Source organism: Tamandua tetradactyla, chromosome 16 (genome assembly GCF_023851605.1).
Source record: "Tamandua tetradactyla isolate mTamTet1 chromosome 16, mTamTet1.pri, whole genome shotgun sequence".
Taxonomy (NCBI): Eukaryota; Metazoa; Chordata; class Mammalia; order Pilosa; family Myrmecophagidae; genus Tamandua; species Tamandua tetradactyla.
In genome coordinates, this window is record NC_135342.1 from 9,936,175 (window position 1) to 10,074,126 (window position 137,952).

A 137,952-nucleotide genomic window follows, 5' to 3' on the forward strand; every position below is an offset into this window, starting at 1 on the left:
TTTATTTTAACATTTGTTCCCCCTATCATTTATTTCTTTTTAATCCAAATGTTTTACTTGTCTGTCTATGAGGTAGATAAAAGAAGCATCAGACACAAGGTTTTCACAACCACACAGTCACACTGCAAAAGCTACATCATTGTACAATCATCTTCCAGAAACATGGCTACTGGAACACAGCTCTACATTTTCAGGCAGTTCCCTCTAGCCTCTGCATTACTTCTTTACTAACAAGGTGATATCTACTTAATGCGTAAGAATAACCTCCAGGATAACCTCTCGACTCTGTTTGGAATCTCTCAGCCACTGACACTTTCTTTTGTCTCATTTCACTCTTCCCCTTTTTGGTCGAGAAGGTTTTCTCAATCCCTTGATGCTGAGTCTCAGCTCATTGTAGGATTTCTGTTCTACATTGCCAGGAAGGTCTACATCCCTGGGAGTCATGTCCCATGCAGAGAGGGAGAGGGTGGTGAGTTTGCTTGTTGTGCTGGCTGGAGAGAGAGGCCACATCTGAGCAACAAAAGAGATTCTCTTGGGGGTGACTCTTAGGCCTAATTTTAAGTAGGCTTGACCTATCCTTTGTGGGGTTAAGTTTCATATGAACAAACCCCAAGACTGGGGGATCAGCCTATAGCTTTGGTTGTCCGCACTGCTTGTGAGAATATCAAGAACTCAACTTGGGGAAGTTGAATTTTCCCCCTTTCTCACCATTCCCTGAAGGGGACTTTGCAAATACTTTTTATTCACTGTTCACATCACTCTGGGATTTATCAGGGCATCACTCTGGACAAACCAACAAAATCTCATGTCCTACCTAAGATTCCATGTACTTATGGTGTTCAATTAAGCTGTCTACATAAGTTATATTAGGAAATGCACTAGTCAAAATATAAATTCTGTACCAAATAAACATTTTTTCCTTTAGTACATGCAAAGCTTGAGATGCTGATTATATATTCCGGAATAGATGTGGGTCAAAACATAACTTTATGAGCCATCAGCCTGCAGTTTTGCTGGGGTGTTTTTTTTTTTTTTCTGTGATCATTTCCTTTTGTTTGTTTGTTAACTTTTTATTTTGAAATCATTATGATGGATTCACAAGAGGCTGAAATACGCAGGGAGATCCCAGGAGCCCTTGCCCCAGCCTCTCTGACATACTCCCCGGTGACAGTACAACATGTAGGAAAGTCAAGTTGTTGACGTGGGCAGCCGGTGCTTTGAAAGCCCTGGATGAAGTGGGCTCTGAGGCTTTCCAGCATGTGGGAGTCAGGGAGGGAAGGAGGAGCCACTGCAGGGGGCAAAGAAGTGTCTAGAAATGTAGGAAGAGAGGCAGCGGGCAGGGGACTCCTGCACATGGGGCGGCCACCTCCTCGGTGCCCCTGACCTGTGTCCCGCCCACAAGACAAGCTGAGAAGTACACCGAGAAGTGTCGGGTGGCTGACCGCGGCACAGTAGAGGGAGGCACAGCAGTAAAATGAGAACAGAAACTGAATATCAGTTTTAGCAATCTGGGGGGTTCCAGTGACCTTGACGAGAGCCGATTGAGGATGAAGAGGGGGAGGGAGCCCGAGGGGAGCAGGGTGGACACGGAGCCTGGAGGCTGCGTGGGGGGGCGGGCCGGAGAGGACCCCCTCACCCCGCTTCCTGCCAAGCCAGCTCTGCCCCACCCTGGCGGAGGATCTGGAGCGGCCGTCCCCGAGCTGTCCCCACAGGGCTGGGCTCAGACCCTGGACTCCGGGGTACACCTGAGCCCGAGGGGGGGCGGGCACTCTCAGGTGCAAGGCCGCGGGGTCTCTCCATGGGCCACCCCTGGATGCCTACCTGCTGGGACAGAAGCTCCCGAGACACGTCGTGGGGGACACAGGCTGACAGGCAGCATGGCCCGCAAGACAGAGAAATCCACCCAGAGACGGGGGGCTTGTCCCCGAGAGCCCCCTCGAGGGATGAAAATGCTCAAAGGCGGTGGGGGGCGGTGGTCCTCACCCTCCCCTTTCCCCCAGCTCCTCCACCACCACCCCACCCCCCACCTGGGGACGGCCTGTGTGATGACAGCTCTGCTCAGTGAAGCTTGTGCTGTGACTCAAGATGGGGCCTCCCGGGGGTAAGGGACTTGGCTGCCCCCAGGGGAGGCCTTGTTTGGGCTGTGAGGACCCACAGATGGGCAGGAGGACGGTGGGTGCAAGAACAGGGCTGGGGCAGGGACAGATAAGGGCCACCTCCTCCAGGAAGCCTTCCCTGGCTTCCCTCCTCTGGGAAGGTAGCCTCTGGGGCATTAAGGAGCACTCCTGTGCCTCTCCGATCTGGAGGTTCTTCTTTTTGCAACCTGGGTCGCCTTGGGGTGGAGGTTCCCATGTCACCATGTGGGTTAGGAGGACACATTGACAAAAGAGGAAGGGATGGTTGGAGCAGAGGTTCTGCGGGAGCAGGGCTCAGGGGGACTGAGACCAGCCGAGGGCTGCCAGATTTGGCCAGTGAAAGTACAAGATGTCCAGTTAAATTTGCATTTTGGCTCAACAATGAATAAATGTTGAGTATAAGTATGTCCCATGAAATATTTGGGATATACTTATCCTAAAAACTATAAAGTTTATCTGAAAGTCAACTTGACCTGGGCGTCATCCTGAGCTTTCTCTGGTTCTCTCCTCTGTGCCCATGCACCACCACCAACTCTGGGGGGCTGGGTAAGAGGAGTTGGTGGTAGACTTTCACTTCTGCTTCTTCAGGGACCCAGGACCCAGCAGGAGAGCCCCCACCTCCCCGCCCTGGCCCCCTCCCCCACAGCCCCGCAGCCCCTTGTCTCCCCCTCCCCTCTCCCAGAGGAGCCTAGGAAAGAGAAGCTCAGCAAGCCTCTCCCCACCCCACCCACACCAGGAAGGATTAAAACCGGGGGGGGGGGGGGGGCGAGGTTGGGGTGGGGAAGCAGGCAGAATGGGAGAGCGTGAGTCTTTTGGGTCTCAGAACCGGAAGCTCATTTCCTGCCTGAGTCCCCGGGGCTCAGCTTCCGCAGGTGGCTTCCCCTTCTGTGCGCCAGGGCGATGCGCCTGGTCCCGGGCACGGCCGCGGACACCCTGCTCCGGCGATGTGGCCGCCGCTGTTTCTGCTGCTGTCCTTGCTGCCGCAGGGTGAGTGGTCCAGGGCCAGCAGGGGCCCGGGCGCAGGTAGGGCGGGGCGGACTGGTCGAGCCTCTGTCTCCCTCCAGGGTCCTGTCTTTGGAATCTCCAATTCGCAGTGCAAGTGCCGGGGCTGGTGACGGTGCAGGAGGGCCTGTGCGTTCTGGTGCCCTGCACGGTCTCCTACCCGAACCGGGGCTGGACCAGCTCCGACCGAGCTCACGGCTACTGGTACCGGGAAGAGGCCACGATCGACAAGAATCACCTCCCAGTGGCCACCAACAGCCCGGATCAGCAGGTGCGGGAGGAGACGCAGGGCCGCTTCCAGCTCCTGGGGGAGCCCCAGAACAAGAAGTGCTCCCTGCTGATCAAAGACGCGCGGGCTGGGGACACGGCCACGTACTACTTTCGGGTGGAGAGAGGAAACTTTGTGAAATACAATTTCCTAAGGAACAAGGTCTCCCTGGAAGTGACAGGTACGACCCTGGCTCTCGCTGGAATGGGAGGGGACACCCCCATCCCCACCCCGGGCCGCCAATGAGGAATGGACCACGGCTGGGGGGGGTGCATGCACACCCGGGAGTCCCCCGCTCCCTCTCGGGGAGCTGCCACCTCTCCCCCTCTCCGCCCCAGCCCTAACACAGAAGCCAGACATCTACATACCGGAGACCCTGGAGCCCGGGCGCCCGGCGAAACTGGTCTGTGTGTTTAACTTGACCTTTGAGGGGTGCCCAGCCCCTACTTTCTCCTGGACGGGAGCTGCCGTCTTCTCCCAAGACACCAGGACCTCCCATTTCTCCGTACTCACCTTCACCCCGAGACCCCAGGACCACGACGCCAGCCTCACCTGTCGCGCGGACTTCTCCAGGAACGGCGTGAGCACCAGCAGAACAGTCCGGCTCAGCGTAGCCTGTGAGTTGGTGGCAGAATTTTAGGGATTGGGAAAACCTGCAAGGAGCAGGGGGGAGGCGGAGAACTCGGCGGGGCGGTGCTGGCGGAGCCGCCTCGGGCCTGGGAGGTGAGTGGGCGTGGCGTCTGGGCATCTGTCCGCAGATGCTTTTGTCTGTCACCGGGGTAGGCACGCTTTATTTTCCAGAGTTCTCTCTGGCTGTAGGGCAAAAATTCCTCCCCCAAACCGGCTGCCAACCTCTTTGCAGATGCCCCAAAGGACCTCGTTATCAGCATTTCCCGCCCGGATACCCCAGGTACCAGAGGCTTCCCGAGCAGAGCTGAGCACAGCACCCCCAGGCCCCCCCACCCCCACCCCACCCAGCCCTTCTCTCGCTCCCTCTTCAGCTGCGGAGCCCCAGAGAAATGTCCAGTATCTGCAGACCCTGAAGGGTCAGTTCCTGCGGCTGCTCTGTGCCGCCGACAGCAAGCCCCCGGCCGCGCTGAGCTGGGCGCGCGAGGACAGGGTCCTCTCCTGGTCGCGCGCCTCGGACTCCGGAGCGCTGGCGCTGGAGCTGCGGGGCCTGAAGGCGAGGGACGCGGGGAGCTACACCTGCCGGGCGGAGAACAGGCTGGGCGCTGCCAATCGCACCCTGGAGCTCTCGGTGCAGTGTGAGTGGCTTTCGGGCAGCGCCCTGGGACCTGCCCTCCTTTTCCATCCTCGGGAGGCTTGTGCTTGTCTCTCCTCCCGCCCGCCCTCCACCCCTTGTCCCCGCGGAGGCGCCGGGCCGTCCCGAGCCAGCGCCCTGCCCTCCCTCTGTTGCAGACGCTCCAGAGAACCTGAGAGTGGTGGCGTCCCAGTCAAATAGGACAGGTATGAGAGCAAGCCGCAGGAGCCGGGGTGGGGGATCAGGTGCCTGGGATGGTGGCGAAGGACGGTCCCCGTGTCCTCCGCTCGGCTTCCACGCTACCGCTTCCCCTCCCCAGTGCTGGAAACCTTCCAGAACACCACATTCCTTCCAGTCCTGGAGGGGCAACCCCTGCGTCTCGTCTGCGTCGCCGACAGCAACCCCCCTGCCAGGCTGAGCTGGGTGCGGGGCAGACAGACCCTGAGCCCCTCGCAGCCCTCGGACCCCGGAGTCCTGGAGCTGCCTCCAATACAAATGGAGCACGAAGGAGAATTAGCCTGCCGAGCTGAGAATGCGCTGGGCTCTGCACACGTCTCCCTGAGCCTCTCTGTGCTCTGTGAGTGTGGGGACCCCCGGGGGGAGGAGCCCTGGGTTCTGGGGAGGGGGACACCTCCGGACTATCCCGTTACCCCCCACACACAGACCCCCCCCAGGTGCTGGGCCCCTCCTGCTCCTGGGAGGCCGAGGGTCTGCTGTGCAGCTGCTCCGCCCGGGCGCGGCCGGCTCCCTCCCTGCGCTGGCGGCTCGGGGCCGGGCTGGTGGAGGCGAACGGCAGCCGCGCCCCCGCCACGGCCACCTCCAGCTCGGCCGGGCCCTGGGCCCACAGCAACCTCAGCCTCCGTGGGGGACCAGGCTCCGGCCTCACCCTCAGCTGCGAGGCCCGGAATGCCCTCGGGGACCAGAGGGTCGCTGTCCTCCTAATGCCAGGTCAGGGGGCCGGCCAGATGCCTAGGCCCGGCTGCCGAGGCCAGGGTGGGGCAGGAGCTGGGGGCAGGAGGGCCTGTGGGTGAAGAGGAGAAGATCAGCTCCGAAGGCCTGTCGGGAGGGGGAAGAGAGAGGGCTGCAGGCCAGATGTCTGGGAGTCTAGGACGCAAGCGGGAAGCCCCATGCGCAAGGGTGAGAGGCGCGGGGCCGGCGTGGATGGGGCGTTCACCTGACACTCTCCTTGCGCAGGTAAGAAGGGGCTCCTTCCAACAGCCTTCTCCAAAGGAGTATTGCTGGGAATCGGCGTCACGACCCTCCTTTCCCTCTGCCTCGTGCTGATCCTGTGAGTTAGGTGGTGCAGCCCCGGGCGTGGGGGCGGGGCCCAGGGACGGGGGGCGCAGGGGCGCACAGCACGGGGGGGGGCTCTTCTCCGCAGCGTGAATATCCGAAGGAAGACGCGGACGCGGGCGCAGGCGCAGGCGGAGACTCTGAGGCCCAGGGTCTCGCGGGGCAGCTCCATCATGGACTATGTCAACGTGATCCCCAGAACCATCTCCATGGTGAGTGTCAGGGGGAAACCTCCCGGCTCTCTCCGCGTTGCGCCCGCCCCCCCGCCCCCCCCCCCCCCCCCCCCCCCCCCCGCCCTCACCTTAGGGACATGGAGGCAGGAAAAGCACCAGTATGGGATTCAAATTCCGGCTGGGCACTTCCTGTCCTTGAGATCTTGGCCAAGTCACTCCCCTTCTCTGAGCCTCCACGTCTTCTTCTGTTTCCTTTGAGTATCGGTTTGAAGAGCAGGATATGTGTAACCTCTCCCACTGTGCCAGCTGTTCCATTCCCACCATTACTCCGTACATTTCTAATGATCATAATCATATAAGAATTATTAAATCATCAGGAGGCAATAGATCATAGTGATTAAGGCAGGAACCTGCCTGGGTTCAAATTCTCCTTTCATTGCTGGGTGCTGTTTTTCTTTCTTTGTTTTTTTTTAACCTTTTGTTGTAGCAACATAGTTAGGACTCAGAATTCCCCATTTTTTTAACCATGTTCAAGTATACAATTTAGTGATACCAATTATACTGTCAATATTGTGCCGCCATCACAATGGCTGTCCATTGCCCAAAGCTTTTCATCACCTTGAACAAACTCTGCACCCACTAAGCAATAACTCCCTCTTCCTCGCACTGCACCCTAACCCCCCAGCCCCAAGTAACTTGTAATCTACTCTCTGTCTATGAAAATTGCATATTCTTGTTATTTCATATGGGCCACACCGTACAATATTTGCCTCTCGGGATCTGGCTGATGTCACGCAACATGACGTCTTCATGGTTGATCCACGTTGTCCTTGCGTCATGAAGGTCATTCCTTTTGACAGCTGAGTGACATTCCATTGCGTGTGTCCCACTTTTTGTTTGTCCATCATCTGTTGAGGGACACTTGGGTTGCTTCTGCTTGGCTGCAGGTCCTTGATTGAACAAGCCACTTCTTGTTCCTTGTAACATCTCCTGATCTCTCCACCGAACTCCAGGCTCGTATCCAACTGTCCATTGCGGCATCCACATTTAGATGTCTATTAGGCATCTCAGAATTACCCGGATGCAGCTAAACTTATGACTAATCTCCCACTTCCCCTCTGCCTTCTTCACCTCAGCAAATGCCATGATCGTTGGCTCGGCTACTCAAGGCTAAAGCCTGAGAACCTCCTTTCACCTCTACCACCCTGCAGCAAATCCATCAGCAAATCCCCTTCAAAATGCCCCCAGACCATGTCTTCCTCCCACTGCATATCCCTTGTCCGTGACCCACATCCTTCACCTGGACAGCGCAGCAGCCCTCTGGGTGTCCTCTCGGCTTCCCCTCCTTCTCCCTCCAGTCTACGTACCATGCAAAGTATCCTTTTAAAACACAAATAGGTTGGGGCATGGGGAATGGGGAGCTATTGCTTCACAGGTATGGAGTTTCAGTTTTGGGGTGATGGAAAAGTTGTAGTGATGGCGTCGCGGGGATGGTCGCACAATGCTGTGGATGCAGTCACACCAATTAAGTGCGTACTTGAAAATGGCTATAATGGGAAAACTTATGTGGTACCACAATACAATTTAAAAAAATACGAATAGATGCACCTATGCTGTGAAATACTCCTCAACAATAAAACGGAACAAACTATTGCTACACTCAAGTGGGATGGACCCTTGGAGCAAAAATAAATAAATAAATAAAAGGGGGGGGGAGAGTCAATCTAAAAAAAATCACATACCGCACCATCCTATCTATATGTTCTTGAAATGACAAAATTATCGAGATGGAGACCAGATGAGTTGTCATAAGGGGTTTAGGGATGGAGGTGGAACTGTAAAGGGATAGCAAGGAGGTTTCGGTGGTGATGGACAGTTCTCGATTGAGGTGGGATTTCCTGAAGTTACACGTGAAAAAAAAATAGTACAGAACTATATGCACACACTGTCCCAATGCCAGCTTCCCAGTTTGATGTCAGGCTACAGTTAGGTCAGATGTAACCATTGGGGGAAAAGGGGGGGAAGGGTCCACGGGACTCCTCTGTACTAATTTTGCAACTTCCTGCGAACCTATAATAATTTCAAAATATTATTTTTAAAAAAACCTATCACTTCCATATTCAAACCTGTCACTTCCCTGTTCAAAACCCCCAATGACTTTCGATCCTACTTAGAATAAACTCAAAGCCTGAAAGGCTTTACATGAGCAGCTCCTCCCTTCTCCTCTTCCGCCCACTCAATGCTGCTTCAACCCCGGTAGCTGGCTTGCTCTTCCTTGAACATGCAGTCATGCATTCACCTCAAGGTATTCGAATTTGTTGCTTCCCGCCCCGCACCCCACCCCCCCCGCCCGCCACGGGGGGAGAATCCTTCCCCAGATAGTAGCGTGTGGACCCTTCTCCTTTCTAAGCCATTCTCTCTGTCTACATATCTTCCCCCAGATATGCCCCTTCCCAGACGGCAAACTCTAAAATATTTGCCCCACCTGCCTTTCCCCCATCTCCTCACCCTGCTTTGATTTTCTTCACGGCATTTACCATCACTTGATATTCTGCGTTTGCTTATTTATTGTTTGTTCCCTATACGAGATTGAACACAAGCCAAGCGAGGCACCTGGCAGGTGCTCAGATAATTGTTGAACAGATGAATGAAGGATGGTTGTTGTTCCCTTAGGCTCGGAACCCGAGGGCCAGCCCAGCCGGTCCTCCCCAGAACCCTCTGCCAGGCCCTTGCAACCTGGAATCGAAGAACCAGAAGGAGCAACATTTTGTTTCCCCCGGTTGCCCAGCACCCAAATCACTCACCCAAGCCCCACAATCGGACGCTACCCCAGGGGAACCCCATTATGCTGTTCTCAACTTCCCAGGCCTCAGGCCGCGGGAGGCCCAGCATCCCAGGGATTCCCAAGCTGAGTATGCAGAAATCAAGTTCCACAGAGGCGCTGCTGAGCTTTAGGATAAGGGTCCTTGGCCAAGGAGAAAACTAGAGAAATAAAGAGCATGGGAAAAATGGAGTGCAAAGTCTCTGTTCTCACAGTTCTCCAAGGAAGAGTCATCCTCAACCAGATCCAGGCTTTTGGATCAAGCATTTGCAAATCCAAAGCAGCATCCTGCCTCTGAGTACGCTGTTCTGAGAAGCAAGGAACAGATTTTCCTCTGAAATATCCAGGCATCATCCTAGCTGATTACTTATAGCCTCACGGATTTCCTGAAGGTGGGATGGTCTTTAAAGATAATTAAACCAGGAGTCGGCAAACAACTCAGGCGAAATCTGGCCCACTGCTTATTTTTGTACCACCTGCAAGCTAAGAATGTTCTTTTACCTTTTATATAGTTGGGGGAAAAATTGCAAAAATAATATTTTGTGACACATGAAAACGATATGAAATTCAAATTTCAGTGTTCATCAATAAAGTTTTATTGAAACACAGCCATGTTTTCTTTCACGTGTCGTCAATGGGTCGTTTTCATGGAACAATAGCTGGATGGAGTCATCAGCCCGAACAGCCTGAGTTATTTGCTGTCTGGTTCTTTACAGGAAAAGTTTTTAAATCTTAAACTAAACTAGCCCCACTTATTTTTAAAGAAGAGGAAACAGAAGCAGATGTCCAGAAAGAGTTCAAATAACTCAAGGCAAAAATGACTAGAATTGTGACCAGAAGGAAAGTTCCCAGGGCGGGAACCAGCAAGGGCACCCACGTGTCACGGGGGCTAGTGCATTCTCAGACCCGTTAAGCTAAACTGGGAGAGAGTGTTTCATAGGGAGACCCCACAGGGGCCGCATCTAGATAGGGCTTCCCCGGGATACAGGGAAGAGCAAACGAATGAGAGGACTTTCAGATGGAATGAAGAAGCAACTGGCGAAGTGCTCTGAACAAACCACCTGGTAAGCGGAGAAGAGGGACCCACTTCTGAAACTCTACCAGGGCCCTTGACTCCAACTCACCGGTCTCTTCCTTTCCCAGAGCTTGGAGCCCTAATTGGTTCCAAGAAAGCATTCCTGGGGGTTGGTCACTGCTTGGTGGGACAGAAAAGGAATTAGCCTTTGCATTGAGAAAAGTGATAAATTGCACAATTAGCAAGCAGGAAAAGCTAAACCGTATACATGATTCAAGCAGAAGTGCTTAGGGTTGTCTCAGGTCATAAACTGTGGGGCATGTAAGGAGTCTACTAATAAGTGGAAGGAAAGAGAATTAATATTTGAGCACTGACGATGTCCCATATTGTAAGTTGATTACTTTATTATAGTTATTTAATTACTTTATTTGTAGCTATCTCTTTCAATTCTCTTCCCCGTCCCTGTTTAAAAAACAAACAAACAAACCAATGTGGTAAAATAGTATTTTAATAGACTGTAACAATTTATAAACTGTAAAGACATTTGAGAGGTAACTTGCCTTTTTAAAGGCCACACAGAGAGGAAAGAGCCAAAGCCTGTGTGACTCTGAACCCTGGACCCCAAAACCTCAGCGTTTCCCAGTGCTTCACAGTGCCCCCTGCAGGGACATAGGAACATAGAGCCCCAGCCTCCAGGGTTGGTTCTATGGGAGAGACAGAGATGTACAAGGTCATCTCTGACCAACAGGACTGAGATGGTAACACACAGGGAAAGAACTTAGAAAAGAGAGACTATAATTTCAAAATAGGACAATTTAGACTGATAGGGAAAAGGGACTTGTTCATATTTCCCAAGCAGATTCAAGGTTATCTGTCAGGAAACAGTCTTGGGCCATGAGTCCCAAGCAAAAGAGTTGTAGAGTGGTTTCCCACATAATACCCACTACAGCCAAACTCTTTCAAATTCCAGAGCTACTTGTTTGTTAGGAAAAAAAAGTATAATAGTAACCAACACTATCAAGCACTTTACTATATCCCTGGTAAGTGTGTGTAGCACTTATTTAATACTCAAAAGAAGTCTTAAGGGGATTTTTGATCAAAGACCTGGAAAGCCCCCTTTACCTTGCCAGGCCCCAGTTAATTGGCTACTCTTATAAAGCCACAAGAAAAGTCCAGAACTTTAAGAGACAGATAATCAGAAGGGTTCAACAAAGCCCCATTGATTTGTCTACCTGGGATAAATGTTCAATAATAATCAGATACTCCTGGCACTGGTTTCTTAGCCACTACAGATGAGATTTCTTTACCTTATTGTGTTTTTCTTTCTAAGAGACAAAGATATCCCTTCCATAGTCTTAGGAAGGGCATAAAAAGAGGAGATCAATAGAGCCAGCTCCATTGACACATCCTTCCCGGATGAAATGACCATAACTGAGATTGACAGTCTTTACAGCCAATCACAACTTTCGTTCTCATGGAGTCATCAGCAGGTAGGCTCTGACTATTCTCTAACATATATATTACAAAACAGTTAAAATGTAAGCATTCTTATAATTCAGACAACGTGTGGGAACTGAAGAACAACTCATAATTTTATTCCTTTTCTAGTCATAGTTAAAAAAATTCCCTCTTGTGAATTAGATGACCAAAACTTTGTGGTACCCAGTTTTCCTACTTTCTTAGTGATAATTTAACAAATCAATTAGCTTCCTTGATGAAGATTATTAACTAGAAAATAATAGCAACAGTAAAAAAATATCTTTTGAGATGGAATTTTCTGAGGGTTTCCTTACCAGTGTCCTAGGTTGCCTGGACTACTGTGACAACCACAGATTTATTGGCTTAAAAAACAGGAATTTATCATCTCACAATTTTGGAGGTGTCAGCAGGGCCATGCTCACTCTGAAGGCTGCAGGGTCCTGCTGGTGGCCTGGAAATCCACGGCATAATCAACCTCTGCCTCTGTCACATGGCCGTCCGAAGACATGGCAGTGGCCACAGATGGAAGCAGCAAAGGGCTTGCATTTTTATCCAGAACCTACCACTTACTACCGGCATAAGGGTAAGCAAGTTATTTTCCTTCTCTGAGCCTCAGTTTCCCCATATATGAAAATGAGGCTAATACCTCTCTCTCAAAGGATGTGGTAATGATTGAATAAGAAAGCATAGATGGAGATGACTTATAAACCATGAATTACTACCCCAAATTAAGTATTATTTATTATCAGAGGTTGATGAGTACTCCTCCTAGAGTCAAAAGAATAAAGTTATCAAGATCCAAAGCTCATATGGCAACTACATAATGACAACTATAATATTTTAGGTTTTCTCAGTTTGTGGAAGGTATTCATTACCTAATCCAGTTTAATTAGTGTGCTGGTTTGAAAGGATTTATGTATTCTTGACAAACCATGTTTTAATCAAAGTCCCATTTCGTAAAGGCAGTATAATCCCTATTTAATATATGTAATTAGATCATCTCCCTGGAGATGTAACCCAATCAAGAGTGGTTAAACTGGATTAGGGGAGATATATCTCCATCCATTTGGGTGGGTCTTGATTGGATTACTGGAGACCTATAAAAGAGGGAATATTTTGGAGAATGGGAGATTCAGAAAGAGCAGAGAAGAATGACATAGCCACGAGTAGCAGAGAGAACCAGCCATCAACCTTTGGAGATGAAGAAGGAAAATGCCTCCCAGGGAGCTTCATGAAAATAGGAAGCCAGGAGAAGAAGCTAGCAGGTGATGCCAAGTTCGCCATGTGCCCTTCTAGATGAGAGAGAAACTCTGACTGTGTTCACCATGTACCCTTCCACTTGAGAGAGAAACCCTGGACTTCATTGGCCTTCTTGAGCCAAGATATCTTTCCCTGGATGCTTCTGATTGGACATTTCTATAGACTTGTTCAAACTGAGACATTTTCTCAGGCTTAGAACTGTAAACTAGCAACTTATTAAACTTCCCTTTTTAAAAGCCATTCTGGGCGGGCCAAGGTGACTTAGCAGGCAGAGTTCTCATCTGCCATGCTGGAGACCCAGGTTCGATTCCCAGTGCCTGCCCATGCAAAAAAAAAAAAAAAAAGCCATTCCATTTCTGGTATATTGCATTCCAGCAGCTAGAAAACTAGAACAATTAGTCATGGAGCTCCAGTTCAAGGGAAGAAGTACAAGCAGCTTTGGAGAATAAGATAGAGAACAAAGGGTGCTGCATTAGCTGCCCCCCGTGTCCTCCTCTGCCTTTCCTCCATAGTCCCCCAAGGAGGCTGTATTAGTCAGGGTTCTCGAGGGAAACAGAACCAACAGGAGATATCTGTAAGTAGTATGAGATTTTATGAAGGCGTCTCATGCAACCGTGGGATGCATGAGTCCAAATTCCGTAGGACAGGCTGCAAACTGGCAACTCCAATGAAGGTTTTCGATGAGTTCTCCAGGAAAGGCTGACTGGCTGGCTGAAGTATAGATGAGAGTTCTCTATTCTGAATCCTAAAGTTGTCACCTCTCCCTTAAAAGTTTTCAGTTGATTGGATTAAATACTCATTGTGGAAAACACTCCCCCTTAGTTTCCCATAGATGTAATCAGCCATAGATGCAACAACTGACTGATGATTTATGTCCACAAAATGTCCTCGCAGTAAAGGTTAGTCCAGCACTTGCCCAACCAAACAATTGGGCACCATCACCTGGCCAATTGCCACATGAACTTAACCATCACAGTCCACCCCTTGTCAGCTTGGCAGCTATACACATCACCTTAAACCATACTTAATCTCTAAATAGAACACAATAACAGACTTTTTCACCAAATAATGCTCAAGTACCCTACACACAACCAGAAATGCACTAAATATCTCCAGGACAGGTACAAGTCCTTGGGTAATATTCACTCTTAAACTTGATATCCCATAAGTTAAATACCATTACAAGAACAATACAACTTATATCATATGATGAGGGGATAAAATAGAGAAGAAAACAAAGATATTCGCTTTGTGTGCAAATACAGACATACAACAAAACAAAGAAGAGATATTCACAGTACTCATTTCTGTAACTGATCACATGGTCGTACTTCATATTTATCACTACCTTCTTCCACTACGCATTCCATGTTCCCTTTACCCTCAACAAGTACCTCAGCTAGCATGGTTCTTTTCCAGGTGGGGTGACCCAACTTTTCATTCCTGAAGTTTCTGGGCCATTGGTAGTCCTGGCTGGATTGGACTGTTGCAGTTTTCCATTGACTTTAATCACAGGGCATGGTAGTACTAAGAGACACCCTAGATGATCTCTTTTATTCCAGGCAAACTTTTCTTTGCTTCCATTGAACAGTTGCAGCCCTATTTCCCCTTGATAGTCAGGATCTATCACCCCAGCTTGTACAGTAATCCCCTTCCTTACCTGTTGATTCAGACGTGTGAGCAGCCCAAAGTGACCAGGTGGCAGTCTTAACTTCCAGTTCAATGGAATCATTGTTGTGTCTCCTGGTATGAGCACTCTTCTTTTTGGAACTAAGACTTGTAGACCAGCAGAACTTCAGGTTGCAGGGATAGGAAGCAAAAACTTTTCTAGTGGATCATAAGGGTAACAGTGAGTAGTAACACTCTATTTCCACCCTTTGATTTATGGACCCGTGAATCCTGGTTATGGGAGAAGCAACATCATAGAGTGGACGCTGATTCAGAGCACACACAGCCTCCTGGAGAACATTGCCCTAGCCATGCAAGGTATTGCCATTTAGTTGGGTCTTCAAAAGGCCCTTCCACCATTCTATCAACCCAGCTGCTTCTGGATGATGGGGGACATGGTAAGATCAGAGAATTCCATGAGCATGTGCCCATTCCCACACTTCTTTGCTTTAAAGTGTGTTCCTTGATCTTCAGTGTTGTATGGAATGCCATGATGGTGGATTAGGCATTCTGTAAATCCACGGATGGTGGTATTGGTGGACGCATTGTCTGCAGGGAAGGCAAACCCATATCCAGAGTATGTATCTGTTCCAATTAGAATAAATCACTGCCCCTTCCATGATGGAAGTGGTCCAGCATAATCAACCTGTCACCAGATAACAGGCAGATCACCTAAGGGAATGATGGCATATTGGGGGTTGAGTGTGGGTCTCTGCTGCTAGAAGATTTGGCACACAACAGTGATTGTAGGCAAGTTGGCCTTGATAAGTGGAAATCCATGCTGTTGAGTCCACACAAAACCCCCATCCCTACTACCATGACCACTTTGTTAATGAGCCCATTGGGCAATGGCAGGAGTGGCTGAGGAAAGAGACTGGTATCCACAGAATGAGTCATCTTATCCATTCTATTACTAAAACCTTCCCCTGCTGAAGTCACCCTCTGTTGAACATTCATATGGGACACAAATATCTTCATGTTTTTTTCCCACTCAGAAAGTTCTATCCATATACTTTTTCCCCAAACCTTTCTGTCGCCAATTTTCCAATCATATGCCTTCCAAGTCCTTAACTGTCCAGCCAAAACATTAGCAACGGCCAATGAGTCAGTACACAAACACACCTCTGGCCAGTTCTCCATCCAGGCAAAATGAGCAACCAGGGGCACTGCTTGAAGTTCTGCCCACTGGGAGGATTTCCCCTCACCACTGTCCTTCAGGGACGTCCCAGAAAGGGTTTGCAGTGCTACAGCTCTCCACTTTCGGTTGGTACCTGCAAATCATGCAAAACCACCTGTAAGCCAAGCCCAAGTTTTTTCTTCCCCCATCAGCTGACTATAAGGAACTCCCCAAGAGGCCATAGCTCTGGGCTGGGAAAGAGAAGGTAATGTGACAGGAGAGGGGGCATGGGCATTTGGACTACTTCCTCATTTAACTTCCTTGTGTCTTCTGGACCCGCTCACTATCTCATATACACCATTTCCATTTTACAATAGAGTGCTGCTGCACACGCCCAACTTTATGGCTTGGTGGGTCAGACAACACCCAGCTCATGATAGGCAACTCAGGTCTCATGGTAACTTGGTGGCCCAAGGTTAAGCATTCAGTCTCTACTAAGGCCCAGTAGCAGGCCAAAAGCTGTTTCTCAAAAGGAGAGTAGTTACCTGCAGCAGATGGTAAGGCTTTGCTCCAAAATCCTGAGGGTCTGCATTGTGATTCTCCTATAGGGGCCTGCCGAAGATTCCAGGCAGCATTTTTATTTGCTACTGACACTTCTAGTACCATTGGATCTACTGGATCATATGGCCCAGGTGGCAGAGCAGTTTGCACAACAGACTGGACCTGTTGCAGAGCCTGGTCTTTTTCAGGTCCCCACTCAAATCTAGCAGCTTTTCTGGTCACTCGGTAAATGAGCTGGAGTAGCATAACCAAATGAGGACTATGTTGCTTCCAAAATCCACATAGGCCAGCTGGGCATTGTGCTTCATTTTTTGGTTGTAAGAGGGACCAGATGCAACAGCTTGTCCTTCACCTTAGAAGGAATATCTCAACGTGCCCACACCCTTGGACACCTAGAAATTTCACTAAGATGGAAGGCCCCTGTATTTTTATTGTATTTATCTCCCATCCTCTGACATACAAATGCCTTACCAATAAGTCTAGAGTAGTTCCTACTTCTTGCTTACTAAATCAAATCAACAAGATATCATCAATATAATGGACCAGTGTGATATCTTGTGGAAGGAAGAAATGATCATGGTCCCTGTGGACAAGATAATGACATAGGACTGGAAAGTTGATACACCCCTAAGGTAGGACAGTATGGTTGTTAGGTTCAGGTGTCAACTTGGCCAGGTGAAGGTATCTAGTTCCATTGCTGTGGACATGAGCCAACGGCATGTGAAGCTCATTTGTTGCTGATTAATCTGAGTCAGCTAGCAGGTGTGCCTGCTGCAATGAATGATGCTTGATTTAATTGGCTAGAAGCTTAATTGAGAGAGCTGAACATAGCACAGCCCAAGCAGCTCCGTATACCTCATCTTGGCACTCACAGCTCAGCCCAGGCCTTTGGAGATGCAGAAAGGAATCACCCTGGGGAAAGTTGTTGGAACCCAGAGGCCTGGAGAGAAGGCCGGCAGAGATTTCCCTCTGCCTTCCCACATAAAAAAGAACCTCAGTTGAAAGTTAGCTGCCTTTCCTCCAAAAAACTATACTAAATAAATCCCCTTTTATTAAAAGCCAATCTGTCTCTGGTGTGTTGCATTCCGACAGCTAGCAAACTAGAACAGGCAGTGAAGGTATACTGCTGGCTTTCCCAGCTGAAAGCAAACTCTTTCTGGTAGTCCTTACTAACAGCTATCGAGAAAAAAGTATTTGCCAGACCAACAGCTGCGTACCAGCTACCAAGGGATTTGCTGATTTGCCCAAAATGATACCACATCTGGAACAGCAGCTGCAATTGGAGTCATAACTGTTTAAGTTTATGATAACACACTGTCATCCTCCAAGAACCATCTGTTTTCTGCAGGCCAAATAGGAGACTTGATGGGGGATGTCTGGGAATCACCACATCTATGTCCTTCAAAGTAATTAAGAGTGACACTAATCTCTGCCACCCTTTCAGGAATCTGGTATTGGTCTTGATTTATTATTTTGCTAGGTAGGGGCAGGTCTGTTGCCTTCCACTTGGACTTTCCTACCATAATAGACTTCACTCCATGTGTCAGGGAACATATGCAGGGAATCTGCCAGTTGCTGAGTATGTCTGTTCCAAAACTGGGGCAATAACTACTGAATGGGTCCAGGGACACACTATGAGATGGACCTGAGCTAAAACTCATCAATCGCTTGACCTCCACATGCCCCTCCCTACTCTGACTGGTGGACCAGAGTGATGTTTTGGGTCTCCTGGAATTAGTGTCACTTCTGAGCCAGTGTCTAATGATCCCTGAAATACCTGATTATTTCCTTTTCCCCAGTGTGCAGTCACCCTGGTGAAAGGCCTTAGATCTCCTTGGAGAAGGCTTGGAGGGAGGTTAACAGTATAATTTTGGGGGCAGTGCAACAGGGTCCTTACCCAAGGGTACCTGGCCTTCCCCTCATTCAAGGGGCTCTGGGTCTAAAAACTGTCTCAAGTTTTGGAATTGATTAAGGGGGCCATGACTCTCTGGTTTTGTGATTCAAGTTAGACTTTTGTTCACTTGACCTAGAACTCTTCTGCTCATATAACTCAAACAAGAATTTAGTAGACTACCCATCCATTTTACTTCTGGTACCTCATGATCTACCAGCCAAAGCCACAAGTCTCTGTGAGTCAGATTATGATGACTGCTGCTTTGGGTCTGCTGTCCATTATGGTAGCCAGGTTCACCTTGTCTTTGGTGACTAAATGCTACCACATGGCTTCTACCAACTGGGATACAATCACACCCATTGTGTTTAAGGATTCCAGCTCAGTGATAGCAATTCCCACAGTAATATGTGGCCTATAGAGAAAGGTGACGACAGAGCTCTTTAGGGATGATGGAGCTGGTCTCACAAATTTATTCCTCAAAGTCCTGATGTGTCCTCTGGACATTCCTGGAGTGTATGAACAGGCTTTCCACGATAAATCAACTCTAATATTCCGATCTCTCTGAGTCATTGGATCCCTTCATCTACATTATACCAGGGCAGCTCTGGCATTTCATCCTCAGATAATGCCGGCCACCTTTTGATTTATGTTTCAGCCAACCACCCAAACAAACTGTTAATGCCCTTTCTAACTCTTTGATCTGCAACACTGAATCCAGAATCTCTGCTTAGTGGGACCATATCAATAAATTCAGCTTGATCCAATTTTATACTCCTTCCCCCATTATCCCACACCCTTAATAGTCATTCTCATACATATTTCCCACATTTCTATCTAGGTAAATTGGAAAACTCATGCAGTTCTTTGGAGTATAGTGTCCCTCCTTATGAGTCACACTTTGTACCTCACCTTTTGGGGCCTGATGCGACTTTATAGGCCTGGAATTAAAAAGGGGTAGTGGGAGTGGGTCATGAAAAAAATAGGAAGTGTCTTTCAAGCCAATTACCTCAGGACATTCCACTGAAGTTTCATCTGGTGAAACAGGATTAATCTCTCCAGATAGAGAAGTGAGAACTGTTTCCCCAGGGGAGGAAACAGTTATAGGTTTTGCAGGCACTGAAGGGTTAATCTCCTTAGGTGAATGTTAGACTGGAAGCCAGGAAGCTGTTTCCTCAGGTGGACCATTACAGTTTTTTCTAGCCGACCCAGAAGAATCTAGGGTTTCAGTGTCCCCACTGCCATCATTATCAACCCATACATCCCCACCCCAATTTTCTGGATCTTATTCCTTTCCAATCAATGCCCTCACTTTAACAGCAGACACCCTGCAACGTTGAGAATTTAATTTTCATTGTAAATCTGCTACTCACACAATGAGGCACTGGGTCTGATTTTCAGAGACCTCCAGTCTGCAGCAACAGGAAATAAGCTTTTCTTTCAGGGAACACATGGAAACTTTTACATCATTCATACGGTGCTTAAATTGCAAATTTGAAGCCTTCACCTCATCCCTTTCTCTCATAACTGTATCCAGCATATTTAGGAACAACTAGTCAACATCATTATACCCTTTAACTCCACCAAACTCTGTTATGTTATCAAAAAACAATATCAATCCAAGCCTTGCCTTGTATAAGTGTATAATTAGCAGAATCAAATGGTGATATTTTGTGTATCTTTATTGCCAATACACAGCATGGACTGTCAGTGCCATCTTGATTACTGGAAATAGAACCGTTAGTGCCTTTGTGTCTAACCAGAGTAGAAAACCAATGGCAAAAACCCATTTTCAAGATTCTGTTTCTCAAGAATCACTACCGGTACCAAAGCTGTATTAGTCAGGGCTCACTAGAGAAACAGAACCAATTGGAGTAAACATGGGATTATAAATTTGTCTCTTGCAACTGCAAGGTTGCATGAGTCCAATTCCAAAGGGCACATTGCAAAGTGGCAACTCAGATGGACTTCAATGAATTCTCCAGGAGAAGCTGGCTGGTTGAAGTATAGATGAGAGTTCCGCCCTTTGGCTGATAAAGTTGTCACTGCCCCCTTAAAAGCCTTCAACTGATTGGATTGAACATCTCATTGCGGGAAAACACTCCCCTTAGTTGTCTGTAAATGCAATCAGCCATTCATGCAACAACTGACTGATGATTTATGTGCATGAGATGTCCTGGCAGTAGCAGTTAGGCCAGTGCTTTCTTGGCCAAACAACTGGGCATCATCACCTGGCCAAGATGACACATGAACCTGACTACCCCAGAGCCTTTGTTTGGTAGTAGCTGACATGAAAGAAGGCCTCTGTGAAATGTTTTGCTCCCTCCCTCCCAACAGGTGTGCCAAAGCCTCTGAGTGCTGAATAAGAACAAACGAACCAAATAAGCTGCAAGGACTGAAGTTGTCCAACAGAAGCCAGTATACCGGAGCAACAGAACGGAGTGGCTTTCCCCAATCCAACCGCCTCAATTTATGGCTGGGATTCAGAGAGGGACAGGGCTTGCCTAAGTTCACACAGCTAAAGAACAGAGTTGGGGTTCAGACTCAGACAGACCCCATAGTGGATGAGCACAGCAGGTGATATGCCCTTTAACTAAATGAGTGGGGCTGCGAGAAAAAGAGGAGTGCTGTAAAAGCCACACAAAGATTGAGTGATTTTGCTGCCGTCCCTACATACCTAAAGACCTGCCAGAAGAGCCATCCTTGGAAGTTTGCTCAACCTGGGAAATTGCAAGGCCATGTTGCTAGGGCAATGGGTGAGACCGGGGATAGAGTGTTGAAGTCCTGATCTCGGCAATGAGGACTTGGGACTTTGAGGGAGGGAAGCAGGGAGGATGCTGTTTTCCATCACTCTTGGGGAAAGGCAGTTGTGTAAGTGCACAAAACTCCACTCTGGAGTCGGAAGAGCCAGCCTGGACTGTACCGCCAGATGCTGTCCATCACCAGTTAATTAGGGACAGTTACCTGCATGGAGTGCAAATACAGAACAGGTCTATTTTTCTGATCACAACTTTCAATCGTGTCCTGTCAAAACTGTTTTCCTTGTCCCTTAGCATCTTGACCACTGTAACTTTCCAATCAGTTCTGATGATAAACCTCAGCCTGGTCTTAAATCTTAATTTCAAATTCAGTTTAAATCCCATCGCTTTTCCCTCCACATCCAGCGCAAGTTTCAGCTGGGACCGGGCCCACACGGGGAGAGAGAGGGGACCACTTAGCCCTGTGATGCCACCTCTCCGCTTCTACTTCAAGGTTCAGTTTCTCCCAGGATTGAGACAGAGAGGAGGGACAGGCATGGTGACCAGTGACTGTTGGCCTAACTGGCCACAGCTATGACTATCTGTTGACTGAAGATGCTTCTCTGGCCAGCACTGGCTGGCTGGCCCAATTCTGGCTCTTGTGTGGAGTCCCCTGTGAGGACTTTCATGGAGCCAATTAGACTTTCTCGATTCTTGTGTTTCTCTACATGAGAATATTCCAGCAAGCATGGCTCTTTCCATAAAGGGGCCCACCCGACCCAGGGCTACAAAAAGAGACACATCACTTGGTATGAAGGTGATTTATTGCAAGCGGACTCTGCAAGGAACTGGAGAAATATTCCCCAAACCAGTTCAAAGTGGAGATGTGGGTTAGGGTTTTTATAGGTAAAGGGAAGGGGTAGGGGCTAAAAGCTAAGTAATGTCCATGTGATCCATTCTTGTCAGATCAGTGATGGTGCTGGGTCTTGGTAAGGAAGGCATGGGCAAATGTCTCATCCTGTGCTGTATCAAGCATGTCTTGTGATTCCAGCATCAGTGATGAGCTTTAGATATTGATGTGCAAACTTCTGCATGCAGTTTCTTCATGACTTTTTTCAAACTTTTGTCTTTTGAGAGGGAAGTCACTGGGTCACTGCGCCAGTGTTCTTGATGTTATTCTGTTATCTTATTCCTGAAAGCAGAACTGAGAAGGTCTGATTGATGTCTTTCTGAGAACTAAGTGCAAAGAGTGGATTGCTAAGCTCAGCTAGAGTAAGCATTGTCTCCAGCTTTCAATTCTCCCCTTGCATTTTTACTATTCTTATTCTCAAGAAGGCATGTTGTGTAAGCATTCCTCATATGTAAGGAAAATGGGTGAAGGTCTTATTTTCTGTACTTACTGCCTGCTGATCATGGGCAAAGAAAATCTTTATATTACTTTGAAGGATGCTCTAGATACAAACTTACAGAGACAATATACGTAACAACACAAACATATGGCGAGCAAAAACAAAGGCAGTACTTAAGAGAACTACTTTTCATCTCATAGGCAAGTTTATTAACTATTTAGAAAATGAGTTGTCTGCTGAGATTTTTTAACATGTTCGATATTACTTTGCATACGTTTTAGTTTGGAAGAGCTATCACATTTGTTGGGTATGTAGGTAGAGTACTTAACATTAATCAATGCACAAGTTTCTTTTTTATTGTATAATATAACATATATACAAAGCAAAGAAAGAAAAAAAGCAATAGTTTTCAAAGCACTTTTCACAAGTAGCTACAGGACAGGTCCCAGAGTTTGTCATGGGCTACCCTACAACCCTCTCAGATTTTTCCTTCTAGCTACTCCAGAACATAGGATGCTAGAAGGATTGAAATTTTTTTATCATCACAGTTGACATTTTTGAGTGAAAAGTAGCATATATACAGAAAAGCAATAAATTTCAAAGCACAGCACAACAATTAGTTGTGAGAACAGATTTCAGAGTTTGCTATGGGTTACAATTCCACAATTTAAAATTTTTATTTCTAGCTGCTCTAAGATACAGCACTCATGCCTGTTGGTTAAACCCTACCTTCTCTGTATGACTCCACCATCACCTTTGATCTTTCCATCCCAACAAGTTTCCTTTTGAGCTGCCGGGTTATTAGGTTTATTATACAACACACAGTGTCCTGGGCTATAAGAGCAGGCCTTAGTGCCAATTGATCTGTTTTTGGTTTTAACTACATCACTCTGGCAATCAAAGCTCCGAGACGTATGTTCTTTGTACAGCTGTAGCAAAACATCATTGCGCCCCTGGAAAACAGGACAGTGGTTCCAGGTTTTATGAGCCTGTCTCATAGCACCCTCGGGCACCAGGCCACAGAGCCAGTCTGGAGGCCATGTCTACTGAAGAACTAAAACGACTGAGCCCTTTCCAGCGGGCAGAGCTACAGGTGTTAGTGGTAGCAAGGAGTTTTCCATAACAGTAGGTTCTCATCTGCTTCCGGAGCATGTCAAGGTGATGTGTCTGATAGTTATATAGTTTTAGGGACTGCAGAAATGGGTCTAGTCAATAACTCAGATGGGGAGTCAGCATAGTTCTAGGAAACTGGCTTAAACTGCAAGTTCCTCAGTCAAACAGATGTTCAATTTTTTTTTCTCACACTTTTACTAGGCAACAGAAAACTGTGACTAGCAGAATTACACTGTAGTCTAATATTATGCAGGCCAGTTACTAATGGACGGTTAGAAAAGTTTAAAAATTTTTTTTATCATATATTTCTTATGCAACTTATATCAAATGAACTTAACCATTTTTAGCACTTCATTTTTATAAAGTGAAAGAACAAAATTTTTTGCAACTGTTTGGAATAAAAAAGATATCCTTTAGAGTTTGATCCTGAGAAAGAAAATATTAAAAGTCTTCAGGTTGGAAACAGTATTTGGTTCCTTATTTAATTGAAACTGAGCAAAAGACTTAGCTTTTTCAAAAGTGAGATGATTTGTTTCTCTTCACCAAAGATACGATGATGTCAACATAAAGTACAAGAAGCTATTTTGATAAAACACAGATGATTTTGTTTTTTGCACTGATTGCTTAAAATAAAAAAACTTCCAAAACTTCTTAGTAAAAACAGACTGATAATCCCAGAAAAGTAGTCACTTTAGCAGAGAGAAAACCAAATTTTAGTTTTGCTCCAGTGTATTATTTGATACTAAAGCTTTTTAAAAATTTTATAGATAGATCCATGAAATGTCTCCTAACTTTGACCATAATTTCCTTTTCTGCAAATCATCTGCAACGTACTATATCTATTCAAGTTTTGTTCTACTTTTTCTTTATTCTGTGTACTTAAGTTACCAAAATGATTTTGGAAACTGTTTTTAAGCAAACGTCTTATGACATACAATGACCATCAAAGTCAAACTTGTCAGAATAATGACAAATGCTTAAAACACTTTAATGCATTTTTGAAACAGTAATTTACAATTTTTAACAAGAATTTGCACTTTTCAAAAGTTTCATGATCATTATATAATTTTTAAAAGCTTGATTATAAGGCATCTCATCTCATTTGTGATTTCTTTTACAAAAACAAGCCTAATTGCAAGATGATATTGAAGTTTAAAGTTCCATTCTTAGACTGCTTTTCACCTTTGTTCAATTTATACCATGAACAGGCAGCATTACACGAGAAATTTAATTTTTAAAGGGGGTGCCCTCCAAATCTAGACCAAATATTTAAAATACAACCCACAGGAGACCCAGCGGGCACATCCTGAGTTCCCCAGGGTTTAGGCAGCACTAACAAAGATCCCGAAGGCAAAACATCAAGATGGGAGTTGTTCAAGGTCAACAGATTTTCAGATGCAAAAGCAAAGAAAAACCACAAAGATAAGGCATGCAAACAAGGAGCCCCTCAATACTAAATGACTTCCCTGATTAAAAAACTAAAAAAGGCGAAACCAACAGGGAGCTACAAAATTGGGGTCAAACCCACAGAGTCTGCATTAATGAGCCCAACCCGATTCCACAGTGCCCTCAGCAAAAGCAGACAGGCCAAGGAAACATCAACACCGATCACAAGAGACAACATCCTATACTTACCCAGCACCGGGAAAGTCAACTTAAAAATTGCCATCACACAGGGTGGTACAATGGTGGCTCAGTGGCAGAGTTCTCGCCTGTGATGCCAGAGACCCGGGTTCGATTCCCGGTGCCTGCCCATGCAAAAAAAAAAATCACCATCACACAAATGCACCTCATGTGTGCTCATGCAGAAGGCTCCCCAGAACTTCTGGCCTCCAGGGGAAACCCCAAGGCGGCTACTAGGCAGGAGCGAGGGATCTGGGGAGCTCCCACGGACAGAAACTGTTAAGGCATGCAAAGCTCTTTCCACGGAAATTGTTACAGCACCCACAGCTCTTTCCTTAGTAGGGCCCACCTGACCTCCTACTACAAAGGAGAGACACATCTCTCAGTGTGTGATTTATTGTTGCAAGTGCACTTCACAAGGAATTGGAGGAATCACCCCCAAATCAGTTTAAAGTGGGGATGTGGGTTAGAGGTCAAAAACTAAGCAATGTCCACATGATTCATTCTCTGGGAGGAGGACACGGGCAAATGTCTCATCCTGTGTTGTCTCAAGCATGTCTTGTTCCAGCTTCAGCAGTGAGCTTTAGATACTGATGTGCAAGCTCTTATGTGCAGGGTCTTCATGACCTTTTCAAATTTTATCTTTTGAAGAGGAAGTCACTGACTCACTGGCCCACAGGGTGTTCTTGGTGCTTGCTATTCTGTTCACTTACTCTGGAAAGCAGAACTGAGAATTTCTGGTTAATGTCCTGGGAACTAGGTGCAAAGAGTAGATTGCTAAGCTACACAAGCATACTCTCCAGCTATCAGAACTCCATTTTCTGATTCTGTCAGTGGTAGACACCCCACGGCCTCTCGCTGCCCTGTTGGGTGAGAGTCCTCTAGATAGCTGAATGCCAGCTACCCTCCACACGCATCCTAAGCAACCTGTGATGTGCAGACTGCAATACCCCCACGCCCGCTTGCCCCCTTAATGCTCCCTAATGCGCTCTCCCTTCCCTGCACAAGCAGATGCAGCACAGCACATGTCTACTGCCCAAAGAAGTACATGCAATGAGAAGAGGAAATGCTAGTTTCCCCTTCCCTCAGAACCCCCAGTCTTTACTATAAATTTTCTTGGAGGGCACCCCCCCACACACACATGCAACTTTGGGAAACGTGAAAAGTACAAGCAGGATGAGCCATCTGAGAACATTCTCCTCTCCTGGGAAGCTGGAAGGAGGGAAGGCTTTCTGACCCCAGAAATGGCTACTCTCTTTTGACCATTTCAGAGGCAACAGGAAAAGTCCTCTGTGGTAGTTAGGTTCAGTCGTCACCTTGGTCAGGTGAACGTGCCTAGTTCTGTTGCTGTGGACATGAGCCAATGGTACATGAACCTCATCTGTTGCTCATTACATCTGCAGTCGGCTAGGAGGCGTGCCTGCTGCAATGATGTTTGACTTAATTGACTGGTGCTTAAATGAGAGAGCACAACATAGCACAGCCCTAGCAGCTCAGTATACCTCATCTCAGCACTCGCAGCTCAGCCCAGATGTTTGGAGATGCAGAAAGAAATCACCCCGGGGAAAGTTGTTGGAACCCAGAGGCCTGGAGAGAAGGCCAGCAGAGATCACCCTGTGCCTTCCCACGTAAGAAAAAACCTCAGTGGAAAGTTGCCTTTCCTCTGAAGAACTAACAAAATAAATCTCCTTTTATTAAAAGCCAATCTGTCTCTGGTGTGTTGCATTCCAGCAGCTGGCAAACTAGAACATCCTCTTTGCTATGTACTAAAAAGGAGGAGGGCTTACTCAGCCTACAAAGAAAGGGCAATCTCTATTTAAAATTATTGTCACACCCTGCCCCCAAAATCTAGCAACAAAATTCTAGCACCTCTCTGCAAAGAGAGCCTCTGTCTTCGTTTCTGAGCTGCTAAAAGAAATACCTTAAAATGGGGTGGCTTAACAACAGGAAGTTATCGGCACACAGCTTCAGAGGTTAGATGGCTTGCTTCCACGTGGGGTCTGTATCTTCTTGCTAGCTGGCAACCTTTGGGGTTCCTTGGCTTTTCCATCACCTGGCAATGCACATGGCGGCGGTATCTCCTTGCTTCCATTGACTTCCAGCTTTTGGCTTCTCCCGGTGACTTCTCTGTCTATATCCAGTTTCCTTTGCTCATAAGGACTTTAGCCATATTGGCTTAAAGTCCATCCTAATTCAGCTTGGGCACATCTTAGCTAATGATATCTTTGTTTTGATTTGCTAAAGCTGACTAAATGCAATATAGCCAGAAATGGACTGGGCTTTTAACAATGGAGATTTATTAGCTTACAAATATACAGTTCTAAGGCTATGAAAATGTCCAACTCTAGGCATCAACAGAACAGTACCTGGAGTCTGAAGACAGGCTGCTGGCATCTGGGACATCTCTGTCACATGAGAAGGCACACGGCTGGCATCTGCCGGTCCTTTGCTCCTGGGATTCATTGCTTTCAACTCCTGGTTTGAGAAGCTTTCTCTCTGAGCTTCTATGGGTCCTCTCTCAGCTTCTTAAGTGCTTTTCTCTATGAGTGTCTCTTAATTCCATCTCCTAGCCTGTATATGTGTTTTGTCCTCTTATAAAGAACTCTGGTAAACAGGTGAAAACCTACCTTGAATTGGGTGGGTCACATATCAATTGAAATAACCTAATCAAAAGGTCCTACCCACAATAGGTCTGTACCCACAGGAATGGATTAAAAGAACATGGACTTACAAATTTAAAAATGTTTTTGCATAAGAAAGAACAAAGGAATGTCAGTATTGCAAGGTGTTAAAAATAGATGGTCATTCATATTTTAAAACTTTAACTTATGGCTGAGACTAAAGCAAAAAATGTTTATTTGGCACAAAATTTATTTTTTGACTAGTGCATTTCCTAACATAACTTATATGGACAGTTTAATTGAACACCATAAGTACATGGAACCTTGAATAGGGCATGAGATTTTGTAGGTTTGTCCAGAGTGATGCCCAGATAAATCCCAGAGTGATTTGAACAGTAAATTAAAAAGTATTTGCAAAGTCCCTTTGGGGGGATGGTGAGAAAGGGGGAAAATTCAACTTTCCCATTTGGGGAAAACCTTATATTCTCACAAGCAGTGGGAACAACCAAATCAATAGGCCAGGCCCTCAATTCTGGGGTTTGTTTCTGTGAAACTTATCCCTGCAAAGGATAGGCTAAGCCTATTGAAAATTAGCCTTAGAGTCACCACCAGAGAATCTCTTTTGTTGCTCAGATGTGGCCTCTCTCTCTCTCTAAGCTAACACAACAAAAAAACTCACTGCCCTCCCCCTATCTACAGGGGACATGACTCCCAGGAGTGTAAACCTCCCTGGCAACGTGGGACAGAAATTTTAGAATGAGTTAGAACTCAGCATTAAGGGATTGAGAAAATCTTCTTGACTAAAAGGGGAAAGAGAGAAATGAGACAAAATAAAGTGTCAATAGCTGAGAGATTTCAAACAGTCAAGAGGTTATCCTGGAGGTTATTCTTACGCATTATATGGATACCCCCTTTTTAGTCTAAGGTGTATTAGAGAGACTAGAGGGAAGTACCTGAAACTGTAGAGCTGTGTTCCAGTAGCCATGTTTCTTGAAGATGATTGTATAATGATATAGTTTTTGCAATGTGACTGTGTGATTGTGAAAACCTTTTGCGTGATGCTCCTTTTATCTACGGTATGGATAGATGAGTAAAACACATGGATTAAAAATAAATAAATAATAAAGGGAACAAATGTTAAAAAAAAGTAAATGGATACATGGGAAGAAATGTACCTGTGCTGGTTTGAAAGGATTTATATACCATAGAAAAACCACATTTTAATCTTAAACAATCTTGTGGGAGCAACTGTTTCTCTTAATCCCTATTCAGCACTGTATGCCTGAAACTTTAATTAGATCATCTCCCTGTAGATGTGACTCAATCAAGAGTGGTTGTTAAGTTGAATTAAGTGGAGACGTGTCTCCACCATTCTAGGTGGGTCTTGATTACTTTACTAGAATTCTATAAAAGAGGAAACATTTTGGAGAAAGCAGGAGATTCAGAGAGAGCAGAGAAAGATGACAGAATGCCACGGAATCACAAAACAGCGAGTCCACTGGCCAGCAACTTTCGGAGATGAAGAAGGAAAACGCCTCCCAGGGAGCTAGAGAGGAAGCTAGCAGATGATGCCGTGTTCACCATGTGCCCTTCCAGCCGAGAGAAACCCTGACCATGTTCACCATATGCCTTTCCACTTGAGAGAGAAACTCTGAACTTCATCGGCCTTCTTGAATCAAGATATCTTTCTCTAGATGCCTTAGATTGGACAATTCTATAGACTTGCTTTAATTGGGACATTTCCACGGTCTAAAAACTGTTAACTTACAACATATTCAACTTCCGCTTTTAAAAGCCATTGAGTTTCTGGTATATTGCATTCCAGGAGCTAGCAAACTAGAACAGTACCTATTGCAAACTATGGGCTATGGTTAACAGTAATATTTTAATATTCTTTCATTAACAGTTAACAGATGTACCACACCAATACTATGGGCAATAGGTGGGGGAGGGGGGAGAGGATAAGGGCTATGGGAGGATTTGGAGTTTTATTTTTTATTTTCAGTTCCTTTCTGGAGTAAAGAAAATGTTCCAAAATTGATCATGGGGATATATGCACAACTACATGATGATACTGTGAGCCAGTGATTGTATACTTCAGATGGTTTGCATGAGGTGCAAGTGTATCTCAATAAAACTGTATTTAACAAGAAGAAAGAGGAGGAGAAGGGGAGGGGAGGGGGGGAGGGGAAATGGAGGGGGAGGGGAGGGGGAGAAGGGGAGGGGAGGGGGAGGGGAAATGGAGGGGGAGGGGGAGGAGGAGAAGGGGAGGGGAAGGGGAGGGGAAATGGAGGGGGAGGGGGAGGAGGAAAGGGGAGGGGAAGGGGAGGGGGAGGGAGAGGGAGAAGAAGAAAAAGAGCATGGCCTTTTCTGGGATACATAACAGTTTCAAACTACCACAGTCTTCAAAGGTCCTGTTAACGAATGTGCTCACACCCACAGGCCCAGGGGTGGGACCTGATCATGCTTTTTATGGGGGACACGATTCAATCCCTCACAGCCTCTGCGAAGTGGAAATAAAGACAGTCCCACCTCACAGGGCTGGAATGACATTTAAAAGGGATCATCAAACTTTGAAAACTTGCCATTCAACATGTGAGTTGTTCTTTTTTTCAGGTGAATGTTTGTACATTAAAAAAAAACAACACTTATTAAAAGTTAGCAAATAGAAAAATAATCCAATGGTACATGAAAGTGCAAAACGAGTAACAACAATCTTGCTCTGCCACCGCCCCCCTCAGCCCCTCACCCAACCAAAGAAGAGACCCTCTTTAGTTTCTTCTAAATACTTGGAGGGGGAAAGTTAATATGTAAAGGTGGGTGAAAATCCCCTCTTTTGAAATGAAAAAAATAAAATATGACATCCTTTTAAAACTGGAAGTTAGTTTTAATCAGTTTAAACAGTTTGCCAGCCACGTGTGAAACTGTAAATAAGCGCAAAGCAAAGACATCTTTTTCCTTGATAAGACATTGCCAATATTTGAATGTTTTATTTACAATACATTTATTAAGACTGTTGATTTATCTTCACTCTTTGACGTGCTTGTGTCAAATTGTTTGGACAAATTCCATGAGCCGATAGTTGTGAAAATTAATGATGCTTCAAAATGGTGTCATCTGATGTAAATGATACAACAGGAGGCTCACCAGCTCTTCTTCTTTTTTTTAAAATTTATTTATTTATTAATTAAAAAAATAAGAACTTACTGATTATATATGTAGAATGGAATATGTTAATGTTTTTGTTTGTTGTTAATTTTCAAAATTAATAAATAAAAAATAAAAACAAACAAAAACATTAGCATATCATTCCATTCTACATATATAATCAGTAATTCTCAATGTCATCACATAGTTGCATATTCATCATTTCTAAGAACATATGCATCAATTCAGAAAAAGAAATAAAAAGACAACAGAAAAAGAAATAAAATGATAACAGAAAAAAAAGATTATACATACCATACCCCTTACCCCTCACCCCTCACTTTCATTGATCACTAGCATTTCAAATTAAATTTATTTTAACATTTGTTCTCCCTATTATTTATTTCTATTCCATATGTTCTACTCATCTGTTGACAAGGTAGCTAAAAGGAGCATCAGACACAAGGTTTTCGCAACCACACAGTCACATTGTGAAAGCTATATCATTATACAGTCATCAAGAAACATGGCTACTGGAACACAGCTCTACATTTTCAGGCAGTTCCCTCCAGCCTCTGCATAACATCTTGAATAACAAGGTAAAAAATTCTACTTAATGCGTAAGAGTAACCTCCAGGATAACCTCTCCACTCTGTTTGGAATCTCTCAGCCATTGACACTTTGCCTCATTTCACTCTCATTTCACTCTTCCCCCTTTTGGTCGAGAAGGTTTTCTCAATCCCTTGATGCTGAGTCTCAGCTCATTCTAGGATTTCTGTCCCACGTTGCCAGGAAGGTCCACACCCCTGGGAGTCATGTCCCACGTAGACAGGGGAGGGTTCACCAGCTCTTCTTAAGGGCATTTTGCATCCACAGAGTCTGAAGTAAAATTCAGTGCGTGGTTTTAATGCTCATTGGTTAAAAAGTTGTTTCTATGAGTTTGGAGGAGCCAGAATTTGAATATAAATTCGTTCAGAAAATTGGGGGAACAAGAACAGATCTTAATGCTTCCTAGCATTCTTCATTTTCTGTCCAAATACAGTTCTTTCAAATGAAAATATATAGCTAATGTTTTTTATAATTTTAAAGTGTTAAATATATTTTGTATTGAACTGCATGAGAAAGACAGTCCATTAAAGGGTAATAAACCAATTTGCGGGTTCTTGAAAAAATAAAAAAAGCTGTCTCTGCACGCATCGGTGGCCGCCGGCAGCATGGGCCACCCCACCGAATTCTTCCATCACCCTCAACGATGGCCAGCTACTTGCAGACCAAATTCCAAAGGCAGCAGAAAACGCTCGTGCTCCGGGCACTGGGGAGAAAGGACGTGGTCATCGGGGCTCCTGCCTTCTCAGACGCCCCCTGGATGGTGCGCGGGGCGGTGGCCTCACACGCCGTAATGGCGCTGCTGCAGATCCACCCACAGGGAGCCCGTGACGACGAGACGGTCCTCCTGGAGCCCCCGGGGCCTGGCGTCTAGTCCGCGGCCAGGGCTGGACCCAGCACGAACGGTGCCAGGCTTTCGTCGGCACCGCGCAGACGGGGCGGCCGCGTGGAAACACGTGGCCTCTGGCAGGGGGAGAGGGTCCGTGGACATCGCGGGGGCCACGGAGGGCTTTGGGTCCGGGCGTGGCGAGACGGTGAGAAGCTCACTGCCGCCAACTGCGGACACGCCTACCAAATTCGATTTGTGTTTTGTCTTGGCCGCCAGACCCTTCCTTCTGGAGCCCAGGAGAGCGCCCCACCTCCCTGCTCTGCTTGCAGCACCCCATTATCTTTGGGCTCGCACTGCAAGTCTCTGCGTGACCGTCCCCTTCCAAGTCTAGCTGCATTGTAGAGCTGAGTTGATGATCATGAAATAAAAATTCCAACCACTAAAAAAAATGTTATTCCTTTGTTCTCTTCTTAGTAATTTTTTAAATTCCTAACATTTCCCCCTTCCCTGAGACCCAAGCACAACACCATGCCTTTACCTTATCAAACTTTTTGTTCCATGATGTATATTTGTGCATATTTATATTATATTAAAAATTAAATTATATTTGTGCACTTCACGTGTACATATGTCTTTCTTTTTTTTTTTTTTTTTTACATGGGCAGGCACCGGGAATCGAACCCGGGTCCTTGGGCCGGCAGGCAAGCACTCTTACCTGCTGAGCCACCGTGGCCCGCCCCATATGTCTTTCTTAACCCAGAAGAGATTCTACTGCCATGCCCCAAACTGCACCCCAAAATCTGCTCTTCCCTCAGTCTTCCCCAACCCAGAGAGCAGCAGCTTCGTTCTTCCAGTTTGTCCTTTTCTTTGATCAACCCACACCCAGTCTCTCTGGAAATCCTTTCATCTCCAACCTCAGGCCATACCCAGAATCTGGCCACTTCCCTCTCCCTGCACTGTCACCACGGTCATTTGCCCCACCATTATCTCTTGTCTGGACGACTGCAGTAATTTCCTCCCTGGGCTCCCTGGCCCCCCACTTGCTCCCCTCAGTCTGTTCTCCTCCATAGCAACCAAGGTGATTCCGCTAGAACATAATTCCAATCATCTCCCAACTCTGCTCAAAGCCCTTGGCTCCCAACTCAAAGTAAAAGCCATCGTCTTTAGCATGGACTACAGTTTCCCCTCCCCTCCCCACCACTGCTATCACCCCCCTCCCTACAAGCTCCACTCCTTCCCACCTCTGGACTTTGCACTGCTTGTGCCAGATATCCATTCGGCTCGCTTCTCATCTCCATCAGTTCCCTATTGGAAGGCCACTTTCTCAGAAAGTCAGCCCCTCCCTGCCTCCACTCCCTAAAAATACAACCTCTCCAGCCAACCCCAGTGCCTGCAATGGGCTCTCTGTACACCCTCACTCCAATTTAACTTGTCTTCCTAGCATTTATCACCTCACGTATCTGGTTTATTGTCTGTCTCTCCCCACAAAGAATGGAAGCTTTCGAATTCCTATCTGTTCTGTTCATTGCTTCATCTCCCGGTGCACAGCGGGCATTGCTGAATAACATAGAAACCATCCTGCACCTTTGTCATTTCACTATGACTCAGAATCACTCCATAGACTTCCAGCACATTAGTATCTTCCTTTTCCTACCAGCCTCAGCATGGAGACACCACCTTTGTCTCAGCAGTTCACAACCGAACAACACGTCGGAAGCTCCCAGGACTTGTGTGTTTGCTATTTCAAACGGCGCTGCCCTTTACACCTATAACTTGGGATATCTCTACTTATCCGTCCAGAGGCAGCCCCCAGCAGCAGGATCCCAGGCCTCCGCAGCGGTGCCTCTGTGATTTTGCTAGAAATGGTCAAACTGTCCTCCAGAAAAATGCTGCTACCTTTGTAAAAAATTGTTACGACAATGTTGGCAGTGTAAGAGAACTTCAGAGGGCAACAGGATGTATCTTGGTTGTGGCAACAGTTACACATCTCTACACATTTGTCAAAGCGCGCAGACCTTGCACACCAAAAAGAGTGAATTTTGCTGTATTTAAGGATGAATAATTCAAATAAAAAACAGACAAAATAGACTGAGAGCTTTTACAAAGCTGGGAGATTTTTTAAAACTTTTTTTATTATATAATATAACATGTAGACAAAACAAAGAAAGAAAAAAGTAATAGTTTTCAAAGCACTTTTCAACAAGTAGTTACAGGACAGATCCCAGAGTTTGTCACGGGCTACTGTACCATCATCTCAGATTTCTCCTTCTAGCTGCTCCAGAATATAGGAGACTACAAGGATTAAATATTTTTTTATCATCACAGTTGACTTTTTTTTTCTTTTTTTGCGTGAGAGATCACATATATACAAAACAGTAAAAAATTTCAAAGCACAGTGCATCAATTAGTTGTAGAACAGATTCCAGAGTTTGGTATGGGTTACAACTCACAATTTTAGATTTTTACTTCAAGGCCACTAGAGACTAAAAGAAATATCAATATAATGATTCAGCAATCATATTCATTTGCTAAGTCCTACCTTCTCTGTTATATTCCACCATCACCTTTGATCTTTCTATCCCACTCTTTAGGGGTGTTTGGGCTATGCCCATTCTTTTTCATGTTGGAAGGGTCTGTCACTAATATGGGGTAGGGAGATGGGCTGATGTTCTGGAGAGTCTGGGCCCTCTAGGTTTCAGGACTTATCTAGATCAGGGACCCACTTGGAGGTTGTAGGTTTCTGGAAAGTTATCCCAGGACATGCAACCTTTGTAGAATCTTTTTTATTACACTAGGTATTCTTTAGGATTGGCTGGAATGGTTTGAGATGGGGTTTGGCAAGTTATGACAGGTAGCAATGTCTAACTGAAGCTTCTGTAAGAGCAACCTCCAGAGTAGCCTCTTGACTCTATTTGAACTCTGTCAGTCACTGATACTTTATGTTACGCTTCTTTTTCCCCTTTTGGTCAGGTTGCAATTGTTGACCCCACAGTGCCAGGGCCAGGCTCATCCCTGGGAGTCCTCTCCCACGTCACCAAGGAGACTCTCACCCCTGGGTGTCATGTCCCACGTAGCAGGGAGGGCAACGATTTCACTTACAGAGTTGGGCTTAGAGAGAGTGAGGCCACATCTGTTCCTAGGAGAATTTAAGTGAGATAGTGCAGGTAGGACACCGGTAAGAGGGCCCCAGTGACCTCCCTTCCAGGGCCTTTGAATCTCCAGACTCAAAGTCTCCTGCTTCTTAAGCTTCCAGCAAGGCCTGGCTTTCAAGCCTCCCCAAAGCCGCTGGTGATGGCCACATAAACCCAAGAGGACTCATTCCAGCACTGACCTCGGCCCACAAGTCCAACCCTTAAACCTACCCTCTCTGATCACCTCTTTCCGAGCAACAGGATGATTTCTTGGGGTGGTGGCCAAACCACCCCCCTCTCCGGGAATCAGGAATCAGGACTGGAGAGTGAAATCCTGCCTGAACTCTAAATGCGCTGGATCGGGAGTCTGGCTTCCTCATGAGAGCAGGCGGGAAGGCCCCTCCCTCCACCTGGGGGTGGACGACGCCCAGAACAGGACTGCAAGCTGGCTGGTGGGGGGGGGCGGGGGCGGGGGGATGGGGGGCGGGGGTGTTGGCGGAGCCTCAGGGAGCCTGGGGTCAAGCGGGTGAGTGAGGGGCCACCCCAGCCCCTGATGGTTGAGGAGAGGAGATTCTTGGCTGAGCTCAAAAGTCTGGAGGGAGGCGTCTGTGAGGCGCTGGGGACTGACTTGGGGCCCCCCCAGAAAAGACCCACCCACCTCTGCAGATGTTAGTATTAGTCAAGTGCAGACAACAGCTGTGAACAGGAGCTTGTAAGATCCTACTGAGATGAGGCCAAACTGAGTGGGGCTGGACCTTCATCCAAACCCCAGGCCTTATGAGCAAAGGGAACTCGAGGCAGCCAGAGAAAGTTCCAGGGGGCCAAGAGGTAGATCCCACCTGGAGTCCCGCACTGCGTGTGTCATCACCTCTCCTTAGTCTCCCCTGGTTTGGGGCAGTCTATACAACCTTTCCTTGCTTGTCCACGACCGTGAAGATTGTGAGCCATGGTCAGCGACTCGGGAAATGGGGTCTGTTTTAATTAATGATACTGCTGACAACCCTCATTTCATGAAACAAGAGCCAAGGAACATGAACGGGAGAGATGTGGGATCTGAATTTCACGAATTTGTTTTGGATTTTTTTTTTTTTTTTTTTATAAAATCCACATCAAGTCTGGAGTTTGATTAATAGCAGCACTGGTTTCTTGGTTGCATCAACTGCACCACAACATTAGGGGGAGCTCCGTGAGAGGCAGAGAGATGGACTCTCTGGCTTATTTTTGCATCTTTCCTGTACATATCAAGCATCCCAAAGTGAAAACAGATGTACAGTTCAGCCACCACGAATACTCGAGTCCCAGGGGTGCCAGCATTTTCCCACAGTAGCCTTCCCTAACCACCTTCTTTAAAATAACCGCCCTCCCCAGCAGCTCTGTGTCCCCTGCCCTGATTTCACATCTTATAGGAATTTGAGGATTGTCTGTCTCCCTCTGGAGTGTAATGGCTGCACCTCCCTTGCCCAAGGCTGGAATCCCTGTGCCCAGCCTGCGGCCTGGCACAAAGCACTCACCGAATAAATGAGTGGTTCTCGAATGAGCGGATGAGCAAACAACTATGCACTCATTCTCGAGAAAACACGGCCACGACGACCAGCGGGGACACTGAGAAACCCTCATTTACAGAGACAAACTGTGGTCCAGGCCCGTGCCTGGCACTGTGCCTGCTGGGGTCCTCTACCCGCGCCAGAAGCCCAAAGAACAGCCATAGTAGCCACTTCTCAGAAAGCTGGAGACTGAGGCCGGGGCCTGGAAGGAGCCGAGGTCACTAAGCAGGCAGGGACAGAGCCTACAAGGGACCCCGGCCCCTAAGCCTCCCAGCCCATCCGCCATCCCCTCTGCCCCTGGCAGTGGCCAATTGTCCAGATGTCACTGTCCAGGTGCCCCTTTAGTTCTAAAGAACACCATCAGGACCCCTGAGGACAGGGCAGGGATACAGAAGGAGGGGGGAAGGAACTGGGCCAGGACTCGCAGGTCTGAGGGGGAGGGGCGGGGGGCGCGGACCCCCGGGTCTGAGGGGGGAGGGGCTGGGGCGCGGGCCCCCGGGTCTGAGGGGGAGGGGCTGGGACGCGGGTCTGAGCGGGGAGGGGCCTGGACCCCCAACGGGAGGAGGCCCGGGTCCTGAGAAAGCGGGGAGAGAGGACCTAGACGAGAAAGCGGCCCCTCCACCTCGCAGAGCCTCGGCGCACGCCGCAAGCCACGCCCCGTTTCTGACTTGGCAAAAGCTCCACCCACTTTGCTCCCACGCCGTTTTCGGCACTTGAGGGACCTCGGAGAACAGACTAGAAGAGATTTCAGAAACTTCTGTGAAGATGGAACAGCCAAAGGAAGGGGCTGGGCCCGAGGGGTGAGGGAGCTTGAAGGTCTTCCTAGAGGGAGAAAGAGACCCAGAGAGAAGGGGACGGAGACCCAAAGGGGTGACAAAGTCATAGAAAGGATTAGGCAAATCTAGAGAAAGAATCAGAGCTATAGAAAACAATAATTGCTGGGGTATCATATAGAAACAGAATCATAGAGGATCTTGGAGACAGAGAGAATTGAGCAAGATACACAGAAATTGGGAGCTAGAGGTAGAAACATATTCCTGAAACAGAGAGAAAGTTCCAGACTAAACTGGAGAGCTGAAGCTGCAGGGATGGCCCCGGGCTGGAGAAGTGGCCCTCACAGCCCGCACGCATGGAGAGAACGCACCCACCTCCGAACCTTCCAGAAGCCATTTCTTGAGATGGAAGGTTCCAACTGGGAATGGGAAAAGGATTCCCCCAGACATGCTCTGAGCCTGGACGCCTCTGAGCCGATGCTGAAGCTGCAGTGTGGCTGCCTGCCTCTCTGCAAAGACGGGGGACAGTCACACAGAGGCGCCGAGAGGGGGTGCGGGTGGGAAGTCCCAGGGGCACGCAGATGGGCGCGGAAAGAGGTGGACTCCGGGGCAGCAGCAAGGAAAGAAACATGGAGACGGCGAGACCTCCCTGACCTGTCCTCTTGTCGTTTTAGGAACACCGTGTCCCCGCCGACACCTGGGCCGGACACGTGCCCCGCTGCACCCTTCCCAGCCCTGCCCCCTTCGCTCCTGGGCACCCCGGACCCCGCCCACCTGGGGCTCCCCGAGGGCCTGGCCTCTGTCACCGTCCCCATCCGGCTGGACGCCCTCTCCTACCTGCTGCACAGCGCCCTGCTGGGGGCCTGCACCCTGCAGCAAACCTTGCCCCCCTGCCCCTGTGCCTCCCCAGCCTGCTCCTCTCCACCGGGCCCGGCCAGGAGGCCGTCCTGGGGGCGCGGGACATGGGAGGTCCGGCGCAGGCCAGGCCGGGGCCAGCGGCGATGGGGCCCAGGGAGAGCCGAGCGGCCCGAGCGGAGCTGGGCGGGGGGCCCTGGGGCTGGCCCCAAGACCCCACTGGTGACGCCACCGCCACCGCCACCGCCAGCGCCAGCGCCTACCCATCTTAGGATGAAGGATGCCGGGGGCCCCCAGCCATCCCTGGACGCGCCGCCTGCAGCTGAGGACTGGGAGGCAGAGTATTAGGCCCTGGACCCCCAGCCCCGCCAGACACACCCCAAGAAACGGTCTGTTCCCACCCCCAGGAGCCATGGGCCTCGGTCAGGAGTGGCCCTGGGCTTCACCTGCTGAGACCCAAACCTGACTGAGCTTCCCAGGCCAGAAATGGCCTCGAAGCCCCTCCCCAGGCCCAGACCAGTGCCTTCAACCCCAGGCCGCCCACTCCAACCCTACCCCAGCCCCACCCCCACCCCAAAGCTCCGCCCTCCTGCGTCAGTCCCATCCCCAGTTCAGTGCCACCATCCCCAGTCCCTCTCTTATTCCTGTCCTTTTCCCCTTCTCCAGCCCCACCACTGCGCCCCAGTCCTAAACCAGCCTCATTCCCAGCTCTGGTCACCTCTTGCCCGGCCTCAACCCTGCCCTGCCCCACACCCGGCCTCCAGCCTCAGCCCCACTCTTATCCCTGCCCCACCTGTGGACAGCCCTGGGTCCCCATCCCACCAGGGAGTCGCCTGACCCCAGGCAGCCCTCCACCCCACCTCTCGCTCCCACAATAAATGCGTGACTGTTCCCCCGCCTTGTGTGTGTGAGTGTGTGTGTGTGCCTGCACAGCTCGGCCCAGCACGGTCGGCCCAGCACGGTGGGGGCTCGGAGTGAGGCCTGGGAAAGGGGGGACGGCTGGGGGGGGGTGCCAGGAGGCCTGCGGGCCCAGAGGCCAGATTGGCCTGCACTCAGTTCTGCTTCAGCGAATTCCAGTGGGGCCCCTGCCATCATTGCACTTCTGCTGACTGGAAGCTGCTGGGCCACGGGCCCTTTGTCCGGGGAGGCTTAAGGGATTTGGGGGACCTGGGGGGTTGGCAGAGAAGTCAGCGAGGAGAGACCTGGCTCAGCTCAGTCTTCACAGAGGGGCCGTGGCAGTCGGAGGGCTCAGGGCAGGCTCTGCCACGCAGGTAGGGACCAGGTGTGGGACCCCAGCCCCTCCTCCCTCAGCCCCGGGGTCCAGGCCCCCAGTCCCTCCTCCCCTGGACTCCGGGGTTCAAGCCCCTAACCCTTCCTCCTTCACACCCAGGGATTCCCCAGCCCCTACTCCCTCACACTTGGGGATCCAGGCCCCCAGCCCTTCCTCCCCAGACCCCAGGGTCCAGGCCCCGCTCAGACCCAGGGGTCCGGGCCCCCAGCTCCTCCCCCTCCAACCCAGGAGCTGGCCCCGGCTTGTCTCCCTGTCCCCCTCCCCCACAGGTCGCCATGTACAGCTTCATGGGTGGCGGCCTGTTCTGTGCCTGGGTGGGGACGGTCCTCCTGGTGGTGGCCACCGCAACGGACCACTGGATGCAGTACCGGCTGTCGGGCGCCTTCGCCCACCAGGGGCTGTGGCGGTACTGCCTGGGCAGCAAGTGCTACCTACAGACGGAGAGCATCGGTGAGACGCCGGGGCGGGGTCCGGGCCCCCTGCAGGTCAGCCCCGCACAGCCCCCGGGGCCTCTGTCCTCCAGATGCAGACCCTGCGGCTTGGAGCCAGCAAGGGAGGAGCCAGGCGCCCTCAGTGCAGAAGGGGCAGGCCTGGGGTTTAGTTTTCGTGTTTTCTAGTGTGGTCACAGGATGTGCTGGTTTGGGGGTTTGGTGGAGAGAGGTGACATTTCCTGGGCCCCTACTAGCTGTCAGGCACAGCAACTGGGCTGGGGTTGCAGGAATAGCATTTTCCATATATCTACCGTGCACCAAACAGCACGCTGTGCACTGGGGGGCTGGGGGGAGGTGCACCATGGACCCGAAATATGCTGAGTGCAGGGAGAAGCCAAGTCATGCACAAGAAAGATGGGTGCAAGCACATAGGTAGGTGGTAAAATGGATGATGCATAGATAGGGAGGCAGATAAATGGATAGCTAGATCAATAGATGATATAGATACATAAATCGATGGATAGATACATAGAAATAAATAGAGGGGAGATAGGTGATAGAGAGGGGGAGGCAGAGAGAGCAGGTAGATGCCCGATAGAGGGACAGACACATACATGCAATGGTTCACGGCATGCAGTACACACTAAGAATAATGGAAACAGCGACCGGCCCTGACACGTGTTCACCACAACCCGGCCTGCTCCGAGCACCTTCCGTGGGTGGGCACCTTGCCGCCTCCCTCAAGGTCCAGAGGCAGTTCTCTTGTTTTCATGAACGAGACCCGAGACTTGCCCTCCACAGCGGCCCTAAGCCTGAGGCCCGACTTGTGCCAGGAGATTCCCACACTCCATCGCTCCATTTGGCCGCAGGGGGTGGGCTGAGGCTGGGGATGGGGGCAGAAGAAGACTCTAGCTCCCAGCCCATCTGCCAGCCTCCACTCCCCTTTGGGGCCCGGGACAGGTCTCAGACACCTCCGTACCTTCTCATCTCCCCGGGCGGTTAGGGGGACGGATGCCTGAGCATCTCCGAGTTCAAGCGACATCTTCAGGACCGCAGAACCGAAAACCCCAAGGCCATACCTCACCCTGGTTGATTCTCGAGTATTTGTCCAAACAGCCCTGCCTAATTTGCACACCCCCCCCAAATCAGAGCACAAGTCCTGCTCTGGCCCCCAAGGGTGAACGTGTGCTATTAATACAGCCCACAGTTCGCATGAGGCTCCACTGCTGTGTTCTACAGGCCTACGGGTCTTTTAAATTATTTTTATTCTAGGAACATATATACAACCTGAAATTTCCCCTCCTGGCCACATTCAAATATATAATTCCGTGCTGCTAGTTATGTTCTCAAGTTGTGCTGCCGTCACCACCGTCCCCATGACAAAAACTTGTTTTGCTCAAACAGAATTTCTGTACAATTCAAGCCCTAACACCCCATTCCCTCTCTCCCCCTCCCCCCACCCACACACACCCTGGGTCCTGGTAACCTGAATTCTAGTTTCCAACTCAAAGAGTTCACCGATTCTAATCATTTCATCCCGGAGACTGAATCACTACAATGATTTCCCCATTCGGGATTTGGGAACCTCGCAATAATTCCAGTAGCGAAGGGTACATGCGTGCAGCTCACCGCAGCCCCCAGTTCGGCCTCTCAGCTCCCAGTATGCCTCCTGCCCTTATTTGCAGCTGTAGCCAGGCCTCTTGGGAAAGAAATAAGCAATGCCCCCCACACGCCCCCGCTCCCCTAAGGCCTCCAGATTTTGGACACCCAGGGACATCTTGGAGAAGCAGCCACGACGTTTTTCTCATGCTCACACGAGGCAAAAGACCACATTCTGCAAAGCTCCCAGGCTTTCTGCTTTGCAGTGGTAGGGCCGGAAGACTGTCCGAGGGGTAAATTGTTCCTGGGTGCTTGGAGAGGCAGCACAGCCAAGTGAGCTTTGGAGCTTGGGTTGCAACCCCGCCCCCACCCCCCCCAGCCCTGCCGCTTGTTATGGGATCTCAAGCAAGTTGCTTCCCCTTTCTGAGCCTCAGTTTCCTCACCTGAAAAATAGAGAGAGAGATAGCAATTGCATCCTTTAGGGATCTTGGAAGGAAGAGACAAGATCACCCATGGGAAGCGGCCCTGGCACAGGGCTGGCAGCTCCTAGATGGAAAATGGAGTATAGTTATGTTCCCAAAAGAATGGACCCCTGGGCTCAACCTCCATTCATTCCACGTGTCTATGCAGCACCTTTTATGTGCCCTGCTCCCCTCAGAGCTGGAGGTCTAGCGGGGCAGAGACATCATAACAAGCTAAAAATGGGCAAATAGGACATCTTCAGATGTGGGTAAGTGGTCTGTAGGAAATGAACGAGAACAAAGTGAGAAAGGTTGGAGAGTGATTGGTGGGAAGATACTGGGAATCTCTGTCATTCATTCACACATTCCTTTATTCAAAACCAAACACTTTCTGAGGCCTGTGTACAGACCGAAGCTGTCCTGGGAGCATGAGTGACAGAATCATCCCATTTGCCGAAGCAGAGACAGACAAAGAGTCGCCACCTGGAGGATAGGGTGGGGATGATGCCTGTGGGCATGAAGGAATACTTCCCAGAGGAGGGGACTTGGGAATTTGGGGCTTTGAGGGATGACTAGGAGTTCACCAGGTGAAGGGGAGGGACTTAGCAGAGAAATGAAGAAGAAGCTGGGTCAGGGGTGTGGAGGGAGGCAAGACCTTCTTTCCCAGGAGGTGGCAGTGCTCACCCCTGGGAGTAGGGGAGACGTGGGCGTGACCCTGGGATGCTCCCACAGCGTACTGGAATGCCACCCGTGCCTTCATGATCTTGTCCTCCCTGAGTGCTACCACCGGCGTCGTCTTGGGCATCCTGTCCTTTGCTCGGCAGTCTACCTCCTCCCGCTTCTCGCAGCCCTTCTCTGCTGGCATCCTGTTTTTCACCTCCAGTGAGTGGTCCCTCCTCCTCACCCCCAACTCCCTGCCCATCTCCAGCCCCAAACTGTCCCCACCCCCGCCCTCACTCTTACTCCTCACTCCCAACTTTGTCCCTATCCTAATGCCCACCCCAACTCTGCGTGTTCCTTTGAAAGACAATTTTTATTTTATTAGAGCAGTTGTAGGTTTACAATAATCCCGTGGAAAGTAGAATCTCCTCCACGTACACAACTTCATAGTAACAGTTTGCGTGAGTGTGGGACTTTTGTCACAATTGAGGAAACAATATTATTATGAGTGTATCCTTAATTATAGGTCCATAGTTGACCTTAAGGTTCACACCTGGAGCTATATATTTTTTTTCCTAAAGTTTTATTCTGGCAGCCTATATGCAACTTAAAATGTCCCCTTTAATCATTTTCAAGTATACTGATACTTATTATATTCACAAATGTGTCAACATCACCACCATCCATTGCCAAAAGCTTGCTATCACCCCAAACGGAAACTCTGCCAACTAAGCCTTAACTCCATTCCCAGCCCCGGCTCCTGGGAACCTGTATTCTAATTTCTAACTTTATGAATTTGCACATTTGAATGATTTCATATTAGCACGATCCTACAATGTTTGTCTTCTGTGCTTATTTCTAACTTCAACTTGGACCCACCCCTTTTCCCTCGTGCCCCCCCCCCCCCCCGTCTTCACCTCCCTGCCCCTCCCCCCATGCTCGTCCTCCCCCTGATGCCTCCCCCCAGCCCTTTTTGTCCTCTTGGCCCTGGTCATCTACACTGGAGTGACTGTCAGCTTCCTCGGCCGCCGCTTTGGGGACTGGCGTTTTTCCTGGTCTTACATCCTGGGCTGGGTGGCCCTGCTCATGACCTTCTTCGCAGGTACTGGGGCTGGGGAGGGAGGGTGGCTCTGGGCGGGTGACAGGTGACAGGCTCTGGGCAGGTGACAGGTGACAGGCTCTGAGCAGGTGACAAGTCCTGGGCAGGTGACAGACTCTGCATGGGTAACAGGTTCTGGGCAGGTGACAGGTAACAGGTTCTGGGCAGGTGACAAGCTTTGGGCAGGCAACAGGTGACAGGGCAGAGGTGTCTGTGAGGACTTGGGACAACACAGAGGCAGGGCATCAGGGTCAGGGTCTCTTGGGGAGGGACCAGAGGCTGGGGGGGGACGGGGTTGGGGAGCCAACTGGGGTCTCTTTTCACACAGGGATTTTCTACATGTGTGCCTACCGGATGCACGAATGCCGGCGCCTGTCCACTTCCCGCTGAGCCCAGATTTATTGCCCAGTTTCGTCTGGCAGTGAAAGTGAGGTCACTGAAGAGGAGGGGTGTCTCGGGGCCTGGACTGGTTCCCCTGGTGGCGGGGAGGGAGGCTCAGTCCTGGCCCCTGAGTGGGGGACCCTGGCTCCTGCATCCTCGGGGGGGGGGGGGCGGGGAAACAATGGGGTCTGCTAGGAGGGTGTTGAGAAGACCCAAAGCCCCCACCTGCTGGGGCTGTTAGAGAAATGGTATATCTGTTGGGGAGAATGGGGGGGAGTATAATAAAAGTGATGCGAGACCACAGAAGTGTGAGTCCCTGAGGGCTTGGGGTGGGGGGAGGGGAAGCTGCTGGCCACCAAACCTCTGCAGAATGGATGTGTCCATGACGGGATAAATCAAAAGTTCTGAGCAAAAGCAATCTCCCTGCCCTCCAAACCTATCTCCAGTCTGGCCTCCCAACTCCTTCTCCTGTTCCAGGACCCTGGGCCTCTCCCTCCTGCCCCGTGTTCTTCACCTGCCATTCGCCACCACCACCCTCTCTTCATTCTCCCATTCATTCGTTCATTCAATGTGAGATTAACTGACGTCTATCATAAAATAAGACTATCTGGCAAGGTGGTTGCCAATAACATTTATTAGATCCTCTGCTAATAAACTGTATATTTATAGAGGCTAAGCCCCTAGAAATGATATTTATTGGGGCCTTCTCAATAGCAATAATACTTTATTAGTATTATATAATATAGTATTATAATATAACAATGTAATAACAGTATAGGATAGATTATATAATATGCATATAATGATATAATATATACTATAATATTTATAATAGTATATACATATACTTTTTTTGTTATTTGTTTGTTTTTGGCATGGGCAAGCTCTGGAAAACGAACCTGGGTTTCCAGCATGGCAGGCAAGAACTCTTCCACTGAGCCGCCATTGCCCACCCTATAACAGTATATATTTTAAAACACTTTTATTGTGAAATATAATACACACAGAAAAGTGATTCATTTCTTAGTACAGTTTAACAAGTAGGTGTAGGATATGGATTACAGTTCCACAATTACAACTATTTCCTTCTAGCTGTTCTAATACACTAGAGACTAACTAGAAATATCAGTATAATAGCTCAGTAGTTACAATCATTTGTTAAATCCTACCTTCTCTGGTATACCTCCTCCCTCTCATTTGATCCTTCTCCAAACTTTCAGGGATATTTGGACAAACACTGTTCTAACTTCTTTGTGTTGAGAAGGGGTATCGACATTATGGGGTCGGGGATGCAATCGTTCTTGGAGAGACAGGTGCTCTGGGTTTCAGGGCTTATCTGGCATAGGAACTGTGTTAGTTTATAAACTACTGGAATGCAATATACAAGAAATGGAATGGCTTTTAAAAAGGGAATTTAATAAGTTACAAGTTTACAGTTCTAAGCCTATAAAAATGTCTAAACTAAGGCAGCTGGGGAGAGATACCTTAATTAAAGGAAGTCTAATGGGTCAGGAACAGCTGTCAGCTGGGAGGTCATGTGGCTGGCATCTGCTGGTCCCTTGCTCCTGGGCTCCGTTGCCTTCAACCTCTGTTCCTGTGAGGGTTCCTCACTTTGCTTCTCCAGGGCTGGATTTCATCCCTTGGCTTCCCTTGGCTCTCTCCAGGTTCTGGCTTGCTTCACATCTCCTTGCAATGTCTTCTGGGCTCCAAGAATCTCCAGATATCTGTGTCTCTGCTCTCCAAGTGTCAGCTCTGTTGGCTCTGCTCTGTCAGCTCCAAGCTTTCTCTCTAAAGGACTCTAGGAAACTGATCAAGACCCACCTGGAACGGGGGGAGCCACAGCTCCATCTAAGCAAAAGGCCCCACCCACGACTGGGCGGGCGGCATCTCCATGGGATAATCTAATCAAAAGTTTCTACCTATAATATTAGATCAGGGTTTAAGGAAATGGCTGCTCCCACAAGATAGGCTCAGGATTAAAACATGACTTCTTGGGGGTACATAATAGCTTCGAACCAGCACAGGAACCATCTGGAGGTTTCTGAAAAATAAACTTAGTGAGTGAAACTTTCATAAGCCTCAGACAGAGCCCTGGGTATTCTTTAGGGGTTTCAGGAATGCTATTGGCTGGGGCTTGGCATACCGTGGCAATGCGCAATATCTAGCTGAAGCTTGCATAAGAGTAATCTCCAGAATAGCCTATTCTATATACTATATACCATCATAGCATGTTTATAATAGTATATTTGTAAGATACTTATTATTACTCTTACGCTAATAATGGCATTTGGGATCTTCTCTAATTATAATTAATCCAGGCCAATTTAAATGTGATTATTTACCGAGGCTGATTCTGATAATCCTATTTGTAGCGGCCTACTCTAAGCAAGAATAATGATTGTGGTTGTCATTATAACCCTAGACTCGCATGTCCGATTACCTACACAACATTTTCGCTTGAAAAGAAGAGGCACCTCCAGTTTCACGTGCCTGAGACCGAGCTCCCCGTCTCCCTCCCGCACCGCGTCTGCCCCGCCCATGGCTCCCCCATCTCAGAAAATGACAACTGCTCCGTCAATTTCCGGCTTCTCCAGCCAGAAACCGTGGGCTCACCCTCAGCTCCTTTCTCTCTCTCTCTCCTCCCTCACTGGATCCACGGGGGCATATAGCGTCGGTTCCAGCTGGGGTCTTTATCCAGAAAGCGACTCCTTCTGGCCAGATCCGGGCCACCTGTCACCTGGCTGATTGCTTAAGCGCTCACCCGCCCCCTGCCCCAGCCCGAGCCCCGACACCTCTGAGGCCGCGTGTCTACACAGCATCCAGACGCGGTTTTATTAAAACAGTTCAAAGCACGTCTTGCCTCTGCTCTCAGCCCTCCAGCAGCTCCCGGCTCAGAGGCAAAGCGGAAGGTCACCAATGGGTGCTTCTGTGCCCCTTCACCCCTTCGCCAGCTCATTGGCAGCAACTACCAGGTGTGTGGGGGGTGGGGGGGCTCCCCACCGGTGCAGGCTTGCTCCGGCCTCTTCCCCAAAACCCCTCAGGGCTTTGCTCAGAGGGGACCTTTTAGGCGTGTGAGCACCCTCCTCTCCCCGGTGGTGACTTCTGTCACTGCTACCCAGAGTCAGGCCAAACTTCCTCCACAAGATGCCAGCCGCAAGCTCGGGGGTCCCCAGGGTCACCCCCGCTTCTCACCAGCTGGCTGCAAGTTCGCGGGTCCCCCCAGAATCTGTTAGGCTTGATCATTTGCTCCGAGGACTCACGGAACTCAGGAAAATGACCATACTAATTATTACAGCTTAATGAAAGCAAGCGGAAACAACTCGGAAGCAGTCAAACGAAGAGATGCCAGGGTCTGCAAGGGTCTCACACGCCAAGCTTCCATCCTCCTCTCCAGGTGGAGAAAATACAGCCCACCGGGGAAGCTCATCAGGGCTTGGCTGTCCAGTTTTCCGTTGGGGTTTCGCTACAGGGGCAGGACCGACCGAGCCCACGGCACTGTGGTTCAACTCCGGTGCCCTCCCCTCCCTGGACGTGAGGCTAATTAAAACCCCTCTCTGCTAATCACAGACTTGGTCCTTTGGCCCCAAAAGCATAAACTCTCAGGTATGGGGCGTGCCTGCCAGGAACACCTTTGCAATTATCCTCAGCTCCGTTCTTCCTCTCACCTCCCATATCTCACAAATAGTGTTGGCTCCGCCTTGAAATTTTATCCAGAAGTCAGTTCTTTCTTACTTATCCACAGCCACCTGCTCATCCGAGCCACCACCTTCTCTCACCTGGGGAATTCCAGGGGTTACACCCCCCAGGAGCCGGGACAGCCCCCTCTTTGGATCCCAAGTTCCTTAATATTCACCCCCTTTCCTGCTTTCACCTCCCCACAGCACTTTTCACTAACATACTATATGTTTTTCTGAGACAGTTGTCTGCCTCCCCGATAGGAAAAGGGAGATTTGTCACCTGATTTTGATCACAGCAGGATTCCCAGGTGTGATAAACAGCACCTGGCCCATGCTAATCACCCAAAAGCATATTTGTTCAATGATAAATATCTACCCAGGCCAATTTAGAATGATATTTATTGAAATTAACTTACGTTTTTCATTGGTTCCTACTCTAAATTTAACATACTTGTTTCATTCTAATCCATCTCATTAAATACTATTAATAGAGTAGACCTCAGTGAAAACGACGGGGTCCTCCATATTCACTGTTTATAACCAGTATTTGTTTCTTTACATGATAGAATGTGGGTTCCACGAGGGCGAGAGGGTCTGGCAGTATCCCTAGGACCTAGCACAGTGCCTGACAAATATCTGTGGGTGATGCCTCCTGTGGGACCAGACCCCGTGCAGACGTCGCCCCTGCCTTAAAGCTCTTGAGATATGAAATGTGTGGGAAGTGATGGAAGCAAAGAAATCTTGCTCAGGTCAGGTACAGGAAGCACTGGGAAACCACTGGGAGAGGGTGTGGGCACAGGGCTTCTGCACCGGGGGCCTTGGGATTGGAGGTTACAGAAGACAACAGAATAAAGAGTAGGCACCCGGGAGGCCAGGGTGGGCCTCGGGGGCAGAGCAGGGCTTCTCCTGGGCGGGGTCTCGGCAGGAGACTCCCAGAGTGATGATGTCAGAGGGTGTTCTGTGGCAGTTGGGGCTGCTGAGAGGTTCCTAAGCCTGGGAGAAGCCGGGAGGGGGGAGGGAATTGGAAGAGACCTGGGGTGATTTGGAAAAACTGACAGTGCCTGGGCAAACCTGGGAGAGAGCCAAGGGAAACCACTGATTAGGGCAGCAAGGCAGAGCAGGCACCGGAGGTCTCAGGAGACGCCTCAGGAAGTGTCCCCCCTGGCCACCCCAAGGCCTGCCCTGTCAAGGAGCTGGATGGAGGTGCTTCCGGACAACTCCACCTTGAGGACCGTGGTCAGTTGCAGGTTCTTCCTGGTGACCTTTTTCTGCCCCTACTGGCTTGAGGTGTGCGTGCCAGGGGCCACCATGTACCTGGGCCTGCGGTCTACCTGTGAGGCTTACGTGTGCAGACACCTGCTAGAGGCAGGTACGGGGCGTGCGGATGCATGTGTGCATGCGGGTGGCAGTGGAGGGACTTGGGAAGCTCAGAAACAAGGTTAGGCTCAGACCTGCAGGGAGCAGGAAGACAGAAGGGGTGTCTTTGAGACGGAAGTTGTAGGAGCTGGGAAGATGCATGAAGAAGGAGTTGGGTGTGGGACCAGAGTTGGGGGTGTGGTTGGGTTTGGGGATGGGGATGACGACAGGGTTAACTTTTGGGATGAAGACGGGGTTGGTGTTTGGAGTGAAGCTGGGGTTGGGGGTGGGGAGTGGGTGGTTTGGGGGCTGGGCTCAAGGATGGGGTTGGGGATGGAGTTGAATTTGGTGTTGGGTTAGGGAATGAAATAGGGTTAGGTTTGGGGGTGAGGGTGGGGTTGTCTTTGGGGTTGCAGCTGGAGTTAAGGGTGCGGGTTGGGCTTGGGGTCAAGGTCACATGCGGGGTCTGTGCCCTGACTTCCCTCCCCCACCTTGCACCGCCCAGACCACCTGAAGACTGTCTGGCTGCTCCTCTCTGCAGCCATGGCCACAGCCGTCTTTGCACTGCTGTCCATTCTGCTCATGGCCTCCGTCCACCTCTGGGAGCCAGGCCTTGTGAACATGTTCTCGGCAGTGGCCAGTTACCTCACTGGTGAGCGTCTGGCCGAGGGGTGGGGGTTGCAGTTGGGGTCCCTCATGAAGGACGGTGCTTGGCCTCCTGGGTCATGCATGGCTGTCCCCTCCACCAGCTGTCCTGGGACTGCTGGCTCAGCTCCTCTTCATGACAGAGGTCCTCTTCCAGGCCATCCCCCACTTCATAGAGGTCACATTTTCCTGGGCTTTCTACCTGGGCTTTGGCGCCTTCACCTTATACTTGCTCACAGGTGAGGCACTGCCTGGACCTGGTGTCGGTGTGCGAGGGGCAGGTGGGTGCCTGGAGGGCCCAAGAGGCCTGCACTGACCCCTCTGTGGCCCCCTCCCTAGGCACCCTCATTCTGGTCTTGGGGCCCGTCTCACTGGAAGCCACATCCCGAGCAGATCTGCCTCCCAAGTCATTTATCGGATGAGGATGGGGGCGTGTCTTCGCCTGCACAAACCTTTCAGAATTGTGATTCTCTATGCTTTGCCTGCCCTGGGCTTAAGCTCTAACCCGGGACTAGAGAATCTGAGCACGCCCCTCCCCCAGCCCCCGTCTCCCAGGACCCAGGTCTGGGCCTCAAGCCCCTTCCCCTCCCCGCCTTCAGCTCTAGGAGCGCTGGTCCCCAAGCTCCTCTTTTGGTGGGGTCCTTAAACAGTTGGGGCTCACCTCACCCCAAACGGAAGGATAGAGGGCACAGAGGAAAGCATGACTCTACCCTCAAATATCCATCCCGCCACTTCCCCCACCATTAACTCACACCCTGGCCTCAACTGGCCACCTCTCACCCCTGGGCCCCCAAGCCTCTCTCTCACCTCTTCCAGGAAGCCCTTCCCCCTGCCCCCACCCCGTCCCATGTCGAGGGTTTCGAGGGGTATATAGAACCCAAGGCAGAGAGACAAGCTCTAAACCACCACCTAAACCACTGACGTCTTGTCGCCCTGTGCCCCAAGCGGAGGAAGGACCAGGGCGGGGGGCCAGCTGTGCACAGAGCCAGGAAGAGCGGGTGTGTGAGCCACGGCAGCTACCAGGAGCCGTGAGAAGCCAGCCGCCCTCCTCCTGCGGAGCACAGGACTTCTAGACGCCCGCCTGCTTCCCAGCGTCTTCTCAGTTCTCGAGGACTCAGGAGACCAGCGCACGGCCTCTTCCTCCCGTCGAGGACCGGCAGCCCCTCCATCACAGCCCAGAAGGTTCCAGAAGGTTCCAGAAGCCCACCGCCCCTCCACTATGGTGCCCTGGCGGCCCCTGGCTCTGTCTGTCGGCTCCCTGGGCCTCGGATCCCTCCTGGTGGCTCTGAGCACAGATTTCTGGTTTGAGGCCATAGGGCCCCACTTTTCCATCCACTTGGGCCTCTGGCCAAAGGCAGGTTCTGGCCAGGTGGCAGGTGAGTGGGAGGGGGCTCTCCGGAGGGGGGCCAGCTGGCAGGGCCAGGCGCTCAACAGCTTCCTCTCGGGGCAGGCTACATCCACGTGACTCAGAGCTTCTGCATCCTGGCCGCCCTGTGGGGCCTGGTGTCCCTGGGTCTGCTTGTCCTGTCCTGCTTCCCCTCGCTGTCCGTCCCCCACCGCGGCCTCCTCTCCGCTGTCACAGGCTTTGTTGCAGGTAAGGGCTCCGAGGGGCGTGGCCATCATGGGGGGGGAGGGGGGCAGGGGACTTGCTGCCGAGGGGCTGAACCGTCTCTCTCGCCCCCACCCCCAGCCTTCTCCATGATGGTCGCCATGGCCGTGTACACCATCCAGCAGTGGGGCCAGCCGCTGCAACCCCAGACCCAGACCTTCTTCTCCTGGTCTTTCTACCTGGGCTGGGTCTCAGCTCTCCTCTTGCTCTGCGCAGGTGACAGCTGCCCTCCAGCCCAGCTCCCCCACCCCACCCCACCCCACCCCGGGGAGCTCCAGAGGGCCCAGTGGGGGGCCGAGGGAGCAGGGCGGGGACAAGTGCTAACCTCTTTCTGGCCACCCAGGGGCCCTGAGTCTGGGCAGCCACTGCAGTGACCCCCGGCCGGGCTACGAGACTTTGTGAGCTGATGGAAGGATGGCAGGTGAACTCTGGAGCCCTCTTCTCTGGCAGGCAGTGTCCATTGGGAGGCACCAGCACGCCGCGCCCTCCATCCCTCCCCTCCCCCTCAGCCCTTACCCAGCCCCCCACCCCCAGTCCTTTCATTTGTATCTTGTTCCATTCAACAAAGTTTTGCAGCGATGTGGTTATTCTGAGATTAATTCAGCAAAGACATAAACCAACCTGAGCGTCAGCTCCATGAGGGGTGAGGCTGGTGGGGGTGGGGTGCCCAGCCAAGTGGGAGAGTCCCACCAGCCCGCAGGGAGCTCCCTGTTCTCTCTTCTTTCTCTTTTCTTCCGTGTCCTTCTCCCTTTGTCTCTAGCTCTCTCCTCCTCTCAGGTTCCGTCACCCTCTCCCTCACTCTCCTCTCCTTTGCACATGGCATTAATCCACTCACTCCCCTGAGCTTGGGTTCTCTGTGGGCAGCGGATCTGAGTCATACCTAGGGCCCTGCCGTGGTCTCACACACTGGAAGGCAGGGGCAGGTAAAGATGAAAAGCAGTTAACACAGGCCAGAGAGTTGGCTCCCAGGGAGGGGGCCAGAGAAAGACCATGCAGAAGGCATTTTGGTACTTTTCGAGGAGCCAGGAAGGGCGGTGCAGGCAGAGGGCCCAGGGGCTGGCCGGGGGTGGAGGTTGCACTTTGTGGCTGGAATGGAGAATGGTGAGGGGGGCAGGGCCTCTAAGACCACCTTTAATTCCCTCCTGAATATGACCAGGAGCAAAGAGGAGGTTGTGAGCAGAGAAGGACTGTGGCCAGCTCTGGGTGTCAGACCCCTTTGGGGGTTTACAGGGAGGCGGGAAGGGCAGGGAAAGCCCCTGGCAGTGGGACCCGTGGGGGTGGATAGGTCAGGCCTGGGGCTAAGTGCAAGAAAAGGGGGGAATGAGTCAGCTTCAGGGGGCAGGAGGAATAGGACTTGGGGACTCAAGGGCTTTATGGGGTAGGGGGCGGGCAGCAAGCAGGGGCCTAGGGGAGTGGGTGGGAGAAATGGGCTGCAAATGGAGCTTGGGGTGGCTGCAAGGAGCTGCAGGCTCACTTGGAAGGAAGGTGCAGGATGGAGCCTCAAGGAAAACCCATGTTGAGGAGTGGGGGGGGTGAGCTGGGGAGAAAAAAAGCCCACAGGGGTCCTGAGGGCACAGCCAGACAGCAGGAGACCAGGAGGGCTTGTGGGGTGCCCCAGAAGCTAAGGGAAAAGCAGTATCTAGACCTAGGAAGTGGTCTACCACGTCAAGACCCACGCCACACCTGCTGTCTGACTCAGAGCTGTCACATTGCTGGGAATCCAATGCATGCAGGAGGGGGTAGCAGGGCTTTATCTCTTTAAATGGCCACTGGCGAAGGGGGTTCTGGAACTCCTGCTGCCTCACAGAGGCCCAGTCTCCCCTGACCCCGGCTCTGTGTGTAGCAGTCCTGGGGAACTCGGTGTGGTCACTTAGGTGGGTGTGTGTGTGTGGGGGGGGTGCACACTGAAGGGCCAAAGGGGTAGACTCCTCTGGGAAAGGGGGGTCTCAAGGGGACAGGGAGGTTCCTAAACAGAGAACCTGGAGGAAGAAGGGGTCTCAGGGACACTGGCATGGTTGCTGGGGAGAGGAGAGCCCAGGAGTAAGGGCTCCAAGCAGGGATCCCTGGAGGAGGGAAAGGAAGGCCCGAGGGTGGTCTGCCCCACCCCACCCCCACCTGTGACAGGGGTGCTGGGAAAGGAGACTGAGGAATAGTGGGAGCTGGGGGAGGAGCCTGGGGAGAGAGGTGTGGGGGAGGGGGCCTCAGGGGGATGGAAGGAGCTGGGGAAGGGGCCTGGGGAGAGAGAAGCCTGGGGGGAGGGGGTCTCAGCAGGGTGGAAGGAGCTAGGGGAGGGGGTCTCAGAGGGGTAGAAGGGACTGAGCCTGGGATCTGGGGGGGTGGGGAGATGGAGGGATCTGGGGGTGGCGTCTGGGGAGGGGGCAGATGGGAAGCCCGGGCCTGGGCTGAGGTCGGGGGTGTGGCCTCCTCCTGAGCATGTGGCCCTCGCAGCAGCCTCCCTGGCATGGGGGTGAAGCACAGCCTTCAGAGGGGGGGCACCCTGCTCAGCCTGCTGGCCAACATCCTCATGGTGCTGTCCGCTGCCACCAACTACTGGAGTCGCTACCCCGAGGGCCACAGCGGCCTGTGGCAGGAGTGTCACCAGGGCACCTGCTCCGTCATCCCCTGCCAGAGTGAGGCCCGGCTCCCCGCCGACCGCAGCCCCGCGGGGGGCCTTGCCACGCCCCCGACCTCCCCGCCCCCACCCCAGGGAGCTGACGCCGGCCGGGACTGACGCGGCCCCTCTCCCCAGCCATGTTGGCGGTGACCGGGGCGTGCATGGTGCTGGCGGCGGGCTCCGGCATTGTGGGCATGGCCATGGGGCTCAAGATCCTGTGCCGCCACGGCGACGCGCTGCGGGGCCAGGCCACGAGCGCCGTCCTCTTCCTCAGCGGTGAGACCGCAGCGGCTCCGGGGCTGGGGGAGGGCGGGAGGCGGGCGGGGGCGGGGGCGGGGTCTGGCCGTGCGCACCCGGCGGCGCTCACCTGGCGGGCGGGGGGCCAGGGCTGCTTCTGCTCATTGCCTTAACAGGCTACACGGTGAAAGACGCCTGGAAGTCCGACGTCTTCTTCTCCTGGTCCTATTTTGCGGGGTGGCTGGCTTTACCCTTCTCTATTCTCGCGGGTAACCGGCACGGCGGGAGAACGCGGGTGGAGGGACCGCCCAGGCGACCCCACGGCCCCCGCAGCCGCCGGCCCAGGGAGCCCCCCACCGACCCCCAACCCGCCACCCCCACGCCCCCAGACCTAGACCTCTACCCGGGCCCGTCCCGCCCCGGGACCCACCGCCCCTCTCCCGCCAGGCTTCGGCTTTCTGCTGGCGGACATGATCCTGCAGAGCACCGACGCCATCAGCGGCTTCCCCGTGTGCCTGTGAGCGCGGCCTCCTGCGGCAGAATAAAGGAACGGCTGCCAGCGCCGCGGCTCGCGCGCCTTTCTGGGGGTCGTGGGGACACGGGGATATGGGCGTGGAGAGGGCGAGGACACGGATACGGTGCACGTGAACGTGGAAAAGGCGGAGATATGAACACGGGAGATACGGACACCAGGGTCATGAGCGTGGAGAGGGCGGGACACGGACACGGGGTCGCAGACACGGGAGACATTGAGTGTGCAGAGGACATGGGGGAACATGAATGTGGGGAGGGTGGGGACACGGAGGACACGTGAGTGTGGAGAGGGAGGGGACAAGGACACCGGACGACATGAACGTGGGGAGGGCGGGAACACGGACGCGGGCCGCAGACCTGGGGTACGTGGGGTGGACTGGGAACATGAACAGCGGGAACGTGGACACGCGGGAGGACATGTACGTGGACGCGCGAACGTGGAGCGGACAAAGGACATGGATATAGAAAACAGCGGGGACACGGGGGGAAGTGAGGACACGTGGGGTGTGGACGCTTGGGGACAGCGTAGGGAAGAGGTGGGGAACTTGGGGACTAGGGCGACCCGGAGCTTCTCCCTCCCGCCCCTCGCGGCCCCGCCCCCGCAGCCGACACGACCTTTCCTCTAGTTCCTGGCCACGCCCCCTCACGGGGCCTTTTCCTCCCTCCTGTTCCCGCCTCTCACCCGGGAGCCGCGCCCTATTTTTGGTCACATTCGCTTGCCGGCCTCCCATTGGCTGGCCCCGCCGTGGTTGACTGACTGGGAGGGCGGTGCGCAGGCGCAGAGAGGGACGGGAGAGGGGGCGTGGCGTCCGGGCCGAGGGGCCGGCGGCTGAGGCGGCGGGAAGATGGCGGAACTGCGCGCGCTCGTGGGCGTCAAGAGGGTCATCGACTTCGCCGTGAAGGTGATCTGGTCCCCCTCTCCCACGTCCCTGAGCCCCGCGGCCGTATACTTCCCGGGTCACGAGCGCACGCTGTCTCGTAACCTCTGACCTCTGCTGTGCTTATCCCCAACGTCAAAGTCGCACCTGGGGGCAAAGATCAAGGACGGAGAGGTTCTGACCCCGTCCTTTTTCCCCAGTTTTGGACATACAATGTTGAGAACTGTGTGCAGAGCAAGTTACCTCCTGTATTTTTTAGCTACTGGGGGAATCCTAGACCCTTTTAACACACGGGGAAACTGAGGCACAGGGCGGCCAGGAAGGGGCAGAGCCGACGTTGCAGTCCTGGGCCTCCTGACTCCTTAGCTTTTACCCACGAAGCTGTAATTCTCAGGAGGAGGTCTTTTACCGCACAGAGCCACAGAGTCAGTGAGGAGGCTTTAGCTAGAAGTGGAAGCTGGGAAGAGCGTTTTTGTTTGCTGGAGATGAAAGTGCCTGGAGAGCACAGCCAGCCTGACCCGTGGGGCAAGGCTGGGTTTCTCCAGAGGGAAGCTGGTCTGGAGAAGATGAATCAAGCACAGCACCCCTCAAGCCAGTCTCTCTCAATACATGGCCTGAAAACCAGACTGAAGGTGATGACTGTTTATCCATCCATGGCTGTCTCCCCCCTCAGACTGAGAGCTTACATCTGTGTCCCCAGCAGTGCCCCTCCCCACCCCTGGCACCTAAGAGGTCTCAGCACAGATGAAACAGGGCCAGAAAGTTGGTACTGATTTTAGTGAGTGAAATGGGGGGCCAGGAGGGGCCAGGAGTCAACCGTGGGCCTGAAACTTCAGTGATTATGATTGCTAACATTTAGGGAGTTCGAACTGTGCAGTGTTGTAAGGCCTTCACAGAGGATGTGTCTCTTGAGGTTCTTCCCAGGACAAAGAAATGGTTCAGACATTGCCAGCTCCCCATTCACTGGGCCAGACCCCAGCACGGTCTGCTTCCTTCCTTCCCTCACCTCCCACAGTCTCAACCGGGACCCTCCGGCTCTCCTGCCTTTCTGCCCTGTCTCTTCCTCTTCCTCCTCAGGACCCAGCAGTTCGGGCTTCATCTTCTCCCACTGGGACCCTTGCTCAGTCTCCTCCATGGCTTCCAGTCCACCCCCTACCAGCTCCAGGGCTCTTTCCCTGCTGCCACCCTACTCCTTGCACTCCCGTGGTTGACCAGGACCCTCCCCACCTCCTAACAAAGTTGCATCCCCTCAGCCTGGCCTTTGACCCCCCTCACGGGTTTGTCCCCTCCAGCTTCACCCTCTGTGCTTCCATAACCCCAGCCTGCCCCTGCTTTCCTGACAGACCCAGCTGCTTCTTGCCTTGGCCCTCCCCTCCCCCCATGCCTCCTGCCTGGGCGCCTTTCTCATTCTACCCTTCACCTATGCCCTCCCCTCCCTTACTCTGCCTAACTGCTACCCACTGATTGTATTAAAGTTGAATCACCTCCTCCGGGAAGCCCTCCCCCCTTCAACTGCCATCAGGCTCATTGGTGGCTGCCAGTGATTGCATCTTTCTTTTAACCACATGTCCCCCTCTGCCACCGGACAGCTCCTTTCAAGGAGGGCCCAGGTGTGACTCTTTTCTCAGCATGGCTCCCTCCCCTCCTTCAAGTCTTTGCTAAACTGTTATCTTCAGTGTGAGGCCTTTCCTGGTTACCCACTTAAAACCACATTTTCCTCTCATTCTTGTCTTGTTTTATTTTTTTCCATTATCTTAGCATCTTGTCATCTGCTATATAATTTATATATTGACTGCTTTAGTGTCTGCCGCCTTTCCCAGACTTTGAGCCCCCAGGGGGGTTGCCTGGTGTGTACACTGTTGTTGCAGGTAGCGAGTGTGACTAAACAGCTCAGAGCGCAGACCCTGGAGCCCAGCTGCGTGGGTTCACGTTTCACTGTCACCATTTCTGCCGTGTGACCATGGGGAGTTATTTAAGCACTCTGTGTTAGTGACCTGCTGCTGCTGTAACAGATTGCCGCAAAGGTGGCACAATTTATTCTCTTACATTCCTGGGGCCCAGAATGCCAAAACCAGTCTCATGGGGCTAAGGCCCAGGAGTCAGCAGGGCTGGTTTCTTCTGAAGGCTCCAGGAGAGAATCCTTTTCTGGCATCTGGAGGCCGCCTGCCTTCCTTGGCTCATGGCCCCTTCCTCCTTTTCAAATTCAGCTGTGTAGCAGGCTTTCACTGTCCCTTTGCTCTCCTCATCACATCTCTTTCTAGCTGACTCTGATCCCCCATTTCTCTTATGAAGTCCCTTGTCATTGCAGTGGGCCCACCCTTGCAATCCAGGATAACCTCCCCATCTCAGAATCCTTAGCTTCGTCAATCCACCAGGCACCTTTTGCCACATAAGGTCATTTTCACAGGGTCTGGGGATGAGGCCACAGATATCATTAGGGGGCTGCTCTTCAGCCTTCCCCTCCCCCGCCCCCAACACTATGAGGTTCTGTTTCCTCTTTGGAACAAAGGAGATTGTGATGGTCCCTGCTTATTTTGGTTGTTCTGACCATTCGCTGAGTGATGTTTGTAGAGCTCTGTACATGAGCGCCGAATGGGGTAAGTGCCAGCAGAGATACACAGTGAGGGGCGTCACTGGTAGGAGGTAGTGGGGGTTTAGTTAATCACTTATTCAAAATATAACAGATCCTCTGCTTAGAATCTTTGTGCTCATGTGCACGCATGTGTGGGCGTGCTGTGTGTGCAAGTGTGGGTGTGCATGTATGGGTGTGCTGTGTGTGTGCACGTGTCTGCATTGGGTATTGGTAGACACAGCACAGCACAGTAAATACTCATCCCTGGCCTGGGGCACCTGTTCCAAGAAGTTGAGGAACTAAACCTTCCAGGCCTCTTCTGAGACCCTGGGAGAAGCCACAGCAATTCTCAATTCACAATTCAGCAGGACCCCCAGAGTATATAAATTTCGGGCCCCAGAAAATCTCTTCCTACCTCTGGGATGATCCTAGACCAGCCACATCCTTCTCGGTTCCTGGGGGTGTGAGATACTTTTCTCCCCTTGACACTGGAGGAGGCTGGGCCCCCCTCGTTCTCAGGGTGCACATGTCACTGCCCGCCCTGGGGGAGGGCCCGTGTAGAAGGGTCTTGGAATGCTGACCACAGGATTAGGGGTCCAGGGCAGGGGCTGTGCAGGGTTAGAGGTTGTGCAGGGTTGGGGATCCATGCCCGGGACTGCATGGGGTTAGGGGCGAATAGGTGGAGGGGCTTGCTGGCTGCCATCTCCCCTTGTGCCCTAGTCTGTCCTGCTGGCCCTTGGGTCCCCAACACATTGCCCAGCATCTGGTGAGAGATATTAGAAGACAGAAGGGAACCAGGAGTCTGGAGCTGTGTCCAGGGCTCAGGAAGAATGATTAGAAATCACTCTAGAAAATCCTGCTTAAATACGGTAAGCAGCATATAAAGAACTGGCCCTGGTAGCTCCCTGGTCTCACTTGTTTTATGGAGGCTCGTGCTTTCTAAGAGGAGCTTGAGCTACAGCCTGGGGTTAGGTACAGCCTGGGGTTAGGCTTCCGGGCCTGCTACTTCCCTGCTGTGTGACCTTGGACAAGGCACTTGGCCTCTCTGTGCTTCTGTAAGATGAAGGTGAGAATGGAAGTACCGCCCTCCCCACCAGGCTATTTTGTTGCATTTAAAGCCCTTAGAATATTGCTCTCCACATGTTGTAGCTATTTTTGCTTAGTGTTTATATGTTGCATCTTTAAAAGAAAGCTTGAAAGCTAAATTCTGAATCATCTACTTCAATTTATAAAACCTCATCCTATAAAAAGAACAACACCCTGTTGCTGATTTTTATGCCAGCCATTGTTTCTGACTTCTGTAATAAACTAAATAGAGTTTCAAGGTTGAAACCAACTCGAGCTTAAAAGGTCTTGTTCTGAGAGGGTGAGCTGGCACTCTTCTCGGTGCTACCAGAGAATTCTTGTCCTTGTCTGCTCTGGAGTCAGGAGCTGGGGACAGTCACTCCAGCCACAGCAAGAGCCTCCTTGAGTCAGCCAGCCTGGGGGTCTTCCTGATGAGAGGCTGCTCTCCTGAAAGATGAGACTCCTATAATCAAATGCGTCCCCTTTTATAGGAATGCCAGGGCTTTCGGGTTTGGTTTTCCATACCGCTTACTATGCATTTGCCAAATGAATGGACGAGATGTAGGTTCTATTGTATCACTCCCATAAGTAACTTCTCATCTATTCATTCAGCAAGTGTTTATTGTGTGCCAGGCACTCTTTAGGTTCCAAGGTCACAGAAATAAGTAAAACAGCTGGGAAAACCCCTGCCTCATGGAGATGACTTTCTGGTGGAGAGAAAGAAAAGAAATAGATATTGTATTAATATAGTATGATGTAGGATGATATAATATATAATCACAAAATGACAAATAGAATAGAATAGAGATCGCATCACAGTATAAAGTGATACGCTGTGTTTCTTCCTGCACTGTGGCAAAGAACATAGGAAGTCATGTATGGCATGCTCAGCATAGCCCTTGGCAAAAAAATATGGATTCAGTACATGGTGGTTGCTCCAGTTGTATTTCTAAAAAGTAAATTTGTTCAAGTCTTGAGTTGGGGCCTTTTCTTTGATATTAAAAGGACTTTAAAAATGAAATAACATGGTAGGAAATGACAGTTTTTTCTCCTCCTCTTTCTTCTCTACTTCTTCCCCCTCTCCTTCATGCTACTGGTCCAGGCCGGTAGCTGGACCACGGCTAGTCTGGAAAGCCACTGACCAAATCCCAGACTTCCATCTCCGCCTCCCTCCTGCCGAAGGGAGGCACAGTCAGAGCCACCAGCCCCAGAGAAAAAGGGCAGGGGAGCCACTAGAGGCCGTGTCCTTGCGCACCTGCAGCTCACCCAGGCTGGCCCCTGGGGCTCTGGCCAAGCCCTTAGGTGGCAGTCGCGTAGGGGAAGAGAAAGCGGGCTGGTGGCCAGCAGGGTCCTGAGACTTAAGGGGAAGCGAGTGCCACACAGCTAGTTGCCTCTAGGCAGCTCTTGCAGGCTTCTCACACCAGCAGGCCAGAGTCCTGGCAGCCCCCTGCCCCTAGCCTCTCATCTCCCCAGCGTCAGCTCGGGCTCTAACTCCGTCATCAGTTCCACCTCCTGAGTCCTCCCCAATACATCCACTTTTGCCACCTTCAACTCTTATTTCAGCAACTAGCAGTCTCCCCACCTCTTGCCTTTCCAGTTTTCTCTACCAAGAATCCAAAATGATCTCATGAAAGCTTCAGTTGAATCTGCTTGCCTCGCTCCCCTTCTCCCTTCTCAGGATCAAGACCCAGCTCCTTACTGTAGGATCCAAGGGTTAAAACAAGACCTGCAGGATTTGTTGGCCTCTGGGTGGTGGCGGTAGTAAACTGGAGATTGTTATGTAGAGCAGTCTGGGAGGAAGAGAATGTTTACCCCAAATGGTTATGTTAAGTATGAAGGAAGAGAGCACTGAAAATTAACCTCTCTGATACCTCAAAAAATGCTTGCATGCCTTTCGTTACCCTGTAGTATATAAGCAGGATCTGGTTAAGAATAAAGTTGTCTGTTGTTTGTTATGGCTGATCTTCAGACCCCCTTATCCCATCTGTCTTTCTGTCTCATCATTCCTTAAAATCCTTCGAGCTCCATTCCATAGGAAGCAACACCTTACTACAGTTTTATGGCTTTATTTGCTTCCTGCTGCTGCAACAAATCACCACATGCTTGGTGGCTTAGAGCTCATGCCCTGGTGCATTCTCTTATATCTCTGCAGGTCACTGGGGCAGAATCAGAGTGGGGAGGGCTGGTTCCTTCTGGAAGCTCTAGGGAGAATCCCTTTCCTGGCCCTTTGCAGCTTCTGAAGGCCACCTGCACTCCTTGGCTCATGGCCCCTTCCTCCATCTTCAAAGCCAGCAGCGTAGCATCTTCCAGTCTCTCTCCTTCTCTCTCTGACTCCTCCTGTCGCTTTCTGTGACTCTGACCCTTCTCTCTCCCTTTTATAAAGCCTCTTGTGATGACATTGGACCACCTGGATAATCCAGGTGATCTCCCCCATCTCAGCATCCTTCATTTAATCACATCTGCAAAACCCCTTTTGCCACATGAGGTGACATGTTCACAGAGTCAGGGATTAGGATGTGGACATCGTGGGGAGCCCTTATTTTGCCCCCAACGCTGGCCTAGCCCTGCTGGCCTTTCTGTTCTGACCACACACTGCTCTCTTCTGGACACACTGGCTGACTTTCACTCCATAAGCCCCCCCCCCACTTCTTCCTACCCCAGGGCCTTGGCACATGCCATTGCCCCTCCTGGAGCCCTTTTCCCTCCTACGTCACCAAGTCAACACCCGTTGGTCTTTCAGGTCTCAGCTCCAGTCTCTCCACCTCGGGGAAGCCTTCCCTGCCCTCCTCCCACATCTCACCTCCCTGCCCTTCTCCTTTACGGAGTCATCAGGCAGTACAGCTGGGGTCTTGAGTGCCCAGGAACACATCCCAGCTTCTCTCTGGTTGGCCATGTGGTCTTTCAACTTGGAGCTTTGGTTTCCTCTTCTGCACACGGGGTTAATGACAGCCCCTCTCTCATCAGGAGGTTGTCAGGGTTAATTAGTCAGAATCTGCAGGGAGGAGGTGTGGGGGGGGGCATCTGCACGATGCTCCCTGAGGGCCTGCCGGCCAGTGATATCCCTATAAGGGTCGCGGTGGCTGAGAAGTAGCCCCCAAAGATGGCAGATCCCATGCCCGGGCCCGGTCAGTGTGACCTTATTCGGGGAAAGGGTATTGGCAGATGTGATTAAGTGGAGGACGCTGAGATGGGGAGATTGCCGGGGAGGGCTGGTGCTGTCCCTGGGTAATAGGGAGGTGGAGGGAGAGTACAGGCGTTTGCGCACACTCACATGCACACAAGGGAAGGCCCCGCGAAGACAGCGGAGATGCGAACAGGAGCAAGTGGGAAGGGGCAGGGAGCAGCTTCTCCACCAGGGCCTCCGGCGGGCGCATGGCACTGCCAACACCTGGCCGCCCACCCCGCGGTTCCTCCTTGGGACTTCGTGACAAAATACGGACACCAGGTTTGCAGTCCTGTGCTGCAGCGGCCACAGGAAGCTGACACGGAGGTGGTCTGGGCCCCCCTGGGCACGTGGTGGGTGCTCATGAGACCTGCTGTGTGAGGCCCTGCGCCGCATCGGCCGCCTCCCACTTGCCTGCCTGGCAGAGAAAGGCTTCTCCCCCGGAGTGCACATGCTGGGGTCCCGGGTGCAGTGCAGAAGGCTGCCGATTTGACAGGCAAAAAAAGCACAGTGTCAGGGTGTAGTATAAAGAGCAAGGGTCAGTCCTGTTCACTGAGCCAAATCTGGCAGTGGTGTGTACTTTCCGAAATATGTGGGCGTGTTTATAAATACGTGAAATCTATTTCTTATTGTGGATGATGGTAAACAAAAATTTAAGAGCAAAATGCTCTTTCAGGCCCCAGGAACAGCCCCAGAGCAGGGACGAGGCTGTAAAAAGGCCCTGCGCGCAGAGGATAAGGGTGACCTGCTGCACCGCAGGATTCTAACCCAGGTCCGCCCCTGGGAGCTGGGCGGGGCGGCCCCTTCTCAGGCTCCTGTGTGGGGAGGGCCGTGGGTGGCCTGGCACCCTGCTGCTCTCTGAACCCCCCTCCCTCCTGGCTGTGCAGATCCGGGTGAAGCCAGACAAGACTGGGGTGGTCACGGATGGCGTGAAGCACTCCATGAACCCCTTCTGCGAGATCGCCGTGGAGGAGGCCGTGCGGCTCAAGGAGAAGAAGCTGGTGAAGGAGGTCATCGCCGTCAGCTGCGGTCCTGTGCAGTGCCAGGTGCTGGGCGCCTGGGAGGGGCTGGGGGCACGACCTGGTCCGAGCGGGGAGGGGCTGGGAACGTGGTCTGGATCCCATCCCTAGGGCTGGAAGCTGAGCCCTGCCCTCTGCTTCCCGGCAGGAGACCATCCGCACAGCCCTGGCCATGGGCGCTGACCGGGGCATCCACGTGGAGGTCCCGGCCGCAGAGGCGGATCACTTGGGTCCCCTGCAAGTGGCCCGGGTCCTGGCCAAGCTGGCAGAGAAGGAGAAGGTGGACCTGGTACTGCTGGGCAAACAGGTGGGTGTGCCCCTGCCCCCACCTCGCCCACCTGCATCTGCTCAGGACATGGGTGGGCAGGAGGCAGCCTGAGGGTGGCCCCGGCCCTGGGCATCAGGCATCCTGCTGAGCAGCCCGTGGCTCCCCATCCCTCTGACAGATGTGAGCAGGGAGGACAGTCATACCCCTTGAGGCCTTTTGGGGGAGACTGGAGGCCAGGTAGGAGGCTGGCTCATGTGGAAGGAGAGCCCTGGTGTACACAGGGGAGGGGAAGGTCAGCTCTGGATCAGCACCCCTGGGGGCCTGTGAGGGTGGGCCGGATGATGGGGACGGGAGGCCAGGCCGGCAGAATGGGCCTGGGCGAGCGAGGACCTGACTGGAACCTCCCCACCGCCCTGGCCCGTCTATTGCCTCAGGAGACCTGGGGCCGCCCTTTCCATTCCAGGGCACCAGGGGAGGGGCGAAGGAGGGTCATCAGAAGAGCCACAGGCAGGGAATTAGGGACAGAGGCCATGAAAGCAGGTCAGATGCCAAGTGGGAAGAGAGGCTGTACACACAGAGCAGCGAGAAGGCTAGGGCCCCAGACGGAAGAAGGGGGGCAAGGCTCATAGGTAGAAGCAGGTCATTGGATAGTCTGCCCCGCAATTTGGGGGACACACTATGAAAGTCATACAGTAGAAAACAGAGAGAGAACAGACAGCTCTAAGACAGGAGTGTAAATCCATAAACTGAGGGATTGACTGGAAAATGGGCCAAAAAGGCAGACCCTGGGTAGAGCCGAGGACCCAGCATCCCAGCATGCTCCCCAGGACACAGGTGTCGGCTGCACGGCCTGTTGTACAGCCCTGGGTACTCGCTGGTGGGACTCAGACGTAGCCATCCTGCCTGTCCTGGCTGTGAGAGTGGCTCAGGTGCCCAGGGCCCCCCATGGAGCAGATGCCGGATGAACTCATCAGGATGCTTTTTATTGCAGGTGGCAGAATCACAGCTCAAATGAGGTTAAGACTCAAAGCGAGTTTATTAGCTCATGTAAGGTGAACTTCAGGCACAGTTTGATCCAGGGTCACACATGTGCATTAGGCTGTGCTCCTTTGCTCTTGGCTTCACTCTGTGGCATCTCCCCAGACTGGCTACCCCTGTGGAAAGGAAAGGTCTTTTTTCCCAAAAGCTCCAGCACAACTCCTGGGCTGACTCTTTACTGGTTGAACGACCTAGTCACCGTGTCAGGGGACAGAATAGTCCCCCTGGCCGGATCCTGTCTACCTGGCTCCCTCATGTGGCCACCATGGGCCCAGCTCACTGAAGGTTCCTGAGAATGGTATACAGCGGGCAAAAATTTGAAGTTGGGGTGCCATGTGACACTCTCCCCCCCCCACACACACACACTCCTGGACAGGTGGCTACCTGTCAGCCCAAGAGAGAGACAGGAGTCAGCGATCTGTGGGCCCTCTGCCACGGCCTGTTGGTAAAGTTTCACTGGGACATCACTGCCCCATTCACTTAGACGTTATCTATGGCTCCTTGTGCATCACAGGGGCAGAGACAGAGTCAAGTAGTTTCAACAGGGACTATAGGACCCTCAAGGCCTAAAACATTTACTTTCTGGCCCTTTATAAAAAAGGCTCACTCTCCCCTGTCCTAGACAGACGCCTGAACGGCGTGGGAGAAGCCGCCTTGTCAGGCAGCCCTTTCTCCTTCCACACAGGCCATCGATGATGACTGTAACCAGACAGGACAGATGACGGCTGGACTTCTGGACTGGCCACAGGTGAGGCTAGGTGGGGGGCCCCTCCCGAGGGCCAGGCCTGGGGGCTGCAGATGGGGGAGAACACAGCCGACCTTGTCCCTGCCTTCTGGAGAGGACAGGCAGGAAGGAGGAGCTGAGGGTTGCTCACGGCCAGGGCTGCCGCTGGGGGCCTCACATGCTCTCTCCCCTTAGGCCAAACCTAAGCTCCCTCATGTGGCCACACTTGCTCAGTGTGGGCCTTTGCACTTGCTCTTCCTGCAACTGCAGGTGGCCTCCTGGCATACTTGTGCTTTCCCTTCAGGTCTCTGCTCAGATATGACCTCTTCAAGGAGGACTGCCTTGTGTACTCTGAAAAATTCACACCTCCCCCCTTGAACCGTGATTCCCCATTTGCTGTCCACACCAGTGCTGCCCAATAGAAATGTAATGGAAAACACTTACGTAATCTAAAAAGTTTTAACAGCCACATTAAAAAAATAAAAAGAAGGGCAAAATTAATTTTAACATTTTATTTAACCCTACGAATATAAAATATCATTCAGTGTGTAAGCAGCATAAAAAATTGAGAATCTTACATTCCTCTTTTTTTTTTGGTGCTCTCTTCAAAACATAGTATTTATTTTGTATTTTGACACCTATCTGGATGCTAAATTTTCATCAGGAATCCTTGATTTAGAGTTGGTCCAGGTCACAGTTGAAAAAGTAGATTCACATACCCAGGTTGTTCCAGACAAATGCCAGAGCTTTCCAGTGACTGAACCGAATACCCATGTGTATTAGTTAGGGTTCTCTAGAGAAACAGAATCAACAGGGAACACTTGCAAATATAAAATTTATAAAAGTGTCTCACGTGACCGCAGGAATGCGGAGTCCAAAATCCACAGGGGCAAGCTGCGAAGGCGACGACTCCGATGGATGGCCTGGATGAACTCTGCAGGAGAGGCTCACCAGCCAAAGGAGGAATGGAACCTGTCTCCTCTGAGTCCTCCTTAAAAGGCTTCCCATGATTAGATTTAGCATCACTGATTGCAGAAGACACTCCCCTTTGGCTGATTACAAATGGAATCAGCTGTGGATGCAGCTGACGTGATCATGACCTAATCCTATGAAATGTCCTCATTGCAACAGACAGGCCAGTGCTTGCCCAATCAGATAAACAGGTACCACAACTTGGCCAAGTTGACACCTGTCCCTAACCATGACAGTCCACCCCTTGTCAACTTGGCACCTATATATATGTTGCCTTAAACCATACTTAATTTCCAAATGAAAACAAATAAGCACACATTTTTTCTTTTACCTGACAATACTCAACTGTCCTGCATGTAACTGGAAATACATTACATCTCTCCAGAATAGGGTGCAAATCCTTGGGCAACATTCATTCTTAAACTTGATATCTTACAACTTAAATAGTATAACATGAACAAAACAGAATTACAGTCCTCATTTCTGTAACTGATCACGTGGTCGAAGTTCATATTTATCACTTCCTTCTTCCACTACCCATTCCATGTTCCCTTTACCCTCAGCAGGCACTTCAGCTGGCCGTGGTTCTTTGCCTGGTGGGGTGACCCAACCTTTCATTCCTGAAGTTTCAGAGCCATTAGTAGTCCTGCCTGGATTGTGTTGTTGCAGTTTTCCATTGATTTTAATCACAGGGCATGGTAGTACTAATAGACGCCCTAGGGGATCTCCTATATTCCAAGAAAACTCTTCTTTACCTCCATTGTGTAGTTGCAGTCCTACTTCCTTCTGATAGTCAGGGTCAGTTACCCCAGAAAATAATGTAATCCCCTTCTTGGCTTGTTGATCCAGAGGCATAGTAGCCCAAAGTGACCAGGTGGCAATCTTAACTTCCAGTTCAGTGGTATCACTGTTGTTTCTCCTGGAGGAAGCACACCCTGTTTTGGTACTAAAACCTGTAGATCAGCAGAACTCAGGGTAGCAGGGACAGGAAGCAAAAATTTTCCTAGTGGATCACTAGGGGTAATAGTGAGTGATACTACGCCCATTTCCACCCCTTGGTTCCTGGACCCATCGATCCTGGCTATGGGAGAAACAGCACCATACAGTGGACGCTGATTCAGAGCATACACAGCTTCCTGGAGAACATTACCCCAGCCTTTCAAGTTTTTGCCACCTAGTTGGCACCGTTATTGAGTTTTCAAAAGGCCATTCCACCGTTCTATCAGTCCAGCTGCTTCTGGATGATGGGGAACATGGTAAGACCAGAGAATTCCATGAGCATGTACCCATTCCCGCACTTCATTTGCTGTGAAGTGTGTTCCTTAATCTGAAGCAATGCTATGCGGAATACCATGACGATGGATAAGGCATTCTGTAAGCCCACGGATAGTAGTTTTGGCAGAAGCATTGCGTGGAGGGAAAGCAAACCCATATCCAGAGTATGTGTCTATTCCAGTTAGAACAAATCGCTGCCCCTTCCATGAAGGGAGTAGACCAATGTAATCAACCTGCCACCATGTAGCTGGCTGGTCACCTCGGGGAATGGTGCCATATCGGGGGCTGAGTGTGGGTCTCTGCTGCTGGCGGATTGGGCACTCAGCAGTGGCTGTAGCCAGGTCAGCCTTGGTGAGTGGAAGTCCATGTTGCTGAGCCCAGGCATAACCTCCATCCCTGCCACCATGATCACTTTGTTCATGAGCCCATTGGGCAATGATAGGAGTTGCTGGGGAAGGAGGCTGACTGGTATCCACAGAACGGGTCATTTAATCCACTTGATTATTAAAATCTTCCTCTGCTGAAGCCACCCTCTGGTGTGCATTCACATGGGACACAAATATCTTCATGTTTTTAGCCCCCTCAGAAAGGTCTATCCACATACTTTTTCCCCAGACCTCTTTGTCACCAGTTTTCCAATTATGGTCTTTCCAAGTTCCTGACCATCCAGCCAAACCATTAGCAACAGCCCATGAGTCAGTATACAAACGCACCTCTGGCCAGTTTTCCTTCCAAGCAAAATGAACAACCAGGTGCACTGCTCGAAGTTCTGCCCACTGGGAGGATTTCCCCTCACCACTGTCCTTCAAGGACACCCCAGAAAGGGGTTGTAATGCTGCAGCTGTCCACTTTCAGGTGGTACCTGCATATCGTGCTGAACCATCTGTAAACCAGGCCCGAGTTTTCTCTTCCTCAGTCAATTCACTGTAAGGAACACCCCAAGAGGCCATAGCTCTGGTCTGGGAAAGAGAAGGTAATGTGGCAGCAGGAGTGGAAACCATGGGCATTTGTGCCACTTTTTCATGTAACTTACTTGTGCCTTCACGACCTGCTCTGGCTCTATCTCGTATATACGATTTCCACTTTACAATAGAGTGCTGCTGTGCACACCCAACTTTATGACTTGGTGGGTCAGACAACACCCAACTCATGATAGGCAACTCAGGTCTCATGGTAACTTGGTGGCCCATGGTTAAGCGTTCAGTCTCTACTAAGGCCCAGTAGCAGGCCAAAAGCTGTTTCTCAAAAGGAGAGTAGTTATCTGCAGCAGATGGGAAGGCTTTGCTCCAAAATCCTAAGGGTCTGCGTTGTGATACTCCTATAGGGGCCTGCCAAAGGCTCCAGACAGCATCTCTATTTGCCACTGACACTTCCAGCACCATTGGATCTGCTGGATCATACGGCCCAAGTGGCAGAGCAGCTTGTACAGCAGCCTGGACCTATCGCAGAGCCTCCTCTTGTTCAGGTCCCCACTCAAAATTAGCAGCTTTTCTGGTCACTTGATAAATGGGCCGGAGTAGCACACCCAAATGAGGAATATGTTGTCACCAAAATCCAAAAAGACCAACTAGGCGTTGTGCCTCTTTTTTGGTTGTGGGAGGGGCCAGATGCAGCAACTTATCCTTCACCTTAGAAGGGATATCTCGACATGCCCCACACCACTGGACACCTAGAAATTTTACTGAGGTGGAAGGCCCCTGTGTTTTTGTTGGATTTATCTCCCATCCTCTGACACGCAAATGCCTTACCAGTAAATCTATAGTAGTTGCTACTTCTTGCTCACTAGGTCCAATCAACATGATATCATCAATATAATGAACCAGTGTGATGTCTTGTGGGAAGCAGAAACGATCAAGGTCTCTGCGAACAAGATTATGACATAGGGCTGGAGAGTTGATATACCCCTGAGGTAGGACAGTGAAAGTATATTACTGACCTTGCCAGCTGAAAGCAAACTGTTTCTGGTGGTCCTTACTAATAGCTATTGAGAAAAAAGCATTTGCCAGATCAATAGCTGCATACCAGGTACCAGGGGATGTATTGATTTGCTCAAGCAATGATACTACATCTGGAACAGCAGCTGCAATTGGAGTTACCACCTGGTTGAGTTTATGATAATCCACTGTCATTCTCCAAGACCCATTTCTTTTCTGCACAGGCCAAATAGGAGAGTTGAACGGGGATGTGGTGGGAATCACCACCCCTGCATCTTTCAAGTCCTTAAGAGTGGCAGCAATCTCTGCAATCCCTCCAGGAATATGGTATTGCTTCTGATTTACTATTTTGCTTGATAGGGGCAGTTCTAGTGGCTTCTACTTGGCCTTTCCCACCATAATAGCCCTTACTGCACGAGTTAAGAGAACCAACGTGGGGATTCTGCCAGTTGCTCAGTATGTCTATGCCAATTATACATTCCGGAACTGGGGAAATAACTACAGGATGGGTCTGGGGCCCACTGGACCCACTGTGAGACGGACCTGAGCTAAAACTCCATTGATCACCTGGCCTCCATAAGCCCCCACTCTGGTGGTCCAGAGTGACGTTTTGGGTCCCCTGGAATTAATGTCACTTCTGAACCAGTGTCTAATAATCCCCGAAATATCTGATCATTTCCTTTTCCCCAGTGCACAGTTACCCTGGTAAAAGGCCATCAGTCTCCTTGGGGAAGACTTAGAGGAAGATTAACAGTATAAATTTGTGGCAGTGTAACAGGTTTCTCCCCCATAGGGACCTGGCCTCCCCTTCATTCAAGGGGCTCAGGGTCTGTAAACTGTTTCAAGTCTGGAAAGTGATTAAGGGGCCGTGACTCTGTTTTTGTAATTTAGGTTAGACTTCTGTTCCCTTGACCTAGAACTCTTTTGTTTATACAGCTCCAACAAGAATTTAGTAGACTGCCCTTCTATTGTATTTCTAGGTACCCCATGATTTACTAGCCAATGCCACAAATCTCTGCGTGTCATATAATTCTGATGCCTCCTTTGAGTTTGCTGTCTATTATAATAGCCGCATCTACCCTGTCTTTGGTGATTAAGTGCTGCCACCTGGCTTCTGCCAACTCGGGATCCTGTCATCCCCATTGTGTTTAAGGATTCCAGCTCAGCGACAGCAGTTCCTACAGTAATATCTGACCTACAGAGAAGTGCAACCACAGAGCTCTTGAGGGATGATGGTGCTAGTCTCACAAATTTATTTCTTACAGTTCTGGTAAAAGGTGCATCCTCTGGACATTCCTGGGGTGTAAGAGCAGGCTTTGCATGATAAATCCACTCTAACATTCCAATCTCTCTAAGCCTCTGGATCCCCTCATCTACATTATACCAGGGCAGTTCTGGCATTTCAACCTCAGGTAATGTTGGCCACCTTTTGATCCATGTTTCAACCAACCACCCAAACAAGCTGTTAACACCTTTTCTAACTGCTCAAGCTATAACATTGAATGCAGAATCTCTGCTTAGGGGGCCCATATCAATAAATTCAGCCTGATCCAGCCTTATATTCCTCCCACCATTATCCCACACTCTTAAAATCCATTGCCACACATATTCCCCTGATTTCTGTCTATATAAATTGGAAAACTCACACAGTTCTTTTGGAGTATAATGTACCTCCTCATGTGTGATACTTTGTACCTCACCTTTAGGGGCCTGTTGGGACTTTAGTCTAGTTATAGGTCTAGAAGAAATGAGGGGTGGCGGGGGTGGGTCATGAAAAGAATTAGAAATATCTTCCAAGCCATTTGCTTCAGGGCCTTCATTTGCAGTTTCATCTGTGAAACAGGAATAATCACTGTAGGGCTAATCCCTTCAGGAGGAGGCTGGGTGGCCAATTCCTCAAGGCAGGCTGGAGGTGGGGTGGCTATGTCCTCAGGGCAAACTATTCCAGGGTTATCTGGAGAAGACTCAGCATGACCTAGGGTCTCAACCTCGCTCCCAACATCATTATCAATCCATATGTCACCATCCCATTTTTCAGGGTCCCACTCCTTTCCAATCAATGCCCTCACTTTAATGGCAGAGACCATGCAAGACTGAGATTTCAGTTTACGTTGTAAAGTTGCTACTCTAACAATACGATTCTGAGTCTGATTTTCAGAGATCTCAAGTCTACTGCTATAGGAAATAAGATTTTCCCTCGGGATACTCATAGAAACGTCTGCATCTTTCAGACGGCGCTTAAGCTTCTCGTTTGAAGCCTTAAGCCCATCCCTTTCACCCCTTAATGTAGACAGTGTATCTAACAACAACCAGCCAACATCTCTATAACTCTTATTTCTACAAAACTCTGTAAAGGTGTCAAAAACATTATCCCCTAGAGTCTGGCTTCGTACAAATGAAGCATTAGGAGAATCGAATGATGATATTTTGACTATCTCCTTTGCCAACTCACTCCATGGATTGGGAGTGTCATTCTGATACGGGAATCAGAGTCCTTAGTGTCTCTGAGCCCAGTCAGAGTAGAAAGCCATTCATAAAAACCCAATTTTAAGATTCTGTTTCTTAAGAACCACTCCTGGTACCAAGATGTATTAGTTAGGGTTCTCTAGAGAAACAGAATCAACAGGGAACACTTGCAAATATAAAATTTATAAAAGTGTCTCACGTGACCGCAGGAATGCAGAATCCAAAATCCACAGGGCAGGCTGCGAAGCCGACGACTCCGATGGATGGCCTGGATGAACTCCGCAGGAGAGGCTTACCAGCCAAAGGAGGAATGGAACCTGTCTCCTCTGAGTCCTCCTTAAAAGGCTTCCCATGATTAGATTTAGCATCACTAATTGCAGAAGACACTCCCCTTTGGCTGATTACAAATGGAATCAGCTGTGGATGCAGCTGACGTGATCATGACCTAATCCTATGAAATGTCCTCATTGCAACAGACAGGCCAGCACTTGCCCAATCAGATAAACAGGTACCACAACTTGGCCAAGTTGACACCTGTCCCTAACCATGACACCGTGCTTTCTTCAAACAGCTCTATTGAGGTCTGATTGGCTTACAGCAAACTGCACATGTTTAAAGTTGCACAGTTTAAGTTTTGATCCACGAAACCGTTCCTGCAGTCATGATACTGTATCTCTAGTATCAGGTTTTAAAATTAAATAAGTTACATAAAATTAAAAATTACATTGTCCTTCCTCAGGGCACCTTCATCTCACAGTTGACGCTGGAAGGGGACAAGGTGAAAGTGGAACGGGAGATTGACGGGGGCCTGGAGACCCTGCGCCTGAAACTGCCAGCTGTGGTGACTGCCGACCTGCGGCTCAACGAGCCCCGCTACGCCACATTGCCCAACATCATGGTGACTGCTGGGTGGGGTGGGGTGGGGGTGGGGGGCTGAGGGCCTGGAATAGGGGCAGCATACTGGCCCTGGGTCCCCCTGGTGGTTGGATGGGGGGCAGATCCAAAGGATGAAGAAGGGATCGCCTCTCACCCAGTAGGCTGAGAGGGAGGAGAGTTCATTGGTTATCTCTGCAGAATGGAGAGTTCACGGGTTCTTTCGGCTAACAAAGTGTTTACTGGATATCTGAGCCAATCGAAAGGCTTCCTTGGGTCATACTGGCAAACAGAAAGGGTCCCATTGTCATTTCAGCCAACAGGGAGAGTTCAATGGGTAATCCTGACCAAATAAGGAGCATCTATTAGGTCACCTTGGTTCATCAGGGAGGGTTCCCCTGGTAGTCTTCATCAGTAGAAGGGAACTGTCAGGCCATATTGGCTAACACGTCGCTCATGGCTCAGCATGGCCACTAGAATGGGTTTTAGGGTCAGCTCAGCCAATAGGAAGGATTCAGTGGATCATCTCAACCACCAAGGCAGATTCAGTGGGTCATCTAAGCCATCTGGAGGTTCAGTGGGTCATCTCAACCAGCAAGGCAAGTTCAATGGATCCTCTCAGCCGAAGGTTATTGAGTCATTACTGCCAAAAGGACTGGCTTACTGGTCCATTCCAGCCAGTCAAGGGCTTAGCAAAGCAGTTGACTCCAAGAGGAAGATGGCAACAGAAGGGCTTCCCAGCCACCAGTAATTGTCCACACCAGGCATGGCCCCTCTAGGAGGTCACATGTGTCTTGGCCAGTGGATGGGTAGAAGGGTTCCAACCAACGGCGGTGGTCCTGCAGACATGGCACCCAGGGCGATCCCAGGACCAATGGCTAGTGAGTGGGGCAGGGGCTCCAGCAGCCCCATGAACTGTTGCTTCCCATGTGCAGAAAGCCAAGAAGAAGAAAATCGAGGTGCTGAAGGCTGGTGACCTGGGGGTGGACCTAACCTCCAAGCTCTCGGTGATCAGCGTAGAGGACCCTCCCCAGCGCACGGCTGGCCTCAAGGTGGAGACCACAGAGGATCTAGTGTCTAAGCTAAGGGAGATTGGGCTCATCTGAGCAATAAAACACTAAATCCTGACGTCTGTTGCTCTCGACTCATTCCATGGAGACCCGTTCTTTGATTCACTCAACAAACATTTCCTCAATGTCCTGTGTGCCTGACCCTGTACTATGTGAGGTTGGGAACCCAGGTGAGTCATTTCCCAACCTTGCCCTTGAGGAGCTTCTTGGTTGAAGGGGGAGACAGTTGTGGACAAAGAAAGGTGTCATGCAGGGTGATGTGTGCTGTCACGGGGTAACACCATGGCACTTGGGAACCCAGACAGGGTACCTGACTTCGCCTCTTGGGTCACAAGACCTCCCGGGGGACATGACTTCAAAGCTGAGTCTTGAATGACATACAGGAGTGAGGTGGTGAGAAGAAGGTCTTTGCTTCACAGAGTATTTGCTGTGGCCTCCTGTGGCCCAGCTGTCCCCTGCAGAGACTTGGGACGCGAAGGGTGAGGCCCAGAGCCCTGGTTCTGGTCGGGGAAGCAACCAAAGCCTGGAGGCAGTGAGGAACCCAGGACCTGGGCTCAGACTCACTGTTGTCAGCTAGTGTGAGGGCGTGGCAAGGCCCTTTCCACCTCCGAGCTTCAGTTCCCCGGGCTGGGAGATGAGGACAGTAACAGCGTCACATAGGGCTTAAGGGCAGGGGTTTGGATCCTGAGATCCTGGGTTCAAATCCCAGCTTTGCCAGTCCTGGCTTTGTGGGGCCCTTGGACAAGTTGCCACTGTCTGAGGTTTCCTCCTCCCTCGTCATAATGCCAACTCGTTATCTCGTCCAGCACTTCCAAGCCCTCTGAAACTTGGTGGCTTAAGAGAGCCATCATCTGTTTTGTTCTTAAATCTGAGACTTGGGCAGATTGCCGGGGAAAGCCCATCTCTCCTGTGTCACATCAGCTGGGTGGCCCAGTGGTTGGGGGCCTCCTCCCAGCATGGCAGCCGGGGCCAGGATATAGGAAGTGGGACATACCAGTCACATAGCATTGAGATCCAGAAGCTGGCACCAGGCCACTTCCACTGCAATCTCAGTTAAGCGGTCACAGAGCCCACCCTGGTTCAAGGGGGCTGAGGTCTCATCCCTCAAGGGGAGAAGTGTCAGCATTTGCAGCCATCTGTAAGTAATCACATCCTCATGGCATTCTGAGGGGTTGATTATGTAGCATCCCAGTATTACAGAAAATGCACAATATATATTACCATGCTAACCAGCATGGCAAGGTAAGCTCAGAGGCCGGGGGTTTAGCAGAGGCCCTAAGCCCAGTGTGGGGTGAGAGGAGAAGCCCTCCGAAAGGGGGGCAAAGTCTGGTCCCCCCACCTCGGGCTCAAAGTCCAGCTCCTCCCCCTCCGGAGGGGCGGGGCCCTTCCAAGCCCCAGTTCCCCAGTCTGTGAAATGGAAGCAGCAGCACCAGCTCCCAGTAAGTTGGCGGGGTCTGGCCAGATAGTGCACAGGAAGCATTTAGTGTGCTTCCTGGTACATGATAACTGGTAATTTGTATTATTGTTCTTATTAGGGTAAGACCTGAAGGACAGGTTGTGGTGTGGCAGGATGGAGGGGGTGGGGTGCGGGGAGAGCTTCCAGACCCAGGAAACAGCACGTGTGTGCCGGGAGGTGAGAGCTGGGGCCTAAGAAGGACAGGTGGGCTAAAGAGAAAGAACGGTGTGTGGGGGGCAGCGGGATGGGGGGCACCTAGGCCCTGCTGGGCCTGGAAGATCTGTTGAGGAGCTTGGGATTTTCTCCTGAGGGTGCGGGGAACCATGGAGGGCCATGAGCAGTGGGGAGGTGGGCCAGCTCTGGGTGTAGAAAGACCCCCAGGGGCCACGTGCTTCAGACTGGAGGGAAGAGGCGGGGCAGGAGAGGCCTGAGCTGGGGCTTGGGCAGAAGGGATGGTGCAGAGAGGGTAGGGCCCAGGTTTGGTAACTGGCAGTGGTGAGGGGGATGGAAGGAGTGAGGAGGCTCCCGGGCACCCAGCCTGGCGACTGCATGGACAGGATGGAGAACCAAGGAGGGGGCGGGGCAGAGAGGGGCCCAGGGTCATGGAAGTGCCACTGTAGGTCTCAGGAGACACAGCCAGGCTGGAGAGAGTGACTTGAGGCTTGGCCCTCGGAGCAGAGGGGCAGGGTTGGATGTTGGCGTTGGAGGCTGGAGGCAGGTCAGCGAGGACTGGGGAGGAGGAGTCCTGAGCTGAGGCCGAGGTCACCTCCTCCAGGAAGTCTTCCGGGCTTACCCCCCCCCCCCAGGTTTGCCACCCAGTTTCCAGCTGGCACTCAGTTCTCCCCGTCTTTACCCTGGGGGGTGGGGTGTGCAGGGGTCAGGCCGTACCTCTGGTCAGACAGGGGGTAGCTGATGTGAAGGCGAGTGGGGTGAGGTGGGCAGCTCAGCCATCAGGTCTGGGTGGGGATCCTGGCACCTCCTGCCTGGTCTGGCTCCCTTCCCCGCCCAGGAAGCTACCAGTCCAGTTGGACTTGTCTGACCCAGGAGGGACAGGTGAGGGCCCGAGTCTTGCTCCAGTGTCCTCTCAGGCACAGCTGGCGCCATGCACTCCCGACTTGCCCTGCCACTCCTCCTGCTGCTGGGTAAGTTCCCCACCTGCCCCTTCCCTGCCAGCCCCCTCCCCAGAAGCCTCCCCAGCACTCTCCCGTGCTCTCCTCTGCAGCCTCCAGAGCAGGGCTCCTTGCCCTCAGTGTCTCTTCCGGAGCTCAGCGAACCAGCTTCTCCTCTGCCGCCACCTCTGACCCAGAAAGCTCTTCCCAGGGCCGGGGTTCGAAAGTTCCCACTACCAAAGCCCCTAGTTGGAAGTTTCCGCAGCAGTCTCCAAGCCCAGACATGTCTGTCGGAATCCCCAATTCCCAGCGGTCTCCTGAAGCCCTGAGTTCAAACCATGCATCTGGGTCCCTCTGGTCAGATGTGTCTCCTCAGAGCCCGGATTTGAAATTCCCTGCCCAGAGCATGGATCCTACCGTCTCTGAAATCCTTGATTCCGAAGTACCACTTGACACCTTGGGCTCTCAAGTGCCTGCCCAAAGCCCCAAGCCTTCCCTATCAGTTAAGACTCCAGCTCCAAATGCTTCTGTGCGGGACACCGAACTATCTGTTGAGGCTGCAGGTTCAAAATTCTCCCCCCAGGAGCTGGATCTTAAATTATCAGCCCAGAGACCCAACAACCAAGGATCTGCCGAGGCCCACCCAGCAGCAGGCTTCCCCCAGCAGGTGGCGGGTCCTCTCGCCGTGCTGGTGGGGACCACCATCCGCCTCCCCCTGGTGCCAGCCCCTGGCCCCGGACCCCCGGCCCCACTGGTGGTCTGGCGCCGGGGCTCCACTGTGCTGGCAGCTGGGGGTCTGGGGCCGGGGGCCCCACTGATCAGCCTGGACCCTGCTCACCGGGACCGCCTGAGATTTGACCAGGCTGGAGGGGGCCTGGAACTCGCGTCTGCCCAGCTGGGCGATGCTGGGGTCTACACAGCTGAGGTTATCCGGGCTGGGGGCTCCCGGAAGACTCGGGAGTTCACGGTGGGTGTGTATGGTAAGTGGGCCCTGGGGTGCAGAGAGCAGGCTGCAGGGGCCGTTTGACTCTGGGTGGCTCTTGGGCAAGGCACTGTGCTATTCCTTCTTCGGAGGTTTGCTCTGAGGAAGAGGTCCTGGATAGGGGTCCCGATGGGGATCCCTTGGGGGGAGGAGAAGAGGGGCTGGGGGCCAAGACACAGGGGGCTTGAGAGGATTTGGACCTGGGAAGAATCGAGATTCCAGGCTATCCGGGGAGAGAGCCTGGGGGGCTGGACTCTTGGGCCCTAGAGGCCCACACTCCACCTGGGGTACAGGGTCCTGGATCTCAGGGACGAAGTGGCCGGGCCCCGATTCCGAGGCCGGTCCCCGAGCCCGATCCCCCTTTCTGCAGAGCCCCTGCCCCAGCTGTCGGTGCAGCCCCAGGCCCCGGAGACGGAGGAGGGGGCGGCCGAGCTCCGGCTGCTCTGCGTGGGCTGGGGCCCGGGTCGCGGCGAGCTAAGCTGGACCCGGGACGGGCGGGTCCTGGAGGCGGCGGACCCCGAGGGAGCCGAGCCGGCCCGGGTCCGCGCGGAGGGCAACCAGCTGCTGATCGCGCGGCCGGTGCGCAGCGACCACGCCCGGTACACTTGCCGCGTGCGCAGCCCCTTCGGCCACACGGAGGCCGCGACCGACGTCAGCGTCTTCTGTGAGTGGGACGCGGGCAGGGGTCTCGGGGCCCAGAGTCCTGGGCCCCTGGGCAGGAAGGGCTGAGGCCCAGGCTCCCACCCGCCCTCCCCTTCCACCCAGACGGCCCGGACTCGCCGGTCATCACGGTCGCCTCGGACCGCGACACTGCCCCAGCGCTCTACGTCTCCGCGGGCAGCAACGTGACCCTGCGCTGCAGCGCCGCCTCGCGGCCGCCCGCCGACATCGCGTGGAGCCTGGCGGACCCGACCGAGGCCGCGGTGCCCGCGGGGCCGCGTCTCCTGTTGCCCACGGTCGGCCCCGGCCACGCCGGCGCCTATGCCTGCCTCGCCGCCAACCCGCGCACGGGCCGCCGCCGCCGCTCGGTGCTCAACCTCACTGTGGCGGGTGAGGGGGCGGGGCGGGGCGGGGACGGAGGGCGGGGCCACGCGGGAGAGGCGGGCTGCCCGGAGAAAGGGGCGGGGAGGCGGAGGGGGGCGGGGCTGGCGGGGACGAGAAACGGGGAGGGGGCGGGGCCAGCAGGGCGGGGTGGAGATACCAGTGAGGAGCGTGGCTACCCAGGAGGGGCGGAGATTCCCTGAAGAAGCGGCAGGGCGCCTGGGCGGTGGGCGGGGCCTACATCGTGGGCGGAGATTCCTGGGCAAGGAGCAGTCTCCGCAAAGTAAGCCTCGGAGTTTCACCGCAGAGTGGGCCTCTTGGCAAAGGGGCGGAACCACAAGGAAAAGGGACAGGGTCATCCTGAAAAGGGGCGGGTTCCGCAGGGAAGGGCGGAGATACCTGGGGAAAGGGGAGGTGTCAGCAAGGCAAGGCTACTGGAGCAGTCACCAAGGAGGGGGAGGAGAAGCCTGGCAAAGTGGTGGTACTAGGAAGGAAGGGGCTGGTCTACATTTGGAAGGGAGTGTACGAAAATTTGCGCCTCGGGCTGTCCCCTCAGAAGTGGAGTTTCTGGGGCAAAGGGGCGGGGACAGATGGGGAAGAGGCGGGGTCACTTGCCGGAGAGGCGGGGCTAGGAGAGATAGGGGATGGTTCCGCACTTGTCCCTATCTTTCCCTTCCCTCCCCACCGCAGATCTGCCCCCCGGGTCCCCACAGTGCTCAGTCGAAGGGGGTCCCGGGGACCGCAGCCTCCGCTTCCGCTGCTCGTGGCCCGGCGGGGTCCCCGCCGCCTCCCTGCATTTCCAGGGTCTTCCCGAGGGCGTCAGCGCCGGACCGGCACCCTCGGAGCTCCTGGCGGCCGTCCCCGCCCACCCGCGGCTCAGCGGCGTCCCCGTCACGTGCCTCGCTCGCCACCTGGTCTCCACGCGCTCCTGCACCGTCACCCCGGGTGCGAGGGGGCGGGTTTCTTTCCTGTTTCCCCAGGGGAGGGGCCTTTACTTTGGTCATTTAGGACTTCGGAAGGGCGGGGCGGGGGCTGGGGGCGGGGCGCCTTCCTTTCCTTTGACCCCTGAGAAGGATCAAGGATTTTCCTACGCCTTAGGGAGAGGGAAAGGATAAGGTTTCTTTACTGGACCCAGGAAAAGGGGTGACACCTTTTTTTCAGAGCTATGAATGGTTGAGAATGATATGAGTTTCCAAGCTCGGGGCTTGTGCTCAGTAAGCAGTTGTTGAAGAAATCCAATAATGAATGAATGCATTGATGAATGAGAATGAGGAAATAAGCAGTTTTGCCTCATTTAGCCAAGGTGCTGGGACTTCAGCAACATGTGGTGTGCTAAAGGGTCTGGGCACTGGTTCTCTGAAACCTGGGTGGAGTTTTGACTTTCTTGGTTGGGTTTCTGCCCCCTGCAGAGGCCCCCCGAGAGGTGTTGATGCATCCAAGGGTGGAGGAGACGCGGTCCGGGGTGGCAGAGGTAGTGCTGGAGGCCTCTGGCTGTCCCCCACCCTCACAGGCATCCTGGGCCCGGGAAGGACGGCCTCTGGCTCCACGTGTGGGGAGTCGCCTGCGGCTCAGCCAGGATGGGCGGAGGCTCCACCTTGGCAACTTCAGCCTGGATTGGGACCTGGGGAACTACTCTGTGCTGTGCAGTGGGGCACTGGGTGCTGGGGGCGACCAGGTCACCCTCATTGGTGAGCCCCCTCCCTTCCCAGAACCCAAACTCTCAGCCCCCAGTCCCTTGCCCCCACCTCTCTAGGACCCAGGGATCCAGCCCTGCCCCTGCCTCCCCCCAGGACCCTCCATCTCCTCCTGGAGGCTGCAGAGAGCCCTGGATGCGGCTGTGCTGACATGGGATGTGGAGCGTGGAGCCCTCATCAGCAGCTTTGAGGTCCAGGCCCGGCTGGAGGGGCCTGACCTCGGCAGAGCCACCACCTACAAGGATTGGGTCTCCTTGCTCATTCTTGGGTCTCAGGAGCGGTCAGCTGTGGTGCCCCTCCCTCCTCGGAGCCCCGGGACCTGGGCTTTGCGTATCCTGCCCACACTGTATGGCCAGCCTGGGACCCCATCACAGAGCCGGGTCTACCAGGCCGGTGAGTTGGGGCTGCTGGCACATTCTCCCTGCCTTCTTCATAGCACTCCGGCCAACCATCCTCAACCTTTGTGGTTGCATTCTCTTTCTCTCCCCAACCTCTAAATATTGGAGTGTTCCAGAGTTCAGGCCCCTTTTCTACCTGTAATTCTCTTCCATAAACTATGGTCCAAGTTCTAGGGCTTTATATATCATTGATATGCAAATAACCCCCAAATGTCCTACCTCACCTTGAACTCCAGACTTGCGAAGCCAACTCCTTATCTGACATCTTCACTCAGATGTCTCCTTGGCATCTTAATCTCTACATGTCCAAAATGGGCCTCTTGATGTTTTCCCTGCAAACTGCACCCCACCCTCCGACACCCCAGCTTCCCCATCTTGGCACCTGATCAAGCCACCCCAACATCCCAGTCATCAATCTGCAAGTCCTGTCAATCTTCCTTCCAAAATGTCTTAATCCTTCCACCACCATTCCACCACCCCTAGTGAAACGTCCCATCCTCTCTCACATGCCTGCAACAGCCATTTCTCTGGTCTCTCTAAACCTCCCTCCCATGCCCGGTTGCCCTTCTACAATCCTTTCTGTGAGTAGGAACCAAAGCTATGTAAATCACATGGTGCTGTTGCCCTATTTGACAGCCTTCCACGATTCTCACAAGCCCTGTCTCTTCCTCCATGGCCCTACCTCTCTCTCCCCTCACTCCCCATCCTCCATTCACACGGGCCTTCTTTTCTCCATTCCCTCTGCTTGGAACACCTTTCCCCAAGGTCTAGCAATCCTGGCTCCTTGTTTTCCAGGTCTCCGCTCCAATGTTACTTCCTCACGGACCTTCCCTCACCATCTCCCACCCACCCCCTCTCCTTTCCAAAGGTACCCTCCCTTTCCCTTAGTTCTATCACAGCACGCTTTTTCCTTCTCTGCTCAATTAGCAATTACATTATTTATTTGCACATTTACTCCTGGCTTCCCTCCTAGAATTATCCTCACGAGGGCAGGTATCCTGCCTGTTTTACCCACCGATGGCTCTTGAGCTCCCAGCGGAGTGCCAGGAACGCCGCAGTCACTCAGTAAATGAACTGAGAGGGCTGGGGTCCCAGATTCCAGGGTCCTGAGGTAGGAAGGGCAGGGGTCCCGGACGCCTGAGTCCCCGAAGGAAGGATGCGTCAGGGGCTTAGGTCCAGCCCTGGCTGGCTCCTGCCCGCCACCTCTCACCTGTCCCGGTCTCTGGTCTCTTCTAGGTCCCACCCTGGGCCCCGGGGCCATCGCGGGCATCGTCCTAGGCTCCCTCCTGGGCCTGGCGCTCCTGGCAGCTCTTCTCCTCCTGTGCCTCTGCTGCCTGTGCAGACTCCGGGGTGAGAGCGGGTCCGCCGGGGGTGGCCCCAGCCAGGTGCCGGGGGAAAACCCGGCTGAACCCATCAGCGCAGTCCCGGGCCACCTCGTTGTCCCACTCGCAGCCAATCAGAGTAGGGATCCGCCTCCATTGGCTGGGCCCGCGTGTACGAGCAGCCAATCACGTCACGCGTGTCTCTTCCGCCCTGTCTTTCTCAGGAGCCTCCTCTAAGAAGCAGCGTCCGCAGCTGCCCGGCTCCTTGGCCCCTGCGGTGCCCTCTCCCGAGAAGAAGACGCGAAAGTTGACTCCAGTCCAGACTCCACGGCCTCCGCCCTCCAAAGTCCCGCCGGAGGACCCTAGCCCGGCCGGACCCCAGGCGGTGAGTGAGGGCGCCCCGATTTCCTTCGGGAATGGGGGCGGCACGTTTTGTTTCTTGGTCAGAGAGATGAGATATTGCGAATTGTCTTCGTCCAGTTTCACTTTTTGGCTTACAATGTAGGTGAAGCTTTACTTCTCTCTCTCCCCTCCCCGCCTTTTAGTAAAGTTGGACAGGAGTCCCCCCAGCCCCCAACTTTTCTGTCTATTCAAAGAAGAGTGAATTCCAGTTTTCCCTCAAAGAGGGTGGGGTGGGACTTCCTCCCCACCCCATAAAAATCGGGCAAGACACTCGTTTTCTCTACGAAGAGGGCTGAAATTTCCCCTTTTCACCATAAAACTTGGGTCACTGACTGTCTTATCTCGCCCCAGAGGCAGCCAGCCACTTTCCCCCTTTCTAAATGAAGGGATCCCAGCTTTTTTTCTGAATGAAAATTTCGGGGTAAAAGAAAAAGTTGGAAAACATAAGCAGGTAAGCTGTGTCACCTCTGGGGAAACCCCTGGGGTCAACCCTCACCCCCACCCCCCCTCTCTTCCAGGTCTCAGGCCCCTGTCCAGTCTTTTCCCCAGGTGGGGTGCCAAGGACCGTGCGGGCGGCCACGCAGGTGTGACAGTGGCCTGTCAAGTCAGGACGTTCTGGGGTGCAACTTCCTGTTTCGCCCCCGCAGCAGGCAAGGCCTTCCTGTCCTGTTATAACTCAAGGTTGGACCCCAAAAGTGGGACATCCTGGCTCTCTCACCCCAGAAGATGACTCTCCCTTTGTTTATGCAACCAAGGGGGTGTGACTTGTGGGCTGGGGGAGATTCCTGCTGGCAGCTTGCACAATCCCAGGCACGCAAGATGGGCTGGCCTGGTGGCAGAAAGTCAGGACCCATGGCACTGCTCAGAGTTGGAGAGGGAGCCTGGCTGTCTTCGCAGAAAAGGTCTCCCAACACCCACTTTTTCCTCCTCTAGGACGGGCTTCCTCCAGCTCCCAGAGTCTACATCTTAAAACAGATCAGATCACGACCCTCCTCTCTTTCAACCCTTCCATGGTGCCTCCTCTCCCACACATTCCCTCGTCCTACTCCAAGTAGCACATCCCTTCTCTTAGTTCTGTGAATGGGTGCCATGTTATTTTGCCTGCAGAACTTTGGCCCTGGAGTTCACACTGCCTTGAACCCTTCCATTGACCTAGTATGATTCATTTTTCAAGTTCAAGGGTACCACTACCATTTTCATAGACCCTTCCTAAACCCTCCTTGGGCATGGATTAGGTCTGGGAGTCCCTGAAGCACCTGCTTCTCATCTGTCATGGTAATTACTTGCCTAGCTCTGATATTCTCTCTAAGTGGAAGGTTTCAGGAAAGCAGAGACCATATCATTATCCCCAGCACTTACCACACAGTCTGGCACACAGGAGGCAACCAATAAATAATTGTTAATTGATCAGATGTATTGGTGCCAGTGTAGGGTTGGGCTTTCTGGTGCTCTCCCCAGCATGATGAGTTTTCCTTTTCTTGGCTGGATTTCTCATTGGGAATTTAGTGAGTGTGTCAATAAGGATGCTTTTGGCTGCAAGGTACAGAATATGTGGTGGCAAGAAGTATGGAAGTTAGTGGTTTGGAGTTGGTCCAGCAACTCAGTTACCCCATCAAGGACCTGGACCCTTTGCATCCTTCTGCTCTGCTACCCTGATTGGGTTAGTAGATTGTCTACAGGCTTGTGGACCCAAGGTTATAAGATAGCTGCTGTAGCTCCAGGCATCACAACTGTATCCTAAGACAGGAAGCCTACCAGCAAACTTCCCTCTCATTGGCCAAAACTGGCCACATAGCTGCAGGAGAGGCTGCAAAACAAGCTATCTCAACCTGTGTCACAGGAGGGGGATCTGCCAAGAAATAAAAAAAGGGAAAGCAAATAACTAAAGTGTGGGCACCCAGTGTCTGTCTCAGGAAAGAAAAGCATGTGAGGGATTCTGGTTACATATTGAGATGGAAGAGGCCCTTGGGGAAATAGAGCTCGCAGATCTTTGTGGAAAGGGGAGGGCTCGGGTCCTGAGTGCGTGGACCTTACATATCTCTTCTTCTATATCAGTTAAGTTTTCGTTTCTTTTTTGACTGCCGACTGAAAACCTAAACAAGTTAGCTTAAATGTAGCAGGGACTCTGTCACTCACAGAAGTGAAGGCAGGCATCAGGCAAACTCTGATGCAGGTGCTCAACTGATATCATCACGGACTCAGTATTTCTGTCCCCTCCACATTCCAAAGTCTTTCTGTCATTCTCCAGCTTCACGGGTTTCCTCCCCTACTCCCCGCACCGCCACCACCACCACAATCCCCAAAGACACAGCTTTTCTTTCTGCAGAGTATCAGCTGCATCACCCAGTCAGAGCACAAGCACCCACAAAGTTTGTTTGTGATTCCAAACAAGCCCTGGGGTTCATTTTCTCTCTTCAGCCTGACTGGGTCTATGTCCCTCTCTGGACCAATCCTGTTGTTGGCTTAAGCCGATCAGGGGGCCACCTCTGGGTCTAGGGTTAATGCCAAATCCACCAAAGAGAAAGTAGGGGGAGGAATGATGCCAAAGAGGCACCATGGGATGCCTGCCCCCTTGCCCTCCCTGCTAAGAAACCGGTGCCTGCAGGCAGAGACTTTGGAAAAAGGCGTTTATTGGTGAGGTGGTCTCAACACTCCCTATGAATCGGAACACACAGCCCCCAGGGCCCCCCACCCCTCTCCCTTCGGCCCCGCCCCCGCCCCTCCCTGTCCCCCGGACCCTGGGAATGGAAGACAATGTGGGATGGGGCCCGTGCCCCCGTCTGAGGTACAGTCACTGCCCCGCGCCCCCGCCTCTGCACTGCCCTCTTCCCCACCAGGCTGTGGGTGGAGTGGGGTGGGGTGGGTGTTTGTAGAGGGTCTCCCAGGAGTCGGAGCCGGTGATGTGGCATCTGCGCGTCAGCTCAGGATGTCAGGTGATGCCTGTCTCTCCTGCACCTTGGGCCCTGCGTGGCAGGGTGGGCGTGTTCCTACAGTCAGAGCCCGGCGACAGCCTCTCCACGCCCCTTCCCTACCCCACAGCAGCCCGCCCTCGGAGGAACCACAGCTGGTCACCGCAGCTACTTCTGGTCACGGTCGCTGGTGTGTGTGTCTGAGTGTGTGTAAGACGGTTGGGTCAGCCTTTGGGAGGGACAGTTGTGGAGAAGCTGGGGCATGACAGGCGGGCGAGGCCCCCCACCCCCGCCTGGGCAGCTGCAGGGGCTCCAGGGGGGCAGCTGGCTGGCCCTGCACGTGGCCATGGCAGTGGGGGGTGGGGGGGGCAGGGCAAAGCACTGAACAGACAGGCGGCGATAGCCACCAGTCTGACAGTCAGATGGAAGCACCGATTGGCCCAGGAGGGGGCCAGAAAGTTCAGGGTGGAGAGGGACAGGGAAAGTGGGAAGGTCTGAGGCTGCTGAGGGAGCAAGGGGGGCCTCTGGTCACAGGTAGCGGGTGATTGACAGCAGAGATGGAGACCCCTCCCCTCCGTGCCTATTCACAAAGGCCGAATGACAGCTCGGCAGGAGAGTGTCACACCTGTCCCCACTCCCACCCTGCCTGGGAGACACCTTTCAACAGGCAGGGGAGGGGGTCGGCATGCGTGCATATATTGAGGAAGCAGAGAGCCTGGCAGACTCTTCACAGCTGCTGCCACAAAGCCCCCTGTACCTACCTCCAGCCCAAGGTGAGAGGGACCAGGGTTGGGGGACAGAAGATGTGGGGCTGCGGGGGAGGGCGGCCTGCTGAACCCCTGTCCCCCCACCCACACTCACTCACACACACACACACACACACACACACACACACACACACACGATCCAGTCCACAGCCTGAGCTAAGAGAGGGGTGTGGGGTGGCCGGGGTGGGTCACAGTCGGAAAAGTGAACGGGTGACGAGAATGGCTGTAGAAAGATGCATAATTTTGCGTTATCCCTCACAGTGATGGGTTCTCTAAAGATCTTCCTTCCTTCTCCTCCTCCTCTTCCTCTCCTCTTCCTTGGCGGCCAAGGGTTCTTCGGCCCCCTCGAGACCCACGGCGCTTGCTCCCCCTTGCTGTCTTGTTCCCGGCCCCAGGCCCCCGCCCTGGTGGGGGGAGGCCAGCCGCGCTGGATTGCTCCTACATCCTCCACCACAGCCAGCCCAGGACGGAGAGGAGGGTCAGGGGTCCTGGGGGTCTCGGGGCAGAGTTTTCCAGGGATCCGGGGCCTGGGGGAAGACAAAGGGTCACCGAGCGAGAACTGGGTAGGGGAGACGCCACGCATGTCTCTCCCGGGTGCCCTGTCTCTGTGTGGGTCTCCGAGGGTCTCTGGGGCCCTCACCCGGTGTGTCAGCTTTTCTGACTTCTCCGGGGCCTCTGTTGGGAGCTGCAGTTATGCCCCTGGGCTCTCTGTGCCACTCCATCTCTTTCTTATCTCCCCGCCCCTCTTGGATCCTCGACTTCCCCTGACTCAGCCTGGGATTCTCAGTGTTCATTTTTCTATCTATCCAAAATTTCCACCAAGCATCTCAACATACCAAAACTGCGCTATCGACTTTTCTCCCCTAAAACTGGCGAGCCCCCCTATGTCTCCATTTCAGAAAGTGACCTCCCCATCCTCCCAGCTGCCCAAGCAAAAGCCTCGGAACCTCCTCTAACTTGGCTTCACTCTTTCCTCGCTCCTCCATCTCGAAGAGCCTTTCAGATGGACTTTGTCTCACCTCTGTGATCTGGGTGGGGGCGTCAACACCCCCTCCCCAGGACTGCAGCAGCTCCTCCCTGATTTCCCTGCCTTCCTTTTCTTCCCCAAAGCCCAATCCTCAAACAGCAGCTAAAGTGATCTCTCCAGAAGCATACACCAGATGTCATTCCCAGCTAAACAGCCTCTTGGGAACTCACCCTGCAGTACAACAAAACCCAACCCCCTCAGCATCTCCTACAGGGTCTGCACCGCCTGGTCTCCACCTTCCACCTGAACTGGTGTCCCTGGATGCTCTGGTCACGCCAGTCTCCTTGCTGAGCCTCTGCAGATGCAGCTTCCTCTGCCCGCAATCTTCCCCCTCCCCGAGCTTGCCACGACTGACTTCTCTCCATTCAGGGCTCAGTGCAAACGTTCTCTCCTTCGGGAACCCTCTGATGAGCTTACCCAACGCCGCCATTCCCAATCCTCTCTAATGTTTATTTTCTTCGAGGCCCTTCCGGATCTCCAAAGTTATGTATTTGTTTATTTACGCGTGACTGTGTTTGCTTGTTATTTATTCACGTATGCGGCTACCTGTTTCTCGTTTGGCCGGCCCAACGCCCGGCCCTAGTGGGCGCTCAATACGATCTGCTGAATGGATCGATTTCTTGCTTCAGAGTCTCAGCGTCCCTTTCTTTCCTAAGGCCAGCTGTCAGTCTGCGGGGCAGTAGTCCCGGAGTCTCTGCCTCCCTGTCCCACCCACCGCCCAGGCCCCGCCCCGCCCCGGCCCCGCCCCTCCCGCTGTCGCGCGGACGCACGCAGGAGCCGCATGGAGGCGCTGGAGGCTCCGAGCCGGTTGGCTGCGCGGCACGTGTAGTTGCCGTAGTGCCGGGCGCTCACGTTGGCGAAGAGAAGCATCGAGCGGGTGCGCTCCGTCTGCACCTTCAGGCCCTCGGCCGCGCCGCTGCTCAGCCTGCGGGGCGCTGGGGTCAGGGCGCGGGGGGGGCGCCGAGCCCAGCCCGCGGAGACCCCGCTTCCTGCCCCCCACCCCGCCACCTGCCCCCCACCCCGCCACCTCCCAGGTCCTCGGGTCCTAGCGCCCGGCGGATCCCGGGCCGCGCCACCGCCGCGCCTCTCCGGGGACTCCGGATCCTCAAGGACCCTGGGCTCCCCCGGCGTGCGCCCCCAAGCTCCAGGGGCGCCCGGAGCCTGCCGGACCCAGCCCCGCCACAACCCCAGCTCGGGTCCCCGACCCCAAGTCTGCTTGGCCGGGGAGCCCGGGCCCCGCATTCAGCCTGCAAAGACCCCGTGTTCCCCCCAGGGGCCCAGCGGACCTCGTCACCGAAAAGCAATAGCTTCCGGCCCCGCAGCTCTCGGGCCCCAGGCCGCGGCTCCCTTCCGCCCGCCGCCCGCAGTGGCGCCCGGGGGTGTGCTCACAGCCTGTCATCCTTGTACCACTGGAAATCCGCGGGGGGCACCGCCATGGCTTCGCAGCGCAGGAGGGCGGCCCGGCCCGGGGCCGTGCGGGCGCTGGTCACGTCAGTGATGGTCGGAGGGTCTGGCGAGGGGCGAGGGGTGGTGAATTCTACCCGGCCTGTGCGGACTAAGGGACCCCGGGCCCCAGCCCCTCCTCCCTGCCGGCCTCCTCCCCCGGACTCAGGGCTCCCCCCCCCCTTTCGAGCCCAGCGCCTGGGAGGGGCTCACAGTTGACGGTGACCAGCACGCGGCGGCTGTCGGGCGCGGAGTTGACCCCGTTGTGTGTCATGCACTCGTATTCCCCGGCCTGGCCTCGCTGGATGTCGGAAATCTCCAGGATCTCGCCCTCCGAGGTGAAGCCATCTGTGGGGGAAGGGGAGAGGGGCGGGGCCGGACACAAACACTTAACACGGGACAACACGGGCACAACACGGACACACATCAGCGGGGCGGGCACTGAGGGGCCGGAGAGCCCGGGTCAGTGGGACCGGGAGGGGCTCGTGGGGCCTGGGAGATCCTGCGAGGACGGGGGGTCGGGGGTGGGGGGTGGGGGGCGGGTGTACTTCAATCTTGGCGTTAAGTGACTGGAACCCAGTGGGGGAGGACCCTAGGATTTCAGGGTTCGGGGCATCCAGGGATGTGGGGTCTGGTGAAGCAGGGCCAGTGGGGAGGGTCTCAGGATCTTGGATCTTGGGCCTCAGAAGATCCAGGAAATACAGACGCAGCTGGGGAGGGTGCAGAGTTCAGGGTCTGGGGTCTGATGACAGAACACCGGGCTCAGAAGACCCTCGGGTCTTGCCGGGGTTGCGAGCTTTAAGGCACCAGGGGTCCAGGATCTCAAGACGGGGGTGGGGGGTGGGGTGGTGGGGAGGTTGTGGCTTTGGGGTTGGTGGTGGTGGCAGGAGGGGAGGAGTCCAGGGCTCTGAGAGCTGGAACTGGGAGGAGGACCTAAGGACTGGCCCGTCACCCTCCAAACACCTAGGGAATGAAGGTCCAGGGGTCTTGGGGCGGGGGGGTCAGGTAACCTGTGGAGTCTGGGATGTCGCCCTCAGGCCCTGGACACAATGGGGACAGCCTAGAGAGTGGTTACTAAATGTGAGCACAGAGCAGTCACCTGAAACCGACTGCGGGGGGGCGACAGTGCTGGGTGAGAGCGCCAGGCCCCTGGCCCTGGAAACGAGGACAAGAGGGGCCATGGCTTAAGAGTGCAGCACAGGACCTAGCTGCAGGGGCTCGGAATCCAGGAGGGTCTTCTGAGGGTGGGGAGGAGCAGGGCCAGCCCCAAGGGCCCCTGAAGATCTGGGTTCCGGTGGTGAAATAACTGGATCAGAGCGAGACAGATCATTGGAAGAGTTGGGGGTATTAGGAATGAGGGGGAAGGGGAATTGAGCCTAGGGGTGTGGGGAATGAGGGACCCGGATATGGAGGTGGGGAACGGGTGGGGTCCTCACCTCGGAGCTGCCGCCAGGTGACCGTGGGCTCCGGCCGCCCCACGGCCAGACACAGCAGGTTCACACTGCCGCCCTCGTTCACCACCACGGGCGAGGAGATGTTCACGATGCGGGCAGGGACTGCGGGGTGGGGGTGCACGCTTAGTGAGAGGCTGGGGTCCCCAGCCCCTCCCCCCTCAGACCCAGGAAACCCCAGCTGACTCGAGCTCTTTCTGCATTTTCCCTGGCCTCTTTGCCCTTTCCCACGGTCTCTGCAAAGGTTCTGCCTCCTTCCCTACCTTCTGGTCTTCTGTCTTCCCCACTGTTTCTGCGTTTCTGCCTCTCCTCCACCTTCTTCTTAACTCAGCTCCTCTATCATCCATGAGGTCTTAATCCCCCCGCCCCACCCCATCACCGTCTATTTTCCCCTATTATTATCAGTAGTAGTATACATTTAACAAATATGTGTATGGTTCTTGCCGTGTGTGACACCCTGTCCCAAGTGCTTTACAGAAATCACCCCGCTAGCCTCCTCTCCTGCCCTTGGGATCAGTTCTAAGGTACCCGTGCTCTCCCCATTTGAACAGTTCTCAAATCGGGACGGCCTTTGGAAGTATTATGTCTGGGTAGGTTTGGCAGAATTTTCTTTTTCCTTCGTAGCAGGACCTAAACTAATGGTGCGTCTTCCACGGGACCATGTCTTAGATTTTTCAAGTTTCAGCCCCTCCCTGTCTTGCACACATGCTGCTCGGACCCTCCCTGCCTGGTGTGGGGTGGGGAGGCTGCTCAGCTGCGGGAGCTGCTCAGCCCAGCCCAGATGGTCTGAGTTGGGGCTTGTGATGACCCCTGCGTGTCTCTCCAAGCACTCCCTCTCTTGCAGACCCACATAAAAAACTTCTTTGGGCGGGAGGTAGGGACAACCATCACCACTATTTCCAAAATTTTTCATCACCCCGAACAGAAACTCTCCATGGGGCAGGAAACCCCTGGTGACCTCTAATCTCTTTTCTGTTGCTATGAATTTGCCTGTTTTAGCTATTTCATATAAGTAGAATCATACACTATTTGTCCTTTTGTGTCTGGTTTATTTCACTCAACACGATGACTTCAGGGTTCATCCATGTTGGAGTGTGGATTACTCACTCCTTTTACAGTCAGATAATACGGGCCTCTACCCATCTTGTTTCTCCATCATCTGTCGGTGGACGCTTGGGTTGCTTCTACCTTCGGGTCGTGAATAATGCCGCTGTGAACACTGGCGTGCACGTATCTATTAGGGCCTCTGTTTTTGGTTCTTTGGGGTAATAGGTCTAGGATGGAATAACTGTTGTATGATAATTTCGTGTCTAACTTTCCAGACGCACGTGTGATGCTGGGCGAGGCAGGCTCTGAGCTCTGTCCCTTGCAGTCCTTTGATCTCTATCATGTCCCTCTCCTGGCTCCTGCCCCTCTGTGGCATCCCCAGACCTTTTGCTCACCCCTCTGAATTCTGGCAGAACCCAGCTGGCCCGGATGGCTGCATCTGCCTGCTGGCTGGCTTTCTCCCCGGCTTCTGCACCTGCTGTTCCTTCCCTGTCACTAGCTTTGCCCAGATAAAAGTCTCTGCTCAGTCGTCATATCCAGGAAGCCCTCTCTGAGCCTTTCCTTCCAAAGTCCGCTTCCAAAGGGCAGACTTCTGCATCTTGCGCATCCCCGGGAACAAAGCCTGCTCGGAGTAGCTGCGGAGTAGCTGCTCAGGGTGGAGTAGCAGCGCTCACGCTCTGCGTGCCCCCCCCCCCCCCCCGCCCTTGAGGAGGCCACGCTGAAGCGTGGTTGTCTGTGAGCCTGTCTGCTGAGCTGACCCCGCGGGGCAGGGGGCTGGGGACGGGGGCTCACCGTGGACGATGAGGTACACCTGGGTGGTGTAGGGCTGGTGGCGCGTCTGGAAGGAGCAGGTGTACAGGCCCTCGTCGCCCAGCCCCACCTGCGTGATGAGGATGGAGAACTCCTCGGGCGTGTTGACCAGCAGCCGCACGCGCGGGTCGCTGGTCCAGCGGTCGTTACCAGCATACAGGATATTGGAGCGGTTCAGCCAGGCCACGCGGGTCACATGCTCGTCGATGAAGCAGCTGAGGGAGGGGGGAAAGGGAGGTGCTTCTCCTTGCAATGGAGCCAGCCCCCAGATTCTCCCACCCAGAAAGTGGCAGGGCGGGAGGGGGGGTGGCCCACCAGGCCCCCAGTTACCGCTGCTGCCCTACGAAGCAGATGTTACTGAGCCCACGTTACAGGGGGATGGATGGAGGCTCAGAGGGGCTGACGTGGGCTCAGGGGTCACGGGGAAAGAGGGTTGGCAGTTCCTGAACTGCTGTGAGCCAGAGACCCAGGGAAGGGATGAAAATCCAGAGGGAGGAGGAAGGAGACCCAGAGAGGGGGACAGAGACCCAGAGAGAGAGAGAGGGGTGGAGGGCATGACCCTGGTATCATTTACTGAGCAGTTCCAAGTGTCCCTTCTCAGCGTTGTGTTTGAACCCGGGCGGCCCCCTGAGGGGTTCTGTCCCCAGCCCCCCAACAGACATGAATGCTCAGGCAGGGGTGGTGCTGGCCCAGAGTTGGCCTGCGGCCCCTCTCCTGGCAGGGAGACCGAGGCTGTCCCGTGGGCAGGGGTTTCCTTTTCTCCCCATCTCACTGGCAGAGGTAGCGAGTGACGCTCTGGAGGGCGCCAGGTCCCCCCGCCCGGGCGTACCTGAGGGTGGCGTTGTCGCCTTCGCACACGGTGTAATTGTCCGCAGGAGAGTTGAACTCGAGGCTCTGGGACAGCAGCCCTGAGGAAGGGGGTGGGGGGCGCTCAGTGCACGAGGTTCCCACCCCCTGGCAGCCCGGAGCCGGTGGAACACGCACACGCATGCACACGCATGCACACAGCACCCTTGAAGACATGCATCCCTCACAACCACTGGCACACCCAGTTGCAGGAGAGCAGACACGCCAAGCACACACACATGCTCTCGCACAGCCTGGCTCTGGCGAAGTCCGACAGGGAGACTCACACAGGTGCATGCTCACAGGTGCACACCCACACACCTCCAAAGACACAGACCACACCCTGCTCATACTGCAGCTATACACACATGCGCAGATACACGTGCACACAGAGATACGCCCATACTGCACACAGATACACAAATACACTTGCACACACACATATCTTCAGACACCAACACACACAGACACACATATATATGTACACAGATATGGCCTATAGACCCGCACAGCTACACATGTACACAGCCGCGCATCCCTACAGATATATCCGTGCACAGATATGCAGAGATACATGTGTACAGACACACGCAACTCCACATGTTCATGAGTGCACACATGTACACCTCTCTATCACAGACATCCATCAAGACATATTTAGACCCACAAAGCCAGTGGCACGCAGATTCTCAGCACATCCACATGGGTACACAGATCTGCACGCACAGTCTCAGACTCACCCAAATACACAGATGCACGCATGGACCCACGTTGTCCTCGGATGCACAAATACACTCTTCTACATGAACAGCCACGCAGATTCGCAGCACCCACGCCTATGCATGTCTGCGCCCACCCCCCCACTCTGTGGGGGAGCCCACTGGCCCACTCCGGCCCATCCCCAGCAGGGCTCCCTCCCCCCACACCTATTCATCTCTCTCTGGACTGGTGCCAGGGAGCGGGGGTTGGGTATGCGGAGGCTGGAGGCGGCTGGGCGGGGGCAGGAAGGAGGCGGGTGACCTTGGATGTCAGGAGGGAGGGCCCTGCCCCCACCCTGGGATGAGGAGCTAATTAATCGAATGAATTAATTGCCCTGCGGCCCCAACAGCTCCCGGAGGCCCTCTCCATCAGCTGCCCCTCAGCATGGGGCTGGGACCCAGCCAGGGCCATGGCTCACGGAGCACTGGGGTCTCCGGGGTCACCCAGGCCCGAGTCACTCCTGGGCTCTGCGAAGCCTGGAATGGAGGGAGGGGCTCAGGTTTCCCCAGCCGAACAGCGGAGGATGCCTGGTGGACACCACCATGCACAGGCCTAGTGACAATAGGACATGGCCAGGGTGCGTATGCACACACAATGCACAACAAGATGTGGCACCCACCCACACACATGCATGTGCACACTCACATACACACACTAACATGCTCACATACACACACACCATATGTACACACACACACACACACTTGCACAATACCATATGTTCACATATGCCCAATGTACACACATGCACAAAACACACTTGTACACATGGCATACAGACATGCACACATGTCTGTACACGGTCACACATGCTTAATTGCATATATGCACACACATACTGTCACACATGCATACACATTCACACAGGTATGCTCACACACGCATATACTAGCACACACATGAATGCACACTCATGTATACATGCATGCACCACATACATGCACACACACGCACATTTGAACAATACCACATGTACACAACACACATTCAATGTACACACTTATGCCCATGCACACACACACTTGTGCATGTGGCACACACACAAAGTTGCAGACAGACCATACGTGTACACATGCATGCACATATGTATAGTCACACATATATGCACACATACAATACCACACGTGCCCACACATGCGCACACACAGGTATGCACAGTCACACACATGCAGGACACACACGTGCGCCTGACACTCACATTCACACTTGTGTATACTGTTAACAGGGTCCAGGAAGACACACAAAGCAGCTCCTGGCCAAGAAACAGTCCCTCATTCTTAGCCACCTGCACAGCTTCAGCCCTGCTCACAGGGACAGACACACACCCAGCAGGAGGCAGTGAGAAAGGACAGCTAGCTGGCCTCAGAAGCATTGCCTGGTCCCACTTGGCACAAAGAGACGGCCCCAGCCAACCACACAGAGGCACCCCCGTCCACAAAAAGACACACCAGCAGCTCGTCCACCCCTGGCGCAGCTGGAAAGTCCACACGCAATTATACATGGTGCCCTGGGGAGTGGCCGCACACATGCGCACACGCACCTGGTGGTCCTCGCTGAGCCCAGGGTGCAGGGCCACGCCCTTCCCGCCCCACCAGGTGGTCCTCACTGAGCTCAGGGTGCAGGGCCACGCCCCTCCCACCCCACCTGGTGGTCCTCGCTGAGCTCAGGGTGCAGGGCCACGCCCCTCCCACCCCACCAGGTGGTCCTCGCTGAGCTCAGGGTGCAGGGCCACGCCCTTCCCGCCCCACCAGGTGGTCCTCGCTGAGCTCAGGGTGCAGGACCACGCCCTTCCCGCCCCACCAGGTGGTCCTCGCTGAGCTCAGGGTGCAGGGCCACGCCCCTCCCACCCCACCAGGTGGTCCTCGCTGAGCTCAGGGTGCAGGGCCACGCCCTTCCCACCCCACCAGGTGGTCCTCGCTGAGCTCAGGGTGCAGGGCCACGCCCTTCCCACCCCACCAGGTGGTCCTCACTGAGCTCAGGGTGCAGGGCCACGCCCCTCCCACCCCACCAGGTGGTCCTCACTGAGCTCAGGGTGCAGGGCCACGCCCCTCCCACCCCACCTGGTGGTCCTCGCTGAGCTCAGGGTGCAGGGCCGTGCCCCTCCCACCCCACGTGGAGAGTCACACACGAAGGGACAACCCATGCATGAACAGTTAGGCCGTCACAGCCTCTCTCGTACAAAGGGGCTGCCCCGGGTCAAGAATCAGCTGCCTGCAGACAGGCTGTCACGTATGATCAGGTCGCAGGTGGTGTGTACAGATGCACAGACACACAGGCACACAGATACCTGGGCCAAAAAGCCATGCCAGATGGTGTCACACCCAGGTCCGAAACACATGCGCACAAAGACCCAATCCGTGTCTGGCCAACGGACAGACAGACAGACACCCCCACAGGATGGTCACCCGTCAGGGCCTCTTGGCCTCGGCACTGCTGACACGTGGACCCCCACTGGGGCGGCGGGTGCACTGTAGGCTCTTCGTTGGCCTCCCTGCCCTCTCCTCACCAGACCCGTCACACCCCCAAGTCAGGACCACCCCAAATGTCTCCAGACACTGCCAGATGTCCCTTGAGGGGTAAAACTGCCAAGAACACCTGTCCCAGCATGGCTCCAGGGCAAGGCTGGGGTTGAAATGGGGGTGGGGGGCTGCCCCAGGTGTTCCCACAGTTTCAGGGGGCCCAGTGCTGTGTGACTGAGCCTCTGATACCAGTGTGGTGTCACCCAAGGGAGCTGGGCCCATAAACTGGGCAGGTGGGGGGCATGGACCGCCCCCCCCCCCCCCGCCACGGGAAGGCAGAACCTTCACCACAGTGCTGGACTGAAGAACTGACAGTCAGATGCACACACTGTTTGCCAGGGGCTTTCTGCTACACAGTGCTGCCCTCGCCCCTCTGCTGCCCGGTCTTCTGTGGCTCCCTAGTACTCCCAGTACCATGTCCCAGCCCCTGAGGCCTGGTGCTCAGCGCTTGGCCTCACTCTCCTCCCCCATGTTCCCTGGCACTTGCCTGGCCAACCATACATTTCCCTTCTCCCCGAACTGCTGCCCCGTGGTTTCTGTAAAAACTCCTTGAGGGCCCGCATTAAAGGATGTCTTTCCAGGAGGCCTTCCCTGAGCTCCACGTGGGTCCCCATGCACCTGGGATGGAGTCATCTGTCTGTCTCCCCGCCAGTCTAGGGCAGGGGTGGGGCTGGGGTGGGGCAGGGGCCACTTGGCATGCCCAGCACTCCCAGCTCAGGGCCTGGCTTGAGCAGTCCTGGAGATGTATGATGAACCACTCGATGTCTCACATGGGACTCTTAACTCCTGCTCTGTGTCTCTATGGATTTGTATGTCATGGGTCTGTTTGTCTGTCTTGCAAAATCCCCAGACTCCAGGCCCAGAGTCCCCTCTGTGCTGTGTGACTTTGAGCCAGTCCTTTCACTCTCTGGGCTTCAGTAAATGTCAATCTATAGGGGGTCAGGCTAGCCATTCCTTTGTTCAGGATGGACCCTCCAGGAGCCCGTGACCTGCTCTGTCCCTTGGCCTGGCTTCTCCTCTGCCACTGCACTGATCACCTGTTTTGTGTGCAGATCTGTCTCCCCCATAAGACTAGAAGTTCCCCGGGGGCAGAGCTGCGGTCTGGCCCATGGGTGGCAGTAGGAAATATTTGTTGAATCAGTGAATATAAATGGATGAATGTGACACACTCCAGTTCTCGAACTCCTACTCATTCTTCAAGGCCCAAACTCAAATGCCCTCTCCTCCAGGACGACCTCCCTGACTCTTTGAGGCAGAGTCTCCCCGCCCTTCCAAATAACCTCCCAATCAGCTGCAACAGTGTTCCTGGGGGGGTCCTCCTCCTTCACAGGAGTTTCCCAAAAGCCTAAATCTTTTCTGTCCCCAGCCCCAGAGCTTTGTCTGGCTTAGGGCAGGGAAGTATTTGTGAAGGGAATGGTCAGCAGAGGCCGGATAACAAAGCCCTGAAGAGCCTGGGTTTGAGGACCAAACGTCTGCCCCACTATTTCCTGTCTGGGTGACTCAGGGCTAATGTAATCCTTGGTTTCCACATCAACAAGAGAAGAATAACAGTTCTTTGCTCCGAGGAATTTAGAGTCCAGGTTGGTGTGGGCCTTATACCCTGATTGATAGGTCAAGGAATGAAAGTTGCATGTAAACGAATTGCCCTAAAAGATAGATTTCTAATAAGCAGAGTGACCTCACCTTGGAGTAAGGGGCATTTGAGTTGGGCCTTGAAGAGTGAGTAGGAGTTCAAGAGTTGGAGCCCTAGGAACCACAGATGAGGAACCCGGGGCTCAGGGAGTATGCGTGAGCTTGCTATGATTGGCCAGTCAGTGGCAAGACCAGAGGCTGTATCTGCGGAGGTTGGGGGGTTGCGGCAGGAAAGGGCTGTCAGAAAAGGCTGTTCCTGGGGTAACTGGCATTGAGGACCCCCCAGACTCAGCCCTGGCTTTGCAAACCTTGGAAGGCTGGGGGATTTCTAATCACTGACATATGGTGCCCGGATGCAGGAGAGAGCCTCTGTTCCACCATGCTGCCCCCCTCATTCACCTCCTTGCTGACCTGCCCATTGGTTCCAGCCTCAGGGCCTTTCCCTCTGCTGTTCCTCAGATGCTGAGAGGCACTTCTTTTCCAGCAGGGCTTAGCTCCACCCCCATCCCCCGCCCCCAGCCCTCTGCGGCGCCTTACCTGACCCCAGGAGCTAAAATGGGCCGCTCGGCCCTGAAATCACCTATTTTCTTTACAACGCTCATCACTCTCTAAATTATCTTCTTTATCTGTTTGTTTGTTGTTGTTGTTTTCTCTCTGCTTTCTAAGATAAAGTATGCTTGAGGGCTCTGACTGCTCTTGCTTGCTCACTGCCCAGCATCTCCCCAGTTCCAGTTCCTAACACAGCCAGCGACTGTGCGCTTAATAAAAATCTGTGAAACGAAGCACTGAAGCAGAACCCTCAGTCTGGACAAACAGGAGCTCAGAGGAACCACGGACAGTGAGTCAGGGGCTGCCCAGCCAGCAAAGGACCTGCCCGCACCACTGGCCACAGCTGAAGCTGCCATTTGATTCTGTTGATTGTTTTTAAATATAAGTGTTGCTACTTTACAAATGAATATATATGTGTGTGTGTGTGAGTGCATGTGCGTGTGTGTAGGCATAAACAATTTGGAAACTAAAAGATCATTATCTACAGATGCCAGGGAGGGATAGTAAAGTGGGAAAAAAGAAAAAGAAGAAGAAAAAAAAACCTGTTGCAAAGAAATGGGTTTATTATGATTCTATTTTGGGGAAAGCATTAGCCCACAAACCAACCCCTTACTGAGCTTGACCTCTGCGGCTGTGAGTTTGCCTGCGTGAGAGAAAGCTGTGGCAGGGTGTGCTCCAGCCGCTGACCTTGCAGGGGGGCCAGCCTGAGGCCGGGCATGGGGTATGTGTGGGGTGACAGGGTTTGCTCCTGCACACACTCCTAGGGGGTTATTTCACTCGAGCATTCCTCGCATAATGTGGAACATCTCAAATGAATACTTGAGAAGTGAGGATACAATTCTGTGTATCTTGCCATGGGCTTTTGTCAGAGCCCACACTGTCAGGGTGTGCCTATGTGTCTTTCTGTCTCCTACGTCTGTTCCAGCTCACTGCACCCCATCCCCCGAAGCCCTCAGCTCTCAGACAGGGAACCGAGAGCCCAGAGATGGCCAGGGATTTGGTCAAGGTCACGGGGCCTCTCCTGGCTCCGCTAGAGCACCCAGGCCAGGCTGGGTGGACAGTGGGGATCTGGGGAGTTCTAAAGAGCAGAAGAGGGAACACGGGAGTTTCTCTGAGGGTTTAAGATGGGGGGAAAGGAGGGAGGGAAAAAGAAGGAAGGAAGGAAAGGGGGAGACAGCAGTGGGGTGGGGGGGGGGAGAGACAAAGGGTAAAAGGAGTGGGGAAGGAAGGAGGGAGGGGAGAGAAGTCCAGAGAAAAAGGATAAGGAGAGACACATGATGGAAAGCCAGAGAGAAGTGAGGGAGGACTCAGGCGTGACCAGGAGGGAAGGAGGAAGAGGAGAGGGAGCCCCACGCGCAGGGTATGACAGTGGGTTCAGTCGGAGAGGCAGAGAGACAGATGTGAAACTGTGCTGAGACCAGCAGGGACAGAGACAGACAAACGGAATGACACAGAGGGAGCACCCGAGAACAGAGACTCAGAGACAGAGAGAGACCTCAAGAGACAAGTGACAGAGACAAAAAGACCGAGACCTAGAGTCAGGCAGTCAGAAAGCCAGACGGTGATTCACTCAGGTCAGGTGGGGAGAAGGCGCTGTCCCGCCACCCAGTGTGTGTGTGTGTGGGTGTGGGCAGCCGCCAGGCGGGGTTGTGTTTGTGTGACCGTGCATGCCCGGTGTGCGTGGGTGGCTGTGGGTGTCGCAGAGTGGCTGGGACTCTATAGGGGGTCTCCGTGTCTGTCGGGGGGCACTTGGTGGCCTCTCACTGTGGGTCCCTGCCTCGGTGGCTCTTGGCTCAGGGCAGGGCCTGGGGAAATCTCCAGAAGCACCAAATTCACCCTGCTCCCTGCCCACCCCCACCCCCCTCTTTCCTTTGGGGCTTCTCCTTGACCCTGCCTGCTGGGGAGACACAAGTTCGCCCTGCATCCTCCTCCTGGAAACTGTCCAAGTCACCCCCTGGCCCCCCGCCCCCATTCCCCATTCACCTTTCAAACCACTCCCCCCAGCTCTGCTCCACCGAAGAACTTCCCCCAGCCCCCTCCCCACTGGAGGGCTGAGATTAACCCTTTGACCCCTGCATTAACCCTTTCCTTCCCTCCTCAAGTGGATCCCCCTCCTTGACCGCCGTTCTCTCATCCTCAGCTCAGGCAGGGTACCCAGACACCCAGCAGGAGTCCCTAACACCTGAACCGCCCACCCAGCACCCCCAGCTTCCCTGATACCCAGCTCCACTCTTCCACATAACTGGTGAGCCCCCAAATACCAACACTTTCTCCCAGCCTGGATGACCCAGACAGGAGCGGCTGAGGGGTGGGGGAAAGGGAGGGAGAGGTCCCCCCCTTTCCTAGCCCTGGCCTGGGACCAAGGTCTCTGCCCAGCCTCCCCTCCTCCTACAGACTCTGGAAAGGCATCCATCCCCCCCACTTCTGCCCAGCCCCCAGGCAAGGACCTCCTGAGGGACCTCTTCAGCAGACACGAAGACCCCCGCCCCAGCATCCCATCACCGCCTCCCCACCTCACCCCGACTCGGTTCAGAGACCCCGCCTGGCGGACCCAGAGGCTGACACCCCCGCACCCACCCACCAAGGCCCCCCCCACCCCAGGCCGGGACCCGATGTCCAGGGTTCTCTCCCCGGCCCCGAGAAGCAGACCTCCGCCCCTGAGCCGGGCTCCGGCCCCGGCACGAGGACCCCCGCACCCCGGCGCCCATCCAGGCACCCGGGGACCCCTGCCGGGTTAGGGCATGCGGCCCCCGCCCCGGGCCCCGACCTTGACGTCCGGGGGTCTCCCCTTGCCCGCCCGGGGCCGCGGCCTTCCCGCCCCCACCCCGCTCCCGCCCGGGGACCCTGGAGTCCCGGCCGAGCCCCCCGCCCCCGGCGCTGCGGTACCTCGGCTGATGACGGCCAGGCCGGCCAGGGCGGCGGCGGCGAGAAGCCGGAGCCGGGCCCCGGGCGCAGGGGGGGGCATCGCGGCAGCGGCGGCGCGCAGGGGAGGGGAAAGGGGGGGCCTGTCCGGGGCGCGCGAGGCCTGGGGGGAGAGGGGGGAGGGGGAGGGGGACCCCGCCTGCGGCTGCACCGGCCCGGGGGGCGGCGGGGGCGGGGGGAGGGGGCTGGGGGGGCGCGACGAGGCGGCCGGAGCTGCTGCAGACCCGGGGAGGGGGGCGGCGCTGACGGGCAGGGAGACCGGCCAATCAGGGGAGGCGGGGGGCCGGGGAGGCGGGGCCGGGGGGGTTGCTTGTTGGAGGGAGAGGCCTTTGTTACTGCGGCCCGGCCCCTACCCCCTCCCGCCCCGGGCGGCCCCCAGCCTTCCCGGTGTGGGTCCCCAGAACCCGGGGTCTGGGACACTTTTCCTGAAACCCAGCTCCCAGCTCCCCAACCTCATCTTCCTCCCTCAGACCCAGGAGTCCCGGGCCCCGCCCCCTCCCCCCTCAGACCCGGGGGTCCAGGCCCCCAGCCCCTCCCCCCCAGACCCCGGGGGTCCAGGCCCGCAGCCCCTCCCCCCTCAGATCCCCGGGGTGCCAGGCCCTCAGCTCCTCCCCCCTCAGACCCGGGGGTCCAGGCCCCCAATCCCTCCTCCCTGAGACCCGGGGATTCAGGCCCCAAGTCCCTCTTCCTGTGAGGCACAGTTTAGCTCCTCCACCTTCTTCTATGAATAAGTATAATACTGACTTTTGGGGTGGAATTTCCTTTTTTCTCCTACCTCATCCTGCAGCCCCAGGATAATGGCAACTGGGGAGGGGCAGGCTCCCTGATCTTGAGGAGACATTAATCTAGGTCTTAGGTGCAAACAATCCCGACTCCCCACTTGCTTTGCTCTGTGACCTTGGATAAGTCTCTGCTCTTCCGGGACCCTCAGTGTCTTTCCCAGAAAAATGGAATAATCCCTATTTCTCAAGAGTCATGAGAAGAATCAATGAAATCCTGGAGGAGCAGCTGGTTCGGCTCAGTGGCTGGTCACCCTGTAGTTAGTTCTCTGCTCCAGTGCCCTTACTCATGCATTACCCAGTATAACCCCCCCTCGGGGACCACCACGCTTCTGAGGCAAAAGGAAAAGGATCCCCAGTTTCTCCATGTCTGGGCAGTTGGAAGCAGGAGCCTGTGCAGGGACTCAGAAGGACCTGTTCTACCTTGAAAATGCCATCCTCAATTCCTCCCTTCCCCGAGGGGCAGGCTCTGCCTCCAGAGCAGATCTCTGCAAGTCCCCCTCTCCTGACCTGCCCCAGACCTCTGCCCTTGCCTCCACTCTTCCATCGACAACCACTTAACCCTTGAACCAGCCGGCCCACTGCCCTGCCTCCAGAACACGCTCCTCGGACAAGCCAAAAGTGTTCCAGCCTCAGGCCCTTTGCACTTGCTGGAATCCTCTTCCCACTAGATTGGCACTTGTCTCATCATTTTGGTCTTACCTCTAAGGAGCTTTGCTGATCACTCTAATCTAATCTAATACATTCTCTGGCAAATGTATCTTTTTTTCCCCTTCCATCATAGCATTTTAGAGTCTCTTATTACTTTTGTTCGTGTATTTATTTTTGGTCAATTTTCCCCACCACCCACTTCTAGAATGTAAGCTTCGCTAGGGCAGGGCGTTTTGGTCTGCTTTTGTTTGGGACTGTGTCTCCTGAGTGCTGCTGACCACAGGCAGGCCCCCTTGCCCTTCCACTTCAAGGTGGGCTGGGCTAGACACTGGACAGTGGCTTCTGCCTCATCCCGTGCCGCAGGCGGCCTCGGCTCCAGCCAGGCGGCGCTCCTTCCAGGTCGGCCCCGGCCACACCATTTCACCGCCAGGGCAAGGAGGAGTCCTTCCTTCTGCTGCTGGTCTCCGGGCACTTGCCTTCTCCTCTTCGTTTCCCTACCTTTGCCGGCACCTCTGGAAGTGGCACCTTTATTAGATAGATAGTCTGTATCAAAATCACCACTGGGGAATGTCAGGTGAGGCAGCGGCTGAGGAAGAGAGTTTGGTGGTTCCCCCAAAAGTTAGGTATAATCTGTTCTATAACTGCTTATTAAAATGTATTTTGAAATTTATTGCTTTTTTGGTATATATGTTATATTTCACAATAAAAAATGTTTTTTAAAAAAAGAATGCATGTGCTTGTAAGTTGTATCAATAATAATAATTAAAAGTTATTTATTACATAAAAGTTTATATGTAAGAGTCTACAAAGGCTTCATGCACTACAGTAACTTCCCAGAAACCTACAACTTGCAGCTGGGTCCCTGGACCAGATAAGTCCTGAAACCTAGAGGGCCCAGCCTCTCTAGAACATCAGCTGGTTCCATCTCTCTACCCCATATTACTGACAGCCCCTTCCAACATGAAAAAGTTAGAATGGGCATAGCCCAAATACCCCTAAAGAGTGAGATAAAAAGATCAAAGATGAAGTTATACAGAGAAGGTAGAATTTAACAAATAAATATGATTGCTGAATCATTAAATTGACATCTCTTTTTAGTCTCCAGTATCTTGGAGCAGCTAGAAGTAAAAACTTAAAATGTGGAATTGCAACCCATGTCAAACTCAAATTTGTTCTACAACTAATTATTGTGCTGTGCTTCAAAATGTCTTGTTTGGTATATATGTTATCTATCACAAAAAAGGAAAAAAAAGTTGATTTTAATGATAAACATACATTTATTCCTTCTCCTATATTCTGGAGCAGCTAGAAGGAAAAATCTAAGAGGATGGTATGGTAACCCATGACAAACTCTGGGATCTGTTCTGTAACTGCTTGTTAAATAGGGCTCTGAAAATTGTTGCTTTTTTCTTTCATTGCTTTGTGTATATGCTATATTATACAATTTAAAAACTTAAGCATAAAATTATCACATGACCCAGCAACCCTTGACATATTGCCCAAAAGAGCTGAAAGCAGGGACTCAAACAGATACTCGTATGGCCACGTCCACAGCAGCATGATTCACAAAAGCCAAAAAGATGGAAGCAACCCAAGTGCCCATGCCCAGACGAATGGATAAACTGAAGGGTCTCTGTACAATGGGGCAGGGTTCAGGCGTGAGAAGGAACGGAGTTCTGGCACTTGCTACAATGTGGATGAGTCTCGTCATGCTGGGCGAAACAGCCAGGCATAGGACAGACATCGTGTGATTCCATCCCCGTGAGATACCTAGACTAAGCAAGCCAGACAGAGAGTTTGCAGGTTATTGCAATCAGGGACTGCAGGACGGGGGACGGGACATAGTGCTCAGCGGGGAAAGAGTCTCTGTTTGGGGTAATGATGCAAAAGGCTCGGTAATGGATGGCACAACACTGGGGACATGATAAATACCACGGAAATGCACGCTTAAAAATGGTCAAGGGTGGTACGACAGTGGCTCAGTGGCTGGGTTCTCGCCTGCCATGCCGGAGACCCGGGTTCAATTCCCAGTGCCTGCTCATGCCAAAAAACCAGGAAGGGTTGAAATGGGAAAATATATGTAATATATGCTTCCACAATAAAGAAGAATTCCCACAGCAGGGTGCTGCCTCCTTCCCAGCAGGATCCTATTGGCCCCACTCGCCTGCTGGCTTGTATTATTCTTCCTTGAGTGTCTCCCCCATGCTAGGGGCTTTATGAGGTGCCAAGGCCTGGAGTCCCCTGAAGAGATGGCGTTTAGAAGTTTAGGAGTGTGAAATGTTGCTGCATTTTCACACCTTTTAAGTGAAATAAAAATTTAGGGGATCCGGAGTTACCTTTTATGCTTCATCTGTCCGACGAGCAAAGATCCAAAGATCGAAGAACCTGGTGACACCCTGGGCTGGGGACGCCACCTGCTGATGGGACTGAGATTGGGTCCCTCTCTAAGGAGGGCTCTGGGGCATCGCCTATGAGAAGTACATGCCCCGCACATGCCCTCTGGCCTCGAGGCCACGTCCTGAGTTTTATGCTGCGAGGGCCTCTTGCACGCTCACGGATGAGGCTCATCCAGCAGTACTGCCTGCAGGGCTTAGGGGTGACAGAATGCCCCGGCGCCGTCAGGAGGGGCTGGCACGAGTCACTGGGGTCCATTCGTATGGTGCTTGCCCATGCAAAAAAAAAAAAAAGGAAAAAGAGGGTGGTGGCTTCTTTCCAAGTAAGTGCAAAGCAGCAAAGTACAGGGCACGGGGCATTCTGATGTAAAAAGAAACACGTAAACCCACACCTGGGCTCGTGTGTGCACATCAGACCTCTGAATCGGTTTGCTCGACAGCAGCGTGATTGACATTTGTGGCCGGACACTTCCCCATGGTGGGGACAGTCCTGTGGCCCTGGCCTCCACCCATGGGATACCAGGACACCTCGCCTCGCCAGCCACAACGACCAACCACGAGCCCTGGGAGGAGACACCAGTTCCTGGGGTGGGGGGCAGTGGTGGTGGTCTCTGGGGAGGGAAACTGAGGCAGGAGTCGTGCTTTCCTCCACATCCCCTCCTGCGCGTTTCATCTTTTTGCACCTTGTGCATGCAGAACCTCTTCGACAATAAGTCATCTGCTAGGATGGAAAGCTGGGAGTTAAAATGAAAACAGGAGGTTCTGGAAGTGGTCCCGCACCTTGCATGCTGGGTTCTCGGTTGGGGGGTGCCTCAAGAACAGCAGCGTTCCTCCCGGGGAATCGTCCCCTCTATGATGTACCAGGCTCACCTATGCTTGACGCCGGGGACCCCTGTGGTCTCCTGATCCTCGCTGGCCATCCCCCTCCCTGTACGCCAACCCAACTCGGGGACAAAAGCCCAGACACCGAGGCAGGATCAAGGCTGCCCATTCACCCAATGCAGGCCCCTCAACCCCTGGGCCCTCTCTGCAACCCAGCAACCCGGCCCAGTACCTGCGGATTCCACTTGCACCGAGTCATTGATTTGCACTTGCCAAGGGGTTTGCATGCTGCGTCTTGACACCTCTTTTTGGCGGTTTCTTTGGTGGTTTTAGGGGAAAGGCAGCTTCTCCCTAGCCACGCAGGTGGTCAGCTCTGCAAATTGGGCATTCACATCTGGCTTTTATTTGACTCAGGCTGCTTTTAAAAAACGTTATCAATTACTAACAGGTTCGAATAAAGAAATTTCACACTGGAAATCTGGATTTCTGGATTCTTCTGGGAAAAAAAAGGGGAAGACCTGGCAGCAGTGGCCCTGCATCCTGCTGGGGAAAGATGCTGCTGCTAAGTGTCCCCTGCGGAAGGGGCTCCTGCTCTCAAGTTAGATGCAGCCCCCCACCCCCACCCCCGAGGCCATGGGCAGGCCTTTTGTTACCTGCGGCCACTGTGGGTTTCTGAGTTTGCAGCCTCTACATTAGAGTCTTCCAAGGTCAGGAGGAAATGGCAGGGGCACAGCAGCTTGCAGGGACCAAGAGTCCTGGGATTCTGGTGTCCTGAACAGGCCATGCCCTTGTTGTGTGGCCCGAGATGCTGTAAGCCTCAGTTTCCCTGTTTGCAATACGGTGGGCAGGTTGAGGGTCTCCTGATCCCCGAGGCCTCTGCAGAGCAATCTTTGAGGTTTCTTACATGTTGACGCTGCTTCCTTTGTTCCCTCTGTGAAATGCTGCCGGTGGATTACATCAGCGGTGCCCAAAGGCTGGCCTGGCTGTAGAAGACTCGCTAGGCACTGTGGCTTCTCTGGGCCCCTCACAGCCTTTTTAAGGCCCATGGGGAACCCACTGGGCTGGGACTGCGCATTCCTCCCAGACAGGGATGGGATTGTCCCCAGGCCCATGGGAGGCCTCTGGGAGCAGCTGCCGAGTGAGCGAGAGCGCCCTGGACAGCAGGCCCTGATCTGGGGGTCTGTAGGTAGGACTCGGGGGGGGGGTCTGCCCACGGTCCGGGGGATGTATCTGCACGTGGTTTGTGCATGGTCCTTCCGGAGGTGTGTGCCTGCTGTCTTCCGTCTCTCTTTAGAGTGCTAGACAGCGTGAGAACCGGACGCTGCTGGTCGTTTGCCTCAAGCAAGTCCCCTTCCCTCCCCAGGGGCTCCCCCAAAAGGAGGGGTCCATGTTCAACCCAGTTTGTCATCAGAGAAATGCAAATCAGAGCCTCAGCGAGATGCCACGTCACATCCACCCACTTGGATGAGTATTATTAAAAGATAATAGTAATGACAAGTGTGGTTGAGGACGCAGGGGAATGGGAGCCCTCGTGCACTGCTGGGTGGGCCACAGCGTTTGCTGCCACAGGTGACTCTGATAGGCTGAGACTGTGCCGTAGCCATCTCCGCAGGGGACTTACCTCCAGCCTGGGCCAGTGGGGTTTCGGCTTCAGACTCTGTTTCCTCCAGCATCTCTGCTTTCCTGAGGCCCAGGGCCTTTTTGGTCTTGGGAATGTAATTTTCCTCCCACCATTTAAGGATCGTCATTCTAGAGGCATCAAGGCCTGCGCCTCATGCTGTGCTCAGTCCTTCTCTGGTTCCTGGGGAGGATGATGGACTGGGGGAGGGGAGAGAGCTCTCAGGTGACCCTTTCCAGCCTCTTCTTGCTGGCTTGGTGGCCGGTCCCTCTAACCTCACCCCGTCAAATGGAGATACACGTCCCTGACCTCCCAGCCTCTAGTCTCTCCTCTTTGCCCCCAGTGCTTGGCCCCACAGCTGACCCACCCCTCCCTTGCTCAAGACTCTTCCGTGGCTCCCCAGTGCTCCCAGGACAAAGCCCCTGCCTGACGGTCCTTCACGAGCCTTTCCTCCACCTCTCTTCAAGGTATTTTTGGACAATTCTTTTGCCCCTTTCTTTTTCTTCTTATAATATATCTGGCCTATTTCTGCATGTCAGTATGTGGAGCGCTTTCCTTTCTCGGCCTTTTTCATGGCTGCATGTGGACGGATCATCAACCCTGTGTCTCCTGGCCCAGCGGTGACCAGGCCTGCTCGCCGCATCCCTGCTGCTCATTCTCCCCTCTGCCATCTGCCTCCCATGGAGCAGCTGGGGTGGCTTTTCAAATGCTCACCTGCCCTGTCCTTCCTCTGGTCAAAATCCTCCCTTTGATCTCTTTGCATCGAGGATAGAAGGCCCAAAGCTCGGATTTCTGTCTGAAAACCCTCCCTCTACCAAATGCCTGAAAACACGGATGAAAATCTCACCGACAACCGATATTCACAGCAGCATTATTGATAGTAGACAGAAGATGGAAGCAGCAAAGTGTCCATCGGCAGAAGATGGGGAGAGAAAACGGGGTGGATCTGCTCGACGGAATGTGATTCTGCCCTAAAAAGGAATGAAGTTCTGATTCACGTTACAACCTGGCTGAACCCCGAAGGCATTGGGTGGAGTGAAGAAAGTCAGACACAAGAGGACAGAGGGTATGAGTCTGCTCAGATGAAATAGCTAGAAAAAGCAAATTCATGGAGACAGAAAGCAGATTAGAGGTGACCAGGGGCTGGAGGCAGAGCCAGTGGGGGAGACACTGCTTAATTGGGCCAGAGTCTCCATTTGGGGTGATGAAAGAGGCTTTGGTAATGGAGGTGGCAATGGTAGTACAACCTGGTAAAGGTCATTTGCAGTGCTGAACTGTGCACTTAAAACCGGTTAAAATGGTTGGGTGTAGAGTGTTTGTAAATAAAAATGAAGAAAATTAAAAAAAAAAACCCACAATAGTGGTTAACACGGGACAGTTTATGCTATACTACGTTACCACAATACGAAATAAAACTTTAAAATATCATAGCAGAAAGCTGGCTGAGGTTGGAAGGAGGCAAGGACAGGGAAATCACAGGTTTTCAACAAACTGAGGCCTGGTTGCCCTCTACAGGCGTCGCTGGGCTCCGTAGCCAAAGAGTTTCATTTAAATGGCCCAGCGACGAATGACAGCCAGGCTTTGGGTCACACAAAGTGGCGAATTAGAACCCAGACCCCATCCGCCCCACCAAGGGCATTAAACAAACAAACAAAACATCTAATCGCAGGTGCAAGGAGATGGCGAGAAAGCATATCTATTTGGGACTGGACTCTGGCTTGAACATTACTTTCTCTTCTAGAATTTGAGGCCATGGGCGAGATTTGGGTCAGAGAGCCCCAGGGGGGTGGGGGAAGGGGAGGCGATGATCATAAATGGTCCCGAGTTTGCTATACTCCTGAGTGATAAGAGCACAGAACTCATTTTGCGGGGAACCGCCCCCCCCAGCACTCAATATGCACAGGATTTCCCCAGATAAAGTCCCACTTGGATACGAGTCCATTTCCCAATACTGCAAAGCACGTGGGGAACTAAACCACTGTGAGTTCGGCTGGGACCCCAACTTCTCGTGACAGCCCTCGAGACCCCTTCCCCCTCCCCAGCACGCCCCTCCCCCTCTCCTAGTTCCTGGCACGTGGGGGCGGCTCTCCACCCCTGAATTCTGCCAACCTCCCCGATTTCAATGATCTAAATAAGCCGCTGCTCCTGCCTGGCTAGCACCCAATAAGCCTTTGAGTCTCGGGGCAGATGCCACTTTCTCAGTGACCTTCCCTGATCCTTCAGTGCAGACTGCCTTCTCCCCCTCCCTATTTTGCTCTCCCCAGCACCCCCTTCTTGTCTTCCAAGCACTCCCTACATTTGTCACCGATCACCTGCATGCTTCTTTCCTCAATGTCTGTTCCCCAGTGGCTGGTCTGTTCACGGCTGGGTCTTCCACGCCCACACCATGGCTGGGAACATTGCAGTTGCTCAGTAAGTTTCTGTTGGGTGATGGAGAGAAGGCCTATCCCCACCCCACTCCCGCGAGTACAAGGAGAACCTGCCGACCCACTCGAAGGAATCGGCGGCTTGTTGTATGTGCTCGGACATAACTGGGACCCTTCTCACCCTCCCAGGGCCCCCGGGGCCCGGCTCGGCACAGCTCAGCACCACAGCCGCTGTCCCTCCATAGGGGCACCCAGCCCCGGCCGCTCCACACCTCCTTCTCCGCCCTGCTGCTTGGCACGACCCAGTCCTCCCCACCCAACTCCCGTCGTACCCTGGGCCTCCCTTCGGCTCTCGCAACGCCTCCTCCCCTGCACTGGACCCCTCAGTCCTGCCTCAAGACCACAACATTTACTCACGCCTGAGCTTCCAGCCCACTGGCTCCATATGCATTCCAGGCTCAAGCTTGTGACATCAACTCTTGGCAGAATTTCCAGCCTGCTGCCTACCCAGTGGATTTGACAGTTCTCACAACTGCATGAGCTGATTCCTTGACTCAATCTCTCTCTCTCTCGAACCTAACTCTAACCCTAAATCTCCCATTCATTCTGCTTCTCTGGAGAACCTGACTGAGATGGCTTCTCTGCCCCCTCAAACCTCTTCCCAGGTCCTTCCTTCTCCTTTTCTAGGATGCCGCCTCCTTTGAAACACCCTCCAGAGAAGGCTGCGTATCCCCTTACTTGATTCTCAGGTGGGCCCCGAGCCCACGGCTGCATTTTTTAGAATCCCCACTCTCTGACTTAAAAACAAAACAAAACAAAACGCTTCCTCTATTCGGTGGCTCATGCGGTCGAGCCAGGACACCCACTTCTCCAACTGGTTTCTCTCATCCAGGACCTCCAGGCCAAGCTCTGCACTCCCAGAGCATGTCTGTGTCTGGCTCACAGCATCCTTCTCTCCAGATTGCTGCCATTAGCTGGGAGCCTTCAGCACCCACAGGGATCTGCCTGCCTGACGCCCTGACACCTATTCCAGCTCCTGTGGCCGGTTAATGTGTTGTTGGCGGCTGGTTCCCTTCCTGGGGGAGCCCACTGTGGTGAGGAAGTCAGGGACGGACCCCGTGCTGCACCTGCCCGGCCGTGGCCACAGGTCCAAGCTGGCCAATGTGGTTACATCACGAGAAAGCCAGGGCTCTTCAGCTAGGCCTGCTAAACAAGAGGGCTGTGAGGGCTGCTGCTGGCCAACTTGCCCTCTGGGAGAAGAAACCCTCCAGAGATCATGCCGGCACAAAAGAAAGCAGAGCCAATGGATGGGGACAGACAGACTCTTGGGGACATCGCACCTGCAGTTCAGGTACACCCTTAGACTTAGTCAATACATTCCTGTGACAGATTAAAGGTGGCTGCAAATCCACAGACACTCCTTCCATTGGGAGGTAGCATCTTTTTCTTGTCCCCTTGAATCTTGGCTAGCCCACGACTTGCTTTGGCCTAGAGAATATGGCAGAAGTGATGCTATGTCAATTTTGGGCCCAACCTTTAAGGGCCCCAGTGGTTTCTGCCTAGGAAGTGACCATGTGGAGACACCCTGAGACTGCATGGAAAGGGAGAGGGACCCACCTTGGTCCAGGTGCCCTACCTCCCCTAATCATAAATGCCATCTAAAGGTGAACAAGAAAAAATACATGGCACTTGCCAATAGATTTTTTTTTTGCATGGGCAGGCACCAGTAATCAAACCCAGGTCTCTGCTATGGCAGGTGAGAACTCTGCCACTGAGCCACCATCGCACTGCCCTGCCATTGGATTTTGATAGATAAGGATAGCTGGTTGCTTTTGAAGTGTTGTTTCAGAGTTATGATATTGGAGAGCAGACTGCAGTGGATTGAGAAGTGAAAGGGTGATGAGAATCAGAAGTGGGCATGAGCTATTCTCTCCAAAAAGGTGGGAGGGTACACACAGAGGGAGTTTGTGGGGCTGAGGTGGAGGAGATCTGTGCATGCTTATATCTTTCAGTAAAGAAAGAATGATTGAAACTTTTGGAGACAAGGAAGATAAATGGAGAATAGTTTCTAAGGAGGTGGAAGAGATTGATTGCCAAGGAAAGGAGGTGGGGCTAACCTTGGACAGGAAGAGGGATGTCTCTTTCTCTGAAAAAGGCAAGGAGTAAATCATCAATACCATAGCAATAACTTTGCAGGTGTTAAGAGTTGCTTTTATTTTCTGTGGAATAGGTAAACCTTATTGCTGAGAGTGAAATGGGGAGGAGATAAGAGAATTGGCTTAGTATCTATCCTATACAGGCCTCTAACCTGCATCTGTTCTTTTGTCCATGTCCGTGGAAAGTAAGGACACAAGAGTAGGAGTAAAAAAGAGAAAGTCTGACAAACATTAAATAAGAGCCCCATAATGAAAGGAAAGTGCAGAGGTAAAATAAAAAGAAATAATGGTTGAGAATTTTCCAGAACTGATAAAAGACATCAAAGAACAGCCAAATATAAATAATAATAAATAGAAAAAGAAGTCCACATTCAGTGGCATCAGAGCTAAAACCCATGATCCCTGGAGATGATGGGAGCCCTGAGAAGGTGCCACCCAACCTAGGTGAAAGGTCAGGGAAGGCTTCCACTAGAGCTTTGAGCTGGGTCCTAAATGATGACTACGCATCATCTGGAGTAAGAGATCGACTGGGAATGGGGGATGAAGCATAGAGACAGAAGGGAACCAGGAAAAGGACAGAGTCAGCAAAGGTGCCTGACAAGAAACAGTGCTCCCTGCCAGAAAACAGAAGCAAGGTGATGTGATGAAAGCATGGAGTGTGGGGTAAGGGCAGAGGAAGAGAAATATCAAGGGAGGATTGCAGAAATGCTAGAGAGAAAGAGATCTTGTAAGCAGAAGCAGGAAACGAGAACATTTTCAAAGGAGAGGCAGATCAGATTTACGGTGGATATTTCCCCTGTGATGATAGAAGCAAGAAATAATGGAAGGGAGAACAGTTCAATATCCACCAATAGAGCATTCCAAACTTGGCAAAGCTATCTTTCAACAATGAGGCCCCCCGCCCCCCAAAAAAGAGACAAAATCAAAGAGAGTTTGCTACCAGAAGACCAGCTCTAAAGAGCTTTCCATGACTGAGATACAAGAAGGAATAAAGAGTGAAAAGAAACGGTAAATATGTAAATAAATAAAAATGAACAGTGACTATAAAAATAATATCTTGTGGAGCTTAAAAATATAGAATTAATATTTCATTGATGTGTCTAAAAATCCCATAGGTGAAAAAATAATGGGAATTAGAACGATTTTAATTGCATGGAAATAAAATAATTCATGTTAAAATTTGTGAGATGAGGAAAAAGTCATGCTCAGAGGGAAACTCATAGCTTTAAAATGCGGATATTAGAAAAGAAGAATGGCTGCAAGTTAACTATTTACACATTCATATCAAGAAGGTAGGCAAATCAAAATGAACAGGAAGAAAGCCTAAGGAAGGAAATACAGAACAGAATTAAGCATAGCAGATTTTGAGAAAAGCTTCCTGCTGGATTTTAACTTTGATACTCACATAAGGAGGATGAGGCAGAGACAGAGCAGCGCCGAAGCTATGGTTCCATACCAGGGCCCGGGATCAGTCCTTTCACAAGCACGGGGGAAACTGAGCTCTTCACTAGAATCAGAGGGAAGTGAGAGGAGACTCTTCTGAGGCTTTGAAGTCTGAGCCACAGCTCTGTGCTCCCCTCCAGCCCTGGGCCCATCCTCGTCCTGGAACCCAGGTTTCAGCATCCTGCAACCCAGCCGCCAAGGCCCCTGGATACTCCCCGGGTGTCAGGAAGGAGTTCAGCGTGTGGATTCCATTGGCTCTGCCCCCCTGCTCAGTTGGCCCAGCAGACAGTCATGGTGGACACAACCCGGACGATGTTATCCGTGCTGTCCTCCACCACAGGGACACCCCCATCCACCACTGCACAGAGGGCGTGGGGGTCCCTTGGATGGAACAGCCACACTGCAGTTGTCTTCTCCAAGGAGCAAGAAGAATGGAGCAGCCTTGCAGGTGCTTGTGGGGAGGGACGGCTGGGGGTCAGCAAGATATCCCGACATCCCTCCTCTGCCTTGCTACTCAGATTCATGAAGAGCTACAGAAATCTTTCAGAAAAGGCCAGCCCCCCTTCTTCCTCTCCTCCTCACACACCTCAGACCTGAGACCTTCTCCCAGCATCGGGTGTTCAGTCCCAGCGTCCAAGAGGAGTGTAACTGCTCCCCAGACTTCCTCACCTTCTAAGTCTCAGGTCTTTCTCTTGGGCCCACCATTTCTCCCAGAGTCTGGACCCTGCCCCTGCCCACCAGCACCCACAAACCACTTAGAGCATGACCATGCTACTTCTGGTCAGACTATCCAGAGGGAGCTTCACTTGACATCTGAGGGTAGTGTCATGGTCCTCAGGCATCGGAGCGAAGGGCAGCACCGAGGAGGAGTTGTTGCCAGGGATGGCTGTGTTGGAAGATCTGGTGGGTCCTTTCCAGGAGAGGACTAGGCCTCTGGTTTCTTTGCAGGTGCCTTTGATGGTGCAAGTCAGGGTTCCAGGCTCCCCAGCCGCAAGACTCTCTGGGAGGTGGAGCTCTGGTTCCTGGGTCAGGCCTGTGGGAGAGAGAGGGAACGGACCCAAATCCTGGGGACAATGGACCCTCAGGGTTTCCACTGCAATGCTGCAATGTTTCTGGGTTCCAAAGTACTTTTCCACCCATTAGCTCATTTTGTGCCCCCCCAAAACTGTATGCAATCCGAAAGTCTTCCTATTGGGTGGCTTTTCATAAATTGATTTCCTTCCTCTGCGGGGAACTCACACATACCCTTATCCAGGTCAACAAACTGAAGAAACTTGCTTAAGGTAGCAGAGTCTGAGTCCAAACTCTGGACTTTCAAGACTGATGGTGAGAGAATTCTGCATTGCCTAAGACCCCTCACCAGTGTTCCAGGTTAGGCTTCCCAGCCTCAGAAGCTACTCTGCCTCTCTTGCTTTCACCCCAGCTCCCCCACTGGGCTCTGCCTCTCCTGGCCTGGTCTGTGATCAATCTTTCCCTCCATCACTAACTGGATGGATGCATCTGGGAAAGTCACTTCCCCTCTCTTTGGCATTTCTAATCAGAAAAATGAAGTTACCAACTCTACTGAGCCTGTAAAAATTAAATGACCTAAGGCTTGTAAATCCCAGTGCCAAGTAAAGTAAAATCCACAAAATTGCCAAAACCCTCCTGGATTATTTTCCTTCCAAACCACTCATTGAATGAGATTGAACATAAACTGACACAGAGAGTTAGATGTTCTCCCTCAGGAAAGCATGTTTTCATTCTCCTAGACTGGCATAGAATAAGTACAGCATGTTGTGCCTTTTGACAGTGTTCTAGTTTGCTAGATGCCAGAATGTAATATACCAGAAATGGAATGGTTTTTAAAAAGGGGAATTCAATGAGTTGCTAGTTTACAGTTCTAAGGCCGAGAAAAAGTCCTAACTAAAGCAAGTCTATAGAAATGTCCAATCTAAGGCATCCAGGGAAAGATACCTTGGTTCAAGAAGGCCAATGGAGTTCAGAGTCTCTCTCTCTCAAGTGAGAAGGCACATGGCAAACAGCTCTCTCAGCTGGAAGGGCACGTGGTGAACACGGCATCATCTGCTAGTTTTTTCTCCTGCCTTCCTGTTTCATGAAGCTCCCTGGGAGGCATTTTCCTTCTTCATCTCCAAAGGTCGCTGGCTGGTGGACTCTGTTTCTCATGGCTGCGTTGTTCTGCTCTCTCAGAATCTCTTCATTCTCCAAAATGTTTCCTCTTTTATAGGACTTCAGAAACTAATCAAGACCCACTCAAACAGGTGGAGACACGCCTCCACCTAATCCATTTTAACAACCACTCTTGATTAAATCACATCTCCAGAGAGATGATCTAATTACAGTTTCAGACATACAATGCTGAATAGGGATTAGAAGAAATGGCTGCCTTTACAAAATGGGATTAGGATTAAAATATGGCTTTTCTAGGGTACATACAACATTTCAAACCAGCACAGACAGTATCATGGATTAGCAGGGTACAGACTTGTCCTTCAAGATTCCCAGTAAGGTGGAATCTGTCCTTGGTGTTTTCATCAACGGTCACGCTGGGATTATCCATAGCTACAAGAAAGCTAATATTTTTACTGAGCCAGTAACCCATGATCATGTAATTGCCTGCGGATCCTTTGGGAAATTAAAATGGGCAAGGGATTGTGGTACATAGTACCACAATCCTCCATCACTGGTATCTTCCCGACCTCCACCAAAACATGAGAAAGTAGTCTTGTGGGGTAGAGAGTCAAGTTGCAAAAATGGGCAAACCTGTGTCCCTTGGATTAACCTTGCTCCAAGAGAGGTCTGGCCATGGCCCAGCTCCTCGGAGGCAACCTCTATGCCCTCTGGAATGTCCTTCTTGATAAGTGCCTTTGTTTACCCATGGTCCATGGGGCTTTGGACCATGCCGTATAGTTTCTGCTAACAATGTGATTATGGTGAGGGTCCCGGGCCCCGTGGTAACAGCTTGACCTTCGGAGGGGCTGGAGACTAAGGTTGAAATCCCTGGACCTCCAGGCTTGAATGAGCTCCCCTGGACAACGCATACTGTCCCGCATCATTGCTGGGAGAATTAAGCACTGTCCACGTGGCTCCCTGGGAGAGGACAACTGAAAGCTGATGCCTGATCTCTCCCTGTCCCTGCCCTGTGTGCCTCTTCTTCTTGCTAATTTTTATCTGGATCCTTTCCCTGTAATAAACCATAACCATGTGTGTAAAAATAATTTTCTGAGTTCTGTGAGTTCTTCTAGGGAATTACTGAGCCTGAGGGTGTTTTGGTGGACCCAGTTTGCTGTTTTTGTTGTTATTATTCTTACTGACATTAATTATGTTACTTTGGTCATGGCACAACCCTTCTGAATCTCAGTTTCTCAATCGGAAGAATGGGTGCAATGCTGTGAGGGTTAACGTTATAGAAGTACAAACCCAAAAATAATAACTGTAGATTATAATTTAGCTGTTGGCTCCCAGTGAACAATTATTTCTTCCCCTACCTTCTCCACTGCCTTGGTAACAGTTCTCTCATACACAAAATTGGTGAACTTCATGATTTCTGAGGATGCTTCCACTAATGACACCCTACAATGAAGGTAGTGATACCATACAGACTTTTTATGCCTTTATAAACAGTGGTTTAAGTTTTTTATTTTCCCAAGCTGTACCATAGACAGCTTGGGAAGCTGGGGTTCAATGAGATTAAGGGCCTGGACACAGGCCAGGAAGTAAGAATTGGTGGCAGGGTCTCAACACACATGCTTCTAGGCCACTGTGCTGTTTCCCCTTCCTCAGATGTGAATTAATAAGACCACCAGAAGGCTATGTTCCTGAGAGAGCGGATGTGGATGCATTTATTATTTCAGTTATAGGGTGGCAGGGCTGGCATTAAAACAGAACTAGGGACCAGAAGATCTGGGCATTCCTGGGCATTGGACAATTCCAATGACATTGGGCAAGCTGTCTAATCTCTCAAAATCTGTTTCATCAGGTTTTGTAATTGCTCAAGGAGCTGCTGGGTAGATGAAATGATGCACAGGTAGGTCACAATGACAACCACAGAAGATGTCTATGACATAGTAGCCATTTAATACCTAGTTCTTTCTGTTCTTACCTCTTCACCTTATGTCAACTTGCCCATCTTCCACCCTCCAACCACTGACCTGGCCCATCCTTGTCTTCCTCAGACACCTTCCACCTGGCTTCTCCTTCCTTGCCCAACCTTAATAGAGGCAGAGTCATCAGCTCAACAGGACAGGACAGGAGCCATCCCACTGCTAACTCCAGCCTCAGGTCTGTAGGGCCTGGAGGGCGGCATTTGGAATGGAAGAGGTGACGGACAGCAGTAAGAAGAATGAGGTGGGGTATAAATATGCTCATTGTTTGGGGAGCTCCTGTCTCTTCATCACCCTTAAGGTGTGTTCCTCGGAGCCAAATGGCACTAGGTGTTGCTAAGCTTCAAGGACAGGGTGGCATTCCCACAGCTTTCTGTGAGGCTCCCAATACCACGTCTGCTTCTCTCCTCCAGCCTTCACTCCCAGTCTCCTCCTCCTTTCAAGGGCCACAAGTGCAGGCCAAGGAGCTTGGACTTGCTGCCAAGTCAATGGTGAGCCATGCAAGGGTTTTGGACCATGGCAGGACAGGGTCAGGTTTGGGCATTAAAATGGTCACTTGGCCCACATTGATGGGGAGGTGATCGATCGATAGTCCAGGAGAAAGTTGACAGAGCCTGAACTGAAGCAGTGGCTTTGGGGATGGAGAGAAGGGGATACACTTAAGAGATATTTGATAAGTAACAGACATTTCTATGGCTGATAGGATAATTTCCAAACTCACATACCTTGCAATCAAGGCTCTCCATGATTTTGTCCTACAGTTACCCTAGATCTACTACCCACTTCCTTCCCTGTGTCTCTGCCCACTTTTTTTTGCCAACAATAAAAACGGGACCTTTCCTAAACGTGCTCTATACAGTCCTTCCTTTTAATGTGTACTCAGGTGACTCTCCTTTCCATGGCATCCTGCAAATCTCTCCTCTACTCGCGTCCAAATCCTCTCCCCGTCCATGTCCATATCAAATGTCCCTTCCTCCTGGAAGCCTCCCCAGGTCTGCTCAACCAAAAGAAGCCACCTTTCTAGAGTCCCCTCAGCACTCTTACCTGTCCATCTCTTTTAAGGCAAAGTCAGTGGTAGAGTAGCGAAATTTCCCACCCAGTATACATCCTTCTGTGCCTCCTTATCGTTTCAATTTTGTTGGGGTTTTCAAAGTCCTTTAGAGTTTAAAAACAGATCTCTCTTTCCTTGCTTTCTTTACATTCAGGGGCAATCATAGGACAATGCTCTGGCCAATGAGCCAAGTACAAGAAAAATGTGATAAAATTATTATGAGCAAATAAAAGCCTATTCATCTCTTTCCCCATTTTTTACCAGCACAAGTGAGCTCTGGATGCCTGCTTTTTCATATAAAATGCACTTGTGAAATCCCAGAGCCCGGTTTTAAAAAAGCAAGTTTTCATAATAAAGTAAATGACTCTCAGAAAGAGTTGGAGCTGCCCCTCTCTCTAGCAGCTATAAATCAAAAGATGTTGTTCTGTGTTACAAAATGGTTCAAGGAAATTGATTTGATACTGTGCAAAACAAAGTTTATAAGAGTATCAGTTATTCTTGTCTCTGCAATATATAGTTTTGTGTGAATATTCATGACTGCTACCGACTTGTTCTGTTTTGTTAATACAAATCTGTCCTCGGAAGAACAAGACTTATGAGAATCCAAGGATGTTAGAAATTGTTCTTTGTCTGTGAAAATGATCTCCAGATAATATGTAATTCTGATGGCTGTCTTGATAATTTCTTGTTCTGGTGATAATAATGTCATAATCAACATCCTAAATTTACTACCTAGCTGTAAGATTACATTCTTCCCTTCTCCACAAGTACAATGCCAAAATAAAAATCCTTTGACTTTGTTAGATGTATTATTAAATAAGTTATTTCAAGAAGCATGTTTGTTTAAAATATCGAGTTTAAGAGAACGTCTGCTGGAGACTGGGGGGAAAGTTTTTGCTTTTCAGATAACAGCATCACTACTTCCCATGTGTGTCTTCTTTCTTCTTTACCCCCCCTGGAATAAGGATGTGATACTGGAGATGGAGCAGCCATCTGGTAACCATGAGGATGAAAGGTACAGACTAAGAATGTTACTGGCAGCAGTCTAAGGAGGCCAGTTTCCTGTTGGCCTTGAGGAGCTGCTACTTCCTGGGTCCTAACCCACTTCATGCTTTGCAGGTATCGGGGTCACCACCAAAAGCTCAACTCAATGCGGGCAGAGAATGGAACGATGTTAACACACATAGAGAAGAGACAGAGCAGAGTCAGCTCCAGTGGGGTGTCGGTGCCTCGTGGCAGTGGGTCTTAGCCCACAGCCAGTGCAGGCAGATGAACCGTGCATACCTTTCTATGCCAAAGTGGAAGGACGCTGCTTCCTCCCTGCTGGGAACAGATATTCCAGCAGGGCTGAGCCGGACGCCATAGTTAGACTGTCTCCAGTAAGTGTCTATGTATGCACAGGGCAAACGGGGACAGAATGTGCTGGCAGGTACTATCTGTGTGGGCGTGTATTTTACCTCCAGGCACACTGGGAAAGGAGTCAGTGTGCATTTATCATCCTGCCCTCGGACTCGTGCCAACACAGCCTGAGCACGGGGTTTACATGTGGGTCAGAGGGAAAGGCGACAGATGTCCTTGGGCCATCCCCTACCAAACTATCCAAGAGGGAGCTCCTTGAGGGAAGGCCCAAGTGTGGGGAAATGGCCGAAGGTCATAATGTTTCCACAACGCAGGTAAAGGTGTGGACGCTCCTGGCAGGCACGTGATTGTTTGCAGAAGGAAACATTTGAACCTCGTACTGCATGCCTGAGACTAAGGCTGATGCAGCAGTTCTGGCAAAAACCAACTTATTAACAACCTTGAAAGATACTCTCTGTTTTGAAGCTTCTCAAATAAACAGGATGAGGAACTCAGGATGAGGCTCTTGTCCTCTGAGACATGAGTCCTGGGCTGTCATCTTAAAAGACTCTTCTGTGTGTCTTTATTTTTCAGATTAGTGGTGCCTTCCTTGTCCCCTGGTGCTGAGACCAGCTCAGACCTTTATGTCCTTCACGGGGCTTCGGTGGGTTCTTGTCTGAAAAGCAGCTGCTGCAAAATATAAGCAAATGTCAAATCTTTCCTTTACAGAAATGATCATTTCCTGGTTTGTGATGAGCATTTGCTTGGAACCGGGATACCCGAGTTTAAGACCCAGATGGGACTGACCTCACTGCCTCCCCTGGGGGGCCCAGAAATAATGGGCGCTCACTTTGCAGCCTTCGCTTGCAGCTAGGGGTGGCCACAAGGCCAAGTTCTGGTCAATGTGAGGCAAGTGGAAGTTTGCCAGGGCTCTGAAAAGATTTTTAAAATCATCCTTACTGCAAAGGCGTTTACGTCGAATAAAAGGCACCCTTTCTAAGTCTATGGGTCAATGAATTTTGGCAAACAATGCATACATTTAATGACCACCCCAGTTAGGTTACAGAACATTTTCATCAGCCCCCAAGGTCCGCTTAGCAGCCAACCCCAGCCACAGACCAACAAATCACCTGTTTTTCTGTCACTATAGATTAGTTCTGCCTGTTTTAGAATCTCAGATAAGTGGAAGTGTATAGTATGCACCCTTTTGATGTCTGCCCTCTCTTGTTGAACATAATGGTTTTGAGATTCATCTATATTCTTTTGTGTATCAAAGTTTCAAATGTTGTGTATCAAATGTATCAAATGAGGATGTAAGCAGCCATAGATGAGTTGCATGGGCAGGCACCAGGAATCGAACCCGGGTCTTCGGCACGGCAGGCGAGAACTCTGCAGCTGAGCCACCGTGGCCTGCCCCCATTCATTTTTTTAACTAGAGAAGTTGTAGGTTTACAGAAAAATTATGCCTCAAATGCAGAGTTCCCATACACCATCCTGCTGTTAACACCTCATATTAATGTCATACATTTCTTTCAATTCATGAAAGAACATTTTTATAATTGTACTATTAATTATAGTCCACTATCTATAATAGGGTTCATTATATTATAGTCTTATGTTTTAAAAACTTGTTATTCTAGTAACATATATACTACCTAAAATTTCCCAGTTTAACTATATTCTCATATTTAAGTCGATGCTGTTAATTACAATCATCTCATCCTACCATCACCACCATTCATCACGGAAAGTTTACAATCAACCCAGACAGAAATTCTATGCAATTTAAGCATTTACTGCTCATTGCCTCCCGCAACCCATTCCCTGGTAACCAATTTTGTAGATTCTGACACTATGGGTTTGCTTATTCTAATTATTTCATATTAATGAGATCATACAATGTTTGTCCTTTTGTATCTGGCTTATTTCATTCAAAATGATATCTTCAAGATGCATCCATGTTATCGCATGCATCAAAACTTCTTCCTTTCTACGGCTGGCTGCTCTTCCATTTACATATATACCACATTTGTTTATCCATTTATAGGTTGATGGACACATGGGTTGCTTCCATCTTTTGGCAACTGTGAATAACGCCACTATGAACATCGAGGTAGAAAATCTGTTTGAGCCCCTGCTTTCAATTCTTTGGGGTATATATCTAGAAATGGATTATCACGGTAATTCTACAGCTAACTTTCTGAGGAATTGCCAAACTGTCTTCCACAGAAGCTGCACCATTTTATATTCCCACCAGGAATGAATGAGGGTCTCTGATTCTTCACGTCCTCTCTAATTCTCGCGGGTGTGAAATGGTATCCATTGTGGTTTTGATTTGCGTTTCCCTGATAGCGAATGGTGTTGGGCATTGTGGTAGTTAGGGTCAGCTGTCAACTTGGCCAGGTGGTGATATGCCTCGTTCTGCTGCTGTGGACGCGAATCATTAGCATGTGAAACTCATCTATGGCTGATTACATCCGCAGTCAGCTAAGTGGAGTGATGTTTAACTTAATTAGCTGAAGGTTTAAAAGAGACAGGTCAGAAGAGAGATCACAGCCCAAGCAGCTCAGCCTACGTCATCTCAGCACTCGCAGCTCAGCCCAGATGTTTGGAGATGCAGAAAGGAATTGCCTTGGGGAAAGCTGTTGGAACCAGAAGCCAAGGAGAGAAGCAGATGTCCTCATGTGCCTTCCCGTGTAAGAGTGAACCTCAGATGAAAGCTAGCTGCCTTTCCTCTGAAGAACTGTAAGTTTTTAAATCAATAAATCCCCTTTTATTAAAAGCCTATCCATCTCTGGTGTGTTGCATTCTGGCAGCTCTGGGCAGACTAAAACAGGCATCTTTCCGTGTGCTTTTTGGCCATTTATATATCTTCTTTGGAGAGATGTCTATTCAGGTATTTTGGCTATCTTGAAATTAGGTTGTCATTGTATTGTGGAGTTGAAGGATTTCCTTATATACTTTGGATTTTAACCCCTTTTCAGATCTATGTCAGATTTTGATATCAATGTAATGATAGACTCATAAAACAATTAGGGAAATGTTCTTCTTTGTAGTTTATGGAAGAATTGTGTAGAATTTGAATTAGTTTTTCTTAAAGGGTCTGGTAGAATCTACCAATGAAGCTATCTAAGCCCAGAGTTTTACTGATGGGGACATTTCCAACTATAAATGAGATTTCTTTATCAGGACATGCCAGATTATCTATTTCTTCTTGAATGAGACTGGTGATTTATTTCTTTCAAGGAATTTGTCTATTCCCTCTAAGTTATCAAATTTATTGGTAAAAAGTTGCTCATGTTACCTTATCCTTTTAATATTTCTAGGGCCTGTGGTTATATTCACTCTTTCATTTCTGTTATTTCTAAGTTGTGTCTTCTCTTTTCCTTGATCTACTCAAGGTTTATAGATTTTATTGATATTTTTTAAAGGACAAGTTTTTTGTTTCATCGATATGTCTCTATTGTTTTTATATTTTCAACTTCATTAATTTATGCTTTTTATTATTTCTTTCCTTCTGCTTGTCTCAAGTTAATTTATTATTGTTTTTTTCTAGTTTCTAGAAAACTACCATGGATTTGAATCCTTTCTTTTTTTCTACTCTAAGCACTGCTTTAGTGATAGCCTGCAACTTTAAATATATTGTATTTTTATTTTCATTCAGTTAAAATCTTTTCTAATTTCCCTTGTGATTTTTTTCTTTGGCTTATTTAGAAGTGCAGTGTTTAACTTCCAAATATTTGGCAATTTTCTAGCTATCTTTCTGTTATCAATTTCTAGTTTGATCCCGCTGTGGTCAGAGAACATGTTTCATATGATTTCAGTTATTTTAAATTCGTTAACGTTTGTTTCATGGCCCAGACTATGGTCTATTTTGGTAAGTGTTTCATTAGGCCTTGGGAAGAGTGTGTGCACAGCTGGAGCTGAGTGGAATAGTTGACAAATGCCACTTCAGTCACTGTGGCAGTTAGATTCAGGTGTCAACTTGGCCAGGTGAAGGCACCTAGTTCTGTTGCTGTGGACATGAGCCAATGGTACGTGAACCTCATCTGTTGCTGATTACATCTGCAGTCGGCTAGGAGGCGTGCCTGCTGCAATGAATGACGTTTGATTTAACTGGCTGGTGCTTAAATGAGAGAGCTCAACGTAGCACAGCCCAAGCAGCTCAGCATACCTCATCTCAGTACTCACAGCTCAGCCCAGGCCTTTGGAGACATAGAAAGAAATCACCCTGGGATAAGCTGTTGGAACCTAGAGGCCTGGAGAGAAGGCCAGCAGAGACCATCCTTTGCCTTCCCACTAAGAAAGAACCTCAGTGGAAGATTAGCTGCCTTTCCTCTGAAGAACTAACAAAATAAATCCTCTTTTTATTAAAAGCCAATCCATCTCTGGTGTGTTGCATTCCGGCAGCAAGCAAACTAGAACAATCACATTGGAATTGTGCTCTATGACTGTGCTTATTTTTCCAAATACTTCCTCTATCAGTTACTGAGAGGAGAAGGCTGATTTGTCTAGTTCTTCTTTCAGTTACATTAGGTTTTATTTAATTATTTGGCTTTTTGAAATAAAAAATATACTAAAAAAAATACAAAATGGTTACATTATTTTAATTAGAAACCGTGGTAGAGACAATCATATTTCTCACAAAGAAATGTTGAATTCCTGACCCCTGATCCAGTGGGTGTGAACTTATTTGTAAATAGGATTGAAGATGCTATAGCCAAACTGGATCAGAGTGGCCTTAGTGCAATACGACTGGAGGGATTATAAACAGAGGAAACTGGACACAGTTTGGTAGAAACCACAGGACAGGACAGGACAGAACGAGAGAGGTCACTGTGTGACAGAAGCAGAGACTGTGACCTGGAAGTCACCTCCAGAGCCCCAAAGACTTCAGAGAAGGCGTGGCCTGCTGATATTGTGACTTTTGGCATTGATTTTGGACTTCCAGCCTCCCAAACTGTAAGACAACGAATTCCTGCTCTTTAAGCCAGCCAGTGTGTGGTGTCAGTTATAGCAGCCCTGGCAAACTAAGACAGGAACTGATTCTTGGAATATAATCCTTTAGAGAACATAGTGAGTTGGTTTTTGTTTTTGCCCATTTTGAGTCTGTATCCATGCAAGTTAGAATTTGATTTGTTGATGACGGAATTCTCTCCAACTGAAACGAAGTGGCTTTTGAATGAAGTATATACCTTTATCCATTTTCAAATAACAGAGTTATTGAGATATAATTCAAACCGTCAGATTCACACTTTGAAAGTATACAATTCAATCACTTTTTAGCATATTCACAAGTTGTACAACCATCACCACTATTTACTTTTATTTTTATTTATTTATTTATTTATTATATGGGCAGGCACCGGGAATTGAACCCGGGTCCTTGGCCATGGCAGGCAAGCACTCTTACCTGCTGAGCCACTGTGGCCCGCCCCACTATTTACTTTTAGAACATTTTCATCACTGTTCTAGTTTGCTAGCTGCAGGAATGGAATATACCAGAAACGGAATGGCTTTTAAAAAGGGGAATTTAATAAGTCGCCAGCTTACAGTTCTAATGCTGAGAAAATGTCCCAATTAAAACAAGTCTATAGAAATGTCCAATCTAAGGCATCCAGAGAAAGATACTTTGGTTCAAGAAGACCAATGAAGTTCAGGGTTTCGCTCTCAAGTGAGAAGGCACATGGCGAACACAGTCAGAGTTTCTCTCTCGGCTGGAAGGGCACATGGCGAGCAAGGTGTCATCTGCTAGCTTCTCTTGGCTTCCTGTTTCATGAAGTTCCCCGGGAGGCATTTTCCTTCTTCATCTCCAAAGGTCGCTGGCTGGTGGACTCTGCTTCTCGTAGTTATGTCGTTCTTCTCTGTTCTCTCTGAATCTCTCATTCTCCAAAGTGTTTCCTCTTTTATAGGACTTCAGAAACTAATCAAGACCCACCCAAATGGGTGGAGACACATCTCCCCTAATCCATCTTAACAACCGCTCTTGATTGCGTTACATCTCCAGGGAGATGATCTAATTACCGATTCAAACACACAGTATTGAATAGAGATTATTCTGCCTTTACAAAATGGGATTTTGATTAAAACATGACTTTTCTAGGGTCCACACATCCTTTCAAACCAGCACAATCACCTTCAAAAGAAACCCTGTATCTATTAGCCATCATTTATTAGTTTTTATTTGATGTATTCTGAGACTTATTAGAGGTAACCATATTTTAGATTATGTCTTCTCAGAAAACTGATCTTATCTTCATATAATGTCTCTCTTTATCCTTAGGAACTTTCTTGTTTTAAAAGCTACTTTGTCTGATTGTAATTTAACCTCTCCAGTATTCTTTGGATTCATATTTGCATTTTATATCTTTCCCTATTTTAATATATATAAGGCTTTACATGCAAAATGGATTTCCTGTAGTATCATATAATTGGAATCTGCTTTTTAATTCAATCTGCCAAGTTCTGCTTTTTAATTGGGATGTTCAGAATATTTATAGTTAATGTTATTATTAGTATGGTTGGATTTAAATCTACCATTTTGCTAGTTTTTTCTATTTGTTCCATCTGCTCTTTGTTTTTTTTTCTTCCTCTTTTCTTGTCTAGTTTTAATTAATCACATATTTTTTTGTGATTGTATTTTATTCCCAGTACTGGCTTATTTGTTATACCTTTTAATTAATTTTAAGTGGTTGCTATAGGATTACAATATACCTTTTGGGGGTCTACTTACAAATAATATTATACTGTTTCACATCTAGTACAAAAATCTTATTATACTTCCATTTTCTTCCTGAGCTATGGTTATTTTTCTATATTTTATGAACTCCATAATATGGTGTGGCTATTTATATTTTAGGCAATTATATTTTAAAACTAATAAAAATAAGAAAATTGTGATATTGTCAAATTTACCATTTCTAGTGCTCTTCTTTGTATAGATAAAATGTCTCTCTGCTGTCATACTCCTTTTGCCTTTACAGCTTCCCTTAATATTTCAACTCCTGACAGTTTGATTGGCGTATGTCTTGGAGTAGGCCTGGCTGGATTCATTCCATTTGGAGTTCAGTGGACCTCTTTGATTTAAGTATTTATATCTTTTATTAGGGTTGGGAAGTTTTCCCTGATTTTATCTTCAACTACCTTTCCCAGTCTTTTACTCTTCTCTTTTCCTTCTGGGACACCAATGATTCTTAATATTTGTGGGCCTTGGGTTAGCCATCATTTCCCTAAGATCCAGTTGTATTTTTTCCATCTTCCTTGCCATTTGTTCTTTTGTGCACTCTAATTCTGTTTTTCTGACTTCTAGCTCACTTATTCTTCCTTCTGCTTCTTTGAGTCTGCAATCGGATGTGTCTAGCATATTTCTAATTTGGTCTACTGTATCTTTCATTTCCGTGAGGTCTTCCATTTTTCTATTTATCCTTCCAAATTCTTCTTTATGATCTTCTATTGTCTTCCTGATCTACTTTATTTCCTTATAAATATCCTTGAGTATTTGTTCCATACTCTGTGTCCCTCTGGAATTTTGACTTGGTCATTTGGCTGGGCCATTTCTGCTTGGATCTTTACGTGTTTTGTGATTTTCAGTTGTGTTGGGGACATTTGATTAACTTGATATGGTTATTTTGCAAGTTGGTTCCCTTCACTCTTCTAAAGTTTTATACTTGGTTTTTGCTGAAGGTTTCCTTTTGCACTTGGTTTGCCAGTTATTCCCTGCCAAATCAAGGTCCAGATCTCATGCAGGGGGTACAATTCTATTTAAGGTTCTATTAGAAGCTAAGCCAGTATGCTTGGGTGCTTCAGTGGCAGAATGGCTGCCCACCACGTGGGAGATCCAAGCTTGACTCCTGGCCCATGCACACACACGCAAAAAGATAATAAAAATAAAAATAAAATAAGAATATAATAAAATATGAAAAAAAAACAACAAAACACTCCTCAACAGTAATAGGGCCCAGAATCAAAAGGAAACACTCCAAGGTATACTAGGAGTGAAGTCAGACTGGTGCCCACAAAAGGGAGAGAAAATTTAAGAAAAAAAATAAAAATGAAATAGAATAATAATAATAATATATGGCATAAGAAATGGGAAATAATCAATAAAAATATAAAAGTAAAATATCTATAAAAATAAAAATAATGAAAACTATATTACTAATAAAAATATAAAGAAAGAATATATTTTTAAAAAGGAGGGAAGGAAAAACAATGTTAAGAGGAAAAAAAAAAACCTAGGCAGCTAGGGAGTTAGCTGCCTGCACTTACCCCTTCTCCCCAGCAGGTGGCAACCCCGAGTGACCGCCTTCCTCAGGTCTGCCCCCTCCAACCTGCTCCAGGAGCCGGGCGGGTGTCTGCCAGCAGCACTGGGGAGCCCACCAGCACCCTGGGGATCAGCCGACCTGCAGCGCTGATGAGTCCACCTAACACCGGGCCTGCAGGTCTAGCTATTCCCGCCCCCCGCCAGATTGCGTCCTGTGCCCCAAGGCCCAGCCCTCCCTGTGGTGGACGATTGATGCATCTGTGGGATCCCCGCGGGGGCTGTCAACTGTGGCCCCGCGGGGGGGGGGGGCGGGGGCTGGAGCGGGCGACACTCAGTTCCCTCTGCTCGCACCGCCGCTCCCACCACAGATCACCCTTAGTGGGGCCCTCAGCCACCCGATCGTCCTCGCTCTCCCTGCCCCAATCCCCCCCTCTCGCCTCCCCAAGACTCCCTAGAGATCCTGTCTGACTACGTACCCGCTGGGACGCCAGTCCCGGTCCTTCTCTACCTGTCCCCTATCTTGTGTCACGAGCGGGGGTGAACTCATTCAACTCTGCTCCACCTGCCTGCAAGTCCCCCTTAATATTTCTCACAGAGCAGGTTTGCTGGCAATCAATCCTCCTTTTGTTCTTTTTTCTTTGTCTTGGAAAATCTTTGAATTCATTTTTTAATGTTTTTCTTTAATTATGAAATAAAACATATATACAAAAAAGCAATCAATTTCCAAGTACATTTTAGTTATAGAACAGATTTTAAAGTTCGGTTTGGGTTACAGTTCCACGATTTTTTGTTTTTTCTTCTAGCTGCTCAAAGACACTGGAGACCAACAGAAATATCAATATATTGATTCAGCAGTTATACTCATTTGTTAAATCCCATCTCAACTGTTATACTCCTTTTTTATGTGTGAAAAATAACATATATATATATATAAAACCCAATATATTTCAAAGTACATCACTACAATTAGTTGTAGAACAGATTTCAGAGTTTGGTATGGGCTGTAATTCCAGAATTTTAGGTTTTTATTTCTAGCTGATCTATGGTACTAGAGACTAAAAGCAATATCAGTATAATTACTCAGCAATTATACTCATTTGTTATTTGTGAACTTCTCTGTATAACTCCACCATCATCTTTGATCTTTCCTCCACTCTTTAGGGGTATCTGGGCTATACCCATTCTAACTTTTTCATGTTGGAAGGGGTTGTCAATAATAGGGGAAAGGGGGATGGAGCTATCTGATGTTCTGAAAGGGCTCACCCCTCTGCATTTCAGGACTTACCTGGTCCAGGGACCCATCTGGAGGTTGTAGGTTTCTGGAAAGTTACCCTGGTGCATGGAACCTTTGCAGAATCTTATATAACACCTTAGGTGTTCTTTAAGATTGGCAGGAATGGTTTTGGTTGGGGGTTGGCAAGTTATGATAGGTAGCAAGATCTAACTGAAGCATGCATAAGAGTGACCTCCAGTGGCATCCTGACTCTATTTGAACTCTCTCGGTCACTGATACCTTATTTGTTGCACTTCTTTTCCACCTTTTGGTCAGGATGGCATTGTCGATCCCATGGTGCCAGGGCCAGGCTCATCCCTGGGAGTCATTCCCACGCCTCCAGGGAGACTTTCGTCCCTGAATGTCATGTCCCACGTAGGGAGAAGGGCAATTATTTCACTTGCAGTGTTGGGCTTAGAGAGAGAGAGAGAGGCCACATCTGAGCAACAGAAGAGGTCCTCAGGAGGTGACTGTTAGTCATACCTGTAGGTTGGCTAAGCTTCTCTGCTACATCCATAAGCTTCACAAGAGCAAGCCTCAAGACCAAGGGCTTGACCTATTATTTTGTGTGTCCCTAACGTTTGACACAGTATCCAGGATTTTCCCAGCGGTAAAGTTTAAGAGTTTCATATTTTTTCTCCCATCCCTCAAGGGACATTGCCAATACTTTTTTTTTTTAATTGTGAATATTTTTTTATTATTTGCTTAATATACTCTAGGATGTATCCAGGCATTATATTAAACTATACAGGATTAAAGGCCCTCATTCTTATTCTGGGCTCTCTGTGTTTGGATTGTTTAAATGATTTATCTAGAAAGGTTGAGTTAGAATATGTGCTACAGAAAATTTAGGTTCTGGATACAATAAACCTTTCTTCCTTTGGTTTCAAAGAGTAGGTGAAATTCTAAAATACATGCAATGTCTTTCTTATCCCTGTATTCTGAAATACCTTAATCCCAATCTGATTAGCTTCATTCTTATCTCTAAATATGGAGGTTATACATATATAAAACAGCATCTCAAAACCCAGAAATAATAATTACCACTCTGGACTAAGTGTGGCTGCTCTAAGAGCTTACAATCTAGGCCCCAGATTTCTTATAAGTATTTTCTAAATGAGATGATACAATATTTGCTTTTTGTTTCTGGCTTATTTTGTCTCACCAAATGTCCCACAGGTTCATTTACATCATTGCATGCCTCATGACTTCACTCCTTTTTGTAGCGGCACAACCTTCGTTCATAAGTATACACCATCATTCACCAATCTACTTCTCAGTCAGTGCAACTCTCAGCCACCTCCATCTATTGGGCCTCGTATACAATATCCAAAGTCAACAGGCCATCAACGCTCTCCATTTTAGGTAATTTCATTGCTCCCAAAGAAAGATAGCCAAGAAGCACCTTCACCAAATAGAAAATCCAAACCTCCCCCTAACTATTGTCCCCCACCCCCCCATAGGAATCCCTGGTATTGCTGCAGTACTGTTGATGTTTCCGTTAAACACAGCCCATAGCATGCAACAGCATTTTCTCCCATACCCCCAAATTATACACTCTTTGTACAAGATTCATACCTTTATGGTGATTCATGCAAGAACTTATTTATATTTGTAGTGTTAATCAGTGGGACCCATAGGTCCATACAACCCCTTTCAATCATGTTCACCTTCAATATGGTAATATTACTTATAGACACACTAGAGAACTGCCTTCACTTCTATCTAATCTCTTACAATTAAGTTCAACCTCATTAGCTACTGTTCACCCATAACAAGTTTCTGTGTATCTCTAGGTCCCCTATATTCTGTATTAAGAGCCTCTGATTTTACCTTTATCATGGTCCTAAAAGTGGAATCACACAGTATCTATCCTTTTATGTCTAGCTTATTTCACTCAGCATTATGTCCTAAGGCCCATCTATCTTGTCATGTGTTCAGGACATCATCTCATCTTACTGCTCCATAATATTCCATCCTATGTATATACCACATTTTGTTAATCCACTCGTCTGTTGATGGACACATGGATTGTTTCCACCTTTTGGCTATTTCAAATAGTGCTACTATGAACATCAATGTGCAAATATCTGTTTGTGTCATTGCTTTCAGTTCCTCTGGGTGTATACTGAGTAGTGGTATTGCACGGTCACAGGGCAACGCGATATTTTGTTTTCTGAAGAACCACCAGACTGTCTTCTGCTGTGCCATTCATTATACATCCCCACTAGCAGTGGATAAGTGTCCCAATTTCTTCACATCTTCTGAAGAACCACCAGACTGTCTTCTGCTGTGCCATTCATTATACATCCCCACTAGCAGTGGATAAGTGTCCCAATTTCTTCACATCCTCTCCAACATTTGTACTTTGCTGTTAGTTTAATAGCAGTCATTCTTGTAGGTGTGAGGTGGTATCTCGTAGTCTTGATCTGCATTTCCCTTATAGCTAATGAAGAATGAGCAACTCCTCATGTGCTTTTTAGCCATCTATGCTGGTTTGAAAGGATGTATGTCCCATAGAAAAGCCATGTTTTAATCTAAATCCCATTTCATAAAGGCAGAATTATCCTTATTCAATATTGTATGTTTGAAACTGTAATCAGATCATCTCCCTGGAGATGTGATTTACTCAAGAGTGGTTGTTAAGATGGATTAAGTGATGACACGTCTCCACCCATCTGGGTGGGTCTTGAGTGGTTTACTGGAGTTCTAGAAAAGAGGAAACATTTTGGAGAATGAGAGATTCAGAGAGAGCAGAGAATGCTGCAGCACCACGAAGCAGAGAGTCCATCAGCCAGTGCTTTGGAGATGAAGAAGGAAAACGCCTCTCAGCTTCATGAAACAGGAAGCCAGGAGAAGAAGCTAGCAGATGATGCCATCTTTGCCATGTGCCCTTCCAGAGGAGAGAGCAACCCTGACCATGTTCACCATGTACCTTTCCAGATGAGAGAGAAACTAACTGTGTTCATCATGTGCCTTTCCACTTGAGAGAGAAACCCTGAACTTCATCGGCCTTCTTGTACCAAGATATCTTTCCCTGGATGCCTTTGATTGGACATTTCCATAGACTTGTTTTAATTGGGATATTTTCTTGGCCTTAGAACTGTAAACTAGCAATTTATTAAATTCCCCCTTTTAAAACCCATTCTGTTTCTGGCATATTGCATTCTGGCAGCTAGCAAACTAGAACACCATCTGTAATTGCTCTTCAATTATTTTAGATAATTTTTAGCCCACTTTATAATTGGGTTGTGTCATGGTTAGGGACAGGTGTCAACTTGGCCAAGTTGTGGTACCTGTTCATCTGATTGGGCAAGCGCTGGCCTGTCTGTTGCAATGAGGACATTTCATAGGATTAGGTCATGATCACGTCAGCTACATCCACAGCTGATTCCATTTGTAATCAGCCAAGGGGAGTGTCTTCTGCAATTAGTGATGCTAAATGCAATCATGGGAAGCCTTTTAAGGAGGACTCAGAGGAGACAGGTTGCATTCCTGCTTTGGCTGGTGAGCCTCTCCTCTGGAGTTCATCCAGGCCATCCATTGGAGTCATCGGCTTCGCAGCCTGCCCTGTGGATTTTGGACTCTGCATTCCTACGGTCACGTGAGACACTTTCATAAATTTTATATTTGCAAGTGTTCCCTGTTGATTCTGTTTCTCTAGAGAACCCTAACTAATACAGGTTGCTTGTTCTTTTGTCCACTTTATAACTGGCTTGCCTGTTCTTTTGTTGTTGAGTTGTATGATTTCTTTATGCATATGAGATATCAAGCTTTCATCCAATGTGTGATTTCCAGATATTTTCTCTCATTGAGTTGGCTGCCTCTTCACCTTTTTGGCAAAGTCTTTTGAGGCACAAAAGCATCTGATTTTTTTTCTGACTTGAAAAGTTTAATGATGAGTGGTTTTAAATGCTTGGGAAAGGAGAAGGTTTTGACCATTTTAGAATTTGGAAATATAAAATAGATAATTGAGAATTCTAAGTGAAGATCAGGGCTGGATTTACAGATTTGGGGGTTATTATCATATGGATGGTATTTTAAACCAAAGGCTAGTTTGGTCTCCTAGCGTAAGAGAGAAACAACTCAGGATAGAATCTCAGGGCATCCCAACATTTAGAGGTCAATGTAAGGAGTCTGAGGTAGAATGAATAGTAGGGAAAGCGAATGTATTATCAAAGAATTCAAGAAAGCAGGTGTTTCAAGAAGGATAGGGTGGTCAACTACATTGATTCCTACTGAAAAGTCACAAAGTCCTTCTCTGATCTGATTTGATCTTGTCTTGAGGAGTTCTTGGTTAAACAAGGTTCAGCAGGTTTTTAGTGGCAGGACTGTTTGCAGTCTTTTTTCATTATTCCATCAAAGTATACAATACATTTCCATGAGAGGCTTATACTTTATAGCATTTTCTAGACTTTTATGATCACAGAAGTTAATTGTTTTGAACCTGTATGTCCTTTTTTGTTTTGTTAACTTGAGTGTCCTTTTTTCTTTTATTGCTTTTTGGTTAAGAAAGTGATACTTTAAGACTTCTGTTTAAGATGACAGAGTAAACACAAACATAATCCTCTCTTCTACTCCAAAAAACTGGGAAGACTCTGATCTACATGTAGCTGAATGTTGCTCTTGGAACCTTTCTTTATTGTGTAGAATGTCACAGGGGTTAATTAGAGTCCATAGAGGTCATGCACATCATTTCTGATAGTTAAGGTTTCCTCCCTCACTCAAGAAAGGCCAATGAAGTTCGGGGTTTCTCTCAGCTGGGAGGGCACATGGCGGTGTCTGCTACCTTTCTCTCCTCCTGCCTTCTTGTTTCATGAAGCTCACCCAGGGACATTTTCCCTCTTCATCTCCAAAGGTCTCCAGCTGTGTAGACTCTGTTGGTTCTGGCTGTTCTGGTGGCTCTCACAAAAGCATTTGATTTTGAGGAGTCCCCATTTATCTATTTTTTTCTCTTGTTGCTTGTGCTTTGGGTATAAAGTTTAGGAACCTACCTTCTATCACTAGGTCTTGAAGATGTTTCTCTACATTTTCTTCTAGGAGCTTTATGGTACTGGCTCTTATATTTAGGTGTTCGATCCAATTTGAGTTAGTTTTTGTATAGGGTGTAAGAAAGAGCCCCCTTTCATTCTTCTGGCTACTGATATCTGGTTCTCCCATGCCCATTTATTGAAGACTATTTCATCCCAGTTCAGAGGATTTGGGGGCCTTGTCAAAGATCAGTTAATCATAGATTTGATGATTTATTTCTGCGCTCTCAATTTGATTCTTTTGGTCAATATTTCTATCTTTCTGCCAGTACTGTGCTGTTTTGACCATTGTGGTTTTATTAAAAGTTTTAAAATTGGTGAGTGTTAATCCTCCCACTTCATTCTTCTTTTTTTTTTTTTTTTTTTTTTTTTAGGGTTTTCTAGCTATTCAGGGTTTCTTTCCCTTTCAGATTAATCTGGTAACTAGCTTTTCCAAGTCTCCAAAGTAGGTTGTTGGAATTTTTGATTGGTACTATGTTGAATCTGTAGATCAATTTGGGTAGAATTGACATCTTAACTATATTTAGCCTTTCTATCCATGAGCATGGCATATCTTTCCAACTATTTAGATCTTCTTTGATTTCTTTTAGCAATGTTCCATAGTTTTCTGTGTACAGGTCTTTTATATCCCTGGTTAAGTTTACTCCTAGATACTTGATTTTTTTAGTTGCTGTTTTCAATGGATTTTTTTCCTGAATTGTCTCCTTAGTTAGGTCATTGTGTGTGTATACAAACATTATGATTGATTTTTAATCATTAATCTTGTATCCCATCACTTTGCTGAATTTGTTTATTAGCTCAAGAAGTTTTGTGGTAGATTTCTCAGGATTTTCCATGTATAGTATCATGCTATCTGAAAATAATGAAAGTTTTACTTCTTTCTTTTCAACTTGGATGCCTTTTCTTTCTTTTTCTTGCCTGATTAATTTAGCTAGAACTTCTAGTACAATGTTGGATAATAGTGGTGACAGAGGGCATCCTTCTCTAATTCCCAACCTGAAGGGGAAAGCTTTCAGTCTCTCACCATTGAGTACTGCTGGCTATGAATTTTTCATACATGCTTTATATCATGTTGAGGAAGTTACCTTTGATTCTTACCTTTTGAATTGCTATATCATAAAAGGATGTGGAATTCTGTCTAATGCTTTTTCAACATCAATTGAGATGATCATTTGATTTTTCCCTTTTGATTTGTTAATGTGCTGTATTACATTAACTGATTTTCTTGTGTTGAACCATCTGTGGTAGTTAGATTCAGTTGTCAACTTGGCCAGGTGAAGGCACCTAGTTATGTTGCTGTGGACATGAGCCAATGGTACGTTAAGCCTCATCTGTTGCTGATTACATCTGTAGTCAGCTAGGAAGCGTGCCTGCTGCAATGAATGATGTTTGATATAATTGACTGGTGCTTAAATGAGAGAGCTCAACGTAGCACAGCCCAAGCAGCTCAGCATACCTCATCTCAGCACTCGCAGCTCAGCCCAGGCCTTTGGAGATGCAGAAAGAAATCACCCCAGGGAAAGTTGTTGGAACCCAGAGTCCTGGAGAAAGGTCAGCAGAGACCATCCTGTGACTTTCCACATAAGAAAGAACCTCAGTTGAAAGTTAGCTGCCTTTCCTCTGAAGAACTAACAAAATAAATTCTCTTTTATTCAAAGCCAACCTGTCTCTGGTGTGTTCATTCTGGCAGTTAGCAAACTAGAACAGATTTGGTACCAGAGAGTGGGGTGCTGCTGCAGTGTGCAAAGACCAGATATGTTGGAATGTTTTTTTTTTATGGCTAAGGGAAAGATTTTGGAGGAACTGTGAAGAGAATGATGGAGAAGTCCTGGAGTGCTTGAAGAGACTGTTGGTATAAACGGAACCACTGCCCATCTGGACAAAGGGGGACACAAAGGGACAAATTGGAGTTTGCAGAGTGAGAACCATGGAGGCTCGGGTCTGAAGCCAAGAAACCTCGGCCAGGAGAGTGGATCCACATGGAGAGGGTGAGTTTGCCCTGAGGGCAGAGGACGAGTCTTCCATCTTGTTGCAGTGGAAGAGTTGTGCAGCTTCAGGCCTTGGAAAAGGTATAGCACGCTCCTTGGGGACTGGGGAGAGCCTGGCTGCCACCACATGGAGGGGTTGAGCGTGTGCCCCAGAAATGACAAAGAGCCTAGGGGTGGCCCTGATGCCTGGAGAGAGTGGAGCCGAGAAAAAGGTAGTCTCCTCAATGTTCCCCAAGATTGATTTGGAAAGAGGCGGGCCACTGCATAGGCCCTTGGAAAGGGTGGGACTGCCACTTTCTGAAGTAGAAGGATAAATGACTTTCAGACTCTGAAATCCCATGGCACTTGCCCTGCAGGTTTTACATCTGTGTTTCTTCCAGTTTCTCCCTATGGAAATGAAAATCTGTATCCTGTGAATAGCCTCCTTTGCATATTGGCACCAGATAACTTGTTTTGAGATTCATAGGTCCACAGCTAGAAGATAATTTTTTGCACCTTAATATTGTTTAAACTGATGCGTGTACTTGCCAAGTTGACAAGGGGTGGACATGTGGTAGTTAGATTCAGGTGTCAACTTGGCCAGGTGAAGGCACCTAGTTATGTTGCTGTGGACATAAGCCAATTACATGAGCCTCATCTGTTGCTGATTACATCTGCAGTCAGCTAGGAGGTGTGCCTGCTGCAATGAATGTCGTTTGACTTAATTGGCTGGTGCTTAAATGAGAGACTCAACATAGCACAGCCCAAGCAGCTTGGCATTCCTCATCTCAGCACTTGCGGCTCAGCCCAGGCCTTTGGAGATGCAGAAAGGAATCACCCAAGGGAAAGTTGTTGGAACCCAGAGGCCTGGAGAGAAGGTCAGCAGAAACCATCCTGTGCCTTCCCATGTAAGAAAGAACCTCAGTTGAAAGTTAACTGCCTTTCCTCTGAAGAACTAACAATATAAATCCCCTTTTATTAAAAGCCAATCTGTCTCTGGTGTGCTGCATTCTGGCAGCTAGCAAACTAGAACACCATCCTTGCATTCCTGGTATAAATCCCACTTGGTCGTGGTGTATAATCCTTTTAATGTCTATTGGATTCTACTTGTTAATATTTTATTGAGAATTTTTGTATCTATGTTCATTAGGGAGATTGGTCTTGTTTTTCTTTATAATATTATCATTGGTATTAAAGTGATGTTAGCTTCATAAAATGAGTTAGGTCGTGTTCCCTTTTCCTCAAATTTCTGGAAAAGTTTGAGCAGGATTGATGTTAGTTCTTTTTTGGAATATTTGATAAAATTCCCCTGTGAAGCCATCTGGCCCTAGGCTTTTCTTTGTAGGAAGACTTTTGATGACTGAATCTCTTTACTTGTGATTGGTTTGTTGAGATCTTCTATTTTGTCTTGAGTCAGTGTGGCTTGTTTG

The 137,952-nt window shown here is 50.9% G+C and overlaps 9 protein-coding genes and 2 long non-coding RNA genes across 24 annotated transcripts; 9 read left to right on the forward strand and 2 right to left on the reverse strand.

Moving 5' to 3' along the window:
* Positions 1-2,929: 2,929 nt before the first annotated feature.
* On the forward strand, positions 2,930-9,561 carry SIGLEC10 (sialic acid binding Ig like lectin 10). Of its 2 annotated transcripts, XM_077130896.1 has the most exons (11): positions 2,930-3,122; positions 3,200-3,586; positions 3,744-4,022; positions 4,268-4,315; positions 4,407-4,670; positions 4,825-4,872; positions 4,986-5,243; positions 5,330-5,614; positions 5,861-5,954; positions 6,048-6,171; positions 8,806-9,561. In XM_077130896.1, the coding sequence occupies exons 1-11, from the start codon at positions 3,080-3,082 to the stop codon at positions 9,085-9,087; spliced, it is 2,112 nt and encodes a 703-aa protein (XP_076987011.1). In that variant the 5' UTR covers positions 2,930-3,079; the 3' UTR covers positions 9,088-9,561. The 2 variants fall into 2 exon arrangements, with proteins under 2 accessions (XP_076987011.1, XP_076987012.1); XM_077130897.1 differs by lacking the exon at positions 5,330-5,614 and having other exon boundaries at positions 2,933-3,122.
* A 27,701-nt stretch (positions 9,562-37,262) lies between these two features.
* Positions 37,263-38,621, forward strand: C16H19orf84 (chromosome 16 C19orf84 homolog). The gene is made up of 2 exons (XM_077133565.1): positions 37,263-37,445; positions 38,093-38,621. Exons 1-2 carry the CDS (start codon positions 37,411-37,413, stop codon positions 38,619-38,621), a joined length of 564 nt encoding a protein of 187 aa, XP_076989680.1. The 5' UTR covers positions 37,263-37,410.
* A 1,218-nt stretch (positions 38,622-39,839) lies between these two features.
* LIM2 (lens intrinsic membrane protein 2) lies at positions 39,840-44,204 on the forward strand. Its single transcript, XM_077133566.1, has 4 exons — positions 39,840-40,014; positions 42,788-42,937; positions 43,683-43,817; positions 44,143-44,204. Exons 1-4 carry the CDS (start codon positions 39,840-39,842, stop codon positions 44,202-44,204), a joined length of 522 nt encoding a protein of 173 aa, XP_076989681.1.
* A 4,650-nt stretch (positions 44,205-48,854) lies between these two features.
* LOC143658717 (uncharacterized) lies at positions 48,855-50,578 on the forward strand. Its single transcript, XM_077130909.1, has 3 exons — positions 48,855-49,241; positions 49,734-50,112; positions 50,213-50,578. Exons 1-3 carry the CDS (start codon positions 49,070-49,072, stop codon positions 50,517-50,519), a joined length of 858 nt encoding a protein of 285 aa, XP_076987024.1. The 5' UTR covers positions 48,855-49,069; the 3' UTR covers positions 50,520-50,578.
* A 187-nt stretch (positions 50,579-50,765) lies between these two features.
* On the forward strand, positions 50,766-52,061 carry NKG7 (natural killer cell granule protein 7). The gene is made up of 4 exons (XM_077130910.1): positions 50,766-51,249; positions 51,324-51,467; positions 51,564-51,698; positions 51,826-52,061. Exons 1-4 carry the CDS (start codon positions 51,093-51,095, stop codon positions 51,882-51,884), a joined length of 495 nt encoding a protein of 164 aa, XP_076987025.1. The 5' UTR covers positions 50,766-51,092; the 3' UTR covers positions 51,885-52,061.
* A 1,162-nt stretch (positions 52,062-53,223) lies between these two features.
* On the forward strand, positions 53,224-54,896 carry CLDND2 (claudin domain containing 2). 4 transcript variants are annotated; one of them, XM_077131079.1, is made up of 5 exons: positions 53,224-53,356; positions 53,931-54,112; positions 54,232-54,372; positions 54,483-54,602; positions 54,781-54,896. In XM_077131079.1, exons 2-5 carry the CDS (start codon positions 53,944-53,946, stop codon positions 54,852-54,854), a joined length of 504 nt encoding a protein of 167 aa, XP_076987194.1. In that variant the 5' UTR covers positions 53,224-53,356; positions 53,931-53,943; the 3' UTR covers positions 54,855-54,896. The 4 variants fall into 4 exon arrangements, with proteins under 4 accessions (XP_076987194.1, XP_076987195.1, XP_076987192.1 ...); XM_077131080.1 differs by having other exon boundaries at positions 53,273-53,356; positions 53,934-54,112; XM_077131077.1 differs by lacking the exon at positions 53,224-53,356 and adding an exon at positions 53,378-53,522.
* A 741-nt stretch (positions 54,897-55,637) lies between these two features.
* ETFB (electron transfer flavoprotein subunit beta) lies at positions 55,638-74,242 on the forward strand. 4 transcript variants are annotated; one of them, XM_077131016.1, is made up of 7 exons: positions 58,262-58,342; positions 59,038-59,186; positions 63,433-63,591; positions 63,713-63,871; positions 65,556-65,618; positions 72,981-73,139; positions 74,050-74,242. In XM_077131016.1, the coding sequence occupies exons 2-7, from the start codon at positions 59,148-59,150 to the stop codon at positions 74,218-74,220; spliced, it is 750 nt and encodes a 249-aa protein (XP_076987131.1). In that variant the 5' UTR covers positions 58,262-58,342; positions 59,038-59,147; the 3' UTR covers positions 74,221-74,242. The 4 variants fall into 4 exon arrangements, with proteins under 4 accessions (XP_076987130.1, XP_076987129.1, XP_076987132.1 ...); XM_077131015.1 differs by lacking the exons at positions 58,262-58,342; positions 59,038-59,186 and adding an exon at positions 55,638-55,769; XM_077131014.1 differs by lacking the exons at positions 58,262-58,342; positions 59,038-59,186 and adding an exon at positions 55,836-56,377.
* A 2,411-nt stretch (positions 74,243-76,653) lies between these two features.
* On the forward strand, positions 76,654-83,995 carry VSIG10L (V-set and immunoglobulin domain containing 10 like). The gene is made up of 10 exons (XM_077131081.1): positions 76,654-76,782; positions 76,863-77,729; positions 78,102-78,395; positions 78,497-78,781; positions 79,463-79,717; positions 80,182-80,460; positions 80,563-80,859; positions 82,101-82,214; positions 82,411-82,571; positions 83,107-83,995. Exons 1-10 carry the CDS (start codon positions 76,743-76,745, stop codon positions 83,176-83,178), a joined length of 2,664 nt encoding a protein of 887 aa, XP_076987196.1. The 5' UTR covers positions 76,654-76,742; the 3' UTR covers positions 83,179-83,995.
* A 1,202-nt stretch (positions 83,996-85,197) lies between these two features.
* Positions 85,198-101,312, reverse strand: IGLON5 (IgLON family member 5). Its single transcript, XM_077131011.1, has 8 exons — positions 101,234-101,312; positions 92,872-92,950; positions 92,025-92,257; positions 90,171-90,290; positions 88,948-89,082; positions 88,681-88,801; positions 88,062-88,216; positions 85,198-86,791 (listed from the first exon to the last, which is right to left on the reverse strand). Exons 1-8 carry the CDS (start codon positions 101,310-101,312, stop codon positions 86,703-86,705), a joined length of 1,011 nt encoding a protein of 336 aa, XP_076987126.1. The 3' UTR covers positions 85,198-86,702.
* Positions 101,313-104,051: 2,739 nt separating this feature from the next.
* Positions 104,052-107,809, reverse strand: LOC143658804 (uncharacterized). Of its 2 annotated transcripts, none has more exons than XR_013163332.1 (3): positions 107,536-107,809; positions 106,568-106,740; positions 104,052-106,332 (listed from the first exon to the last, which is right to left on the reverse strand). It is a non-coding gene; the product is annotated as an uncharacterized LOC143658804 (long non-coding RNA). The 2 variants fall into 2 exon arrangements; XR_013163333.1 differs by having other exon boundaries at positions 104,052-105,813; positions 106,147-106,740.
* A 9,757-nt stretch (positions 107,810-117,566) lies between these two features.
* Positions 117,567-120,577, forward strand: LOC143658788 (uncharacterized). Of its 6 annotated transcripts, none has more exons than XR_013163308.1 (5): positions 117,567-117,844; positions 118,014-118,091; positions 119,617-119,666; positions 119,771-120,030; positions 120,325-120,577. It is a non-coding gene; the product is annotated as an uncharacterized LOC143658788 (long non-coding RNA). The 6 variants fall into 6 exon arrangements; XR_013163313.1 differs by having other exon boundaries at positions 117,569-117,778; XR_013163310.1 differs by lacking the exon at positions 119,617-119,666 and having other exon boundaries at positions 117,572-117,844; positions 120,325-120,576.
* Positions 120,578-137,952: the final 17,375 nt, after the last annotated feature.

Coding starts and splice junctions, on each gene's coding strand:
- LOC143658717 (XM_077130909.1), top strand. CDS start 49,070: ATGGAGGTGCTTCCGGACAACTCCACCTTGAGGACCGTGGTCAGTTGC. Junction 49,242..49,733: donor CAGACACCTGCTAGAGGCAG/GTACGGGGCGTG, acceptor TGCACCGCCCAG/ACCACCTGAAGACTGTCTGG. Junction 50,113..50,212: donor CACCTTATACTTGCTCACAG/GTGAGGCACTGC, acceptor CCCCCTCCCTAG/GCACCCTCATTCTGGTCTTG.
- SIGLEC10 (XM_077130896.1), top strand. CDS start 3,080: ATGTGGCCGCCGCTGTTTCTGCTGCTGTCCTTGCTGCCGCAGG. Junction 5,615..5,860: donor CGCTGTCCTCCTAATGCCAG/GTCAGGGGGCCG, acceptor CTCCTTGCGCAG/GTAAGAAGGGGCTCCTTCCA. Junction 6,172..8,805: donor TCCCCAGAACCATCTCCATG/GTGAGTGTCAGG, acceptor TTGTTCCCTTAG/GCTCGGAACCCGAGGGCCAG.
- NKG7 (XM_077130910.1), top strand. CDS start 51,093: ATGGTGCCCTGGCGGCCCCTGGCTCTGTCTGTCGGCTCCCTGGGCCTC. Junction 51,250..51,323: donor AGGTTCTGGCCAGGTGGCAG/GTGAGTGGGAGG, acceptor CTCTCGGGGCAG/GCTACATCCACGTGACTCAG. Junction 51,699..51,825: donor TCTCCTCTTGCTCTGCGCAG/GTGACAGCTGCC, acceptor CTGGCCACCCAG/GGGCCCTGAGTCTGGGCAGC.
- CLDND2 (XM_077131077.1), top strand. CDS start 53,494: ATGGTTGCTGGGGAGAGGAGAGCCCAGGA. Junction 54,373..54,482: donor CGCCGTCCTCTTCCTCAGCG/GTGAGACCGCAG, acceptor GCGGGGGGCCAG/GGCTGCTTCTGCTCATTGCC. Junction 54,603..54,780: donor ACCCTTCTCTATTCTCGCGG/GTAACCGGCACG, acceptor CTCTCCCGCCAG/GCTTCGGCTTTCTGCTGGCG.
- C16H19orf84 (XM_077133565.1), top strand. CDS start 37,411: ATGGAACAGCCAAAGGAAGGGGCTGGGCCCGAGGG. Junction 37,446..38,092: donor GAAGGGGCTGGGCCCGAGGG/GTGAGGGAGCTT, acceptor TTGTCGTTTTAG/GAACACCGTGTCCCCGCCGA.
- IGLON5 (XM_077131011.1), bottom strand. CDS start 101,312: ATGCCCCCCCCTGCGCCCGGGGCCCGGCTCCGGCTTCTCGCCGCCGCC. Junction 92,258..92,871: donor GGCGACAACGCCACCCTCAG/GTACGCCCGGGC, acceptor CCCCTCCCTCAG/CTGCTTCATCGACGAGCATG. Junction 90,291..92,024: donor GGTGTACCTCATCGTCCACG/GTGAGCCCCCGT, acceptor CCCACCCCGCAG/TCCCTGCCCGCATCGTGAAC.
- LIM2 (XM_077133566.1), top strand. CDS start 39,840: ATGTACAGCTTCATGGGTGGCGGCCTGTTCTGTGCCTGGGTGGGGACG. Junction 40,015..42,787: donor CCTACAGACGGAGAGCATCG/GTGAGACGCCGG, acceptor ATGCTCCCACAG/CGTACTGGAATGCCACCCGT. Junction 42,938..43,682: donor CATCCTGTTTTTCACCTCCA/GTGAGTGGTCCC, acceptor GCCTCCCCCCAG/CCCTTTTTGTCCTCTTGGCC.
- VSIG10L (XM_077131081.1), top strand. CDS start 76,743: ATGCACTCCCGACTTGCCCTGCCACTCCTCCTGCTGCTGG. Junction 80,461..80,562: donor CGACCAGGTCACCCTCATTG/GTGAGCCCCCTC, acceptor GCCTCCCCCCAG/GACCCTCCATCTCCTCCTGG. Junction 80,860..82,100: donor GAGCCGGGTCTACCAGGCCG/GTGAGTTGGGGC, acceptor GGTCTCTTCTAG/GTCCCACCCTGGGCCCCGGG.
- ETFB (XM_077131014.1), top strand. CDS start 56,231: ATGAAAGTGCCTGGAGAGCACAGCCAGCCTGACCCGTGGGGCAAGGCT. Junction 63,872..65,555: donor TGGTACTGCTGGGCAAACAG/GTGGGTGTGCCC, acceptor CCTTCCACACAG/GCCATCGATGATGACTGTAA. Junction 73,140..74,049: donor CCACATTGCCCAACATCATG/GTGACTGCTGGG, acceptor TCCCATGTGCAG/AAAGCCAAGAAGAAGAAAAT.